Source organism: Ochotona princeps, chromosome 7 (assembly GCF_030435755.1).
Source record: "Ochotona princeps isolate mOchPri1 chromosome 7, mOchPri1.hap1, whole genome shotgun sequence".
Classification (NCBI taxonomy): domain Eukaryota; kingdom Metazoa; phylum Chordata; class Mammalia; order Lagomorpha; family Ochotonidae; genus Ochotona; species Ochotona princeps.
The window spans coordinates 71248279-71392457 of NC_080838.1; the positions used below are offsets into that span (position 1 = coordinate 71248279).

At 36.1% G+C, this 144179-nt stretch overlaps 4 protein-coding genes across 4 annotated transcripts; 1 reads left to right on the forward strand and 3 right to left on the reverse strand.

The window, feature by feature from the left end:
- Positions 1 to 952: 952 nt before the first annotated feature.
- On the reverse strand, positions 953 to 15794 carry PRR27 (proline rich 27). The gene is made up of 6 exons (XM_004596255.3): positions 15655 to 15794; positions 10288 to 10349; positions 9275 to 9298; positions 7717 to 7740; positions 2780 to 3683; positions 953 to 1040 (listed from the first exon to the last, which is right to left on the reverse strand). Exons 2-5 carry the CDS (start codon positions 10336 to 10338, stop codon positions 2796 to 2798), a joined length of 987 nt encoding a protein of 328 aa, XP_004596312.1. The 5' UTR covers positions 10339 to 10349; positions 15655 to 15794; the 3' UTR covers positions 953 to 1040; positions 2780 to 2795.
- LOC101519317 (alpha-S2-casein-like) lies at positions 14397 to 31581 on the reverse strand. Its single transcript, XM_058666649.1, has 14 exons — positions 31531 to 31581; positions 30110 to 30136; positions 29224 to 29262; positions 28707 to 28733; positions 27593 to 27619; positions 25914 to 25937; positions 24389 to 24511; positions 23870 to 23896; positions 23212 to 23253; positions 21959 to 21985; positions 20521 to 20544; positions 20376 to 20420; positions 19480 to 19605; positions 14397 to 14441 (listed from the first exon to the last, which is right to left on the reverse strand). The coding sequence occupies exons 1-14, from the start codon at positions 31579 to 31581 to the stop codon at positions 14397 to 14399; spliced, it is 654 nt and encodes a 217-aa protein (XP_058522632.1).
- Positions 31582 to 50038: 18457 nt separating this feature from the next.
- LOC101519563 (alpha-S2-casein-like A) lies at positions 50039 to 61561 on the reverse strand. The gene is made up of 8 exons (XM_058666651.1): positions 61511 to 61561; positions 57462 to 57488; positions 56434 to 56456; positions 56303 to 56347; positions 54704 to 54827; positions 52043 to 52069; positions 50862 to 50981; positions 50039 to 50113 (listed from the first exon to the last, which is right to left on the reverse strand). The coding sequence occupies exons 1-8, from the start codon at positions 61559 to 61561 to the stop codon at positions 50039 to 50041; spliced, it is 492 nt and encodes a 163-aa protein (XP_058522634.1).
- Positions 61562 to 99478: 37917 nt separating this feature from the next.
- On the forward strand, positions 99479 to 103464 carry CSN2 (casein beta). The gene is made up of 7 exons (XM_058666652.1): positions 99479 to 99529; positions 100106 to 100132; positions 100259 to 100285; positions 101200 to 101223; positions 101320 to 101364; positions 101489 to 102007; positions 103459 to 103464. The coding sequence occupies exons 1-7, from the start codon at positions 99479 to 99481 to the stop codon at positions 103462 to 103464; spliced, it is 699 nt and encodes a 232-aa protein (XP_058522635.1).
- The last annotated feature ends 40715 nt before the right edge of the window (positions 103465 to 144179 follow it).

A 144179-nucleotide genomic window follows, 5' to 3' on the forward strand; every position in this document is an offset into this window, starting at 1 on the left:
ATGGAGAAAATATTTGGAAAGAAATGCTATTCTGGAGGGATAGTGTGTGATGGGACAGGGTGAATGGAACATAAAAACAAGGAGAACTAATGAAATGTTAGTTTCAAATGAGAAACTTAGGCAAGATCAGTGTAGGTGGAGAGGGAAGCGACGATGAGGAACACATGGAACCTGCAGAATGGACAGACCTTGATGATTCTTGTTATCTGTTACTTTCCACCATGCTCAGTCATGATTTGTTGAATTTGGGTGGAGTTGGGTTTGGAAAGCTTCTTGCTGAAATATAAGCTCTCTGATAAAACTAGCACCCAAAATCTGTAACCACCATTTTCACCTGCCTTCTAAATTCCTTATCTCTTCTTATCTCTTACAGAAGTATAACAGCTGGATGGTTGGAGCAGCAATAACCTGGATCCTTGACTGGAAATACTCTCATCTAACAAGCAGTAGCTATTCCCCTTCCCTGGGAGCAATTCATGTACATAGTCACATATTACACTTCTTTTCTTGGATGTCCACAGACATCACATATTTCACACGATCAATTAGATTATTCAGTCTTTTTTTTCCCTTTCATTTCCCTTTCACCTCCTCATTTGCTGCCATCTTAGGCCAAGACATCTACAGCTGTTTTTTCCTAACTGTGTTTCCTTGGTTAAAGATCTAATCTGTACTTTGCAGACAGAGTAAAAAGCCTCGGGACCCTCCACCCGTGTGGGAGACCCAGAAGAAGCTCCTGACTCCTGGCTTCAGAAAAATGTGTGACATTTTTCTAGGTAGTGTTCAAAAGAGAAGTGTTTATTGCAATTGTGGGTTTAATGTGTTACAACTGAATTTTATGGATGTATGAAATAGACCTTCTATCTTTTGAGTTAAAAACCGCAATATCAACACTAAAGTGAACTTTGACATAAATTAAGTCTAGTGAAAAATCATCACAAATGGATCAGTATTGGTGGAATTGGTTGTTTTATTATAATGAAATAATCTAGGGAACAGAAAGAACAGTTTTGCAGATTTCACTGTTTCTGCCTCAGTATCTGAAAAAGATAAATATTAGTTTTACTATACATCTGTCTACAAATTAATGTTTTTTGTAATGATTCACTTAAAATACAGGCTAACTTGATGCTATAATTGATTTGCATGCATATGTACTCAGAAAAATTTGTTTTGTGTGGATACTAATTTCAGACAACTATCGTCTTTTGATACTGAATGATCTGAAGTAAATACCTTCTTGAGCTTAATGGAGCCTTTCCTACAAAAATAGTTTTTTCCTTATTTAGAATTAAATCGCTTAAATAGAATTAAATAACTAATTAAAAAGCAATAGCTTAATAGATAAGATACTTAGTCCAAATACAAACTGAAATTCTGAAATTAAATCTTTTTAAGAGTTCAAACTATCTCAACTTTTCAACTTACATATAATAATCAACTTTCCATCTTACATAATAGTGAAATCAATATAAAATCATAGATCAATGGTGAGAATTTAATCAAAATTGAGACTTTAATATTCTTGGCAATGGCTGTTAAGAGGCATTGTGATAATAACCACCAGTATTTAATTAGAATTCCACCTTAGCTATTTTGAAAGTCCTTCAGGAATTTTCTATCCATTGAACTTTTATATCAGTAAAACTAGAAGAAACCTTTAGGATAGGATAAGGAGCTTGAAAGTAAGGTAAACAAATGTTTGGCATATCCCCAGGGGATGACTGTGATAAAATGGCGAATGGGGCACTAGTCACCTCTAGTTCCAGCTATCTGGAGTTTCCAATTCATCTTGTCTGCTAATGTGCCTTGGAAAAGATTCCAAGCACTTGTTTCTGGCCCAACTGTGGCTTATGTGGAAGTTTTAGGGTTAACTAACATACGGAAACTCTCTCCTGAATTCTTCCTTCCTTTCCTGCTTTTGAAATTTTTTAAGAGAATGTTTCCATATAGTGAAATATGTGCACAGAACTATTTGTATACACAAAAGAACAACAATTTTATGGTGTGTGTGGGAGGATTCAGTGGCATAGCAGCCTAAGGGTCTGCCAGCAGCACCAGCATTCCATTTGGGTGCTGGTTCGTGTCCTGACTGCTCCACTTCCCATCCAGCTGTGTGATTAGGTCCTGGGAAAGCAGCAGGGGATGACTTTGGAGGAAGCTCCTGGCTCCTGGCTTTGGATAGGCTCAGCTTTGGCCGCTGTGGCCATTTAGGGAATGAGCGAGCAGATGGAGGATCTCCTCTCTTTCTCTTTCTGTAAATCCTTTCCAATGAAAATAAATCTTCTAAAAAGTTTACAGAAAAATGGAGTCAAATATGTTTTTGTTTTTGAAATTTAGATCTAGTCTTTTTCCCCGAACTATGCATTCTCAAGAACTTTTAGATTATCATTCAGGCAATTTCGTGGCTGAGTCTAAAAGTGAACAAAGCCAGGCACAAAGGTGTTCATACGCTTACTTCAAAGTGTGAATTTGCAGCCTAGTTGGTGGTGGCAGGAGGAAGATGTTGAGGATCAGAGCAAGGGGAGCATGGGATGGTCATGAATATTGAGAGGATCTTGGGTGGTGGCAGTTACGTTCATCACTTTGGGAATTTGTTTTTTGGATATATTAAAATTTATCACAATTTTCATTTTCAATATGTGTGGCATGTGGGATGTCAATCTTTCATCGATAAGGCTGTTTGGTTGGTATGTTTTAAGGGTTCATGTGTTTGTGGGGAGGTTGTATTTGTTTTCTATAAATCATGCTTTACTGTGATGAAGTACAGACTACCTACCTGACGGAAGAGAAGGTTAAGCATCTTCTGCAGAGAGAGGTGGAACGATCAGAGGGTTAGTGGTAAGAGGTTCATCTGCACCAGGTTCATCTAAAGTACGCTCATCTGCAGCAGACTCAAATGACAGCGGTTCAGGTGCGAGGGGCTCTGCTTCAGCCAGCTCCGCAGCAGCTGCCTCTGCTGCAGAGATAGGTTTGTTTGCAAGAGGTTCGTCTCCTTCTCCGTCTCCAGCAGATTCGGCTGAGGCAGGTTCTGCTGCCATAGGCTCAGCTCCAGCAGGCTTGGATGAAGCAGGGTGAACTGCAGCAGGATGAGCTGCAGCAAGGTGAGCTGCAACAGGGTGAGCTGCAGCAGGGTGAGCTGCAACAGGGTGAGCTGCAACAGGGTGAGCTGCAACAGGGTGAGCTGCAGCATGTGCTGGTGCAGCAAGGTGAGCCATAGCAGGTTCAGATGGAAGAGGCGCAGATGCCACAGGCCCAGATGGAGCAGGTAAGCCTGAAGCAGGCTCGGATTGAGAAGGTGGGGCTGCAGCAGGCTCAGATGGAGGAGACAGGCCTGCAGCGGACTCAGCTGAACTAGATGGAGCAGCAGGTGCTGCAGGAGCAGCGGGTGCTGCAGGAGCACCAGGTGGGACAAGTGGGGATGCCCCAGGAATAGGAGCATTATACCCACTAGCTGGAGGATAGCCTGGGGCTTGGTATGCATACTGCTTCCTAGGAGCAGTGAAAACCCAGGGATATGAAGGTGTCTCTCTGCCAGGACCAGCACGTGCAGGATAATTGGGACCATTATTTGCTGAGGGGTAACTAGCAGATGGAGGAGGAGGAGGTGGCAAATTGTTGTTCCATAAACCAAAAGGAACATTTGTGGATGGATTAAGTGGGTAACGATAGCCATTGTAATCCTAAAGGAGAAACAAAGAAGTCTGTTAAAATGCTTTGTTTGTCCTAGCTACTTGTTACTCATATTATGAATGTAATTACATATGCTGTCATATTTTTCATTTTTATTTATATAAAGAGAATACATTTCACATATTTTACAATATATATTTAGGAGCATAGTTTTTCCCACCCTACCATCCCTCCTGCCTGCATAATCCACCTACCTTCCTCTACCTTCCTTCTTTTTTATTTTTCTTTTCTTTTAGATAATTTTTACAATAGTGTGTTCTCATTTCACTTTGCAATCACAGGCTTAACATTCCAAAAGATAAAGATATCAACAACAAGATGTCATAGCAGGTAGAAAAAAACAAATTACTCCTGCTCAGGAGTATAGACAAGGGCTATAAGCAACAGTCAAATCCTAGGGTGTCAATCTCACTCATGTAGATTACATTTTGTGTACTCTGTATATTAGTTATCAGAGATTAGGGAAAACATAAAGTTTGTCTTTTGGGACTCCAAATTATCTGTTCTTAACACTCATGTGGGTTGGTGGATCCCAAGTAAGTCTGGGCTGAAGTTATGGGTGCTTACGCTCCCAGCTGCGTGGTTGCAGCTGGAGGAACTTGCGCTGGGTCGCCTGGGCACCAATGGTGCCAGGCAAAGCTCTTGGGTTGCCTGGTGGTCCACTGCAGAGACTTGGGTTACACGGAATCTGGGGAATGGCACAGGTGGGGATGAGCAGGACCTGAGGGTTCATGCTCTGGTGAGGAATGACTTCTCTGGGATTTACACAGATAAGGCTATTCTACTTGACGGGCTAGAACATGGAACCCACCGGAGTTTCAGAAAACAGAATGGGAACTGTGAGGCTGGACCATGAAGCCAACAAATACATGAGTGAATCAAATGTGGGGGTAGAATCTCCAGGGGAGTATGTGGGCTCACCCATGTTGGCATCTACAAGATCTGTGGCTGGGAATTGGCCTGGTTGAGGAGCTAACCGGATGCCCCATCTGGGCTTGAACTCAACTGGTGAACGTTGAGAGCCAGAATTAGAGCATTGTGCTGGGCTGGACATGGCTGCAATCTCCCTTGGCACAGATGTGGACTGGGGAATACCAGACTGGGCTAGACTCCAGCACCCACAGGTACTCAAGAGAGTGAGGGTGATTGTAGAATAGGTTGGGCTAAGTCTCAGCTCCTGCTGAACCACATGAGAGCTGTGTCTGATCACAGATTAGGTGTGGATGGGCTATAACACCCAACAGTAAAAATCATAAAGGGTATGGGCCAGTTGGGCAAGGGCATCATTCCTACCAGGTGTGGATAAAGTCAATCTGGGCTAGGGACCCATCAGATCTGCCACTAGGAGACCAGGTAGAGGAGTTTGGTGAACTCCTTTATCAGGTTGCAGTCCCTGCAGGTAAGTCCAAGAACCAAGAAAAGGAGCAGCCCAAACCAGGCAGGTTACCCAAAGGCATACATGCGGGTCAGGTCAGGGGGTGGGCCAGGCTGGGACAGTTTATAATATCTACTGGAAGATCTGAGAACCAGGATGAGGTACAGGAGGGACCTGGTCGGGCCTCATCACCAGCCAGTTCACACTGGGGCTGGGACAGGGGGCTGAAACACTCACTGGTAGATGCTGAAGTAAGATGAGCCATGCCAGTCTGGGGGTGGGTGGTGGGTGCTGGGTCTGTGAGCCCCAGTGACAGGAGGACCCTTTAGTTTGTCTATGAGGTGGGTGCTGGATCTATGAGCTTCAGGGGTAGAGGGACTGGCAGGGCTTGGGTCACCTGATCCAGGTCCTGAGCCCCACTGGCATAGTGGGTGTCTAGTCCGTGAGTCCCAGAGGTAGGGAGTTTGGAAGGGTCTGGATCTCCTGGCCGAGGTCACTGGGCCTGCCTACATGGTGGGTGTCAGGTCCATGAGCACTGGGGGTGAGATTCTGGCAGGTTTTGGGTTGCATGGCCTAGAGCCTTGGGCCTGCCTGCATGGTGGGTACTGGATCTGTGAGCCCCAGGCTTGGAGTGTCCAGGGGGTCTGGGTCTTCTGGTCTAGATACTAGGGCCCACTTGTGAGGTGGGTGCTGGATCCATGAGCCCTGGGGTCAGGGGTTTGGAGGGGCCTGGGTCTTCTGGCCCTGGTCACTGGGTCAGCCTGGTAGGTTCTGGTCCATGAGACCCAGGGCTTGGGGATTCAGAGGGACCTGGCCCAGGTTCATGAGCCTACCTATGAGATCTGGTTCCCCTCAGAAAAAAGGATGGAGTATTGGACGGCAGACCATGGTGCACACAGAGGACATGGTAGCCCATTTGGGCCTGCAGAGGACATCTCGTATCACAGCAGAAAATGGAGAATAGAATATATGGACAACTACCTCAACCAAATGATGACAGCAAATATCTGGGCAGCTAATGGACATTAGAAGGGATTCCTCATCCATAGATCAGCGAGATCAACAGCATTTTGGAACTACTGCATCCACCTGGGCAGAACCCTCGGAATATACGCCACATTGTGATCCTGGATTGATGTTGAGTGGCCTTTCCCCATCCTTGGGTAATGGGATGGTTGGGAGGCTGGGTATGACTTATCCCCTTATCCTTTCCCTCTCCCCCGTCCCCCGGAAATGTGAAGAAGGAATAGAAAGTTTGGAAAAAAAAAACCCACTTATGTGAACTATAAAACTTCTGAGACAGGATTAATCATTTAACAAGATTAGATAAATCCCATTTGAGGGAGAAACTTTGTTTTGAGGCAAATAAGAGTGTTATGGTCTGCTTCATTTTCCAACCCAGGTTGGGACACAAACAGAAGGGAACTCCTGCACTTTCTAGAATTCCTGTAGGATGACAGGATTTAGATTTCCACGCCTCTTTTTTTGGTGCCTGCTGCTCTGCCAAATGCCCTCAGAAACCTTGGGGTCTCTAAAGTGTTCCCTCGTTCTGTGTCTTCCAGGCACCCCGTTTTCAAAATTTGCCCTCTGCACTCCTCCTTACTCTTCCTCAAACTCTTTACTCCTTCATGCTGTGCAGCTCAAATTATTTATAAGACCGTTAACAGGCTAGATGTGAATAACTTACCATTGGTTTTGCAAATTCAGGAAGACATCTTAAAGTTTGTAGAAAAATAGAATTAAATGACGTTGACTCTGTATAAGGCAATTTTGAAACCTATGCACATTTTCCATGAGCTTTTCTAAATTTGTTTTGTACCAAAAAAACCCTTTAATTCTAATTTTCACGAGCCACTGTGATAGCTTTACCTGTTGTCTTGGTATACCTAATTAGTTAATTAAGCTGCTTATTAGCTGATCATCAAATTTCAAACCAGATTTCTTTGGTTGAATCTTCATATTTTTCTGTGGTATAAGTTAGTCTTTTATGTGTATGCCAGACTGACAGGAAGATTACACAATTCTATAAGATTTTATAAAAAATTATGTTTTTAGGTTTCAAATACATTTATTGCATCATAAATGTGTCAGTTTTCATAAGCAGACCAATTCTGGTTTCAAGATAGTGTCCTGGATTCCTTGTTTTGTTGCACAGCTAGCTGAACTACAATTCAAAGACTTTTATTTTATAACATACATATAATTTCAGGTGTGACAGACAATATATTTGTGTGTTTTTGTTAGTACCAATCTAAAGATAGGATTATGTTCTTTAAATATGTTCCAAGAGACACCAGTTATGAATGTAGACATTTTTATATTTGTTGGAAAACATTGCTTTCTTTATTGGTAACACTTTTCTATTATGTAAATCTTACTTAATTCATATAATTGAATTAATATTAGAATAACTCAATATCAGGAAGTAACAGTAAATAGCATATTGGAAAAAATAATTACAGGATATTTATTATAAGTGTGCTTATTATTATTTTATATTTAAATTAGCTTTTCATAGGATTGCTTTCTTCTAATTTTCAAAGTACCATAAATACTTTAATAGTAATCAATAAAAATACTATTTTAAGCAAAAAATGTAAATTACACTTTAATATGCTAAAATATAAATAAAAATGAATATATTTTACCTCTTCGCTGGATGAGAAGAATTTCTAAAGCAACAAAGGAAACAATATTAGTTTGAAATTTCATACCGCTGAATATCTTTCTGATCATAGCATGCACAGAGAATGACTATGTTAGAGTTTTCCAAGAGACTAAGCTATGCCTTGTTCTATTTTCCTGTGGCTATGCATACTCAGCCCTGTGTACACTAACACAGCCTTGCAAATTAGATGTGTGGCCATTAATTATGATTTCCTGTCAATTCCAGTAATTCTATACTGTCGATTAAACTTCTCACACATAGCTATTTATACATTTTTTCAGACATGGGAAATCAAGTGTTGTGTCTAGCGGTATTACCTTCAGATATTCAGATAACATCGTTATTTGTGTTCACCAGAAAATCCCAGTGACTAAACAGGGATTTACAACATCACCTGTTCAATAAATGTGGACTGTACTTTGGCAACCTTGAAGTATTTTATATTCTGATTTGAATTACATGGCTCATTTAAAAAATTGTAAAATGAGTGCCTGCTTTGTATTGTCTCTGTGTCATGTATTGGAAATTACACACTAGGAAACACAGGTGAGGTTTCTCTGATATTGTGTCTGGAATGCAGCATAAGGCACAGTTTCTAATTGAAGTTTCATGATTTGATCCAAATTTAGGTTGGTTCCCTCATCACCAATTTAAGTGTTTTCTCATGCATCATTTTGCCAGTCTCCCTAATGCATGACGCAAGTGATGTGTATTCTTGTACATTCACAGAGCCAAGTATCAATTATTTAGTTGGATTATAGAACCCTGGAATATGATGATTATAATATTAATTCGTAGATAATTAAAAATACTATTATTCCTTGCTTCAGTTTTTTAATTTATTTTCACAAAATTCCTTTTTTTGTTGCAAGGTGTCTAATGGTATGCACTTTTCAGATCTAACATTGTGGCCTTTTTTTTTCCTGCTAGATTGTCATGTCTGTCTACTGCACAATTGTCGCTGCATGTATGTAGACTTTTAATTCACTCCCATTAACAAATTTTGATTAAAAAATGACAAGGAACTTAGAAGCAAAGTGAAAGTTTATTGCTAAATGCTTTGGTCTCCTACCTAATCAATGAATATTTATCACATAAAAATCATCCAACACCCTACATTACACCCTTCTATGAGTAGTTTCTAGTTTCAAAATTCCACTTCAATATATGTAAGGCACTATTATACAATTTCTTTATCTTTAATCTGGCATATAATCCTAGCTTCCGTGGGTACAACCACTTCCTAATTTGTTCAAGTAAACTAAGACCATTGAGTGGAAGCTGGGCCGAGCACACATTAAGTGCACGTTATTCATGGCTCTGCTCTTTGAAAAGGAACACACACCTGCTGGCCAAACATGGATATTGTAAATAACTTTGTGGCTGTAAATATTTTCCCAACCGACCAATACAGATTATTAACAGTACTAATATGCTAACAGTTATGTCAATTACACTGTAAAAAAATGCGAATAAACTCTCAATGTAGTATCCAATTTAAAACAAAAACAAATACATTTATATAAAAAATGTTTTACCTCACGAATGAAGGGGAAACGCCTCTAAAAAAGATAAAAAGGAATATTTACTTTGATTACAAGTATTTTGTTGAAAGCACCTTTTTAAAAAAAGATTTGTTTTTATTGAAAAGGCAGATTTCATGTACAGAGGAGAGGCAAAAGGGGTCATCTCATATTTGCTGGTTCATTCCCCTCGTGGCTGCAGTGCTGGAGCTGAACAGAGCTGAAGCCAGGAGGCAAGAACTCCTGTGGGTCTCTCACATGGGTGCAGGAGCCTAAGGATTTAGGCCGTCTTCTGCTGCTTTCTTAGGCTGTAAGCAGGGAGCTGGATTGGACATGGAACAGCCGGCACATGAACCAGCGGCCATATGGGATGCTGGGGCAACAGTGGAGCCTTAGCTTGCTATGCTACCTCACTGGCTCCTGTTGAAAACATCTTTACTAACATTCCTACATTACTAAAGAATCTGTATGGACTTTTTCCATTACATTTTCTTTTCTGAAATATAATCAGTATTAATTAACTATATTATCTACAGAATTGCCTCGGTGAGTTTTATTTTAGCTGGATGGATTTTGATTTGTAATGTTCTACATGGACATAAATATTTGCTGTGTGATATATTATTCAGCTGTTTTCATTGGTTTGGTTTTGTTATTTTCTTCTACCTTCTGGTTTTGTCAGTGTGCAAGTGCATGTGAGTATGCATGCCCATGAATGTGTGTGCACGTATCTCTGTGTGTGAGAAGTGGAGACACTTTCTCAACACCCTACATGTTTGTTTTCCAATGAGGTTTCAAAATTTTCTATGAATTCTTCCCAGATTATACAGTACAGAATCAGAATTTAAAAAATGGTGTAGGGAACATGTTTACTGTTTTAAGGTTAGATTTTAATTCCAGTAGATCTAGGGGATAGAATAAAAGAGAGAGGACAATAGATACAAAAGCTAATAAGGTTAGTAGCCTTTCTTCTTACAGTTATTTGAGGGATGTCCAATTGCTACAATGAGAAAAATTCATGTACTCACCCTCCTCGCTAAGGCAACACACAGGATGCAAGCCCAAATAACCAGCTTCATGATGATCGACCCTGTGAATATTAACATTAGGAAATTGGTTGTTTCAGGTGATATACAGTGTTATCTCTTTATTATTTCTCTTCCTCTAGAGAGAAAGAACAATATTTGGGCTTATAAATCATTTCTTCTTTCCTTCCTTCCTTCCTTCCTTCCTTCCTTCCTTCCTTCCTTCCTTCCTTCCTTCCTTCCTTCCTTCACCTTGCAAGGGTTTCTGAAACAGGAAGATTTATTGGGATAGTTTTCTTAGAATACTGTATTGCAAATATCTGATAAATTCTGAGAATGTCTCTATTTTACAAATCTCTTGGAAATCGCCAGTTTTACTAAATATGATGGCTCTGAATTATAAATGCATTTACAAGAAACTACCTGAGAAAATACACTCATATTTATCTCTGGTTTTGAAGCAGATTCTAAGTATGCCAACTGAATACAAACTAAAATTATTCTTATACATAACGAAATGATGATGCTATTTATAATTTCTGTTAATATATTCACTATCAATTTAATGAAGATAAAATCAACTATTAATTCCAGTAAGGGTGAATAAATACTTTTTCTTTATGAAAGATAATAAAATAAGGTATTTGTTCTTATTAGGATAAGTCAATTAAATTTAGTAATTATAGGGATTTTAAAAACATTACTTAAGAAATGAAAAATAATCCAGGTTTGTCAATATTTAGAAGTCTTTTCTTTAGAGTTTCAAAGTCTTTCAATTTATTTATCTACTCATATATCACTTGTGACTTAGTGTTTTAGAATGTTCCAGAAGGAAGAAAACATTTGTGTCCCATTTAAATAATGGATTTTTTTCCTTATTTCATTTCAAATAGCCTAAGAAAGAAGGGTGTATTTTCTCTCTTGAGACTTTAGAACCAATATATTTTTCTAGAGTTTATGTGAATACCTAGATCCAGTCTGACCCTGGAAAAGGGTAATTCCTTTGATGAATCTCCTATGCAGCCCTGCGGTGAGAATTCCAAGTGATGACATGGGTCTACATAACATTCTTCATTACCAACCTCTTGTAACTAATAGAGTCTATGTATATTTTCTTGTATTCCAGCACCCTTTTAAATCCAGCTATCAGAGATCATGTGGACAATCTGAAAAATTAGGAAGATCTTAAAATGAAAAAAGATGGCTTCATTCCAAGGTGGAAAGTAAGGATTGTGGGTCCTAGTCTTGACCTGGAAGTGGTTTCTGATTTTTTCTCCAGAAATATTTGTAAGAGGTCTTTAACATATTTTTATTCTTCTGTTTAGCAAGGAATATGAAAGAAATGAACAAAAAGACCTATCAACTTGGCTTGTGGAGTACTCCCCTCATTTCCAAGAACCATAAATACGAAAACTATTCCCACAGAATGATGGTGAAGCAGAAATATGAAGACTTTATTAAACTTAATTCCTAAATGAGCTTTACAAACATTCACCATGTGAATGTATTTTGACAACTGTTAGAAGGGGTGGTTTAGGAACCCTATGCTTTGCTTCATTTTATCTTAAGCATGTAATGAAATGTAATAAATATTTTTTTCTAACAGTGTGGTTTCTATTCCTGTATTAGTGTCCCATTATGAATTCCTATTCTAGATAAGGATTAAAACATGAAAGCATCCCCTAGCTTTGTGAATTCACTATTGTAAGCCAACACCATATTTAACATGCAATATTAAGTAATAAACTACAGTAAGACATTGCATTGGCTTGCAGTGTCCAAATCATATGTCATAGTAATGTGAGGTGTTTTGGCTGGACCACTTCTGGACCACAGCAGTGGTTGAAGTAATCAGTGGGATTGAGAGAACCCTCTCTTCCAAGTAGGTAATCTTTCTTATTCTGCACTACACTAAGAACCACCTACACTAAAATCTCCCGACAAGAAAAAGTGGCCAAACATGAACATATTCCCTCATTGTCTACTGAACAGAAATACTTAATATTTGGTTAAAATTACAAGAACTATATGAAGGCAAGAAAAACGTCTGAAGATGAAAAAAAAAAATCATTAAGCCAAAGGAAGCTGTTATGTTGGAATTCCCAAACAGAGAATTTAAAAAATATCTTCAGCATATTGACAATTCTGAGAGTACAGATACTGAAGGAACACTGAAGTAATTACATCAGAGATGTAAATGCAAGAACTGAAAAACACTCACTGGAAGAATACATTTGTTTGGCTGCTGAGAAGACTTCATGCAGCCCAGGGAAGAATCAGAATGCCCTCAGAGATGTAATAGAAAGCACCATATTGAAACACAAGTTGAAAATTTAATGAATTGTGTAATGACTTGTGTAATTTTGCTTAATTGTAAGCACAGGAGTAGAAAAAAAAACAGAGCAGAATAAATATGTGAAACATAGTGGCCAGGAACATTCTGCAATTAATAATACGCCAAAAGCCCAAATAGAAGTTGATCAGAGAAAATCAAGAGGAATAAATTCTACATGCGCAGGTACTCACACCACAAGTCACAGATGGATACATACTCTCTCACAAACACAAACCTCCCCATCTCCACATAAGCATGTACAATTAGTTATGAAATTATTAAAAGTACTTGGAACCAAAGGCAAAGAGAAAATCTTGGATGCAAATAGAATAAAATATGTATTACATACAGAACAATAGGAATATTATAGTAAACTTTCCAGAAATGAAGAAAGAAGAAAATTGGGTGTGATTAAAGAATTCTATCTACCTGTAATTCTATGTCCATGGCAAATAGCCTTCATAAATAAAGGAGAAATATTTTCTTAAACAGAAATTAAGGTAGTAAAATATAGGGAAAAATAGGTTTGAACATCATTTTCAATCAACCTGATGTAATTGCATTTGTAGACGACTTTACTGAATAATAGCAAAACCCACAACATTTTCAGTCCCACAGAGCATTCATCAACATAAACCACACTTAGGAACATACATGAACCTCATCATGTTTAAACCAAAAAGCAAAGCCCTTAAAAACTCTGTCTTAGTCTGATATAATTAATTGAAATATCAATAATAGGATAGCTTGTTAAGGTACCATTTGGGATGCCTGTATTTCATATAGGAGCACCAATTCCAGCCCTGGTTACAGCACCTCCAGTCTCAGCTTTTGAGAATATATCTTGTGAGACAGCGGATAATGCTTGGGTCGTTGCCATCCGCAAAGGAGATCTTGATGAAATTAAGGTTCCTGACTTTGGCCTGACCAAGCCCTGGATGCTGTGCAAGATCTTCCTTTGCTCATCCTCTGTGTTTTTCAAGAAGTTGAAAATAAAGATCTTGCATATTTGGAAATTAAATGTATGTAAAATTATATTTTGTTTCATTGTCTTTAGTTCCACAGTATCCAGCGGAGGCAATGGTTCTCAAAGATTCTTAAGTTAGCTCCTTTTCTCTCTGTCCTCTTATAAGATATGGCTTCCCTCTTATTTGGCTACCCTATATATTTATCATATCATTATATTCATTTGTCACAATGTAGTTCTATCCTAGGTTTCTTTAGCATCCTAGTTTATTTCTTTTTTTTTTAATTTACAATTTGGAATATTTCTTTTTATTGATTAAACATTCAATAGGATTTGACAAACAGAGAAACACAACCAGCACCCTTTTACTGGATGTTAAGAGTCCCACAACCCTAAACTTTTCTTCATGTGACACCCTTAACACTGTAGTCAGTTCCTTCTCTCCACTCACTTTTACCAATCACTTTGTAGTTTTCTACTCTTACAATGTTGCCTTTTCCTTTCCATTTCCCCCCCATACCCTTCTTCTCTTTCTTTACTCATTTCTCCTCCTGTCATCTGTTATCTTCTTTCTGCCCCACCCCTTCCTTCTCTTTTTTAATCAGGCAATGGTTATTGATACCTATTCCAACTTAAGACTTGAAGATACACAGGACATGCAACCAAGTGAATAGAAGGAAGATAGAAATTCAATAAAAATGGTCAGAAACAGCGATAAGCACACAAAGTTGTCTTATTTTGCTAGAGACAAACCTCAAATTCCACAAATAGCAGATGATTTTAAAGACTGTTGGACTAAAACATATTCTGTTAGTTTGCTGTATTGGCAATAGGATACATTTCTTCTGTGACTGCCTGTGGTACAATGAAACAATGTCAAGAGGTTTAATTCAAAATGATCTGTAAAAATAAATTACTGAATATGTGGCCATATATGCAATTGATGATCAGATACTAATATTGCATTTTAAGTTTTTTGCATTTTTTACTTTTAATATTTTCTAAATCTTCGATTATAGGAAAAATCTTTAGACATCCATATATTAGTGAGATAAAAATGGGAGCAGGTATCTGACAAATTCACTGATGGCAAAAGGGGTTATGAACAAATACTCTCTCAGCCTAATGTATTGTAGCAAATATTAGGACTGAACCTAAAAACTCATCTGACTCTTAAATCATATTTTGAATAATAGGGATTAAAATAAATTTCACTTATACTGGTTCCTCATATTGCTTTTATTTTAATTGGAAAAGCTAACAAATAGAGATATTCAAAGTCAGTGGTATGTATGTGTCTAAATTGAGGGGCGGCTTTAGAGATTAAGCAGGAGAGTTAGGAGCCAATTTCAACATAGATATCAATTAAAATCATTAGAGTGGATATTATTCAAGTGTGTAGTCAGAAAGGAAGTGTCTGTGGTCAGAGTCTTAACACATCAAAATGTTTGTATAGGTGCAAAATGACCCGTATATGAAAATTCTGTGAGGAAATATTAAGAAGAATTATAAAAAAGTTATCAGAAAGTAAATCTAGGAAGTAAACAGGACTAAGTAGAATTGTGTTCCTAAGTGAGGCTTGTTTCTGCTATGATTTCCTCATGTTCAAGGTGTATTAAAATTAGTTACACCTCTAACACAATCATAGATTTAATAGGACAAGGTTAGAGAGACAATCGTATGATTAAAAATTGCTCAGTTAGTTAATATATTATAATCATTATTTTTGCCAAAATGGATATCATTGAAAAGACTAGGCTGCAGTGTGTGTGTGAGTGTGTGTGTGTGTGTGTGTGTGTGTGTGTGTGTATTTAAAAGAGGTGTTAATTATGAACTGCAAGAAAGTTACATACCCTTGTAGCTTAGAGAGAAGAGATTTCAGTCAAGTCATTGAGGTGGGATATCAGGAGAGAATTGGTTTATGTTTGGTGAAATCAATGTTGTATATGAAGTAGCTAAGTTTCCTATTGAGAAGAATATGAAGCTGCAGGAAAGTTGAGGAAGACAGCCAACTCGAATACCAACAATAAAGCTTGGTAACCACAGAGATCAGGAAACACAAACTTACTTTAAGATTCAGCAGCTCAAGAGTGGCAGCAGAAATCAAATAGGAGAAGGAATGATAGGAAATTTCAGGATAATAGTTGAAAGAATCGAGGCTGAAGTCTGGAGTGCCCAGGAAAGGCAGCTAGGCCCATAGAGAACAGAGATGATGTATTGGAATCTGGGTGTCAAGGGGTTAGGAATTCTACAAAGACAAAGAAAAATTCTCTTGGCTTCTACCTGCTCCGCCTTTTAAAAGTACAGGTTACTGCCTGAAAAACTTTTCAGGGTTCAAACTGCATGAGAAAGGAAACAAAACTAATAGGGATTGAATATTATGGGAGACAATGGGAGAGTTAAAAGACTGGAACAGTTTATGGAGTTGAAGACATAGTCTTCAAACTTTACTTCTTTTCACTTTTCAAATACATCTATTATCTAATATGACTCTCCTACAAAAACTTCTGTTTTTGTCCTCACATCATAGCCCAGTTTCCAACCTCAAATCATCTTCCCTTATCCTTCTCTATTTTAAACATTCTCATCCCGCCATCTTACGTGGATACACTTGAACTCCAGAAGTGTTCATTATAAATCAAGCATGCATTCAATTGTTTAATGTTTCCTCATTTGGCACAACACCAATGGAATCTTTGAAACTTTGTTTTTTAATTAATTACATTGCATTATATGACACAGTTTCATAGGCTCTGGGATTCCCCCAACCCATCCCCATACCCTCCCCCCATGGTGGATTCCTCCCTCTTGTTACAATATTACAATTCAAATTCAGTCAAGGGAATCTTTGAAACTTTGTAGTTTCATTTCCTGTATCTACTTGAATGTGATATTGTGATTAGAGGATGCTTAAGAACTGTGGTAAAAATTTGAGATGAATTCTGTGGCCAATTATATATAAGAATAAATCAGAAAAATGGAAGAATAAAGACTGAATAGCAATGTAAACCAGCTGTGGCTGATGGACATAACTTGTAGTGTTCAATGGTATGTTAGTTGAAGTGCAATGGAAGTGCCCAGAGACTAAGCAAAGTTAATTTGGTGGCAGCCAAGATAGCTGAACGGATACATGCACATGCATTTAAATGGATTTGAGTTTTGTTTTTCTTCATTTCAAAGGCAGGTGGTGTGGGTTAGGAGAGAGAGAGAGAGACAGAGAGAGAGAGACAGAGAGAGAGAGAGAGAAATTTTCCATTCCCTGCTTCCTCCCCAAATGATTATAATGATCATGCTTATGCCTTGCCAAAGCTTGGGGCCAAGAACTCCATCTTGGGTCTCACTTGAGCCTATTTTCGTACCTTCCTAGGTACATAAGCAGGGAGTTGTATCAGAAGCAGAGCAAGTAGAATTCAAATTGACACTCTGATATGGGGTGCCCGCACTGGCCACTCCTGATAACACCACCAGCCCCCGAGTCTACATGAACAGTGTAAATGATGATTCCACGCCAAAGAATGCAGCTGAAGCTTTATTTTCTTGGGAAAAGGAACATGTTTCTGTTATACAGAAAGAGTGATGATGGCAAACCCAGTTCACATGAAACCCCAGACAGACCCAACATGTTTAATGTGATTTTAACAGGGAAAGCATAAACAAGCCAGGACACTTTCTGCAGAATCTTTCTTTGGCTCAGTACTTCCTTGTCTTAGCAGCCAACCTGTCCATGCATGCTGGTACCATAAAATGATACAGGAGAGAAGAGAACTGTAGAAGATTGATTTTTCTTTTCCAACCTAAAACAACAAAAGATAATGCTAAAACATAATGTTTGAATATAGAACACACACACACACACACACACACACACCCCTCCCATTCATTCTAGATTGGCAGAATGCTGTTAGTTATAACTATGGTTTGACGTCAGGAGTAGAGTACTCAAGGTATAGTGCTGGAAGTGTCTCTTCAATTTTTGATTCTTCCACTGCTTCAGGGCTATCATGAACAGATTCTTTCATCTTCTTTGGGCTTCAAATTTTTTAAATCAAGTAATGCTTGCTACTTCTCATATTTCTTATGAGCATTAGATACTCACTAAAGGGAAAGGGCTCAAAATTGTAAGCCCGTGATGAATTTTTATTATTACTCTTGTTACTCATTTGGTGAAATGTACTTTTTCATTCTGCAAATGTATGTTCAATTAATTTAAAAATTAAGAGGATAAATTGAGTGAGGCAGAATTTCAGAAAAGGAAGCAATCTGAATATTTTAAGGACAGTAATAAAAATACAAAGATGGGGGACATCGGGCTTGGCGCATAGGCCGCTGTTACATTACCCACATGCAATATCAGAGTGCCTAGGTTTGATTTTCAACTCTGGCTCTGAAAATGCAGACCCTGGGAAATTGCAGGGATGGCTTAAGGGGGTGGGTTTCTGCCTCCCATTTGGATTCGTCTTCCGGACTTGGCCCTCCTAGTTGCAGCAAATGGGCAGTAAACCTGTGCCAAGGGAGTTGGCGCCCTCTCTCCCTGTGCTTCTCAAGCACACAAGTGAAAATTATGATGAAAAGGTGACTACGTACACAGCAATAGTTAAGTACATTACAGATCACTGAGACTCCAGCATTGCTCTAAAACCCTTTGTTAAAATGTCAAAGAGAAAAACCAAAAAAAAAAAAAAAAAAATGGTGATTTTGCTTTCAGGGAAATTTCCTTAGAAATTGTTGGAATTGTATGAATAGCTTCAGAACATATATACAAGTGTTTCTTCCCTCAGACGAAAATATTTACTCTGAACGTTTTGGCCTAGTTCAAAGGTCACAGCAAAACATTGGTATGAATGTTGTGATTTCCACTCAGAGCCATTGCTTCTGGTTCAATTTATTGCTATCTACTGAAAAAACTGACGATAGTTGATTGTAAAAGTGTCTATGCAGCACATTTACATGCAAATTATTCTGAAAATTTAATTTATGAGTCAAAATTTATAAGTAAAAGTGAAACATTTCAGAGGCAAAATACAATTTTACCAAAGTTGAAACTATCTTACTTAACATAAAGTCATATTTTGTACATAAAATTGCTTTTACATTATTGATTAAACTCCAGTCCTAAAGGCACTTACCAAAATAAAGTGGAAGCTGTTATTTCAAGCATCTTAGAGGTATCTCTTTAAAAAAAAAAGAAAGGACAAGTTTTAAAAAATTTTATAATAAGAAGCAAACACAAACAATGTTTACACCCCTGTGCAAATAGTTAGGAGTTCTTTAGACATTTTACATACAAACCACTGGTACTAACTTCTCATTTTTCTCTAATGATAAAGATACATGACAATGGTACCTGAATTTCTAGAAAGAAAAATAACTTAAGTAGTACCCTAGGGAATTATGTGACTTTCCTACAAACATAAACTCATTATATATATTCTTCTGATTCCAAATTCATATTTTTTATGGTCAAGTGTTCACTTGATGGATTCATTCTCCCCTTCTTCACTTATTTCCTACTTTAAATAAAGTGTTTTATAATTTCTCTTTTTAATAAAAAAATAAGTGATAAATGTTAAATAGAGGTCTAGCTACCTTGCAATATTTAAGATATTTTTGGAAAATATAACGGACTTTCTCTGGTATAACTAGCTCTAAGAATTGTTGTAAGAGAAAACTGAAATGATGCAAACAGTCAAATTTAAATCATTGTTTTCACCTATTACAGCTGTACTTGTGTGACATAATTTATAATTTAATTTTCAGCCTAGAAATTTTTATTTACATTTGCTTTGACTTACGGCTGAGAATATGTTGGGGTTGTACTTATTTCATTTTCTTCATATGCTTTATCACAAAATAACTAATTCTTAAGTTAGCAAAAAAAAAATTGAGCACTCACCAGAGTGGGGGCACTTTGGTAAGCAATTTTCCTGAAATAATTCCATGGGGTTATGGGTTTCTGAAAATGACGAACATCTTGTAGATATTGGGGAAGATTAAGCTGGTAGTATTGGCTCATTTGGTCCTATAAAAATATATTACAATATTCCATGCATCAGAATAGAGCTGGGAATAATCAGAGAGATTAAAATTTATTTGGTTAACCAAATAGACCTAAGTGAAAATTTATTTATGTTAAATTTATGTTCATGTTCACAGACTAAACTGCAGTGTTGTGGGAATCCTTTGGTTAATTCAGAACTTGAAATCGAAAAGCATTAAGTAAGAAAGAAAGAAAATAAAAAGGAAAACAAGAGACTGTGGGAATATGATAAGAAGGCAAGAGGGTGATTTCTTGATTTACTGATTAAGTTCCTCAGATTGTGGTTTCTTTTCTACATCTGGTAGAAAAATCCTGATGTTTGAATCAAAGGATGTGTGTCTTGATTTAGTAGATTCTGTGACTTTGATCCAGTTAGTCTGAATGTGTGTTATGTTGTAGAAATAAATCAATTAGAACAGATAAGGCACTTTCATACTGCCTGTCAAACATCTAATGGTAAACAGATATCTTCCTTTTCTATGTTCCACTTTGAGTCATCTATACAGATCTGAATATAGATTATTATAGGGATTAAAGGTAAAGTGGAAAATCAGAGGGTGTTTAGACTTGTCAAGAAATACTAAGATAATTGTTGGGTGGATACCTGGCTTTAAGATAATTATTACATTGGGAGAAAGATTTTCTGCAATTAACTTTACTAAAAGTGGACTTTGTTTTTGATCAAGACAATTGCAGTTCAGCAATGTCCAAGTAGAATCCCCTTGTGTTATACTGTTTTATGAGACTTTTACCAGATATTTTAGCAAATTCTTTTCTTCTTCAGTCATCTCAGTTTTCTGTTAAAACAACAACAACAACAATAAAACTCTTGTAAAACACAAAAGAAACTGTTATAGGATAATATTTAATTAAAATCATCCAAAGGAAATTGCTTACCTGAGTGAATACTTCAGTTGATTCCTTAGGGAAAGAAAACAAAAATGAGCTTCATTTGGAAAAACCAGAGTAATTTTGTCTATATCACTATAGTGAGTGTGCAGATGATTATTCTAATAAATGAGGACCAAGTGAATTCTGTCATGAAACGAAGTCCTACATTATAGAACTTTATTATGAATCAAATGAGTTTAAGTATTCATTACCAGATCATGCTTTGTAAAAATATAATAGTACTTGATAGAAAATATGATTTATTTTAATTTTCCACTTACCTACACTGTTCTGATAATGTTGAATGCAGTGTAAGCAAAGGGAAATATAGATACACACACACACAAACACAGAGTGAGTGAGAAATTGTGTGTGTGTGTGTGTGTGTGTGTGTGTGTGAGAGAGAGAGAGAGAGAGAAAGAGAGAGAAGCTAAATTGGTCTGTTCAAGTCTGTGGTAGAACCTCAGAGCTCTTTCTATGAATATGGTTGTTCTAAATGCAGTCATGGCCCACACTTACAGGTGGAGAGAATAGCTAAAGCTTGGTTTCAACCAAACTGAGGAAGACTTTGGGTTGTGCCCCAATCCAAAAGACTCAGTCACAATCCCAACTTCACCTTTTTCCAGGGTTGTTGCCAGTTGTGTTTCTCCCCTTGGCTGTCTATTCCACAAGAGTAGGGACTTCCTGTATATATTATTTATACAGTCTAGAAGCAGCCCAGTATCTAACTCTTAAACAACATGGTATGTCCAAGATATATGAACAGGGTCAATGACTTGACCTTGGCTTTTTCAGAAACTATTAAGAATTTAGCTACACATCATCCACGTGAATGGGGTGGAAAATCAACTCTTGGCTCTGTGGAGAGTTTGGGTCAGATCTCTATGATGACTTGAGCATATGTCTATTTCTTAGGAAGATTTTGTTTATTTTCAATGAACCCCTTGATGTCATTTTGTTTAAAAAAGCAATGATTAATTTACTGGAAATGATTAGCCAGCAGCAGTCGGTTATTCGATTTTTAAAAGTATCATTTTCCTTTTAAGTGATCTATGGGAAGATTTCTTAAGAAATAAAAAAATAACAAATGTCAAAATTTGGAAATGAGGATCACTGAGTCTGGTTAGCAATACCTTGTTAGTATTTGTGGAATTACAGTTCTTTATCTGATACAAGGGTATAGTATCATGGGTGAATAACATACCCAGTTTGAAATATAATAGAAACAGGCTTTTTTGAAAAACAGATAAGCAGTTGAAACCATTTGAAATTCAGGTTAATTGAGAGAACAGTAGATAAGAAGTAGCAAGAAACAGCAGTTCTCTGTAAATAAAGTATCATCCTAATTTAAAAGTATTTTAAGTGTAGTGATAACAGTAATATTTTAACATTCAATTAAAAAACTATGAATCAAATTCAGCTTCATATCTAAATAATACTTTACCGTATCAGCAGTTGTCTCTGGGATTTCCTTAAAGAAATAAAATAAATATTAGGCACATTGTGCTCACTGTATTAACTACATAATTTCATTTTGGATATACCTATAAATTTCTCTCGGGAAGAAGAAAAAATACATTTTTACAAGTGTTTTCCGCCAAGGCCAGTGTTGGGCATGGCTGAATCCAGGAGTTCCAGGCAGGTCTCCTGGGGGAAGGGCATGGGACCAAACACTTTGGGCTACCCTCCACTATTTTTCACAGGCCATTGTTAGGGAGCTGTATTGGAAGTGGAACAGCAAGGTTTCAAACTGTCACTCATATTGGATGCTGGTGTTGCAGGTGGTGGCCTCAGGCACTAAACTACTGCATAACTTCCTTGCAATGCTTTAAAAAAAATCATTGCTGAACCTTCAAGATATTAAGTGAATAAGTGGATTCATAAAATAAATTTAGGTATCAACTAGTTCAAGTCAGCTTATTTTTATGTTTATTTTAAAAATAGGGGTATGATTAACCATGAGAGTTTTGTTACGTGCACACAATATTTCTGATTAGTCAGTTAGAAATGAGTAGCTTCAAGAAATATGTTGTGTAAAAAATGTCTTAGAACAGGTAAGGGGAGCAAACATAGAAGTTTACAAGAACGAAACCAAAGAGAAAATAAAAGCCCAAACAACTAATTCGAGGGATTCCCTACTAGCAAGTCAGCTGAATTCTGCCCTTTCAGAGACTGTGAGCAGCAAAGCTGGGCTCCACATCATCTCCCTTGTGTCCCATGTAAAATTCCCTGTCTACCTGGAGGTCAAGGGAGACAGCTGTCCAGACACCTGCCGCCCCTTTGCTGAACACAGGCAGGACGTCTTCATGAGGTTGACCTTGTTTGTTACTCTCGCCCCCACATTATGTCACCATAAATTCTTTGAGAGGAGACGATTCATTTGCCCATTTCTCAGGTTATAAAGAAAGCTTCTCAGGCATCTATAAGCTTCCTAACCTGTCCCTTCTGGTGGTTTCAGGCTAATTATTGCCCCCCCGAGGAGGCCTCCTGGGTCTATTTTCTCGTCTGTTTACTAATCTCCAAGAAAGAGTTTCTAAGACTGACTGCTTTGAGAACCAAATACTGCTTCAGAAATGTCTACAATATTCAAGCCAAAGTGCTCTCATTTTATCCTAAAACCAAGACAGATGTGAGATTTATTGAAAAAAAAAACCCTTTAAAATGTAACTGATCAATTGAAAGATCAATAAGTTTTACCTCACTGGTTTGCATGACCACATCCATTTCCTGCTCGTATTGCTACAAAATAAATAACATTTGTTTCAAATATAGAAGGAGTAATAAAATGAAAAATAATATGCTAAATACACAAATGTGTTTCTGACTTACTCTCTGAGGAAAAAGGACGAATTCCTGAAAAACAAAATGCATTTCAATTACTTATTGAAAAACGTTGATGTCTTTTTCACTTTTCTTTCTTTAGTGGGCTTTCAGTCATTTCTAACTAAATAATTGAGAATATAAGCAGCTTGTGTGCTGGGAGGTCTTGAGGATGTTGTTATCACATGCCACACACTGGAGGACATTTGCACAGGGGTATTTTGTGAGGCTCTGGATAAGCCAGAGTCCTGCTGCCGGAGTGTCAAATGCACACTGTGTCTCCTGAGATGATAGCAATATTAGTAGTTAACTTAAAAAAAAGAGAGATCACATTCAATTTTGGTAGCGTCTCATAAAACAAACCTGTTTTTCAAATCCTTGAATATACACGTTTTTGCTCTGTCCTCCAATTTTTCTTACAAGGTGACAGCCCCAGCTCCCCAAGATCCTATTTGTCTAGGTTTGTTGCCTTACAAAGTGACGCTAAAGTGACATCAGGTTACAAGAGAATTGCCTTAGTAGAAACATGGTTTACCTCACTGTTGGAGAGTTGTTCTCTGTCCTGTTTAAAAAGGAAAAAAAAAAACCTAAATTTTATGATCTGGTAAAAAATTTAATGAGTATTTTTGTTATTTATGTCTTATATTTGACAAATTATCATTGAGAAAATTATTTTATGAAACAAAATGGGAAAGGTTACTTAGAGCTTGAACAAATACATTATGATTGTTCCGTTAATGGAAATACTGATTTCTAGCACTCCTAAATGAAAACATTGAAGGATGAAACAAGGGGATGACTGAGCAAATACTTAGGACCTAGTAGCTGAGTTTAAATAAATTAGTTGTCACAGGTGCTGTTCTTGCCATTTCTTTCTATATATTCTTTCCATATTTGGGATTTAATTCTTGGAAATTGAGATTTTATTCACAACTGTTCCACTTTCTTAATAGTTTTTTAATAGTTCTTTTTTTTTTTTTAAAGAAATGTTGTCTCTGGTTATTTTCAATGTTTTTATCCTATGCTCAGCAATCCCTTAGGGCAGCGAACTCACCATGTTGGGAATAAGGGTCCTCAATGCAGTTTGAGTCCATGGGTTCATAACCATCGGATATTGGTAAAGAGCCTGGAGATATTGGAGGAAGTCCAGCTTCCGATAAAATTCATTGTATTTCATCTGGAGGAAAGATTATCAAATTTAGTCCAATATTTTGTGTTCTCCAATAGGCCAAAGCAGATGTGGGCTTAACTAAATCATGTAGATCCTTTAGAAATCATTCATATCCTTAGGTAATTTCGATTCTAGATTATTTAGAACCTTTACAAAAGTTACAAAGCGATTCAGTAAAAGGACAAACTTGTCACATAAAGTTACCTATAATTATGCCTATGTTTGTAGTCAATGACAGAATTTAAGCAATATGTTTACAAATTAGTCAGTCAGTGAAAACAATTTATAAAAATATATGTGAAAGAAAACATGATTTAGCTTTTCATTCCTTTTCCATGTGTGTGAGCAGCTTCTTAATCTCTCTTCTCATTACTTTCTGTGTAGCAGAATGACTGTTAAAACAGGTAAGGCAGTGAACAGTTTTTCAAAGTCTTTGATCTGATTATATAAAAATTCTGGTAGAGGTTAAGTATGAAATGACAGTGACATCTTAGGAGAATTTTCATTTCATAGAGAGAGTGTATCTTGGACAATTGTTAGTTGAATCCACATTCTTGTTGAATGCAGTATAAAGTGAGACTACTAATTAGAATTTTCTAAAGACAAGATTTATTTAGGGTGTTCCACTTTCAAGTAATCAAAAATGCTATTTGTTTTTAAAATAAGTGTATTTTAAAAAGTAAAAAATAAAATAAATGTATTTTAGATGCATCTGTCTAGTGTGTAGCATTTTTTAAACAAAGTTAAGTATCTGTAATCTATCATATGTGTACAGTATTAACATGGCTCTCTTCACTTTAAGTTGAGAAAGCCATGGCTTGCAATGCTGTGTAGAGCTGGAAAGTTAACTCTTAAGTTTTCAGATTCCCAAATATTTGCTCTTTTCCTTTACACAGAGCAAACATCCGAAGTCTGTAGAGTGTTGAGTGGGAATCTTTACTCCTGAGAAATCTGTTTATGGTGCTATTGTCACAGGGAAGTGTAATGAGTGACAGGGTTCAGCTGGTGTCTAACACAGCTCATTGATTCTGGAACAAACTTCTTGAGGCTTGTATCTTTTCCAAATCAGTTGCATAATTGCTCAATACAAAGCTTTCATAGAATATAAATCTACATGTATTTGACAAGATTCTAGCTGGAAATTAGGAGAATTAAAGATAAAAGAAATATTATTTCCTCCAAATTGTGTGGTTTGTATCTTAACTGCAATTACAATGAATTGTGTAACCGTGTCAAAGAAGAAACAGTCATAATTTGATGGTTTACTGAAAACTATATTTGTGCAAGAAATTTGCCAAAAGGGAATAGATTCTGTGGTAAGGAAAACAAAATGCTTGCTATAAAAACACACAAAAAGAAAAATAATATAAGTTACCTGGAATCCATCTTAATTAAAAAAGCTACTTACCTCTTTGGTAACTTCGGCATTTACCTTAGGAAAGAAAAATTAACATGGTTTGTGTGATTTAGTTTTAGAACACTACGTGTGAGTAAGTGTATATTCATGGCCCAAGCCATTACTATTTGAAATTTCATTACTTATTGGGAATTTAATAAACTAAATAAATCTAAATATTCATCTTAGAGGCATCGTGTATTCCAAAACAGTAGCATAAAACTCTAAATTTTCTTTAATTCTTCATGTAATTTGACATTCCAGTAGAAGGTTAACAAATGACACAAAACAACACAGGCCTGGTGAAATATGATGCAAAGTAAGTCATTCTCTCTCCAGAGAAGGAAAATAACAGAAGGATTATTTTCCAGTGCCACTGAATACTGAGAGATGGTAAGACAGGTTTGCTGAGTCGACTAGCATGACTTCAGGCCATGTCCAAGCACTAAGGCCCAGGGCTACCATCACAGTGCTTTTGATTTTTTTTTAATATAATACACTTGTTCTTGTCATGCTGGATGCTTGCATATTTGTACCACAGTAAGTGTTTCATGTACCAGCGACCTAAATACCTACTTAGGTAATTTCACACTTTCTTCCTTCTACAAGAAATTGTCAAATTTCAAAGTGCATCAGAACACTCAGATAATGTAGTTGTTGCTAGGGATGGGGGACAATTCCTTGATTGCCATTGAGCCAAGCAATATTGAGAAGTTTTGCAGGGAAAGATATGAAAACAAGGGGCCAGTGCTTGAGATGACAGGTGGTTTGTCTTGACTCAGATATCTGACATACACTGCTGAAGAGCACCAATCAGGAAGTCAACTTCAGTGTCCCCACCATTACATCAAGTTTGGATAACAAATTCATTTGCAGTTTAATTATTGATATCTGCTATTCTTATTACACACGTTTTTCTGATGTTATAGAACGTTTCTTGTGGCTTAAACTGTGGCATAGTGAATTGAGCCATTGCCCGTAGCATTGGCATCCCTAATGGGTACTCCACTTCTGCTCCAGCTCATTGCAAATGCACCTGGGAAAGTGGCCAAGGATGGCATAAGTGCTTGGGTCCTTACAGCTATGTGGGAGACTCAAAAGAAGCTCCCGGCATCTGCTTCTGTATGGCCCAGCCACTGGGGGAGTGAACCAGCACATGGAAGATTCTCTCTCTCTCTATCTTCACACACACATACTCTCTATGTAATTCTTTTAAATGAATCAAATAAAGTAGAGTTCTTAGAAAAATAAAAGCAAGTATCTTTCACATCACTAGATGAGTGTCTGGGAGATTCCTCAAAAATTAATGAATAATCAAAATCTGGCGACTACAGATTGCCAGCATTATTTAATGTTAAAAGTTACTCCAAATGGGTTTAATTTTAGTAGTATGATAAGCTAAAGTATTGAAAGAAAAACATTCTTGGCTTCTCTTTATAAGTCATCTTTGAAAAAAACTGAAAAAGATAAAAAAAATCATCCTATCATTGATTTCAAGTGTCCCAAGAGAATATAAACTGATTTAGTGATATACTATCAAAGTGTGAATGGAGAAATTAAAATACATAGAAATATCTTTCCAGTTTACTAAAAGAGGAAATACATAAATATTCCCAGGTACCACTGATATGATATTGTTACATGTTGGAAATATGAATCAAAAATTGTTCAATAAAATAAGAATGTCTCACCATTTTCCTGGTACTCTTTATGGGTTCCTCATGTAAAGAAGAAAAATAATTAGACTCATTTTTGTCACACAAAATACATAAATTATTGTATATGAAGTATGTGCTCCTGAACATAATGGGAGAATCTCACCTCCAAAAAGAGAAGCATAAGAATAGTTTTCTGGACCCGGTGCCATAGCCTAGTAGCTAAAGTCCTCACTTTGCATGTGCTGGAATCCCATATGGGAGCCTTTTCTAAGCCTGGTGGCCCTGCTTTCCATCCAGCTTCCTGCTTGTGGCCTGGGAAAGCAGTCAAGGATGGCCCAAAGATTTGGGACCCTGCTCCTGTGTGGGAGACCAGAAGAGGCTCCTGGTTCCTGACTTTGGATTGGATTAGCTCAGCTCCGGCAGCTGCAGACACTTGGGGAGTGAATCAGTGGATAGAAGAACTTCCTCTCTGTCTTTCCTCCTTTCTGTTTATCTGCCTTTCCAGTAAAAAATAAATAACTCTTTAAAAAGAATAGTTTCCTTTTCAATATAAAATGTTGAGGAATTGTATTGAAATTTCCCTTTTGCTAGTGAGCAAGTCACCAGCGAAAAGTAGACTTTGAGGATCAGGAGGGAGGGGCTCTGCTTACTACATTCATCAGTACAAGTTTGATGAATGAATGAATGAATGAATAAAAGACACAAATTAATGGAAAACATTTCATGTAACTCATCATCACTTACAATAATGTGAATTTGATTAACAAAATGCCACAACACAAACTGGCATTTTCAAGATAACAATGTAATGCTACTATTTTAAATATTTTGACTTAAATGAGTCAATTTCAAGAAAAAAAGGTTTAGTCTAAGTAGAAAAGTAATTTTTAAAATGGGCAAATGAATTGGGGTTTCCTCTAATCCTAAGGGAATTTGGGAATACACATGCTAGTCCTTAGTGTGGTTTTTTTTAGCTGGATCATTTGTAGATTCAAATTAGAAAACAATCTTGGTCTCATTCTTTGGAAGTACCCTTGATTTTAAATATGATGGACTATAAATACATTTTACAAATTTAGATTAATTCTATTTTGGCTCAAAGCACAACTGTTTTATATCATGCTGTAAGTGTGAAATTCACATATACCTCACAGGATGTGGTGCAAATGTTCTCCTAAGGGGGGAAAAAAGGCATATGTCAGTTACTGAACTGAAACATTTTTGGTATAAATTAATAATAAAGAAACCAGCAATTGAAATGCAGAATAGATAGAGTTAGGACGAAATTGTAAAGGTGACAGATCATTAAGAAAAATTATTTCAAAATTCTCTGCTTTAATAGTATAAATGACACACAGCTAACAAATCCATTCTGGGGCTCCTTAATATTAGTCCATAAAATTTTAATAAATCAATGGACAGTTCATCATTTTCACAAGAATAGGTAGAATAATCATAATTGGGAGAGTGAGAAAAAATGACTTATTTTGGTGGGAAAGGATATTTAATATCTCATCAATGGAAGATAAATTAAAACAATTAAATTTTACCTCAGTGGGAAACTCGACCACATTCTTGGCTTGCTTAAATTGCTAAAAAATAAATACATTTATTTCACAACCTTCATTAAATGAAAAAAAAAAAACAAAATACATTTCATGCACTAAGCTTGAACTTACTTCTTGGGAGTTGGCAAGAGTTTCCTTGGGAAAGAGAAAAAAAAATCACTTATTTTGCTTAGTTGTATTCATACTAGCCATCGAGCATAAGTTTTATGTCTGTCTTCTCTGGGCACATCACACATTTGATTTTTTGTTGAGTTCATGGCAAAGCTGAGCAAAATTTAACTCCCTGTTTTCATAATTCAGAGAACAAACTCACCCTGTACTGTTTGGGTTATGAATAATGGTAACAAGAAATTTTCTAAATATTAATCAAGAAGCAGAAAGGAAAGACTTTCTATTTCCTCTGCAGAAGTTCCATTTTCCTTTTTTTCTGAATTTATTTCTTCAGTTATTAAGAGATGACACAAATATACAGTAGGCAAATAAGGAAATATTAGTTGACACTGAAGATATCTTTTGGCATCTGCTGTGAACCATGTCCACAAAGTTGTTTGGAAATCAGCAGCTAATATGGATTCAACGAAACTGTTAAACATATTTTGATAATAGGGTGGTTGATTTTCTACCATTGTCTATAACTACAATGTGATGATACACTTACATAGAAGATAATGGACTTGAGGCTGTTGTTGAAGGACTATACAGTTTGGGAAGGTGCAAGGGAAAAAATCCCTGAGCCTATAGATTTGTAACATGAAAAACACTATATATATAAATATATAATAACACATATTATGTGTATATATTGATAAACTGGAAAAAAACAGGAATCCAGATGAGCATGGTTCTTACTGCAGACTTGTAGCAAGGCTTTTGTCTCTTTTTTCCCTCTTTTTCCCTCTCCCTCTAAAAGAATTGCTTAGTTGAGGGCATATTGTGTGTATATGGGCTAAAAGGCTTTTATCTTTCAGCTAGAGGTTCTTACCTCACTGGAAAAATATTGCTCCATATTCTACAAGAAAAAAAAGAAAATGCAAATTTAATTTTTATGACTTGTTTAAAATACTAAATAGTATTTTTTTGTGCTTGCTTAGTCTTGCTGACAAGGAAACTTTACACACCTGCTTTTGAGAGCTTTGTTAAATTAAGTTCATTTTTAAGTAAACCATCTTACAAATTTTGGTTATAGCTTAATATTTTCTCTACTTTTAGGAGGCGGTTGGGTTTTCAATTTTTATATACTAATCACGTTACAGCTTAAAATGTAATGTGACATCTGCATAGTTACACTGTATGGATATTAAAATGATTAAGTGTTATACTTTATTTAGTTTATGTTAACTGTTATATTTAAAAGCATTGTGCAAATGCTTCCGAAAAACAGCAAAAAGTTGAAGATTTAGTTAATGTCCACTTTTTCTTGTTGAGAATAGATGTCGTCACACTCAAGTTAGTGCTTATGTTCCCTCTAAACTGAGTGAAATCAGAGCCTTGTCTCCATAATCTATCACTTGCGAGTGAAGCCGCTGTAGTTTTAGTTGGTTAAATAACTGTTCTACGTTACAGAAAGACTGAGGAAAATCACTAAGTAGAGAGAAGGAAGTGGTGGAGACTAAGATGTCTTAAGGAGAAGAGATCAATTTGATGTAAATTTGGCATCTGAAAGTACGATTTTTTTCTATCTACCTAACTACAAATCTTACTATCCCTGCGACTTGAATTGACTGCAGATTTTCCCAATACAAAACCTTGTCAAAATCTATGCAAGACAGAGGTATTAAGGAAATAATGAACTCTGCCAACCGTAAGGAAAGGGCAGATTTGTGATTAGTGAGATAGTGAGTATGGGAGAAAGATGCAAACTGTTGGTTGTCAGATTAGGATATAAACCTATGATTTACCTTGGAGGAAATGAATGACTTACATTTGCACATCACAATAGTTATTAAAAATATGATGTTTGAGAAGTTAGAAGATTGTTTTGCATAGGTTATTTATCAAGCGATTTGCCAAGTGTACTCATTTCCTGTGATTCTGGATTTTGAACTACCGCAATAAATAATGGTAAAACTGTCATCTGTTTGATGAATGGTTTCAAAATTTCCTTTTTAAAAAAAATCTGTAGCCTTATTGAAATTTCAAGTATTTCAGTAGCTTGAAAATAATTTCCTGGCAAATCTAAATTGATAACTGTTGCTGAGAAATTTCCATTCCTACAACATTTTCATAAAATGTGTCTGCATTCACATCATGTGTGATGGGCCTTGTGTAGTCTTCGACTATGGCTTGAAAGCTTGCATGCTTAATCTCTTTCCTTGTTGCCAACCTCACCATCATCTGATCACAAGATTTATCATTCGTACTGAGGATAAGAACAGGTCTTACCAAAAGTCCCGTCATACTTACAGGCTTTGCAAGAGCAACAGCCAGGAGGCAGGCAAAGATGAAGAACTTCATGTTTACTGAGTTCTGTAAAATAGGTCTGAAGCAAGTCGGTTAATATTTTTGTTGCCTCTAAATTATGTTTTTCTTCATTAATTAGGTATTATTATAGTCAATACATGATCGATAACATATTATGTTCATTCATTCTGTATGATGTAATCATGTGTTAATTTGTAAATCAGGTGGACCAAAGGATCTATTTAGCATTTCCAATAGTTACACAAAGAACTGGAAAAATTAAAGTTATTCCAAAGCATTTTTGATATGATAATATTTTATTTTTATATCCTACAAGTATTGAATTAATTAGTTCTTACTAAAGGAGATTTGCACTCCAGTTTGTCAATGGCTTATACATACAAATCTTGAAAATGTGCATGTATGCATAGGTATTGCCAGATTATTTACATTGCCTAAATTTGCTATGAATTTTTCATTCTATCAAAAACGTAAGATATATGCGCTTATTATAAAATTATATGTATACATTCATGCTCATTTTAGAAATATTCTGTGAAATACTTAGGCTATTTAATTATTTTTTAAAGAACACTGTGATATAGCAAGCTAATCTTCTAACTGTTGGCAGCATCCCTCTTGAGCACCAGTTGTGATCCTGGTTGCTCCCCTTCCAATCCAGGTCACAGCTTGTCGCTTGGGAAAGCAAAATGAAAGCAGCACAGGACAGCTCAAGTCCTTGGGCCTGTGTACCCATGTGGAAGCTGCTGGATCCTGGCTTTGGATCAGCTCAGTTCTAGCCATCACAGACATTTGGGAATGTGAAGAACACGGTTACAATGTTGGAAAATGAGAAACCTACAAAATCATGAGGTTTATCAAGCACCTAGTCTCTCCAGGGAGTGTGGTAGATCTCTTCTGAATTTTGGTGCCTGAATACCAGACAAAGAAACTGATTTAAGAGGCCATATATCAAATTCACAGTGCCCTATATTTTCAAAAAACTCATCCTAATGGATGTTCCTTGGCACTTATTCATAAGATAGAGCAGTGTAATAAACAACTTCATGTGTCTGTTCCGTCCACCAACACCCCAAAGATAGTAAAATTGTAGCTTATACTAGAAAATGATTTCTTAAAATGCCCGAAGATACTGTGGCATCACTGTCTTAACTTTTTTCTTTTGAAGAATATTATGATGTTCTAAAATTTAATTATAATACTAACAAAAAGGATTGATAAAAAGATTACCTTGTTTCTCAAGTTGAAGACAAGACGTCCAGGCAGATGGAGACTTGAAAGGAATTATTGCAGCACTATTTAAACCTTGTTCCTCCCTGATACGGTAATTCTGCGGTTTAAAATACCTAAAAGATATTGGAATTCTAGGAAGTCATGATGATTAGAAATTGTTGTTGTTCTGTCCATTTGTGTCACTAACCCCAAGAGTCCTTCCGCTCAGTACGAATTAGGACATGATAACAGGAAATGAGACTGTTACTCCACAGAGTGATTATCTGTGTTCCCTGTTAGGGCAGCTTTGGGTAGCCACCTCTGCCAGGAACTAATTGACTGTGCCAGAATTTATTTTTCCTGAAGATATCTTAATTATACTCTAAGTACTAGTATATGAAGAAAAATTATCTCCCAAATCCATGAAATTTTGTTTAACATTAAAAATACCATTAGTCATATGCAAGTTTATGTGATATACTATTTCTTGAGCATTTGTATTCTTAATTTTTTCCAGAGGTTTCCAAATCTAATAAGTAATCAATTGCAATAAATCCAACTTATAAAGGTGTGGCAGTTAGGAATACTTTGTATAAAGTGAATTAGTATCTAAATAAAATGGCTTGTGAATGGGCAGGCAGGTAACCTGAATTTAAGTGTAACAGGTGTATTAGCATTCCTAAAGCTGCAAGCCTGACATCTAGGCAGAAGTTAAAAATCATCCCTAGTCATTCTTACAAAAATTCTGGGAGGGAAGGGAAATGGGAATGAGATGAAGAGGAGAAGGGAAAAGGGGAAGGGGAGGTAGGAGAAGAGTGCAAGGGAGGCGGGGAGGAGAAGGTGAATTAATGTCTGGAACTGCCCTTGTGATGCGTGAGTAAAGTCTCTGATTGCAACATTGGCATCCCATGTGCACATCTGTTTGAGACATGGCTGCTCCGCTTCCACTCCAGTTCCTTGCTAGGAGAACGGTGGAAAACAGTGCAAGTGCTTGGGCCCTAATCACCTGTTTAGGAAACCTGGAAGAAGCTCCAGCTTCAGCCTGACCAAATATTGGCTTTTGGCAACTATTTGAGCAGTGAACCAGTGGACAGAAAATCATTCTCTCTCTTTCCAACTAGTTCTGATTTTCAAAACAAACAAACACAAAATAATTTAAAGATTTAATACTTCTTGAAAACAATAAAGACTTTGGGGAGGAGAGCTAGCCAAGCAGTGAAGATGCCTGCATCCCATGTGAGACTGGCTCCTGCTTGTGGATTCTATGGCAGACCTTGGGTGGCAGCAGAGATGGCTCCAGCCCCTGAGCTCCTGATATGTGATCAGGCTCTGCCTTCCAGTCCTGGTAGTTATGAACATTTAGAGAGTGATTATGGATAGTTCTCTCCCTCTGTGTGTCTCACATTGTTAAGCTGGAGGAACACTGATCTCCGATCTAAATTTGAAAGCACTACTTATTTACTGAAGTTACCATTCACTTCTGAATGGCTTAACTCAAATTTACAACTCTAAGAATCCCTTTTTCCTCATCACAACTGAGAAATAATTGGGCATGATGGGTGTTGGGTAACTTTTAAGTCATTGGATCAGAGGGAGATGTAGAAGGGAAGATAAAAGCAGTGCACCAAAAATACGAGAATGGAAAGGCAATGGCGCTCTCACCTACAGTTGGAGAGTGGCGAAGAAGAGTTAAGTCTAGTAGATTAGAAATACAGACAGGAAACACTAATAATACATGAAGTTCTGCATTAGTTCAATGTCATGCATCATGCTTTGATATTTAGTACATTATTTTGATTATATCTATACTTTATTAAGACAACTGCTAATAAGCAGAAATGTCTTTAAATATAAGAATGAGGTGGTCTAGAAGGAAAACAATACAAGCAAGAGTTCTTGGAATATTTAGGAAATTGAGAGATGGGTCTTCAGTGAAAAAGCAAAGAGGGTTAATGATTGTGAGAAAACGGAAGCAAAGCTTAACACAGGTTAAGATGAATTTAAAAAATTACAGGAAATTTCAATGATCATTACAGATGCTAATGATTGATTAGTGAATATTAACTCATTGGAAATAACAGCAAATTTTATTAATTTGTGAGACTGAGAAGAAATGGTTCTTAGTAGGAAAAATAAACATGTGAACTGTGGAAGATGAATTATGATGAATGCATCTCATCACATCTTTCTAAAAGATGAAGTTATATGCTTCTTTGCATTCTTTGAGAAGACTGCAAGTGCAATGTGCAATATCCTGTTATTGTTGAAATTGGAGGAGTGAACCTGGGGAGGAGAGGTGACTCTCTTTATCTCATGTGAATAAATTAACATTTAAGAAGAAAAAGTAAGCCTACACACTTGAGTCAGATATCTAGCCTAATGGTTGGTGACTGTGTCCCACATTAAAGAGCTGGATTCAGTGTCTGACTTTGGTTCTTCACTGTGATTTCCCCCTAATACAGAGTCTTGCAGGTAACAGGGATGATTTAAGCAATTGGATTCCTGCGACCTACATGCGAGACCTTGACTGAGTTAAGCATTTCAGGACTGGATTTGTGGATGGGAACTCTTGTGTGAAACTTCCTGTATGTCTCTTTCTGTCATGTAGAAAAGAAAAACAAAATTAAACCCACAAATCTGCTATTCATTCTAATACTTATACGCCTGTGTAGTATAATATAATCCCTGCACAGGACACACATCAATTTAGATTTGTGGTAAGAATGATTTATATTATTATGAATATTTATATCATTATATTATGATTTATATTATTATATATGTTATGCATTTTCTAGTGAATGGTACTCTTATTTTAGTCTGGGGGTATCAGGAATAAAGATGTTAAACTATTTTTCTTCAATAAGTTTGGAAGATTTTTTTGGATAAAACATCAGTATGAAATTGATGGGTTGTATGACAGATCGACATGTAATAATTTCATGAACTGCTAAATAGCTTTCTTCTACTATTTGAGATAATTTTTACTTCCATTATCACTACATGTGAGTCTTCATATTTCTACATTCTAATCAGCATTTGGAGTTTTTCCAGTCATCTTGATTTTAGCCATTCTATCAATTGAATAGTTGTACCTCATGCTGGTTTTAATTTATGTAATCTTGATGAGTAAAGAAGCTAAACATTACTCCTATATTCTTTAGAATTTACTTCTAAAAACTGTATGTTTCTGATGCTTTTAACTATATCTTATCTTGGTTGTGTGTTATTATTACAACAAAAATCACTGAAAGACAATTTTGAGGCCCTAGCAGTTTGAAGTGACACAAGGAAGTGATATGTAATAGCAAAGTTCACTATCATTGGGGAAAAAGTGACAAAAACTTAAATGCAGAAAAACTTACGATACTATACAGTGTCACTTATTGCAGTCCATATAAGCAGTAACATCCCTTAAAATACAGAAGTGAAATACAGAGTATCATACATGCACTTAACATCTTGAATTAGGCATACACTATAATTTATTATACCAGAATAACAGGATTTCCTCAGGCAAACCCATTTATTGTCCAGGTGGGGAAAGTGGGATTTGATGGCTCTGTTAAGCTGACATTTTAACAAATTCTGATTCTGAACGTAAAATAAACATTAAATAAGAAAAATATGTGCATGACATAAAATTGTATTCATATTTTTCTAACAGAATGCTTCCATAGTAATGTCTTCTCTAATGTTTCTGCTGATATAAAGAGTAAGTGGTTCACAAATAGGTTATGCATAACTGCATTTGCTTCTTGAGGTAATTTTGAAAGAGGAGAAATGAAAAAAACTTTCACAGGGCAGAAAAGAAAAAAAACCCTAAATAACATTAACTTTTAATATAGTTGAAAGTAAAATTACAAGTAGCTCTCTGCTGCTATAATTAAATTATAATGCATGTTTGTATTGTCTGAGAAGTCTGTAAGTGCAGTCTACTGTCATTGTTGCAATCATTTGGCAGAGTGAACCAGGGGATGAGAATTGCTACAGAATTTCTATAGATAATTTAATTTGCACTAAACATTGTTTTTGTTTAAAGACATTATATAACTGGTAGTAAATAGAAATTTAAACAGTGTGTTTTCCAAGTCCTAAGAAAAATGGCTTATTAGATTCAAATATCTACCCATTTTTCTTCTTCCTTCTTCCTTTCTATTGTGTTTTGTCCTACTTTCCTTATTTCCTTATTACTGATGTGTCAAACTATGGTTTCATAACTCCTTTGGAACACCAAACTCCGAGGAGAGCATATAAACCTTTGGATTCTTGCCATTATAATTATGTAAGTATTTCGTAGTAGTACAATTCCATGAACACAGATGGAAAAAGGTGTTCCAATACTAACAGAAGTTGAAGAGTGATCCAGAGAAATCTGAGATAGGTTGGCAGATAAAATTGGACTTAAGTCAGGAACTATTGACTCTTTAGTCCAATGATTTTTACATGTTAGAACTTTCTGGAAGCTTTGCACTCCCATCCAGCCAGTTTGCAGCATCAACAGTTTTGACTTTGATTTTGAGGCAAAAATCTGTGAATGTATGAAATTTTATAAGATTATTTGATGAAAGTAGTAGGTGTATTGTAGTTAAATAAACCCATACATACATAAAAGCCTAATTGACAAAATGAAGAGATAAAAAAAAGTAATCCTCCATATTTTCTCAAATTCTGGCAGACTTGACACTACAAGAACAAGTGTAAAGATAATGAATACAAACCTTGATTTGTTTGATTTCTGATAAATTTCAGTGATAACATAACAGCTCACTCAGGTATTTTTTTCAGAATATACAGGAATTCTAAATGACAAGGCAAAATGAACCTCGTGATACGGAGAGAACAAAGACATCTACCTATAGTTCAAGGACCTTAATGTTGATGACTTCATAAAAGACATGCTGACCAAAATGGGAACTTACTCAAAACTCAAAATACTATTAAAATATCGGAATTATACATTAAGGTACTGCAAAGTTTGTGAGAGATAGAATTGAAATATAGTTTATTTGTAAAAAAAAAAAGTGGGATTTTATGTATAGTTCATACTATACATTTTCCATGAACTGAAAATCCCTTATATCATCTAGATTACATAAATAGAAGTATAGATGAAGTTTGGGATAAGTGTCATGCTACATCCTAAAATATGAGGGGAATTCTAGAAATAACAGCAGGTAACGGGAGGGAATGGAGGCCGGCTCAGACATGAACATGGGAGAAAATGGTCTGTGGTGGCAGAGCAGAAATCCATGTAAGTGCACAGTGCCGGACGGTAGACTGATCTGGGCTCAAACAGCTTACATGTTGGTGTGCAGACTGAGAGTGGCACAGAAAACTTCAGTCCAGCATGTGAGATGGGAGGGTTGCATTTTAGGTTGATATTCATGACACTGACACAGAGAAAACTTAGGAGAGGTTATTATTCTGCAAAACAACAGAGAATAACTATGTAGAAGAATGACAGTGTGCCGATTCATTTAGGAAAGAATGCTCAGACAGTAGGGGTGGTAATAAAAAAAAAAGACTGAAGCAAGGTGTAAAGGAAGAAATTACAGACTATAAGCAACCAAGGAAAAATTATAAGACAGGGTGGATAGTCGGGCCTAGTAGTTAAACTCTGTCAAGTCTGTCGGAATACACGAGTTTAACAGTTGCTTCCAGTTCCTTAACTTCAGCTTCCTGATATCTTGGGTTTTGGGAGGCAGCCAGTGAAGACTCATAGTTATTGGGTTTCTGCTACTCTCATGACAGACTTGGATTGTATTCTCAGCTTCCAGTTTTGGCTGTAGCTAGCCCTGGGTCATGGTAGGCATCTAGTCAGACAATCAGCAGATATTAGCTGATGTTGATCTCTCTCTGGCTGTAGACATCTCAAATAAGTAATTTAAAAAAATTAAAGTTTATGGTTTATGTGTGTTTCTCCTGCATAAATAGAATTGTAGATAATTATTACTCATGTCACCTACATGAAGACCCAGTTTCAATTCTGAGTTCCTGACCTCAGCTTGTCGTAGTCCCAGCTATTGACGGCATTTGGAGAATAATCAAACAGATAGATGATCTCTCTCCATCTCTGTGTTTATTTATCTGTTTCTGTCTCTCTGCTTTCAATAAAATGAAAATAAATAAACTGGAAACTATAAACTAGTTATAACAAATTATTTATATGGATATGTTTACGTAATACTATCAGGCAATCAGCAAGCTTTCAGATTCCCATTACAATAAGTTAGTTTCCTTCACTATTGAAAATTGAGCATTTTTTTCAAAGCCATAAATAAATGGATACATATATTTGATTGTAAAAAATAGGTAATCAAGTGAATTTTTTTGTCATTTGAGCTTTGAGTACAATAGATGTGCAGCTTCCTTTTAAGTAACCATTTGAAATATGTGTTGTTAAGATGGACAGCTTCAAAATGCCTTTGACATCTTTGATAATGTTTTAGTTCTTCCAGGTTTTCTTTCTTCCTCCATATTTTGTTGCTAATTCGCACATTCCTTGCAATAATAGACTTTGAACACTTTGTTAGGCACTGTGGGCAGTTTGCTGAGTAGATAAAGAGGAATATATGGGCAAGGGGCATATAAAATGTTTAGAATTTTAATTTTAATAATATTGTTTCCATATAAGTGAGAACATCATCTCACTGTTATTAGCATCCTGTCATCAAAAATATCAAGAGATGACAACTTTGCAAGGATATTGAGTAAGGATAATCTTTGAGCATTGTTAGTGGAAGTGCAAATTCACACCACTATTATGGAAAACTAATTTTGTTTCTTCAGGAAATTAAAATTATAACTACCATTTACACCAGTACCTTCTCTTTTGGGTATATGCATCTAAACACAATGAAATCACTGTTTCGTTGAGATTTCTGCACTCTTGTGTTCATCATCCATAGTAGCTAAGATAATGTTTTCAGTCAAAGAGTTAATACATGAATGTGCACCACAGAAAATATGGTCTATATACACAATGGAATACTTCTTAGTTTTAACAAAGAAATAAATTGCCTCCTTTGCAACCACATTGATGAATCAGGAAGGCATTATGCTAAGTGAAATAAATCAATAAAGACAAGGTAACAGGATCTCACGTAAATGTTGAATCTAAAACATCAAAGTCACAGAAGCAGTCGAAAGAACAGTGGTTATCAAGGATCTGGAAACAGTATAAAATTGGACGGATGTTGATCAAGGCATACTCAATTTCTGTTACGTGAAAGTGAAGAGTGTAGCAGATACAATACAATGATTATACTCAGTAACAACTTTTTATTTATTTGAAAATTGCTGAGAAGATTTTAACTGTTTGTATCACAACAAATGGCACATTTGTGAGATAATGAATGTATTGAGCAGTTAGATGTAGTCAGAGAAAAATGTATTTTTACATAAAAATAACGTGTACTGGATAAATATACACAATTTTAACTTACCAGTTCACATAAGTAAATAAACAAACATGAAAATACAAAATTCACACACTGTTTTTCTGTGTGAACTAAGGTGTAAGTCAAATAAAAGTTGATACACCCTGTAGTTTATGTTGGAACACGAGGTTGTAGACATTATTCAATTTATTCAAGAAGATAGGAAGTGGGTGGATTATGTTGGATATTATTAAATAAGAACTGCCAGCTTTAGACACAAGAATGGCATTCTTAATCTTATCTGTAATCCTATATCCCACAACCAGTGAATGACTTACGAAAACTGATGTACCAGAACAAATACTACTGCTTTCCAGTAAAGGAAGAGAGATTCATTACACTACAAGATAAATACTACGCCCTTGAAAATGTCAAGGTGTTTCACTTACCGGACACAAAAGGGAGACACTGGTATGTGATGTAATAAGGATGTGGTCCTTGGCCAAGGTGTATCCGAGGTTTTCCGGTTTTATGTGTCTAAATCTCCAATGGCAAAATATTCCTTAACCACAAACCCATATTAATAAAGCGAACCTAGCATTTGAGAATCTCTTTTAAATTGTTCGGTCACCTTGCATAGTAAAATGGGCCAGTAAATTTTGGGATTTAAAATGGTCATTCATTTTTGTCTTCTAAAGATTTATTTATTTTTATTTGGAGAGTGGAGTTACAGAGAGAGAGAGAAAGAGAAAGAAAACTTCTATCCACTGGGTCACTCCCCAAATGGCCACAATGGTTGGAGTCTAGCCAATCTGAAACCAGGAGCCAGAAGCTTCTTCCTGAAGTTCCAAGTGGGTTCAGTCCTTGGGCCCTTGAGGAAGAATCTGATTTGGAGGCTGATGGTTTTTATTTGCCTCCAGATTTTCCACAGAGAACAAGAGCAGATTGTTTCCTATTAGTGAGTGAAGAAGGGGTATACTGAAAGCTTGATAATGAAGTTCCTGAATGGCTTTGGAAGTTACAGAGAGGATAGCTAACTCTCTCTCCGAAAAGGAAAAGGTCAATAACAGGATTGAATACCCAACAGATTAAGAAAGATAATTTAGTTGAGGGTACACTTGCACGCAAACAATTTCCTTTCGGACTCAGCTGGTTGAATCAAGAAGCACTGGGAATGTTTTCAAATAATTACTCTCAAGCAGCAGATGCTCTCAGACTTTTTCTCTTTTCTTTCTTTCTTTCTTTCTTTCTTTCTTTCTTTCTTTCTTTCTTTCTTTCTTTCTTTCTTTCTTTCTTTCCTTCCTTCCTTCCTTCCTTCCTTCCTTCCTTCCTTCCTTCCTTCCTTCCTTCTTTCTTTCTTTCTTTCTTTCTCTTCCTCCTCCTTCTTTCTCTTCTTCCTCTTCTATGAGAACAGTTAAAAATACCACTGTCTTACCTATTTATTGGAGTTATAACTGAACTATTCCATTGGAAGCTTTATTTAATTTTGAAGAGTAAAGGAGACAGTGGTAAGGTGTAGTTCCCTAAGGAAACTGCCTGTTAGAAGCGGTTTGCTAGGCCATTTACAGCAAGGGTTAGTGAAGTGCCCAGGACACAGACAAGAAGGAGGGCCTTTCTTGAAAGTAATATATGTCTTTGCATGTTGTACACTCAGAAGTCTGATTCAAACTGGTTTATTGGTTCTTCCAGCTTCAATGGATCCTTGTTTGAATTATTCTGGTTTCCGATATGTGGAATGTTTCCATGTAAGCTCTCTTGGACCATTCTCTGAAAAACAGTTCAAGGCAGGAGACCTAGATTTTGTATCCTTGTTAGACTGACTCTCTGCCTTTTGATAGCAACCTAACTCTTATCACAAGTTACTATAATATGTGAAAATTCTAAATTAGCTTATCAAATGAGGGTTTATTTATACAAAATTAAATGAAATGGACTCAGTGTCAAGTTAAAATGTGTGCTAGAATTGAGAAAACATTTAATTAAGGTTCCATACAAAAGTGACTAATTGGGAAAAAAAACAGCTATATGTAAGAAAGGTATGCGTACCTCATTTGGTATGTGGTTTGTCATTCTTTTCCACTATTTCATGGTATACTGTTAATTTTGTTGATTTGCTCCTTCACTATGCAAAATATTTTGAATTTTATACAGTCTAACTTGTGTACTTTTCCTGTGCTCTGGTTTTAGAGATCCTACAAAATATATTGTTAAAACAGGGTCATGGAACTTTATATCAATGTTTTTTCCTCAGTAGGTTTATAATCCTGGTATATATGCATATATATTTATTTTATTTATATAAATATATATTTAATTTATTTTTAGTCAGGTTTCATAGGTGGTATAATGATTCTTATTTTTTATTTTTGCTGTGGAAATACAATTTTGCTAATATCATTCTTGAAGAGACTATCCTTTTCTCATTACATATTCTTGACAACTCTGCCAAATATTGTTTGTCTACAGATGTTTGAGTTTATTTTAGGAATCATATTTTATTTTGTTGATCTATGTGTTTTAGGTCATAGTTTGTTTGGATTAGTAAGGCCTTGTAGTGTAAGTGGAAACCAAGTGGTGTAAGTTGAAACCACGTGGTGTAATGCCTCTATGGTGTTCATTATTAAGTTTGATTTAGCTATTTTGAACCAATTGAGGCTTAAGAAAATTTTAGAATTGTTTTCTATTGCTGTGAAAACTTACATTTGGAATATGATAGGAACTACATCGAATCTACATATCATTTTGATAAGATGGATATTTTCACTATGCACAGGGTATTTTTCCATGAATTTGTCTTCTTAAATTTCTTTTATCAATGCCTTAAGAGTTTTTATTGTGTAGATCTTATCATATAGTAATCTTCCATGTGGATGGCAGGGATCCAAGTTCTTGAGCTGACTTGCAGGTTGTACACAGGGATTCAGATATGGGATGCTAGTGTCCCTGCTGCAACTTAAACCTTTTGTGAAACACCAACTTCTCTGGGATGGATTTTGAATTATCAAGTTTATATGTCACACCATCCAGGGGCAGGGGATGGGGTTCCTGATGGAAGGACTCTGAGAAATCACAGGCAGGTGCCTCTCCTTTCTGCTCACTCTTCAACTCTTATTGTTTGAGGCTCCATTCTGTTTTTGTTTTCCCTTTAGGGACATCCAAATACATACCCTCTTGGCTCTTAAGTTTGATTTTTCAGGGTTTTTATCTTTTTGTAGAGGGAGATGTCTAACTCCAAATTTCCTTGAGCACACATTTGTCTCATTGATATTGTAATGTAGGATTTATGAAGATTTTAATTTCAATTATGAACACCTAGTGCATAGTTGAAGATTTCCTGCTTAAGCTTTTAAAATTTTCATGTAGGCTGCCACTGTTGTACACCATTGTGATTAGATAATATATGTAATGTGATTTTTCATATTCTCATCAATAAATTAAACATTATGTTCATGGTGTTAGTAAGTTACTCTTCAAAGTCTTTCAGCTAGTTCTTCTCCATACCAGGAGGCAAACAAAGCTCTATCACCTTGTAGAATCCAACTTCTTAACTATAACAAGTCATCAATTTTTACTTGGAAGTTAATAGAAAGATACAAGACTATATTTAGGGGCTCGGCACCGTGGCCTAGTGGCTAAGGTCCTCGCCTTGATCCCATATGGCTGCTGGTTCTAGTCCCGGCAGCTCCACTTCCTCTCTATCTCTCCTCCTCTCAGTATATCTGACTTTGTAATAAAAATAAAATAAATCTTTAAAAAAACAATTTAAAAAAAAAAAAAAAAAAAAAAGACTATATTTAAACATAAAAATTAGATTACTTTCTGCTAATTTGATTGCTTATTCCTCTGCTATTTCCTCTACATTCTTAAAAGAGGAGAACTTGTTGATTTGAAAATAAGAATGGAATGCCTTTTCACTTTGAGAAACATTTCCACAATGGTAGGATGAGCAATTTTATGATTTAGGAAATATCAAAATGATGCGCAGCACCAGCAACCCATCATAGAAACTGAAAACACAGTAAAAAAGTAATGTTTATGGGTGAAATTGTCATTTTGAGATTTGAATATGTTTATAGCTGTATGTTTACTCTTGAGGAATATTACAAAAGGTGAAAAAAATAATAAAAATGTGAAAGAAAAGTTTGGCAATAATTTTTTATTTTGTGTTTTCTTTTGAATATATTTAAACCATTTATTTCATGTACTAAAGAATGTAGGGAAGCAACCTACGACATTAGAGGTATTATTGGAAACTAACAAGTTCTAGTGACTGCATATCATACGTCTAGAATTTCATAGAAAATCTGGGGCAATTTATATATTTTGTGCAATTAAGCTAATGAAGTTGAGAGAGAACATAGCTCACCTCAAGGTGGCGATATAAGTTCATATTTGAAAGCTCCTTGAATGCAATGCTCAAAGTCTTTTCACTGGCTATTATAAATCCATAAAACTTATGCGCATGTTAGTCACTTATTACATAGATTCAGTAGGGAAAACGTTGATTCGGAAGGTATGATAAGTAATAATAGAAGACAGCATCTTTAGATGCTTTATAATAATGTAGTCATTTTATTTAAAGGGGAGTTTATAAGAGGTAGCTTCTCCACAATAAAATTGTACCAAATTGAAGAGTACCTTAGAATGTAGTACATAGTCAGTTGATAATTAATTGTTAATTAAACTTTATTTTAAACACTTATTGGAAAGGTAAAGAAACACAGGGAGATAAACAAAGAGAAGGAGATGTCCCATCTATTGGCTTAATACCCACATGCCCATAATAGTTAGGACTGGATTAAGCTGAAATCAAGAGCCAGGAACTCAATCCACATCTACCATGCGGGTGACAAGAACCTGAGTGCTTGAATTGTTTTCCTTTGCCTCCCTGTGCATGCATTAGCATGGCGCTGAGACTGGAAATACCTGGGGCTTGAATCCAGACACTTGGATAAAGGATATGAGAATCCCAAGCAACATGTGAACTGCTGTGCCAAACAACTGCTGCAACAAATTTTTGTGTTGGAATAAATTATTTCTCTATATCAATGAACTTTAATTTTACAATATACTTACCAGTGAAGCTGCTGTGATTGATTTACCACTTTTATTATTAAACATAAAACTGACAAGTAACTTATGTGAAGTACATAATTTGATTTGTTATGCACAACTAAGAGAAGAATAAAATTGGTATAATTTTGTGTGTTTATGCTTAAATATATGATTTGTTTTGATCCTTGTTCCTGAAGGGAAGAATAAAATTATCATGATAATTTTTTTGCCTCAAAAACTTCAGTTGTGATCCTGGTTTTAATTCAGAAAGTGATAAAAATGGAGAACACATTTTATAAATGGAAATTAAATGACTTTGGAAGTATTAATTTAAATAACCCCCCAAAAGTGCAGTTCAGCTATGAATGGTAATGTGTGTCTAAACTTTTAAATTTCATTTTGTTCCTAAAATATCTGAATTATAATATTATTGGGGTAGGCAATTGGTATAGTGATTACCATTGCCAGAATCCCATATAAAAGCAGCTGTGTTCAACACCCAGTCCCACTCCTGATACCAGCGTCCTGCTAATGCAGATCCTTAAAAGCAGACCCTGATGATCCAAGCAGTTGAATTTCATCTCCCCACGTGGGAGAACTGTATTGAATTTCCAGCTCCAGCCCCAGCCCCAGCTATTACAGGCAATTGGAGAAACGTATACAAGCCAATGAATACAAAACCTGGCTGTCCCTATTTCACTAAATATCAAATTAATTTATTCATTAAAATCTTTAAAATACATTATTTAGTAGACTTTAAATTATAAAAATAATTTCTGTTATGTCACAGCAAAAACTACAGCATTAATTCTTTCTTTCCAGTGGTTTACTTCATGCAATGAATGTTAATATCAAACTGTGATGTGATCAGACAGCGAACAAAGCTTTATATTATTATGTAGTCATCATTTGTTCAGTTAGCTTCTTTATCAGCAACAGTTGGTAAGCATGTGTATTTTCATATGGGCCAGAGTTTATTCTGACAGTTACAGTGAGAAAATACTGGAAAATGGGCAGCATGTTGGAACTATTCACATGGGTTACAATTTTTGGTCAAGACAAGATCTCAAGATCTAGTAGAACTGTCTTGAAGAGCTAAGAGAAAATGCATTTCTCAAACATGTTGATCAATTCACATTCACTGAAATCATTCACTATCATTTTTTAATTTTTTTAATTGGAAAGTCAGGTTTGGAGAGAGAAGGAGATACAGAAAGATCTTCCATCTGCTGGTTCACTCTCCAAGTGGCCACAACAGCCAGAGCAGAGCTGATTCTAATTAACTTGAGGATATTTTTATTTAAATTTCTATAAACAGAATGTATCTGTGTATACTCACATTACAAATTTCCAAGCTTGCATTTTATAACTTTTGTTTTGAATAAGTGGAAATGGGTTTCAAAGATTTGGATTCACATGAGGCTAACTTGGCAACATAGCGGGCTAATTCTCCGCCTGCATCGCCAACATCTCACATGGGTGCCATTTGAGTCGCTCATTTTCCACTTCCAAGCCAATTGCCTGCTAATGCACCTGGGAAGGCAGCAGAGAACGCACCTGGTACCTGGGCCTCTGCACTCACATAAGAGACCTGCAACTCCCAGCTTTGGACAGTCCAGCTCTGGTCGTAGCAGACATTTGGAAGGAGTGAATTAGCAGATGCAAAATGTCTCTCTGTCCTCCTTCTCTCTCTCTCTGACTCTGTCTTTCAAATTAATTCACTAATCAATTAATCAATAAACAGGCAAAATGAAAGGAAAATACATAAAGTCAAACAACAAAGAGGCTGAGGTCCAAACCCTGGAGAATATCTAATTTTAGAAAAAGGGATTAATGAAACCTATATGAAAAATTAGTCCAAGAACGAGAATCGCAGTAATTACTAAAACATAACTCCTAATGCTTTAGGAGTCTTTCTCTCAGCTGTCTTGTTGGGCTTTCTGACTCCCTCAGGAAGCTTATAACATTCCACATTTGTGGCTTGAGAAAGTGTCACTTAGGCACAAGTCTTCTGACAGAGACAAAGTGACAGAGAGGTTAATGTGGAATGAATGGATGACACTCAGGATGATATCATTGCTGATTTTTGTCATACAATATGACATAAAATTGCAAATTTTAGTTGTTAAAATTTCTATTACTGTTTTTACTGCAGTGGTTCTTACCGAAAACCAGCTTTGTTGAGAATGCAAATTACGAGAAAGAGAAGGGGACTGTGGGCTAGAAGATCAGTATATCTTTAGATATACTAATGTTTGGACTTAGATTAAGTTAACAAGGGTCAGTCTGGGAAACCAGTGTGGTTTCTGCCAAAGGGTTTTGATATTCTCTATGACATAGAAAGAGATTCTTTTCCAGTCTTGAGTCATCTTGAGAACAAAGAAGCTGCTGATAGTTTTGAAACAAGAGGGGATAGGTATCTCCAACCATGACAAGGACACATTTTGAAAGCACATTTAAGTGTCCAGGAAACACTGTGCACCGAAATTTACAAAGGGAATAAATATATAATTTGAAGATTTTATTCATCTTTTAGGATTTAGTGACCTGATTCAAGTAAGTATTAAAATAGTTTAGAGAGATTTCCAAATCTAGCTTAATATTTCAAGTCATCTCTTCCTTGCTGATGTGTTTTTGTTCAATTCTGTCCACCCCATGCCTTTCACACATACCAGCTTTCTTAGTTTCATGAAACTAAATATGTAGCTCTCTCAAATAATTTTCAATTACCCTCTCCCACTATGTCCAATTCATTGTTCAAACTTCAACTTGCCAAAATTGCCTTCTATGACTGCCCTTTCTAAAATGTCTTTTGGTTGCCTTGCCTTCATCTTTCTAAAGAGCTTTCTAGTAATATTTAAAATATTTTATTTATTTAGTTGAGATGTATAGAAAAAGAGTTAAAGAGCTTCCATCTACAAGTCACTCCTCAAATGCCCATGCAATGGGCTGGACACTGTGAGCCAGGAATTCAAGCCAGCAGGAATCCCAAATACCAGAGCCATCACAACTGCCTCCCAAGATCTTCATTAGCAGTGAAGTGAGTCAGGAGCCAGGGCAGTTTATTGAACTCAGGTGCTTTGCTGTACTTGCAGATACTTACCTAGTAACTTAACTGTTCTTCCTGCCTGCTCTATGTCCTGTTCTTCTTTAGTGCAACTGTATGTACAAGACCTGATGTTTTGAATCTTGCTTGTTAGTTTGCTCCACGTGGCTAAAATGTGAACACTAGGAACCCAAGATCTTTATTTTTCCTTTTGCTGTAAAGAAGTGTTTAGAAAAGTACCTAACATGGTGTTACATCAGACTAAGCCATCGCCTCTTGTAACAGCCTGAATATGGGTACCAGTTGGAGTCCTAGCTACTCCACTTCAGATCCAGTTTTCTGCTTATGGCCTTGGAAGGTTATAGTGGATGCCCCAAGTCCTTGGAAACCTACACCCATGTAGGAGACCAGGAAGAGAAGTTCCTGGCTCCCAGTTTTGGATTAGTTCAGATCTGGCTGTTGTGGCCATTTTGGGAGTGAACCAGTGGATGACAGACTATCTCTATGTCTTTCCTTCCCTCTTTGTAAAATCTTTCAAGTAACAGTAAATACATCTTTTTAAAAAGTGCCTGGTTGTATCACAGTTGGTCAATGTTTGTTGAAAGGTGTGTAAGCCTCTGATTTACAAGTCTTCAAAGGTTTTAGTTGGTAAAGACCCACTTTTTGGTGATATTGTGAGATACCATGTGGTTAGGTACTAACTGTGATTGGAGACCTATCAACTCTGGTGGGAGTTGTTTGGGGTAGACAGACGGGTGCAGGAACAATCATAGAGATTTTTTTCATGAGGGCTAAAGAGGACTGAACATACAACCATAGTTGAAATCCGTAATAACATATACACATACATACATACATACATAAGCAGTGTTTAGAGATAACAGCAGTGAGAGGCATGCTGGGAACTGGGGACCCCAAACATGTGTCAGATTATTTTATGTCTCAATGTGGTTATAGAGAGTAAGTATCAAAATGGTCATTCTGGTAACATGACCTATTTTTTCAGCATTGACAATCAAGATAAAGAAATCTACATAGATAAAAATGCATTCAAAATTTTAATGTTTTGTTAAGAGATACACAGTCAATATCTCAGAAATAGTGAAAATACATCAAGTAATCAATGCATATTAATATACCACCATCAAGAGCTGCTACAGCCAGCATAAACTCAAAATAAAATCAACAACATAGAAAACGTTCCACACAATCTTCCTATTTGCCTGTACATTGGTATCTTTTCACCAAAATTCCAAAAGATATTGATAGTAGAGGTGTTCTGAATGATGAGAAAACTATTTAGGAACAATTTTTTCCAATTAAGCCTATGAATAAAGAAAAATTAATAGATTATTTAAATATTGTATACTCCAGAATAAACAAATTAGGTGGACATATTTGCATATAATATACCTAAACATTTTTTAAGGCTCTGAATAGAGCATAGTTATTTATTATTTATAATTATTTTTTCTAGGATCTACATAATTAATAAATGGTTTTCAAGTGAGAGATTGATTAGCAAATAAAACCAAATTACATAGTGTAAAGTTTTCATGAAATAAGAATATTCACATATTTCAGCAAGTTTTAAGAAACTCTTTTAATGTTCATGTAACTTATTAGTCATAAAATATGCTATTATTCCTCATAATAGGCACTTCTATAATTAATTAGATTTTAGATTTGTCAAATAATTATATCTAGCAAAATCACTACTGCAAAATTTTATGATTCTTTAAAAATAAATCCTTCATAATTTACTTTATAGGAAATTTTCAGTTTTACTTTAAGCTTATTCTATTCTTTTCAGCTTCTTTAGCCTTAGATTTTGCTTCTGATATTGGCTTATAATTTTTTTCCGGTTTTCCTAAATTTAACACCATAATATGATCAATCAAGTCATTTTTTTTCATTCGACTTATAAATTCTTGTGCGATTTACTCAAGTTATCTGATACATTTACATTAAGTGAACTGATACCTGTACGTTGTCAAAAGAACCAAACAAAAGCAGTCAAGGTGGGATTTGCCCTTTTACCCTCAACCTCTAAGTGGCACACAGATAGTGGGTTGCTTCTGCAGTGCAGTTTTTCTGTGGAAGGGGCTTAGGTTGGTATCCTGGCTCTTCAACTGGTCACAGTCACTGTGAGTGCAGATAATTTATGTAACCGCCTCATGTGCTACTTGCCCCATCAATATATTGGTTGGAAATTCTAACAATTCATGTTATGGCATTCTAAGCCAAAGCACTTGTACTAAATAAAGATGAACTTGGGAAATTTGCTCTTTAAATTTCATATTTTACTATTAAATAATGTTGTAGCTTTCCAATTCATTGGCATATTAAAGGAGTAAAAAGAAACATATATCTATCTGTATAGGTGAATAACGCTTCAAAATTACAAATTCTATATGAATGCAATTCATTGCCACCTTCGCTATGGCTGCATGTTGTTTTATTTACGATATGGATTTTTAAAAATTACTGGCCTTGACATGTTCAGTTAACTTTCATCTAATCTCCTAAAAAATCTGGGATTATTTTTCTTATATTCTTTGTATTACAATCTTAAAATTTAAATTATAATTTTACTACTTTAAAAAGGGCAAACATACCAAAACAGGAAGAGGATGGTAGGGGTTTATGCGAAACCAAGGGTTCGTAGCCATCCGCTGTTGCTGCAGAGCCTGGAAATACTGGGGGATGACCAACTGGTGAAACTGCTTGAATTTGATCTAAAAAGAAATACAATTATTAATAACCATTCCACATTTAATTTCTCCCATGGCTCAAAAGAGAACCAGACAGACCTACATTAGCTATAAATGTATTTAAATTCCTAAGGCATGCCAAGAAGAGATTGCCAAACATGTACTGACTAATATAAAAAATTCACTGTAAAGATTTCTATTGCAGAGTAACCTGTAGACCCGAGGTATCCTTTAGTTAATCCAGATACTGAAGGTTTGACAAAAAAATAAATAAACACATAATGTAATGAGGCCCGAGGGGATTTTTTCAATAACCAAGTTACATTTCTCTATTTATGGTTTACTTTTTCCTGTCTGACCTTTAGAAATTGGGGAGGCTCCACATAATTTTTCAGGATTTTATTCACTGAAATCTATGACTCTCATTTCAAGTATTTCTTTGAGGTTGAATGATGGGATCATTTGGATGCAGAAAATGTTATGACAGATTCAAACATATTCACTTTTGCTTTATAAAGTAAGTTTATAAATGTTTATTACTGAATAGTTTTTTCTTCTATTTCTATTGTAGACTTTAATGTGACCTAAACATTGACAATTACTGATTTGCTAAAAAATACAGAACCAGAAATATGTATTATTGCTGGATGCTATGGCTTTGCTTTTAAAAAAAGTATTTTGCTTCACTAAATTCATTGGTAGATGTGCCCTTGAGAAATCAAAAAGAAAAACAATAAAAGTGTAAATAACATTTTCCAGTATTAAAACTTCACAGCAGGATGATGGATTTCTTCATGTTGCCAATATTAGTATCACGATGGCAGGCAAAAATGACTTCAGAAAAAAGAAAAATTATGTTCTTTAAAGATTTAACAATTAACCACTTCAAACAATGTAAAATATTCAAAATATAAATGAATATAAATAGATAAAAATGGAAATATGTTAATTGATAGAGAAGAGCAATTAAGGGAAGCAGAATTTGGGAGCCAATTCATAATGTACTCTTATGAAACCACAACACTGCTTTTCTGATTCCCTAACAATGGGCATTTCATAAAGTTGAATATATATGAAATCCTTACTGTATCAGCAATCTTCCTGATGATTCGCTGAAAGAAAAAAGAATTAAAACACATTGTTCTCAATGTATTGGCTGCCTAGAATTCACTTTGTGTTACAACAAGAGAAATCCGTATTCTGTAAATAAATGATTTACTTTAACAATTTCATTTATAATATATTGAGAAGCATTTTTAACAATGCAGTGTTTATTATAAGGTGTCTCTACAAATGTATTTATTCTTATCTGTGCTTTTGTAAGCTTTATATAAAATTTCTCTTGAAGAAACCCTCAGAAAAATGATTTGCTAAACATTTATTTATACAAGCAACTGTATTTATTATGAAAAATTATGGGAATGTATATTATAAAGACTAAAATCACTAAATTGTAAGATCTCCACTCCTCATAGAAATAATAAATATAACTCATCAGCCGAGTCATAGATTCCATGTAAAGAGAATGATACTCATTTTATAACCATGATGAAACAAACAAAAACATTTATAATTACATTAATTTTTAGTAATTATTCCTTACCTCTTGGGGGATTCTGGTCATTTCCTTAGAAAAAAAGACAAATTATTCACTTTAATTACGTATCTATTCAAGTGTTATTTTCAGCTATAATATTTCCCATATTTTTAAAGTACAAAAATAGGCAACTTCTAAGCGATACAGGATATCTTTAGGCATATACTGCATAACACGGGTGACGTATTATTTGGTCATGAATAGTGCATCTATGAACTTGAGTTCTTACTCTGCAGTAACTGGTATTGAACATTTTTTTTCTGTGGTCTGGTAGTACCAAATCTAATATTGCTGCCTTCAAATGTTACCATTATACTCTGCTTCCATAAATAATTCTAATTATTTCTGTACTTTCTGTTTTAGGTTTATCTAATTCTGTAATTCTAACTTTATACATTAAAAAGTTAAAATTTAGGATAAAGACAGTATCATATAGAATTTAATATCTGATGCTTAATATCAAAATAATGATCTCATGGGAATATACATTACATCACTGGATAAGCTGTGCTCTTCAGACTCCCCCCCACCCCCCCGCATTTAAACTGAAATAAAGTTTCAATTTTGTATCCCAGTAAAAAAAAAAGCCAAATATTGAGAAAAAAAAAGTTTTGAAAAAACTTTTGAAAAAAAAGTTCTCTTTAATGTAATACATAAATGGTTCTGTACCTGAGATGATGATTCTAATTAAATATATTTGTTATATTTAAGATTAGTTCAAGTGTATGTAGATGCCAGTTGCCACCTTTTAAAATTCGGAATTGTAAATATGGAAATGTACTGAAGATAGCTACCAATGCTGAATGCTACTGAAATGTTTCAACAAGATAGAGGGTGATTAAGTCCAATAGCATCTATTTGAAAAGAAAGTATAGTTCTATATTTAAAACTGTTCACTGAGATGCCTTGCTTTCCTCTTCTTTACGATAGCGACAGATCTCTTTATATAGTTTATTTTCCATCCCAAGTAACAGACAAGTCTGCATTTTCACATATATTGTCTATGTAAATTGTAATTGTTTTGTGAGAATATAACAATTAGATCCTCACGTAACAGAAAATGTCACTCAGATGTTAAGGGATGCTTTTGCAAGTGTCTTGTCTAGGTACCACACTATTCAGACTTTTGCTTAATAGTTATTTCTGTCATGCATTTTTGGTTCATATTTACTCATATCATATTCCAAATTATTATCATCAAATCGGTGTAATCTTATGTTGGTTTGAAGACTGACTTTGGATTCTATAATTGTGGATATGAGCTTTGACAAGCTGTTTCAGAAGTTAAAACTTCTAGGGAAGTGCATTCCCTCCAAGTTCAAACTTGTGTAGAGTACCATGTATGCTTTGCTCCTGTAGCCACTTATATTGATGTAAATTCATAAAAGGAACTTTATTTAGCAGTCTTTCTTACTGTTTATGATAAGATCCTGGTTTACTTCCTCATTTACAGACTTAACTTCTCAACTCTGCTACTTGTGGACATAATAAAATCTCAGAATTTTCAATTTCACATAAAAATCGATTTTGAATATGAAGATGTTCTTTAGGCATTTAGGATTCAAAAAGAAAATTTCTTATTTCCTCTAATAATGCTGATAACTTTATTTCCAAGGGTCACCTAGTAAAGCCATTGACATGTCCAATGTCATATAGACATGTAATCTGCCTTTGATAGATGTGGCATCAGTTTCCCGAATTTTGCCTAGAAAGCTCATTATAATTATAAAAAAGTATTTGCTTCTTAGGTTCAATTTGTTGCTCTGCCACTTAATGCTTGTGTTCACAAAAGGTCCCTAAACAAATATCTTTATTTAAAAAAGAGGAATTATGAGCCAGAACACTGGCAAGATATTTAATTTCATTAAATTTCGGTTCCTTTATAAAATGTGGATTATTATTCTATCTTTCCTGCCTTTAAGGCTTTCTGTCAGAATAGAGAGAGATAACAACCATCTGAGGAACTGAAACAACCAAGCTCAATTAAGCTTACAATCATTAAAACTCTTTCCAATAGGATTTTGGCTATATGATTCAATTTTTGTTGTCATGCTGTTTAAATTTGTTTTGTTTTGTAAATTAGAACAGTTGGAGTACTTTAAAAAAACTGATATCAAAATAAGAAAATAAGAAAAAGTGTAGAACTCACATAAACGGGCACAGGATAAGCAGTTATCTTCAGCTGGGTCCGTGGGTTCATTAACATCTGTTGCTGGTACACTTGAGGATATTGTGGAAAGTAAAACTTCTGATAGAACTCCTTGACGATTTTGTTCTGGAGGGAAAACATAGTGTCAATATTTGTAGAAGCATTGAACCTTCTTCATGGACCACAACGTATGTGGACAAAACTTAATGTTAAAATTATATCAAATTAATCATGCAAAAGCCTGCAATAGTGTGTGAATATTTGAAATTTTTTTGTTCGGTGTGTTCATTTTTAAAGCAAATTTACAGTTAATGGAATTCTTTCCATTTAAAAATCATTTGTTTGAAAGAAAGGGAAAGAGGCGGGGCTAGAGAGGGAGAGAGAGAAAGAGAGAGAGAGAGAGAGAGAGAGAGAGAGAGACAGAGAGAGAGAGAGAGACAGAGACCGAGAGATAGGGATCGTATCTGCTGGTTCACTCTTCAAAGGCAGCTGTAGCTGGGGCAGACTGAAGCCAGAAGAGAAACTCCATGCAGGTCTGATGCTAGTTGCTTGGCCTCTCAGAACATCACTTACCTTGAGTTCTTAAATCAATCGAGAAATAAATGGACATATTTCCCACTCTAGTATAAATACTTTATGTTCCTATTTGATTTGACTGTATATATTTAACTATAAATTACTGAGTAAATTAAAATTGGAATCACTTAAAATGTATCTTTAGTGGTGTCTGAGGTTCAATAGATGGTCAGCATTAAGTATGTAGAATATATTTAAAATTGCCTGAAACAATGTTGGATGGACATTTAATTATAATGAGTTGCTGGAAGACACATTGTATTTATTAGAAGGTTTTAGACAGAGTGTAAGAATTTCTGTTAGGCAATTATAAGTTTTCTTTTAGCACAAAATACTTTTAGAGATGTAGCTTGAATTCCTCAATAAGATCTATTTCTGTTAAAAAAAAAGAACACATTTTTCCTGTGATGTATTTGATACTAATTGTCACATTTTCAGGTTTTTAAAAAATATTATTGAACTTTGTTAGACAATTTACTTAAACACTCTAGCATTACACTCATGAAAATTTATAGAGAGGTCTTCCCAACTTTGTTTTTGAGTTGAGAAAAACACAACTTGCAGAAGTTGAATAACACTTGGGAACTGAAGTCGAATAATATCTTGGGGAACTGAAGTTGAAGCCTGCATATTTTTCTAGACAAATGAGATGGGTTATATGATCCTCTCTGGTTTAGAATGAGAAACACAAACATTTTTTGGCCTTACCAATCCCTGTCATCACTTTAAGTAGTGATGAGATGATACAGCCCTGTATTAAGCAGACCATTTAAATTTTAAAATAATTTTTTGAGGTCTGCACGTCTTCCTATTTTACGTATATTGTTAACATTTCTTAAAAGATGAATCTGGAACTACTTGTTAAGATAATCTTTAGTATCCCAGTCACAACACTAGGAAAATGAATTTGATAATCAATTTGCTGTTAATGTGAGAATTCTACGAGAAGATATGATAAAGAAGTGATTATTTGGAAGAAGGATAAAGTTGTAAAATGTAATTCTATTATTGAAAAAAGTATATCGCTGTTCCACATAGACATTTTCTTCCTCAATTTGCTCATTTTTTCTGTCAAAAAACAAAGCACATGTTGGAGAAATATCAAATAAACCGATATTAATGATGCTAATTTGTTTGGATGATAATTACTTACTTCAGTTGGTACTTCAATGGATTCCTAAAGGAACAAGATGAGAAATATTTTTACTTAACAGGTTAGATATTGAGATAATTTTAGCAAAATGTTAGAAACAGTTATTGAAATATTTAGCTCAGCTCTCTAGTATTGAGAGACAGCGTTTATTACTAATTAAAATATTTGTAAGAACTCTGTGTAATAGAGTGGCTAACTATGTTTTATATTGAATGTTTCATTTTTCAGACAATTTTATATGCGTGTAAAGTATAGGCAGGTGACCAAACAGTTATCAAATGGTCCCCTTCAGCACTGTCATGAACAAAACGTTGCATCTTTGTTGAAATGATGGAAATGTCTCAGAGTTCTCTAGGCAGACTCACTATTGGAAAAAGGTGCAAGCAACATGTAAGGCAGGAACTATGAAGAATTTACGTGACACACTTGGTCACAGGGTTCTTGGCCATACTCCATGTTGCTACTCACCTTTCTATTGAGACATCCTCACATCCTGGCTTTTTCAGGTGTTGGTTATCAAGGTAGTCCCTAAACTAATCCCTTCTTTGAGTCCTTTAAAAGGGATTCTCAATGTTAAATGTGCAATAGTGTCACTGAGAGACCTTGCTAACATATATATCATTTAGCTCTGAATTTCTGATGCACTTATCTATTATGGGACCTACTATTCCACATGTTTAATAAATTTTCAGATGTTGTTGATGTTACTTATCTGGGAATAACCTCTTGAGAATCATACCTCTAAACCATGTTACATGGATGTGCAAATACTGAAGGTAATTGATAACCTCTGGATTTGGCAGAGCCTTCGTGGCAAAACCAAGTTTTACAGTCACAGCTACCTTTTCAGAGATAACTAAGTGCAGCATGAAGATAGTCAATTATTGTAAATCATGTGAAGAACATTATTTTCCTATTTCTGTTGTTGAATATTTAGAAGTGTGCTTGCTAGGAACTCCTCAACTACTGTATAACGTGATTATTTCTGAACAGACTGGTTCTCTGATAGGAAAGGAGCTGAAATCTTACCTCACTGGATGAAACGCTAGTGGTTACCTTCACGAATATAAGCAAAAATAAAATCATAGTTTAGTGATACACAAAAATATATAATACCTATAGCATTATTTTATATTACAGTGTACCAATTGGGCTAAACTGAATACAGAAAAAAACGTAGTAGATGTAAGAATTCATTTTCACTGTGCATGTCAATAAGAAATACATTAAAATTTCCAAGTTGGTAATAAATGTGCTGCCAGTGGTAAACTGAAATGTAGTTGTCATGAGTGAGGCATTTTATCAAATGTATTCACTGTTGTATCCCAGAGCCGAGAATGTAGTCTAAGGCATCGCTCTTTTTCACCAAGTGTCTGTTAAATGAGCAATGCAACAGGTAATTTAGGCTGTGCCCTGCTAGGTACCTTAAAACTAGAATAACTAGGCAGATATTTTAATGTACATTTGAAGCACTTATAATTAGACCAGTAGATACTGATAAAAGGTTACATGATGTTTCTATAAATAAACTTATTTAAATAAGAGGAAATTTTGAGAAAAATATTAAATATTAGCCTAAGTATTTAAGATCATACAATGAGTAAGTCTCTATTTGTGGAAACTGACTGGAGATGTGGTTAGGTGATTAATGGTTCATATAGCTTTAATTACATTATACTTGAATTAGAAAAAGTACCTGCTTTTATCTTAGTTAGCAGAATTAAGCTATCGTTGGCAATCACATTTGAAACCATGGTTTTATTGAATTTGAAGCAAGTGCCTTCTTCCAAACAAAATTAGAGTAAATTCAATCTTAATTGAAGAGCTACTTTTAACACTGTAATTCCTATGTTGTTGTTTTTTTTTTTTTTTGGTCTTTTTTGTATAAAATAACCCTTAGAAACTTCAGAGTGGTGATCTAAAATGGTAGGTAGTAAGAGAGTGGCAACTCATAAGCAAGATAAAAACAGTTCACAAGTGAAATACATATATTTTCTTGGAATCCTTTTAAATAATTTCACAGCAGTAAAGACTACACAAACTTTTTTTCACTCAGAGTTGAAAATATGTATATTGCTAAGAGGGAAAACAACTCATAATTGAATTCATACTCAAAGCATCAGCAAATCAATTGTACCCAATCTTTTTGGAAGGCCACATTTTTGCCTGCCTGTATTTCTGGAAAAAGGTGAGATCTATGCTTTAGCAATGTGAAATGCCAAATTGTTTTAAATGTATGTGATACAGAAAATTGCTACTTACTTCTTGAAAAAGGTTGACACGATCCTTAGAAAAAAAATTGATACATATTTTTATGTTTCAGAATATCTTTTGCACTATTACAGAATTATCAATAAATATTTATCATACAGTAAGTCAACACAAAATTAGCCTTTGATTCAAAAGAAAACTAAATTGGACCAACATTTTTACATATTATTGGTAAATAGCTTGTTATATTCAACATTCTATAAAACTTACTCTGAACTCTCAATTTACAAATGTGACAACCCTATTGCATCTTGCATACTAATAAAAATGAAAGAGTAATTTTATTTGTTCTCTGTAGTTTCCTTTTATTTTTTCCGCGCCTAGATTTTCATATTAAGTACATATCAGGAGAACAGAACAATTCTGTCAGGACATTTGAGGAGCTTTGAGCAAGTTTTCCATGATTCTGCAGCACTAATGGCACTGGTCACTCACACAGAGAAATCTACCATGTTATCAGGTGCCAGGAACTGTTCTCAGAATAAAGTACCTTACCTCACTGTGCTCCTTGATCTCCTGTATCAATACCCCCAAAAATTAATTTTATGAGTTATTTAAAATTCCAACATCAATCTTTGTCTATACTGTTTAATGACAACATGTTTAAAAAGTCCTGTTTTTTTTTGGGGGGGGGGGTGGGGGAAGAAATTTAGTGGAATAGGGGCTAGGTTGCAGGTAAGAAGGAACCCTACTCCACTGCTGGTGGGATTGCAGGCTGGTACAACCACTCTGGAGGTCAGTGTGGAGAATACTTAGGCAACTGAAAATCTACCTACCATACGACCCAGCAATACCACTTCTAGGAATCTATCCAAAAGAAATACTACATGAGAAAGAACGTGCATTCTTATGTTCACTGGAGCACAATCAATAAAAGCATGGAAGCAACCGGAATGCCCATCAACAGAAGATTAGATAAATAAACTATGATTCATCTTCTCTGTGAAATACTAGTATGCTATTAAAAATGAAATACAATCGTTTATAGCCAAATGGGACTGGACTGGAGACCACTGTGCTAAGGGAAATGAGCCAATTCCAAAAGCTCAGATATCATATGTTTGCCCTATTATAAGATAATATGATGTCAAATCTAAGGATTTTTCCTGTGAATTCTACCATATTGCGCTTCCTAATTATTTGTACCTTTTGTAATAATACCTTGTGATGTAATCCATTAATGAATCATGCATAAGAGACTGATTGCTTATAATCATCTGAGATTGTCAATTTCCCTTTTATCACAGTTATTGCTATTGCCCATAAGTAACGATAATCTAGTCATTATTTTACTCTTCAGTGCCACGTGGGACACACGCTGGCATTTTATTTCTATGTGAATATGCTGGGCACTCTTTTTCATCATCCTAGTATCACACTGAGACCTTTGTTATATGTCCATCAACCTCAAGTGAATGAAGGTTCATTATTTTTTTTTATCTTCATATTTTTCTCCCCGTGGTGGACTGTACTCAAGGGGATGCATAATGGAAGTATAATGAAAATTAATATGTTCACAGGTGGAAACAGATGTCCTCATGCATGCAGTACAAGGATGGACTCATAGCAATACAGCTAATAATCTCCTACATTGTTGGGAGACACCTCAGTGACAACATAATGGACTTGTGAAAATTCACAAAAGACGTCCATTATAAGACTGGAGGGAAGAAGAATGAGGAGGGAAGGAATGTAGGGAGGGAGAAGAGAGACCCCAGTGCCTATTAAATGGTATTATAAAACAAAAGAAATTAACAAGAAATAAAAAAATATCTTAAATACAATAAGTCAATGGAATATCTTGTTCCACCCCTTGCTAATGATACCTCTCCATGTTAAGCTGTATAACCATTTCTCTTCACAGAAGTTATGGAGGCCAACTATTAAACAAAATAATGGGGAAATTATCAATAGGAGAGTGAGAGAAGAAATCATGAAGCCTGTGTGATACAACTAAGTTGCTTCGGTGGTCTGTTCAAACTAACTTTGGGTAACATTTTCTTTTTAAGTTTACTGTTAAATTGGATATATCTTCAAGAAGGCACAAATGCCTGGCTGCACGTTTCCCTTAGATTCAGGGGCCTGTGCGAAAGCATAGGATTCTGAGCACCCTAAGTGCAAGGTGACTTTATGGGGAGAGTGAGACATTGGGCTGGAAGGTGTGTGTGAACTCCTCCTGGAAATAAAGGAGGTAGCAATGTTGAAAGGTTAAAATTATAAACGCTGCTTTTGTATGTATGTGTAAATATGTAAAGCACTCCCCATCATTATCCATTACATACAATTTTGTGACACAAGTACTATTAATATATCTCATAGATCACTGGGTAAATAATTTGAGGTCAATGCTCCAGTCCAGACCTACCAACTCCATCCTCAGAAACATGCTCTCCTTTTATGTGTTTCTGTGGTTATAATTTATAACATTTTCTCTTTTAATAAAAAACAATAAAATCTGTTATTTCATTGACGCATGCTTTGGAACACCAATTACTACAGCAGAGCTTTGTTAATTTTCAGACATGTTGGGAAATGAGAAAATTCCAGAAAATTCAAAAGTATATTCAACCCATCTGGGTGGGGAAGTCTACGTCCTTCTCCATACTTTAGTGAAGACACTATAGAAGTATTGTTTAACTCTACATTCTGTATAAGGTAAAGTCAAACTATCACTAATCAGAGATGAAAATACACAACTTAGTCTGTTTAATGCTGCCAATGCCTACACCCTCTGTGCATACTTAAAATCTACTCTTCTTATAGGTTTAAACATAAATTGATATCACGTTATGTCCCATTGTGCTTACATGCGTGGCCAGAGCAACAGCCAAAAGGCAGGTGAAGATGAAGACCCTCATGGTGACTTAGTCCTGTAAAGTCATGTACAGAAAATCAAGATTAGCTTTATTTTCCAAAACTCATGTTCTTCCATGTACTTACCTTTTAGTGTCTTTATACCAGATGATGCAGAAGGGATAAAACGGAATTAACAGTTTAGCTTGGGCAGTTCATGAATAGAAATACGAAATCAGTTTATTTTGAAGCAGATCTATTTTTTCTCCTCAACAGGACATGATTTAAAGCAGTACTTGCTAATTGTGAAAAGTTCATTCATATTTAGTCAGCACATTGAATTAATTCCCACTGATGAGTATTCTGTGGAGATGGATCAAAAAAGCAAAGCATACCAGGAATACTGTTGAAAACTCAAAATCAGTTTTCAGCTAAACCAAAAAATGTACCCCAGTCTGATTTAATTCCATTCATTGAAAACCTGTACCAAATTGTCACACTGTAACCACTAAGCGTATACAATCATGAAACCAAACCAAACAAGCAAACAACAAACAAATTAAATGGGCAGGTAATCTGGCACCCTGAAAGAGAAGCAGCAGTGGAACTAACGCTAGGCAAAGAATTAGGGGTGTTGGAAAGTCCAGCTTCATGCTGTATTGTTGAGGGAAGCTTAAGCAAGCCACTGAATAGTTTGTATCAATATGTCTAGAAAATGTGACTGCATAACCTCAGAAATTCCTTCCAGTGACACAAACTCTTAATTCTGTTGCTATAAACAAGTCCAAATGTTTTTCTCAATGTCTGTACATACACAACGTTCTAAATAAGCCCATAAAATAGAAATGAGTAATACTTACACATTCTTGATGTATTTTAATTCAATAGAATGTATTTAAAATGTTTTAATGAATATTTCGAACTTTTATCTGTTTCATAGTAAAATGTCTGTGATTTCAACCATGGTATGTATATGCCTGTACTTATCTTAGTGTTTGCTTTTTATAATTTTTAAAATAGCTCCCAAATGTTGTTGTACGATAAAATATACTCCCCTTGAAGCAAATAAAACTAATATGTAGTTGACAATATATTCCCTTATTACTTAGAGATAAGACAGTCTTTGGTGCATGTAATATGTACACAACATATTTCACAAAAGTGGAGCTTTGTTTAAATTAAGGTGTTTGGGCCCAGCACAATAGCCTAGTGGCTAGAATCCTTGCCTTGAAAGTGCTGGGATCCCATATGGATGCCGGTTATAATCCCGGCAGCCCACTTCCCATCCAGCTCCCTGCTTGTGGCCTGGGAAAGCAGTCAAGGATGGCCCAAAGCCTTGGGACCCTGCCATTGTATGGGAGAACCGGAAGAAGCTCCTGGCTCCTGACTTTGAATTGGCTCAGCTCCAGCCATTGTGATGGCTTGGAGAGTGAACTATGGGACAGAAGATATTCTTCTCTGTCTCTACTCCTCTTTGTATATCTGCTTTTCCAATAAAAAGTGAATGAATCCTTAAAAAAGCATAAGATGTTAATTAAACATGTGAATTTAATATATTATATGTAACTGTTTTCCAATAAATTTTGCTTAGAGTTAGATTTTTATGTAGGTTAAAAATTAAAGAGTGGGATAATGTTAGTTCTTAATCAGATATATGATTAACATGGTTTAAAGTAACTGCAGTTATTAAGCAGCTGCTTTGTGACAAATGCTGTGGGAAACATTTTATAATATTATCTTTAATCCTCGGAATTTCTGTGCAACACAATTTGCAAGTATTTTTATCTCTAGCTTTCAGATGAGGTAGTGCAGGTCTCAAATAAAAGTAGGCTCTAGATACTTGGAAACCTGATTGTCTTGTTTCTGATTGTAGCATTTCATTAAACAGCATGATAACAATGAAGTATTAAATATTTAAATATGTTTAAAATTGAAGGCAGATGAATCAAATGTATATTAATTGATTGTTTTTCACTAAATGTATCTTAAAATTTGTCACCTTCAAGATTTTAACTTTTTGTGCAGAAGAACATTAGACTTTGAAAGACTGTTTCATATTTATACAGTAAAAGAGGGAAAACATAAAATGTTACCTTGCTTTCCAAATGGAAGATGAAAGGTCCGGAAGGCAGTTGATCTGCAAATGTCATTTTAAAGCTATTTAAATCTTGTTTGTCCACGCTATGGTAATTGTGTGGGTTAAGACACCGAAAAAAGTATCTGAATTCTCAGAAGTCTTGTAGATTAGAGATTTTATTTCCGAATTTTGTTCTACAAATTCCAAGGAGTATTTCAACATAGTTTGATTGAGGACATGATAAAAGGAACTGTACCAGGAGGTGATTTTTGATTCAAGATAAATTTTATTTCCCTCTTCCTTCTTATTAAAAATCTCACACAGATGTTCTAGCGCCAATGCTTGCTGTGCTGCTTGTTTTGATTATAATTTTTCCTGACTATGCCATTGTATTTGCATATTTCTGTTTCTCCACCTTCCTCCTGTGGCATTTCTTCACATGCATGCTAAATTCTTTGATCCGTTTAAAATCTAAAGAGAGTTGTGAAAATATCTGTACAATCACCTGTACTTTTGTTTACATTCTTAATCTAATAAAAAGAAAACAGTGGGATGTTCAAAATATTTTTGAAGGTAGACTAAAAAATAAGTATGTTAGTGCATTTTTTTAAAAATCTACGCATAGTTTTATAATTAAATTTTCCATGATCTTTTGGAAAGCCTTTATTGTGTGTCAGGCCTACCAAAATGATTTACTTTTAAACTCTGCTTCCACAAAGATTTTAAAGTACCCTTATGTGAAAATGATTTGTGGACAAATGTTAATATATAAGTGTACTTGATTTAACAAATAACTATTGTATACTTAATAAATGTCAAGAACTTTTCTAGGTGTTAGAATAAGTTTTTGAACAAAAGAAAAATTTAAGGCTTCATAAAATTTATTCTATAGGTGAGTGAAGAGACAAAACAAAGATGTTAATTAAAAATATATAGTTAGTTCCATGATGATAAGCACTAAAAAATAAAGCTGAACTGGAAAAAGAAAACAAAAGTGTGTGGGGATAAAATTTTCAATATTATGACTGTGTGGCCAAGAATTATCCTCCAACCCATCTATGTGGAAGAGTGAAAATGTGATAGAAATGAAGCAAGCCAGTAAAGTACCTGGTGGAAGAGCAGGCCTGCCTGGGTCCTCACATGAGCATACACCTGGTATGGTTTAACAAAATGCAAATGCTACAGTGTGGTTGAAATTGAATGAAATTCTGGACTATAAGATGCTGGACTCTATGTTTGGTATATGCTTGCAAACAGGGAATCTCAACTGAACTTGAACTGTGGTTATGCAACAAGGTGGAGGAATCCACCATGGTGGGAGGGTTTGGGGAGGGGTGGGGAGAATCCAAGTACCTATGAAACTGTGTCACATAATACAATGTAATTAATAAATTAAAAATAAAAAACCCAAATTGAATCAAATTGATGATTCTGAGATCAGAAAATCAAATAGGGTCAGATAATGCAATAATTTTAGGCTATTGAGAGCACTTTCAAATACTGTTTCCTTGGAATTTAGCATCTGGCTCTGATTACAGGGCATGGATTGATTCTCTGTCTTTGAGTAACTAAAACAATGGACAAAACACATAACAAAATATTTTAGATACTGCAGGATGGTAGTCCCAGAGTGAAGGGGAAAGAAAGACGAAATCTGATTTTTTTGCGCTTCTTAGTTGGAATCAATTTTTTAAAAAGGCAGGAAGGGAGGGTGTGACATAAAAATAAATAGGCAATCCGCTTTAATCGAAGAGACTTAGTTGAGATTGGAAGGAGCAAAGGGAAAAACAATAATACCAGGGAGGTGGGTACTGTGGCAAAGTGGGCTAAACTGCTGTTTGGAATGCTGACATATTTCAGTGCTAATCTGAGTCTCAGGAAATTTTTTTGGTTCCATGTCCCTGAAAAGGCATTTCAGAAATAGCAGTTAACATTGCAGTACTTGAATCTGTGCCACCCGCATGGCAGACCTGGATGGAAGTGCTGGCTTATGTCTTTAGCTTAGTGAAGCTATGGTTGCAGCAGCCATTTGGAGAGTTGAGTCAGCACATGCAAGATTTCTCTCGCTCTCTTTCTTTTTCTCTATCACTCTGCACTTTCGATAAACAAATCCTAAAATAAATAAAATCAGTACATTAAATCCCAATGTCAAGAAAGAATTGCAGAGAGAAAGAATCCTGGAAGAATTAAAAAAATTGTCCCAATTTGCTGCATTTTGATTAATAAATAAATATGAAGAGATCTCAATAAACTTGGGAAAGGACCCCAGAAAAAATCAGGCTGAATAATTCCTGGAAGTCTAATAGCATTTGGAAGAAACCTTGCTAACACCAATCAGAGTGGAAATACCTGTTAATGCAAGAGACATTGTTAGAATACTTAGAAAAACACTTCTTCCGTAGCAGGTTAAATTTGGGTGTTCTTGCTTCTCAATGGAGGTCACAAATTGTGTGTGTGTGTGTGTGTGTGTGTGTGTGTTTTTACAGTGAGTAGTAGTGGAATATGGTTTAATAAATTTCTAGGCAAATAAGTATAAATGAACACCTATTTGCCACTGATTATATGTGGCAACATCCTCAGAGCTGAATATAACAACACAGCGTAATTTGGAAAAACTATGCAACTTACACTAGGGACTATTAGAGTCAGCGTCATCTGAGGGCCTGTAAGAACTGCAAACTTTTTCACAAAAGACACCCATTGTGAGACTGGAGGGGAGAACAGTGGTGGAGCTTCAAAAACTTGGGGGAAGGGAAAGGAGAAAGGGAAGGGAGGCCCCAGCACCAACTAAACTAAAAAAAAAAAAAAAAAACCAATAAAAAAAGAACTGATAACTGTTAGTCCCCTTTCCTCCATCTGCTCAGTCAGAAGTGTGAGGGCACATTAGGGAAAATACAGATGATATTTTATGCACTGTAAAATTGGAGCAAACATAGTAGATTTATAAAGGCATTGTTTAGTTTTCGATCAGATGCATTCAATAGAGATTATGGTTCAACTTTGGTTCAGTAGCTTTAAGGAGACAATTGTTAATGAAATGTCCATGGTATATCTGAGGAAACCTAGTGAAAATTATGATTTCCTTCGTGATACACAGAACAATGTAAATGTTTATTAATGTAAATATTAACTCTAATTCACTTTATTCTTGATCCTTGGTTAGGTGATTTCAAAATATCTCAGACATGTAGTTTCTTCTCAAATGAAACATTTAATCAATATACAAAACAAATACAGCCTCTAATATAATCCCAGGATAAAGGAGGTACAAAATTACTTCAAACATTTCAGAGACAAATGAAACTAGAATATAAGATCTAAAATGGTTAAATGTATCTTTACAATAGAATGCTGGACTCTGCCATTGTCCATACCTAGAATGTCAGAATACACTTAAATAGCTAAATGATGAATTTATGACTGTTTACACAGGGCAATACTATTGTAACGATGAAGGAGAAATCAGTGGAGGTGGAGGGTTGGGAAAGGGACAGGGAAATCCCAAAGCCTATGCAACTGAATCATTAAAGAATAAACACAAAATATCGTTTTAGTGCCAAATAATTTAGAAATCCATGCAGACTTTGCCCATAAGACATATTTCCATGAACTCTTTGAGGTTTTTCATATGGATAAATCTCAAATATTTCTTATAACAACCACAAACAAAAATTTTATCTTTGCAGTCTATTTTCCACAGTCATTTGAAGTACACTGTTTTGTGCTCAGCAAATATTAAAAAAAAAAACTATACTTCTTGGCATCTGGGTTGGCTCAACTGACCAATCCTCAATTTCCAAGTACAGGCATTCCACATGGATGCCGGTTCGTGTCCCGGCTGCTTCACTTCCCACTGAGGACCTGAATCCTTAACATCTGGGGCACTTTTTCACTCTGGAATGGTAATTCAAGGTTTGACTATTCCACTGGGCTTCAATCTGAGCTAGCTTCTAGGGCCACCACCATCAGCAGGAGGGAAAATGGCAGTGCCTTATCCCCTATAAAACCCGTTTCTTGGCATGCGCTGGCAATCATCTTTAAAAAGACAAAAGTACTTATTTACTTCTATTGGAAAGGGAGATTTACAGAAAGGAGATACAATGCAAAGACAAAGATCTTCCTTCTGCTGGTTCACTCCCCAAGTGGCCACAATGGCTGTAGCTGAGCCGATCTGAAGCCAGTATCCAGAACTTCTTTTGGGTCTTCCAAGAAGGTGCAGGGTCCCAAGGCTTTGGGTCACCTTCTGCTGCTTTTCCCAAGCCACAATCAGGGAGTTGGATGGGAAATGGAGCAGTCAGAGAAGAAGAAAGTGTAGATCAGGAAATAAGTTTGTTCAACAATATTTGGCCACTGTGTCTTAGTGGAGTAAGGTTTCTACCCACCCCATGAATGTGCACCAGCAGAGGCAAGCATTTGGTTTCCCATCATCATAGGCATTTGAATAAAGTCAAATTGATAATAATCAAGGAGAGTTTCACCTGCATGTTGAGTGCTTTTTTTAGCCACCAACTTTTCACCATTTGGGCTGCTCAGAGTGCATAATGGGCAACTTTGGGTTATTGGCTGAACTGACTGTTGTAGTTGTGATCCCTGAAAATAGGGCTGCACATGTTATCCAGGAGAGTACAGCGTAGTGTGTAACCTCAGGGAAGTTCTTCAGTTGGGGTGTCTCAGTACCTTAGGTACAAGGATAGATAGTCCATGAAAGCTTTTCTTCTCTTTCTTGGTACCAATACAATTATTTGCCTGGTTTCATCTTTTTTGGTACAATAAGGCTTAAATTGGTGTCAATCAAGCAGACATATCAAACCTCTAAAAACTTTTTATTGCTGCTGTTAAGGCCTGATTGGCAGCTCAGTTTCCTTTTACAACATTAATATTCACCCTTGCAATGCCAGGATCATGCATGTAGCCATGTGTTCTGGTTCTGATGCTGTCTGAATCTTGGCTGCATATTTAATGACTTTGTTTGCTGTTTTGAGACACCCTCCTTTCTTTCTTGATACCAAAACGAGCACAGACAATCGTAAAGTCATACTTAGAATCTCTACAAACATTTACCTTATTTCCTTTCAAAAACTGAAAAACCCTTGTTGGAGAAATAAATTCAGCCTTCTGGATTCAAGTTTCAGGCAGGCATGGCACTGCTGCTTTCACCACGTCTCCTTCTATGACCACTGCATACCAGCCTTATGCCGCTCATTGTTCATAAAACTGCTTCCATCTTTGCTGGGGCGGGGGTCTGGTGCAGACAGGGCTGTCTTGATAGGTCCATCTTGCTGGGAAAACCGTACACAGATCTTCAACACAGTCATGCTGGAGGGACACACTTCCTTGAACAGGCAATTAAGGTAAATACAATTTTTAATTTTACATTAAAGTTGTCTAGGAGAATGGCTGATATTTTTTCCATCTTCATGCTGTCAGCCATTACCTCCCATTCTGTTCTAAGAGAGTCAGTTCATGTTAGGTGGCGTACACTGTAATGTCCTGTTGGCAAAGTGTAGAAGCAAGTGACCATCCTCTCATGGTATTCTGTAGCTGACTTGACAAATAAAGACATCGGACAGCAGATGTCTACTAGCCTTGGGCACAGGAGTCCAAACCTGTTCTTTGTCTTTCACATGCACACAGCTTAAAATCCTTTTATTAAATACAAAAATCCCAAGGCAGGAGCACTCATCAACCTATTGATATCAATATCAATCTATTGACATATGGATATTTTATGGTCCAAAGGAAAGGTTTAATATTCGTCTGCTTTATGGACTCACACAATGGTTTTGCTCTTAGAGCTGCATTCAGGATCTAAAAGCAGCAAAAACAGAAATCTGTTCAATTGCCTTTAATTTTTTGGTTCTCTGAAATCAAGAATGAATTGTTTTTGATATCAGATTGTGAAATCACAAATGAACAACTTTTTCTTTTAAAAATTTAGCCTTTCTGCTCAGATCATTTACCACATAAAGCCGATCATTTAATCTAACTACAGTGTTACCAGAAGGGTATCCATGGTCTGGCCTAGCTAGAAGCATTTGTTGCCCATGTTGTTACAAGATCCTTCTGCCAAGATTTCACCAAACAGGGTGAATAGTTTTTTAAATCTGTGTAACACAACACAGTCAACAACATTGTGAAGTTGTTGTAGTCTGGATCTTGCCATTCAAAAGCAAATAATAATAGAATCTTTTTTTCCAAAAGATTACCAAAAAAATGTCTCTTTCAGATTCTGTATTGAAAACCGTGCATATGCACTTGGCCTTACTGTTAGGAAGGGACATGGATCTTGTGCAAAATTCATATGCAGGGTTTTCATTGGTGAGAAGGGAGTATAGTTGAGTGGTGGGGTTGAATCAGTTCATGCTTTCAGAATGTATTTAATACTGGTCAATTTTTAAAAATAACTTCCAGTTTTAGAGGATACTATTTCTTGTGGAAACTGGAAACTTCTTTTCTATTACATCTTTACAGGGATTGTATTCATGGCTGAAGCCAATGTCCTCTTGTCCCATATGATCTTACTAACATTCAAATAAACTTCTAAGGGAAAAGTTCTTTATCCTACTTCAGCTGGAGAAGAAGAGCACTTTCCAGTGGAACTTGTACATGAAGATGCTATTCCTTGGGGAGAAATCAGTTTGAACATTGAATTTATACACTTCTTGCCTGTGAAGGAATGGGACAGTCTTCCCTATGCAGACATTTGTGCTATAGCTTGTGTTCCCCTACGTGGCAGCAGGTGACTGGAGCAAGGTTTGCCTAATTACTTCATTCACTGTCATTGTGTCCCAGCTCAGAGAGCTTACTTTAGGTTTTAAAACAGAGTAGTTGGTTCCAGCATAGACCGATAATAATAATAATAATAATAGACAAAAGTTGAGTCCTCACTGTTAGCTGTCGTTGGGGCAGCTGTGGGGAGATGAGGATTATATTTTTGTATGCCATGGCCTCCCTCACTCATCATCACAGTCTTGAGTCCATAAAGCTTAAGGTAGTTATTTCTTCTCCTCGTTTCATTACCTGGCGTATAATAATCCTTGCAAACTGGAGGTTGAATATTTGTTTCATACCATTAGTCAGATCCCTGGCTTTCTTTAGTTTCCATTATCCAAGACCTCATATGCAAGACCTCATCCCATTTCCCTGATCTTCAGCAGGTATAATATGGAATATTAATTTAGGGTTCCATGTAGAGGCCATCTTTCTTCAAATTCTAGAACATATGTTGACCAAGCAGTGTTACAATAAAAGATGATTGCTCTCTTTAGTTGAGCTTATAGTTATAATGTGATCAGTTAGACAAAAATCTATGAGGGCACTCTGAGCTGGTATAGAAACAGAACCTCTGATTTGAAAACATTGAAAACAATAATAAAAATTGTTAAAAAATCTAATTGAAACAACACAGAAGACAAACAAACACAGAAGAGAAGGTTGCTTGTTGGACCGTAAGCAGATTCTTTCAGGTGGGTAAAAGTAGATACTCCCTTGGTGTCTGGGAATAGCCTCAGCACCAAGTAAGTGGTAACATGAACTCCCCAGGTTCCAGTTCTACTCAAACATAATCACCACACAAATAGTACCAGAGATGCCCAACAGCCTTGGTGGTACATGACCCTCCCATGACAATGTGGAATTAGACATGGTGTACACCCCATAGACTTACCCAAATAATCAGATAGATAGGTCTGAGGCTGTATTCCTAGAACATGTTTCCTTTCCCTCAAGCAGGACCTGACTGGGGGAAAAGTGCTTTCAGGGAGAGAAAAAGGAGATTTTCTTGAGACAACCGTGATTTCGGCAGCTTCGGGCATTTCCTGTTTTTCCCAAGGAGGTGCAATCTCCACAAGTAGGGGCTGTACACCACTCAGTGTGGTCACTCACTGCACTGGCAGTTAGACTGGATGATCCCTGGCTAGCTACTGTGGCCAATATCTTTGTCCATCCAAGAACACCAGCAAGTTTGGAAATGGCCTGGCAGTAGTCACCAAAAGTCATTACCAAAAGCTCAATCCCTGTCCTTGGTGCCAAATCAGAATAATAAAGACAAGGTTTGCAGTGAAGCAAAAAAAAAAAAAAAAAAAAAAAAGAACATTTAATCTATTAAAAGATGAAAGTGTAGAGGACTTCTGAGTCTCAAGAACTTCTACTCTGTTAAAATAGGATTTGGAGAGTTTTTGGAATAGGTTACAAAGAAGAATATGCTGGTATGGCAAAACCATGAAAGAACTACAGGTCTGCAATGTCAGCAATGTCAGTGTTGCAATGGCAACACATTTTTTTCAGTTTCATCATGGTGATTCCTGGGGTCCACGGATTAGACTTAGAGTTGACCAGGTCATCCTGCTATGCGAAAGAAATTGTGAGAAGGAACAAGACAATGGGCACTGAAGGACAAAAACAAGCAGGAAGTCAGCAATGTAAGCCCGAAGCTTCAGCTTTCCAGGTTTGTCGGCAACGCCCGCATTGCCATGTACCCCGAGCCGAGCAGAGGGACTAGGGTTACAAAAAAGACAGCATGCAGTAGGTCATTCTTGTAAAGAGAATGCCATTTATTTGAAATTGTCCTGCCTCTTTTATAGTCTGCCTAGTTCCTCCCAGTATTTTCCCAATGCTCAAGCAACTCCTAAGCTCTTGGGGGCATCTTTAAAAAGGGGAAGAAGGTAAGAGGGAACTTGCGATCAAGCCAGGGGCTAAATGTATCAGGCCAAGATTGCCTACCCTGTTACCCCTAGAGAAACAAGCTAAGCTGTGAAGTTAACCCTTGGGAGACCGGGCCCTGCACAGGTTTACATTGTTTGTTGTTTTACAGCTGAGTATATATAAACAACTCCATTAGGAACTGTGCCACTAGATCTTGCTTACCCACTGCTTAAAGAAGAAAGAGTAAGCAAAGGCTTCAAAGAAACTGCCAAACAGCAGCAAACTTGCTGGTAGGAAAATTGAGGGATGCTAATATCCACATTTTTAAAATGACAATCAAACTTATCATTTTTATATTTAGTTTGGAGTGCTGAACATAGGCATTATTCATAAGGTTTTGTTTAAAATGTAAGAAGTGCAGGGATTATGTATGTCAGTGGGAAATTAGAAGAGTAGACAAGAATGACAGAAGCAACCTTCTTGCGTTAGAGATGATCTTATTATTTAGGAACAATAGATCATTTTAGAAGCTTGAAAATCTACAAGAAGTAATAAAACAAACATTTTACTCTATAAAATCAACATTGAGTTCTGTGGAAATGTCATGGCCTTTCATTTGCAAGAGAAAAAGTAATGAAGCACTCTACCTATACCACAAGTGTGCCATTACAAAGTAAATTAACTATGCAACCAAGGAATATGAACAGATAATGCTATTTTAAACTTGGGAAGCAGACAGACTAACACAGGGAGACAGAGAGAAATTCTTCACCATCATGCTGCTCCTCAAATGACTATGATAGTAGGCCTGGGCCATATTGCAGATGGTCAGCAGCCGATATGGCTGCATGATTTGGAAAACACATTTACAGATTTTTTGAGGCATCTCTAGACTGTCTTTCACTATGGTTGTGCTTGTTTACATGTCCAGCAAAAGTTTGTTAGGGTATCTTTATTGCCAAATCCTCACTAACACTTACTAATTATTAAATTTTTAGGTGATAGCCAATATAAGTGTTTGAGATAGTCAATATAAGTGTTCCTTTGAATTTTCTTGATGACTAATGATCCCAAGCATTTTTTCATGTGTCTCTTTGGAAAATTTCTGCTTTCTCCTTCAGAAATGCCTATTCATGTCTCTTGCCCACTTGTTTAACAAACAAAAAATTAGACATGTGAATCAATGGACTGGAATACAAATTCCAGAAATTAATCTATGTATTTGCAATCAAGTAATATTCGGCAAATGAGCTAGAATAATAGTTTCTTTACAATAAATGGTTTTGTGAAAATTCCTGGAAAAATAGTTTCTTTCCAATAAATGGTTTTGTGAAAATTGGAAAAAAAAAAGACGAAGATGGTCAGCGGAACTCAATTCAGATCTTCACTTGAACGGCAGGGACTCAATCAGTTAAACCCAAACCTGCCAAGGTATGACTGAATCAACAGGATTGTGTCTGAGGCTTGAGCCCAGGCACTCCAATATGGGTTGTAGATATCCCAAGCTATGCCTTAGTGACTAAACATCTGCCCCTTTAATAATGTTTAAACTGATCATTCCCCATTATAATCTGTCTTGCTATTATTCCTCAATTTGTGCTGTATGTCTATAAATATCTATTATGTTTAACAAAAAGTGAACAACTAAAATTCATTTAAAAAGATAAAAATGAATCAAAAGGTTGAATATGGAACAAGATATGTTCTTACCTACTAGGGATAACAGAATTTGTTGCCACTAAGGACACAAAATGATAATCTCTGTTATTGCTCCTTGGGGCCTTGCTTCATAACCTGGAAAACTTACAAGGGTGAACACGGAAAGACAAATACAGGATAATTAATTACCCACTTCATGTGAAAGAAGGCCTAGGATGGGGATGCAGACTTGAAACACACTTGTTTACTGAGTGTGATCAAAACTATAACTAAGGAAGAGCTTGTCCAAAAAGAATACATAGAGAAAAGAGAATAGGCTTAGCTCATATCCCTAGAGAAGTCCAATGTAACGCATGAAAGATGATAGCAAACACTTGAAAGTCTCTAAGAAGCAGAAGAGAGGAGACATTCTAGGCAATTTGTGCTATGGAAATAAAATTTCCAAGTTTAAACACCATGAGTAAAAGCTGTGGTTGACAGATGAGTTAACAGGTCAGGTTCCTGTTGGAGTGAGAAAAAGAGGAGTTGCTTTAAAAGTGTGCAACATGCTTGCTTCTGCTCAGAAGGTGATTTTAACAAGACAAAGGTGCCATCACACACTTTCCACATTCTAGTTTTATCATGGGAACACAAAGAAGTTGTTACCTACTCCACCCTTCTGAGAGCTTGTTTTATTTTATGATGAGCAAACTAGATAAATTATAGTTATGGTCCTCTGATGAATTTTGTCTACACCCTCTAATTTATTATTAGTTGCTGTTTTCCTAAACTTTGTGCTTAAAATTTCCTAAGATTGTGATGCCATTGTCATTGCTTTTTTCAATTGTCACTGATTTCGCCCCATCTTTCTCTATGGAGACTCCTCCTGCCTACTGTAGCAGCAGATTTCTTACCTAAATAATCCTCAGTTTGCTTGCTACTCTGCCTGCTTGGAAATTCTCCTCTTATGTGGGACAAGAACTGAGGCAAATTTCCTTTGCTGCATTCTACAGGTAACAGAGAACTCAGGCTGCTCAATTTCTTAAAATAACAATTTTGTTATCTACAAGGTGTTATCACAATCATTGGAAAAGGACTAAATGAGGTGTTTTTATAAATCACATTGAAAACAGAAATTATTCACCTATAAATGTTTGGTATTATTATTATTATCATTTTTATCACTATTATCTTTTGAATGTTACTGGTCAATATTAAGCCTGGGCTGCATGCCCTTTGGACTTCCCTCCTAATGCACAGCTTAATCACTATCAGCTCTGCCCAGGTCAAAGAGTCAAAGCTCAATGACAACCCCACTGAGAACCAAAGAAAAGTCAGTTGTTTCAACAAAGGTGGTCAGGGCAGAGGTGGACAAGTATGGAACAATCAACATGGTAAGCATGAGAATCTTCCAACTTTGAACAGACTCTCCTAAGTTAAAGGTTAATTAGGCCCTGTAAATTTCTTTGTTAACACCACTAAGTTAACTGTTTATAAATTTGGATTAAGTGAACATATTAAAACAGATTGAGAATGATTAAGTAAGCATTTTAGGGTATCTATACTGTAATACTCTATCTCTACTCTTAGTTGCCCAGGGGATAGCAAGTATTACATTGTCTTAGTCAAAAAAGAATGCATTTTTTGTTGGCATTGCTTTATAATTTGAACCCAAAAAACTGTTTGCTGTGATTGGAAGAACAAAAAAATTCACTAGAAATGTAATGTATTTAGACAGTTCAACCAGAAGTATTTAAAAACTCTTCTACCATTTTGAGGAAAATTTTGAGTTGAGACCTGGGAGGGCTACAATTAAAGAAGGAAACACTTTATATTCTAGAGTATGGGTGATGTTATTATTGCCAGCAGTTCAAAGGAGATTTCTGCAAACAAGACTGTTTAAAAAATTATCTTGCAGGGAGAGAATATAAAGTGTTGAAAGAAATGGCACAAATTTACAAAGACATGTAGAGGTGTGAAGGCTTTGCAATAACTCAAGGAAGGTAATCCAGCTCTAGTACTACAAATGAGCAATGTGTAACTCAGTTCCACTCAAGATTTGGAAATAATTACAGTCTTCCTGGGAATGGCTAGCTTCTGTTAAACGTGAGTATATATTATTTATTTATTTTGCAAAAATAAAAACTCCTGTAGGACATGTGAAAAGGAAACTGAACATTTGTAATTGGATAAACAATGCATTCAAGCTTTTCATGGGCTACTGAAATTCTACTGAGTGTCACTGCTCTAGGCCTTCTTGATTTGGAAAAGAAACCCTTTGACAGGTATGTACACGAAAGATGATGCTATCGTGGAGTGTTGTGATCCAAGTACTGACACATTAAAAAGAGTTGTGATCATCCAAGTGTATTCTAGTAGCAAAGATTTCAGAAGTGAACCTCTGCTTAACATGGAAGAAATATGTTTGCTGATGATTGTAGTTTTATACTACATTGTTAATGGAGTCAGGGTATCCAGTTCTTTCCATGAACTGTTAAAACTGAGTCTCTCCTGGGATGTGTGCACAAAAGGCAAAAATGATAGTCCTGACCGGTGCCCTTGAGTTGGCAACAGGAAAGGCTGTAATATCTATACTGATCCTAGATACAACTGCTCTCTGCTTCATGCAAAGCGAGCCATCTGGAAATGAAGAAAGATCTTACATGACAGCAACAAAGAAACTTAATAAAGCAGCTCTCAGGCTTCTCCAAGCTGCAGAAATGCCTAAAGCTTTAGCTGCAGTGTAGAGCAGAGAACACCAAAAGGGAGATTTTTGAGTGATAAGAAGGGATAATCGAGCTGATGCTGTTGCAAAGCAAGCAACCATGACAGTGGACTGGTCATTCACCAAGGGCACCTCCCCTGTCACATTGCAAATTGATAGAGTACTCTCAAGCAGTCCTACAGAAGGACTACAAGAGAATTTCTAAAAGACTACTGGTTCATGAAGGACACAAATGAGGAAAATGGTGGACGCCCAGGACCCCAGATTGTGCTGTTGGCAAGTATGCACAAGATTGCTCCTGTTACTCTAAAGAGGGACTGAACAACTGCCTTGCTTAATGTAATCAAATCCCAAGGTTATGCAACTCTCATGCTCAGGGCAGTTTGGATGAGGGTTTTTTTTGCCCCGAGTCTATTTGTAAGCCAACCTTGCTTTTATGCCTAAAGTCCCAGAAGTGTTTACACATTGTCATGTCCATAACTTCCTGCTCTGGTTTACTTATCTATGACTTCTAACCAAATGCAAACCACATGAAGGTGCGATTTTTGACTTATCCCTTACTCTACCTGTAGGATCTACAGCAGCATTTGCCAGCTAGTGTCAGTCACTGCATACATGCAGATGGAAGCCCTTGCTGCCTCCCTGGTGGAGGCTTTTAGAGGGCTTTGTTCCCAGGGCCTGCTGCCACTGTGCAGTGGTATTGACAGTTATGATTTGGCTATAGACCCTAAGCTATTCTTTGTGGGAAATCAAATATTTAGGATATGTGCTGTGAGTAGGAAATGTCAACCATCAATCCATGCAGCTGAGATGATCAGGTTTAGTTTCAGGATCACACATTTGCAGGATGTTAAATAATACAGACTATGCTGTAATAAACTGATTTCAAAGGAAGTTTCACATAAACTTGCTCCAGTGACATTCAGACTGGGAAAAGTAATTGGTTACAGGAATGATGATATGAGTTTAGATTGTAAATTTGAGAAATGAAAATAAAGACTTCACAAATGAACATGCGCTTATAATTTATTAGCAGTAGAAAGGATTTCCATGACACTGCACTAGTGACAAAAGGAGGACATTTTGAAATGGTAAGTCTGTTATCAATCATCAATCAGGAAAGCAAATGTGAAGAAAGAATATGCTGATGCTTTTGATAATTCTTCCAAACATGAAGGCAGTAAGATGTAGTATGAAATATGAAGGAAGCACTAGCAGAAATCAGATTTTCCAGTCGTATCTGTCGATAAAAGAAAACAACACTCTATTCTAAAATGCATGGTCTGTAATTATCCATTTACAACTATCTAGTGCACAACAGCTACTTACAGATAATTTTCATAAATGCTTAGTGATTAAAACAGAATTTAACAGAAGGCAGAGAATTAAGTAATTTTAAATAATTATCAGGATAAGGACAAACAATATCTGACATTTGCATATTAAACTTAAATTTCATTTAAATTTAAATTCATTTAAATTGATCATCCATGTTCTTCCAGTCTCCCTTTAAAACAATGTATACATTTCACTGATTAATGAATCTCAAATCTGGAACTTGAAATATTTAGTTATTTAAATATGTGTGTATGATGGAGAGGGAGAAAGAAAGTGAGAGAGAGAGATTCCATTTGCTGGTATACTCTCCAAATGCGTGTGATGGCAAGTGTTGGTCCAAGCCTAAGCTGAGTTCAGGAGCCAGAGTCAAGTAATGAAACTCGGGTACACCTTGATGAAATATTTTGAACATGTCCTTCCTTGGTGGAATATCTGTTCTCTAATGTATAGGTCTAAGTTTAAACTCTTCCCCTTCATACAGACAGTAGGGATTCACCTGGCATTGAATATCAGAACGCACTAGAAATGACAAAATTCTAAGGACCATTTCAACCTTCCTCTTTCTAAAAATATTGGTGTTTTATAGCAAAATACTTCATCTTTCATTGAATTTGAAAAATTCTTATTTGTGTGGTGATACGTAAAACTGACATTTCTTTACTTTTTAAGATTTGTTCACTTATTTGAAAATCTGTTACAGAGATAAGGAGTTCCCACCCACGGATTCACTTGACAAATGGCTGTAGCAGGTGCAACAGGCAGAGCTGAGCAAGGCTGAATCTAGAAGCCGGGTCTGCCATATGCGATGCAGGGTTCCAAGTACTTGGTTGATCACTTCCTGCCCTACATGCGGATTACTAGAAATGGAGCAGCTAGTTCTGACCTGATACTCCAATACGGGATACCAGTGTAAGTAGTAGCAGCGTAACCCTCCAGGCCCTAATGCCAGCCTTGTCAAGTTGACTTTATAAACTTTAAATTTACAAAATTTCTGTATTTTTGTTTATGTTGTGTTAGTTATTCTAATCCTCATAATTCATTAGGATTCTACAAGGCAGGCTTTCTTAACTTTCAAGTTTTTTGAGTGTCAGTGAGTGTCTATGGAGACATTGTGAAACTGGACATTTTGGTTTCATGAGTCTGGAGATGACTACACAGTCTCAATGTCTCACAAGGGTTGAGGTGGTTCTTGCACAGTTGTCAGGAACATTCAAATCAAAACCACAGTAAAATACATCAGTTATACTGACTATTAAGAAAAAAAGTGTACCAAATGATTCCAAAGATCATTTCAAAGGGAAAGGGAACTCTTACATGCTGTGGCAGGAATATGAATTAGAGCAAGTACTACAGGAAAGGTATGAAGAGTCTTTTAAAAAGTAAAAATGGGTTGAGCATAAGAGCCTGCTATCTCACTAGTGCAGGAGTGTCCATAAGACACGAATCCCTGTATCAGGGAGGTATCAGCCCTTCCATTTTCATGGAAGCACTGTTCCTAATAGCAAAGACGTGGAATTAGCTAAGGTGCCCATCAACAGATGAACTGCTGAACCAACACTGAACTACATATATATATACATATATATATATATATACACACACACACACACATATGTGTATTTTAAGTATTATATATATTTAAGTAGCTATATAGATCAAGAAAACATAGATATACATGCATTTAATATCTACATCTTACATAAATGTGGCAAAATGCTAAAAAATTTTGTCCTTCAAATAAAAAGTAAATTGAAAAATTAAAAAAAAACATTGTTGTAAAATGTAATTAAAATAAATTTCACTGTATTTTCTCAAAATTCATTCTAATCATATAGGTACATCTTGTATGTATTTATTGAAATGTGTCACTATACTTCATAAATACATGTAGTTATTGCTAATCAAAATCTTTGAGTATCATTAAAAGCAAAAAATAAAATTAAATAGTAAATTGAAAGTTTTGTGAATGATACGTTTTATAAGAAAAGTTTCATATTATTTTGAGGAACTAGGCAGTGGTAGAACAACCTGTAGATGTAAATATATACAATTTTGTCTTGGGTATTTTATAATGTCTTTAAAAAGTCACAGCAGTTCCATGTGGTGGTTGCAAATTATGAAGATATCAAATGATTAAATTGAGGTTTATGGAAATTATAGAAAGTCAAAAATATCCTGAAATTAGTAGCAGTCAGGGGTAGAACATCAGCACAGAGTCCAGTCTCTTAACCGTGACAGGTGTTTCTCTTGAGAGCAGTTACACAGATAAATGTACTTCCCAAAGGCTCTGCCAGGCCACAACTAAGGCTGCCTTTGGTTTCATTAGTTTTCAGTATTGTGCATCTCTGGAAAATAAACATCACTAATCTGGCTTACCTCTGATATCATGTCTCAGTTACTGAAAAGGAGGGTAAGAACCACCAGGGCCATTGGCGGGAAATGGATAGTTATTTTCTGGATATGCTGGCTCTTGAAAGTATCTTAGATGAGCCTGACGATGTCTCTAAAATACATACACACACACACAAAAGAATTACAAAACAGTAAAAACAGTAAATGACAGTGTGTGGGTTCCCCATATTATTGACAATCTCATAACAATAGGATTTTATATAGTATCACTACGATTATATTTTCAAGCTTTTAGTTAGACCTTAGCTGTTTTATAAGAAAAATATTTCATGAAATATAAACATGATAGGGTATTCACATTTGAACTTTTCCTGAAAATTTTCTGATGTTATAATATTTATAGGCTCCTGATTCTAGCCAATCACTCAAAATAGAATATAAATGTTCTTATATTGTCTTCAAGGCACAAACTTTTCCATTATTAAATATTACACCAAAAAATCACTTTTGTACTTTCAAATTTGGTGGAATCACATTATCTCTCTCTCTCCTTTTTTTTGACTTCTCATGAACTTCCTGTATCTTAAAAACTCTTATTTTAATACTTCCGTTCATCTCAATGTCCATTTTTCTTCTGCAACTGGATTTATTGTCATGTCTTATTTATGTGCTTTTTGAATTCTTGAGATTAATCCTATGTCAGAAAAATGTGAAGCACTGAGGATAGCTCTCATTCAGAAAAATGTTAACTGAAAGTTTCTTATTTCATAGAACATGATCAATTTCACCTAATTGACATCATCCTGAAGAAATCAGGAGGCAGTTAACACATCATTTGTGTAACTTTTGGTTCTATATTCTGTGTGAGTTCTAGTCAATAACTTTAACTTATTACCTTTTTAAAGTTTAGCTCATTATTTAAAAAGTGAAGATATTTAAGTTATGAAAGAATCATTGGCTTTTTCTGAGTTGCAGGTAAGTTAGCATATACTTACTTCCTCAATATAACATTAGCAAATGAAATCCCTGGGGACATTAGTTATACTTTGTGTATATACTTATAGATAAGTGTTGATTCTTATTATACTATAGACATTTAGAAAGGAAAATGCATTTAGAATGTAAATAACTTATCAGGGCAATACTTACATTGTGTTTGTTCCTAAAACCATAATTCCTCTGTGAAAATAAAGAACTAATTAAAATTTTAATACATATTTGGTTACCATTTGTCCCAATGAATGAAAGTATCTTACCTCTTCAGATGAATCAGATTTCTTGAAGAAGAGAAAATTAAACAAATTATTAGCATCTTAATTTTATAGCTCAAGATTGAGTGTAAAATGCACTATTTATCATAACTGCTGCTTAAATAGTAGGGGGCCAATTTTTCACAGATTATAATCTACACACTATTTTTTGTCTAATGACACCTTTGAAAATAAGTAAAAGTATTTTTAGAGCATTTCCTGTTTTCTTTTTGTTTTAATCAATTCAAAGAGAACAGATTTCATGATTTTACAGGTACAGTTCTAAGAAAAATAACCATATGTCATTCCCTCCCTCCTCAATCCTCTTTCTTTTGTTCTTTTCTTTTTATTTTCTTCTAATGTTTGTAATAACATAATTTTAATCTACTTTGTAGTCATGGTTTTAACTAATTACTAACCATATGTTTCACAAGTAGAGACACAAAGATTACACAGGAATAGAGACAACAGCTATGAGTAATAATCAAATTATAAGATATCAATATTTTTCTAAAAGTAATTTTCTAAGTTGCAACATGAATTCATTTTTGTCTGTTTTTGCTTCAAATGTAAAATCCTGTCACTGTATTTTGGGATTTTATGGTATATTTTCAGTAGCTTCAAAGATATTCAGTGCAGATACATGATGTAATTTATTGATCCCAAGATTCTAGTTCTTTCATTGAGATTTTTTCCCCACTTCTATTCTTTTATAACACAATATTGTAATAAACAATGTTCTCATAAGCAATTTGCTTCTTAAAATTTACACTAATATTTTCTGAATTATTTAATTGTTGTTTAATTGTTAATTACTTAATACTTGATTATTGTTGGCTTGCAACGAATTTCCCAGGAACACAAGCAAATAATTAGGAGAAGGAAAAAAGAAAAAAGAATGAACTCCTAAGGGGTCAAGTGCTATACCCAGTTCCATGACACAGTAAATTATAATACAAGCTGGGGATTCTTGAGCACTGGTAGATATAATATTGGTAAGTTTAAGAAAAGACAAGTTCTGTTTCATTGCAGTTGAAGTGTTTTCTAAATTGCACAGCAATGCTGTAATGGATTGTGTTGAAAATCCCCCTTTTGACATCTTTCAAACATGGGTTCTATTCTAATGGGCTATATTTTATTTTCAGATCTAAATTCAGATGCTTTACCTTTTACATTTAATGAATTGGTATTTAAGGAGCTCATTGCAAAATGTTTGTACTTTTTTTCTAACCAAGCACAAATATATTTTATATATATTATATTATATATTATACATTATATATATTATTTATTGTATATATTATATATCATATATTATATATTACATATTACATTATATTATATTATAGTATATATTATAATACTATATGTATACTGTATGTATACTATATATATTAATACTATATCTACTATATTATAAATATTATATTATATTATATATATATTATAGTAACAAATATATATTCTAAATCTCTAATGGAGTTATTACATATGGTAACTCAACATATCTATTGAAAGAATATTAAATTTATGAAGCCATATCCTGTGTAATGCAAATTTTGATCAAAAGATAGGAAACTTCTTAGGACTGGTGCTGAAAGAACACGTTGTCCAAAGCATTCCTGGATGGACTTACAATCATGGAAACCATGAGAGCCATGATGAAGGCAAAAACCAGGAGCTTCATGTTTGGCTGAGTCCTGTGAAAGCAATGGGGAGCATCAGTGACACACACACGCCAGCACACACACAAAAGTATTTACTGAACAGATTCTGAAACTTTCTAGTGATAAAAAGACACATGACACATGTCGACTGAGTTTGTGGAATTTGGAGGAGGCCAACAGATGAGAGTGGTAGTATGTGAAAGAGAGTCCTCCAGAACGACAAACAAACAAACAAACAGCAAAAAACAAACCTCACTAAAAGTCAACTAAAACACTGGAAGACAGGGACAGTACTCTTAGGATACAAAACAAAGCATTTGGCATAATGGTAACATGATTTAAGCTAACACCTACAATGCAAGCATCCCATGTGAGTTTTGGTTCAAGTCCCAGCTCCCTGCTAATATCCCTGGCTTTGTAGTGGACGGTGTCCCAGTACATGAGACTCTGCCACCCACATTGAAAACACAGATGGAGTTTCAACCTCCCAGCCTTGCTTCTTCCAGACCCCAGTGTCTGCAATATTTTGGTAATGATCCAGTGATTGAAGACCTCTCTGTCTCTTCCTCTCCCTGGCAATTCCATCTTTCAAATCAATACTTATTTTAAAAAAATATAAAAGAAAATAAAGGTTGATTTGAATTACACAGGATGAATAAAAGATTTTGGCAGTGTCCAAAAATTTAAAACTGAGAGAATACAATTTACGATGTAAACAGATCAGCATTTAACAGGGCCAAAACTGGCAAGAGAGTTGTCCCTTTAAATTTGTGAGGCTTCACATTTCTATCTTAATGGCACTAGGGATGGCAATTAAGGCACGATCTGAGGAAATATTTAGAATATAGAATGAGAGGCAAACTAGGTCATAATAAATTAGAGAAAATCAGGCAGGTTTCTATGCTGAAAATAATAATGTTGAAACTATTGAGTAGAGAAAAACAGACTTGGAAAGAAGTTATAGTGAAAATATTTGTTACTACTTTCAGAAATAGCATTTTAATAATCTATTTATTAAAAATAGATAGACCCAGACAGACAGATAAATAGATAGCTAGAAGGATATAAATATAATCGCATGTATTTTAGAAATTTGAGAAAATGTTTTCTTGAATATAATGTAAAAGATTTTAATGAAAAATAGTTTTTTCTTTTACAAATTACACATGAAATGAAATTAAATAAGCAAAGCAGCAGAGGAATCTGTTATATAGTGGTAATTTTACAAAGTAATAAAAGTGTTAAATGATGAAAAGAATAATAAAAGATAGAAGTAAATATTTCCTTTAGTGAGTAAGTTTGAGTAAATTTAGGAAGTTCTTCAAATTCCTGAAATATTGTATATATTTGCACAAAAAATTAAACTTTGCAATTTTCCTTCACATTTGTTCTTCAATGTTAAGCTAAGTGTAAAAATAATTATTATAAAATCAGATGGAGCATATCTCAGCAAAGACATGAGAAGGCTCTAGGAAATCTTATCAAACAAAAAGGAAAAAATTTCCCTTTCTCATTAAAAACAGTACTCTGAGCAATGAATGCTTAGGATCAACTAGGGGAATTAGAATCTTGAATTCCCCTTCAGATTCTGACAAATTATAAGCATATAACATGTTTTCACAAAATATTTTAAATTGATTTTAGATAAAAGAAAAGATTAGACTGAACCATCCTATTACAATGTATATGAATATATTACCTTTTACCCAAGGTACGACGAAGTGAGGCCTCGATGATGACTGTCACCCTGGAGCTCTGCTGTATTTAAACCCACTGGCACTCACATTTGTTGCTATGGACAGTGTCAATCATGAGATCATTTCTGGAAATGGAAAATTATGACCAAAATCTGTCTCGACAGGTGAAAGAATAAACTGAAAGGTGATTTTACAATAGAAGACTGTGCAAGACCAAGCAGGAAAGCCATGGATGGACCCACCAAATGTTAATCCAGTGTTATTTCCACTGTTATTCTAGGCATGGCTGAAAAGGAAATTGAAAAATGCATGCTGGAGTAAAGCAAACATAGACATGATAGAACTGATAAGAATGTTTCTGTAGGACATCATTTGGTCTATTCAACAAATGCATATTTAGTGTGGAACAGTTGTATATCAGAAGTGATATTTACTGTCATATCAACATTTTCAACTGTTCTTTAATAAGCAAATGTCAACTAGCACAAGTTCATTATAATCATAATTTATTTCAATTTTTCCCAAGAATTATTATTTAAATTATGTTTTTGTCATAGAAAAATTTAAGTCATATGGTTGAATGGTGATATTTATCAGTATTCAATAGTTTTTTCTTATCCTACCCTAAAATAATAGTCATAAGTCAAAGGATTCTATGAGCTTAAGAACACATATTTCACACTGTACTCAGACACTTAGGATAGGAAATTTTTCTTGTTTCTTGTTTTTAAAGATTTATATTGGGCTCGGCGGCGTGGCCTACTGGCTAAGGTCCTCGCCTTGATCCCATATGGCCGCTGGTTCTGATCCCGGCAGCTCTACTTCCTCTCTGTCTCTCCTCTTCTCAGTATATCAGACTTTGTAAAAAAATAAAATAAATCTAAAAAACAAAACAAAACAAAAAAAGATTTATATTTAAAAATTACAGACAGAGAGGGAGAAGGAGAGAGAAATTCTTCATCTTCTGGTTCACTCCTCAAGTAGATGCAATGGCCAGAGCTGGGCCAGTTCAAAGTTGGTAGCCAGGAGCTTCCTTCAGTTCTCCCATGCAGGCACATGGGGTCCAATAACCTGGGCCATCCTTAGCTGCCTTCCCAAACAACGTAGGGAGATCTATCAGAAGTGGAGCACCCAAGTGGAGCACTCCTATATGGATGCTGGCACCACAGGTGGAGGATGAGGGTGCTACACTACTGAGTTGGCTCTGGAAGTTTGTTTTGCTCATTTGAGTTTATAGAGGTTTATGTTTCTTAGTGAAGTCATGAGTTGACATCAACACACCAATTGGAAAATCCAGTTTTCACTAATTTTATGGGCGAGTCCCATGCTTGGAACTGATTGCATAATAACGTTAGAAAATAATTTGTACATTTCAGATAAGTTAAGTGTTTAACTCCATTGTTACCCAGAGTAGTTTGTGGGGCTATAATAACGAGAATACAAACTTTCAATTTCTGTTTCCCATCTGCTAATCAGAATCTTGAGATCTTGCATCAGGAAAGTGCTTTTAAATAGTATATGTGGTGATTCTTCATGTACCATCAAGGTGGAGACCACATAATATAGACTCATAATTCATTATTTTTCTTTATGCCTGATATCACTCACAGAATAAATGACTGATATTTTTTCAGGTTTTTTTTTTTTAAAGCAGTATTTGCCAAGCAGATTTGTTGTATTTGAAGCATCCTACTGCACATGGTAGATTTTCCTCTGGAAAATATAAAATAGCACAAATATTTTATGAAAGCAAATAATTCAAATTAAAGTATAGTTAGGTAATTTTAAAAGATTTATTTACTTTTATTGGAAAGGCATATTTACAAAGAGCAGGAGATACATGTCGGGGTCTTCCGTCCCGCAGAAGAATTCACCCAACACTCCAGGTTCTATATCTTGAGGCACTTTATTCTTCCAACCCGTCCGTTTCCCAGCCAGTCGACTCGACTTCTCCCTTTTCCTCCCGTTTGTCTCCGCTTCATTTCCCCAACCTCCTCGTCACCCCTAGTCTTCTGTCTGTCCGTCCGTCCGTCCGTCCCAGTCGTACTCTGTCCTCTGTCTCCCTGTGCTGGCCCCTTTCTTCCTGAAACCCCCACCGCTAAATACAATCCTAGTCCAATCAGCTTAAAGGTCACCGATGCACGCGGCAGGCACGCCAATCATGGCTCTGATCACGCGTAGCACACGCGCTAAGCATGCAGCTACGGGCCAATCAGAAGGCACTTCCTGAAACCTGTGTACCACCACGCTCTGGAGGGAGGAGAGGTCTCAGCGCCATCTTAGGGCACACGTGCAGTGCTCCCGACAATACAGAAGGAAAGATCTCCCCATCCACTGGTTCACTCCCCATGTTGCCACAATGGTCAGAGCTGAGCTGATTCAAAGCAAGAAGCCAGGAGCTTCTTACGGGTCTTCCATGAAGATACAGGGTCCCAAAGCTTTGGGCCATCATGTATTTCTTTCCCAGGCCAAAATCAGGGAGCTGGAAGGGAAATGGAGCAACTGGGACATGAACCTTCACCCATAAGGGATCCTGACTTGAGGATTTATCCACCGAGCCATTGTGCTAGGACCAAACAGGTGATTTCTGTACATCCTAGACCCACACATTTTTTTCCACAAGCAAATATATATATCGAGCATCTAGCATACTGTCAACAGGAAAAGATATAGAGATCAATTCATCTAACAATCTTTGTTCTTAATGATTCCTTCTTCTGTTTCTATTTCTTGCATCATTTTTGATATATTCATGTATTTAATCAGCATTAGTAGACACAATTCTATTAGATCTGATATTAATGGTCATGTAATAAAATGACAGTATGAAGTCATAGCAAACTACTGGCTGATTCATGTTCATAAATGCTAATATATACATTTATAGTGCACAATTAAAATTAAGTCATCTATGTTCAAGTGGTAAGGCCAAATATAAACATTTTTTCCTGTTATTACATCCAGCTTCAGCAAGTTAAAGATACAGGCATTCCTTATGACGTGGAAAAGAGGAACATTAAACTATAAACACAGAAGTAGCCTCTTTGTGTCAGTTATGGTCTGAAGCACCAGGAAAAATAACAAGTAAGTTTTGGAAGAGTACTGGCCCAGAACAAGTCTGGATAGTTTATAAATAAGTACAGTTGATAATTTGTTTTCTATAATTAACACAATGTATTTGAAAATGCCATGATCTTTCCTTTTCAAGGGAAACACCAACAGAGAGCTACTGTTATAGTACAAAGGTGACATTAAAATGGGCACTTAAGGATGAAGTCCATGAATGCATATTTATAGTATCACTTAACTGGGGTTCCCTCTCCTAATCCTCCTTTTCTTCCTGGTCCTCCATTTCTCTTGTAATGAGAGCAGAGTACAGTGAATGTTGAAAAAGTACTAAACTAAAGCCATTTAAAAAGACTAAGATGAAGAATAAATACTATAGCTGACAAATATGAAAAAATATATATACTTGATGCCATGGAGCCTCCTAGACTGGAAATGCAAAGTGATGAACTTAGTTCCTATTCTTTAAGGTTGTACCATATAGTTTTTGAAACAGATGAGGTTAAAGATAACTACATATAAAAAAACAGGAATTAATTTATTTTAATTTGTTAGAAACACCATAATTAAACTACAGATTAGGACTTAACACCATATTGATTTAAAATCAAAATTGTGAAAACAAGAAAGGTGTTAAAAATTTCATACAAAACATATTACAGAAAATGGGAATGAATTTTTTTGTACCACATTAAGTTCATACTGGCTTATTAAAAGATGTTTGAATAGGATCTAGTTTGAGGAACTTGAAAGAAAGGTTACAATACAAACATGAATAATCAAAAACAGCAGAAATAGAAAAATAGGATTTAGATTATATCATGTGCTAAGACTATAAATAATAACACATAAATAGATTCAGGGAAGTAGGGTTAGGGAGAATATTGGATGCCAAGGAAGGCCTCCAGGAAAAGGCCAAGTAAGGACCTGAGGGGTGAGTTGGAGTAGCTCATCCAAGTAATCTGGAGGAAGCATTTCAGACTGAAAAACTGTCCAAAGGAAAGTACCCAGGTGATGACCTGTCTTGTGTGCCAAGGAGCAACTGCAAAGTGGCCATCAGACAGGAAAGGAACAAGATAGACATCGTGGAAATGTGGGCAGGGAAGCCATGGGGGCTCAAATATACGAAGTGTTTAAGGCAATTTTAAAGATCTTGAATCTTAAGCTGAGAGTAACAGTGAAAGTTTCAAAGATGGCACGTAGAAGATAGGAATACTACAAATTCTAAATTTCATTGAAATATTTCTCTGGTTTGTGATTTCAATATGGCCTAAAGGGAAGAAGCAGTGATCCCAGTTAGGAAGCTATTCATATAACTTAAGCACAAGATAACAGTGGCTGCTACCATTCTTGATACAGACAGGTATTGGAGGTGATAGGTTCTAGATATCTTTCAAAATAAAGCCAAAGGACCTTTCAATGCATTAGAAGTGGGGTGTGAGGAAAAGGTAGAGAAATTAAGAATAACTTCATGATCGTGGGCTTGAGTAATCAAAGGTAAATTTTATGAATGGAATTTTCATTAACCAACAGGAAAGATTGTAAGAGAGGCGCATTTTAAAAAAAGATTTATTTATTTTTATTGCAAAGTCAGATATAAACAGAGGAGGAGAGACAGAGAGGAAGATCTTCCATCCGTTGATTCACTCCCTAAGTGGCTGCAACGGCCAGAGATGAGTCAATTCAAAGCCAAGAACCCAGAGCTTCTTCTGGGTCTCCCACAGGAATGCAGGGTCCCAAAGCTTTGGGCCATCCTCAACTGCTTTCCCAGGCCACAAGCAGGGAGCTGGATGGGAGGCGGGGCTGCCGGGATTAGAACTGGCACCCATATGTGATGCCTGTGCATTCATGCCTAGGACTTTGGCCACTAGGCTACTGTGCTGGGCCCAAAAGGGGCACATTTGTGGGAACATCTGGCAGCTGGCTTTAGATGCAATTTGGAGATTACCTTTTAAGGCAGCCAAAGAGCTATGTGACCCTGCTACTGGATATAAAATGATAGAATTTCAGGCTGCGATTTGTCTTGGTGCTGTGCTGGGGAATCATGATGACTTAGGGGTAGTTAAAAACTTGATCTTGGATTAGTTCAATAAGGAAGTAAATATTTGCAGAAATGGTTGCTTTTTTTTTGCATCACCAGTTTTGTAAATGATAATAAATTTTCAGTGAGTTTGGTAAAGGCTGACCAGAGAGCAGAGAGGTTAAAAAAAAAAGAGGAACTGGGTTAAGAAATTGTCATAAACAAAATACTTGTGATAGGAAAGGTGAGAGGAAGAACAAGAAATGATTGTTGGATGAAAAAAAGTGTGCATTTTGACCATGATAAGAGTTTCTGTGAATTATTGATGTTAAAATGTGATTCCAAGAAAAAAACAAGTGAGAAATTGGTGATATCAAGTATGTCCAATTTTTTAAAGACTTTCTATTGCAACCATGCAAAGAATAGGAGAGAAATGAGAAATTAGAAAGTGTCTGTAGGTTGGTGACAGGAGTATTAGAGTGGGGAAAATGACAATGCAGTATAACAGGAAGGTTGGCTTTCAGGATATAAGCATGTTGTTTGGTTTCACTAACTGCATGAATAAGCCCATCGAGTAACAGAAAGAGAAAGAGAGAGAGAGAGAGAGAGAGAGAGAGAGAGAGAGAACAGTAATAGATGTAGGTAGAGGAGAAATGTTGGTCTTGGACTTTGTTTCTATGGTGCCTATTTAGGAAATATTTTCACTATTCATGATTCTTGATTACCTTTAAACATCAATTTTAATAACCATAATTTGGATTCCATTTTGAAACAGTCAAGTAGTCTCATAAAAGCATTAAAATACTTATGTAGATTTTTATAGCAATGCTATATTGGTTATCAAATTGAATCCTTATATAAATGTACATTTTTGTTTTATTCCCCTCAACAATCCTATTTTGGAGAAGATATTACAAATTGTTCCAAATATTACAGATTCTAGTACCTGTACCAGATTCTAGTACACCTTAGGTACAACTGTCGTATCTCATGGAGCCAAATTTAGAGTTTCCCTGTTTTGTTCTAAAATATGATCAGGAAAACTTCCATAAATGACACCTAAGGTTTGTGGCAGGTCCTATTTTCTGAAATGCTTTAGTCTACTCTTCATCCTGCTTTTGTATCTTGTCTCTCTGCTTCACTAGTTGCATGGTTTCAGCTGTATATTGTACTTGTGAATCTCAGCTTTGTCACCCAATATTGGGAAGAGTGTAGCTGGACAAATGATATTGATGACAAATAATGCTAGCATGCAAAACACTACTAATATCTTACTCTTCTCCCAAGATCATGAGAACATCTCAATGGATGCAGTTCTCATTTTACTCTAAAAATGGCAACATCTAAGTTGCTTGTTCTGAAAGCGTAGCCTCCCCACCTGACAATTTTCTTCTTTTCACTATATTCTTCTTAAAATACCTTCTAAAACTGGTTTTTCTTAAATTTCTTGACATTTCATTTCCCACCTCTCAACTAGAAAAGCTTCAAAGCATTGCTAATACATTTTTCATTTTTTTTCTACTTTTCTGGCCTTATTGACTGTTAGCATAATGACTTGGTCATTCAAAATTGTTGCCAGAGTAGCAAAGAAAAGATGTATTTATTGTACAGCAGTGTGAAGTATCTTGCTGAGAAAATAAAGAGGAAATGGAAAACGGGCAGGGAATGTCTACTTTTGTACTTTCTTTCTTAGAAAGCTCTCTTTGTTGCTTGTGGCCTTGCCAACTCAAAGCTAACACATGGGGTGCACTGGGAGCTTAGGGCCTTTCCTCGTTGAGTTAGGACATTGAAGCCATTTCATCATTCTTTTTCCTGCCTCTTCCTGGCTCAGCATGAACGTCTTCTTATAATGAATATCTGTTGAAAACTCTCAATATGCAATGGACTTAAACATAAAGCATATATATGACAATCGAGAGTGTCCTACAGATCTAACATTTTATAATTTCAAGCAATGGTATAAATAAAAGTCAATAATTTATGTTCTGCTTTATTACTTTTAAAGGACATCTTTCTATGCTTATGTTTTGCATATATATGTCATTGACAGTAAATAAAAATGTGTCGTAAGAGTAAGTAGCATCAAATAAAATCAAACACTGTTATGAACATCAGTAATTAAAAGGCAAAGAAGCTTTGGTGAAAGCAAACAAATCAAGCGTTTGGAAGCTTGGTTCAGACTCCCTTAGGCAAGACGCTGCTTTTCTTTGAACTTCCGTTTTCCATTTTGTTTCTTATTTTAATGTATGCTCATGATTATAAATAGTAAATGTTCACGGCAAAAAAAAAAGTAAAACAACAATAACAACCAGCATTGGACCAAATCAAGGCAATTCCACCTAAATATATCTACATTGCTTTTTTTTTTTTTTTTTTTTTTTTTTTGGTGACAGTGGGAAAAATATTTTATTAGTGTGAAAATTGTAAGATTAATAACACAAATATTTTATATGGCTCTTGCTATGTGTTTTTTTACATTTATTATTATTATTATCATTTTATAATACAGTTCCATAGGCTCCTGGGATTTCCCTTATCCCAGCCCCAATTCCCGCCCCTCCCGCCTAGTTCCTCTGTATCATTACTAAAGTCCTATGTCCATCATTGCGGGCATGGACAATAGCAGAGAGTCCAGTATCCTATTGTCAAGATATAGTGAACAGTTTCATTGTAAGTCCATGTTTGTCTGGAAGTAGAAATGCATACTGCATTGTATCCTCACATCTAGATATGTTAGTCTCCATTTCACAGCTACTGTACATCCCATTAAATGAAAAGTCATAATACACAATCAATAATAAAAAGCAAAACGCAAGTTTACAATGCCATGAAGTTAAATAACATGTTACTTGATAAGACAATCTCCTTACACAGCTACTATTCATCCCCTTAAATGATGAGCCACAAAACAAAATCAACATCAGGAAGAAAAAAGAAATTAACACCACCAAGAAGTTAAATGCAGCCAATCTCTAATTGTTCTAATCTGCCCAAAGAGCATCCCCAAATCCCAGCTATCTACAGAGCCAAATTCATATCCTTAGGAGCACAGGGTATACTGGTCTCCACATCTGTTTTTTCCCCCTCTCTCTTTTTCTGTTAAGATTTATTTATTTTTATTGGAAAGTCAGATTTACAGAGCAGGAAATGGAGACAGACCTTTCATCTGCTGATTCAGTTCCCAAGTGGCCGCAGTGGCTGGGGCTGAGCCTAGTCAAAGCCAGGAGCCAGGGGTTTCCTTTGGGTCTCCCACCCAGGTACAGGATTCCAAGGATTTGGGCTATTCTCTACTGTTTTCCTAGATCACTAGCAGGGAGTTGGGTGGCAAATGGAGCAGCCAGAACATGGACCAGCATTCACATGGGAATCCGGAGTGTGCAAGACAAGGATTCATCCACCAAGGCATTGTGCCTTTTCCTTCATTTTCAGCCTAGAATTTTCTTTCCTTCTTAGGACAACCCTTTTTAAATCTCACTGCAACATAATGCCCAGGATTCAAGACCTCAAGGAAACCATCTGACCATTTTCCTTCTTCTGTCTATTGTATTTTATTATGGATTTGTTAAAATATTTATTATATTTCAGATAAAGGAGTTTTCCTTATGAGGCTTTTATCTCTTTGGATTTAAAAATATTGCTGTTTATTCGTTGTTGTTTTCTGGGCAACAAACTAAGTGCCTAGCAAAACACTGATACTTACTATGGAATATATTTCAGTCCATCTATTCAAGTCTACCTATTTTCAGCATTTTGAAACTTATGGCTATTTTTTGTATCTAGTCATGATCTAGAAAGTCTTTGCTAAACTTTCTGTCTGAAAAAAAGCCGTAATCTTGTACTTTTTGAGATTACTCACTCTCAATAGATAAGATTGACAATTTTAATATAGCTGCTTATTCAAATTGTTATTTTTTTCCTTCAAGTATTGGCTTTTCTTCATATAGATCGAACAAAATCTTATGGATAAAAATTTCAGCACAAATGCAATCAATTCCAATTCTACTTAAATGATTCGTTTGATTTTTTTATTATTTCACAACATCTTGCCATACATTTACATGTCATATGTCTGATGCTTGATCTGTTATAAGTTATAATTGCTGTTTATGGGTTTTAGACTTAAAATTTAGATTTAAAATTTACATTTTATAGTGTAGATTTAAAATGTAAATATAACATTCATATATGCATATGAGAATGATGCAAAAATTTATAGAAAACAGATTTAAGAGATAATGCATGGGACAAACCCTTCACCTACTGGTGATGATGATAACTAAGATGCCTGCTTCACGTATGGGAGTAACTGCGCTTGTTGCCTGATTCTATTCTTGACTCCAGTTTGCTAGACTTCAGTCCCTGGGAGAAAACAGTGATAGCTCATGTAGCTGAGTACCTGCCCTCATATTGGTGGATCTGATTTTCATTCCTAGCTCTTGGTTTGCATTCTGCCCAGTCCTGGCTGTTTAGCCATTGTGGAGTGAAATAGTGGTTGGGAGCTATTACTTTCAGAAAAGAAAATGAGCATCTCCATGGATTTCCTGAAGTATCCTTATGTAAATAAACTTAAATGATTAGTACACTCAAACATATTAATTTGCTAGTTACCTTACAGCTGTATTTTTTCTTGTGTATAAGAACATCTTAAATGTATTATCAGCAAATTCATAATGAAGCAATAGTGTATCATTGGCTATGATTTTCATGCTATACTCAAGATTGCCAAACTTCATTGTTCTCTATAACAGAGACTTTGCATCCTTTTATCTATATCTTCCCAACCTCCACCCTTTAACCGTTCAGAACCATCAATCTGTCCTTGACTTTCACGTATTCCACATATATCTACAGTCCACATTCAAGGCAGATTATGCTATAATTCTTTTTCCTGATTCGACTTATTTCATTTAGAGATTTTTTAAATGCAAAAACGATCTTTCTCAGTTTCAGTTAAGTTCTCTGTTTCCACTTCACTTAGAAAATTAAGATAGCCTTGTAGCTCCTTATATCTTATTTTTAAAATTCATCTTCTTGTCTTTGGAAAATTGATGCATTTTGTATGGCTCTTATTCTTTTGACTGAGAGCTTGGTAATATAGAAACTTACTCCATCAATTAACTATTACTTTTTCAGTCTATTTCTTTGTTTCCCTGTTGTCATTCTTCAAGTAACAAATTTTCCCTGTACTAAAAGAAAAATCCTTCCTACTACTCTAATTATCCCTATATAGTCACCGTCCTATAAATTTATTTATTCTTCTAAAAGTCTCAGAAGAGCAGTAGACATGTTGCTTTTAATTAAGTGCAAATTACTTGGTTGTTAACCATATGGAGTGTATTTCAGTGGTTATAGTGGTAATGTCTTGCTTTATCTAAAAATCTATTTGTATCTGCTGCATGTGGAAGTGTGCCCCTTGAGCCAGTCCATTGGATGCTGGAGGACCCCAGAACTCATACGCATTCAGCATACAGAGAGTGCTAGCAGGAAGCAGACTTCCTGGCTAGGACTGTGGCTGCCTGGCTGGCCAAGCATGGCAGGGGACAAGCAGAGTCCCCTGTGCTTCCTTCCTCATTAGTTGCTTGTAGTTGAGCAATATCCCCCTCCTCAGTAATTGGTTTGACCATCAGAATTTGTTTCTGAAAAACATGTTTACTCCTTTGACACTATGGTGATTGTTACTTCATTTCCTTGTTTTCTATCTTTAGAGGGGTTTGTGTGGTTGCCTACGTCACCTGCCTTTCTTTGTCTCTCTTGTTTCTTGCTTTGTGTATTTCATGAAATTATGCATTTGGGCCCAGTTTCTTTTCTCATTTGTCATTTTTTGGGAACCTTGTCCTTTAGTGGTGGGGAATTATCTCTACAATTGGACTGGTGACTTCTCCCTTGAGCATGGCATCTGAATACCTCCAAACTTACCCTGAACAGTATTATATCCAGATCCTATTTCTTATTGGACCAATGTGGCATTGTCATAGCCTTCCCGGTTATGACGTGGTTACGTTTTGAATCAAATCGCTCAGGCACAGTTTAGTCAATTTTTCATGTCTTTATTTAACGACTAGTTTATCTTCCACTGCCCAATATGCCCAGCACTATTTCCCTAACTGAAATAAAATTACTATCTTTCTTAAACTGCTGTAGTAATATCTATAACAACTCCCTTTACCAGTTCACTTGAATTATTGTTACAAAATCCCATAAACTGTGCAATCGGACTTATTTCAAAAATCTACTGTCCTTTCCTGAGGCTGTTGGAGTGTGACACATTATCACAGCTGCAATTCATGGGCAAAGGTCATGTTCAGACACCATCAAACTTCTGCACTGGTAACTCGGCCCTTAAATTTTCTGTATGTTCTTCACCCCTAATATATTGCTCTTGCATTGTCTTTAGGCAACATACTTTATTCCTATTTAATCCTTTTTAGAGCTCAACTCATTTGTTATGGTGCCACAAAAATAGCAGGACGTTAGAGACAAGATGCTTTGCCCACATTCACTGTAGTTTTTCCATCCTTCCAGTCCAGCCATAATTAATTTCTGCACATTTATGGACAGATAGACACATTTTGTAACAAAATATCAGGAGGACTCAAACATAGCCTATGGGATGTACATGTTATCAGAGAGTAACACATGGTCAGATACATATAAGTTCTCATAATGAACAATCAATATATTTCTGAGTAGGTTACTTAAGTTCTTGGTATCTCAGTTTCTTCAATCTGGGGGATAGCTGCCGTATGTTGTTTGTGACAATTATACAAAATACTATCTGCAAAGTTCTCAATGCCTTGGATAGAATTAACATTAAGTAAAAATAAAACAAAACATGTAATTGTCATGCCAACAGTAGAAAATGGTAATGCGCATTTGTCATATGAAAATGTCTCCAGGACACCCAGTTTGCATTTTAACTTGTAGCATTTTAAAAGAAGACATCTTCTTCTTGTGTACAAAACACTGATTTGAGCTGAATGCTTTATATTTTTCCAGATCAAGTGGTTAGGGGAGCTAAGCTGTTGGCCTCAGTGGACTCAGCTGTCATCAAGAACTTGTTGCCTAGTCGGTTTCTCTTTATGGTGTAAAGCAATGTTCTCGACAGTGTGCAATCATGGCCTTCATGAATCCTTGTGTATCTCTGGTGTCCATGTGGAATTTCCCTACAATTGAGACCTCATGCCCTCAGGAGGCCCTCATGAGGCCTAATTGAGTACATGTTAGTATATTGCGGACTAGGCTAAAGTAGCACTCTCCTCAATAATTGTCTTTGTTACTGGACAGTTGCATTTCCTGGACACATTTCCTTTATTGGCATATGAATTACTCCTTTGTCAATGCTCCCCAGAACTTCTGGGTAAAGATAATGAGTAGAAATCATTTTCTGATCATACGAATTTCTTGGAATTGAAATTCAAAATTCATTTTTTTAAACCACAAAATTAGCATGTCATTAACTGCAATATATAAGTAGCTGCAAAAGCAGAGACCATCATCCACCTAAGCCTCATCTTCACTTCTTGTCTTCCCCTTTGGAAGAAAGGTAAGAATAGCAGGTATGAGTTTAATTTACCCAATCATCTTTTATTTCAAGTTGTTTTGGCTTTTATTAATAATATAACTGTTTAGAATATAGTTTTGAAACAAAGTTATTCATGGTAGTGTTATTGGGTAAAACTTATAATAATAAAAGAGGCTTCATCAATCCATGAAAATATAGTAATTAATCATGCATTCTGTAAAAATATCTAATATCTGATATTAAGGTGATATCTCCTGAATTAAATAAGTGTTCAAACTTGATTAATTATGTTATAAATATAGAAGATACGTTTAAATTACACTTTGGTAAGGTAAATAATTACTGAGAATTTTTTTTCTCAACAGGTAGCCTAAAGTGGTAGCAAGTTAATCCAAGTAAGACCAGAACTAATTGAGAAATGCAATGCCTTAAACATTTATTAATTTTTCAGGGGAAGAGCATATTCTTAAAACTTTTCTGAACTCTAATTTCCTAGTTTATCATTTAGTTTATGATAGTTCAAAATAATATTAGAGTAGAGACAAGGTACAGAACTAAACTACGAATATGTTCTGCTTTCTAAGAAAATTCTGTAGGAGACAAAATTAATTTGCAAACAAAGTGTAAAGGAAATAGTGGATTTGAAGAAAAGTAGTTTAGGTATACCCATTAATAATAAATTCTTGCTTAACAACAAGTGTTTAAAGTGTTAGATGTAAGAGACAGAGAATGTTGTGGGATTTTTGCTACTTCGGTGGTCTATGAACGAGTATTACACTTTTCTGAACTCTCCACATGAAAACAGGGAGAGTATTTGACTTAGTGGCTACAGGGCTCTTTGGGATATGGACATAGGCTTTCCACATTTGAGTGTCTGAGTTTGAGTCCTAAGTTTCCTCCAACTTCCTGCTCATGAACACCCTGAAAGGTAATTGATGATGTATCAAGCAGTTGAATACCTGCCATCTGTGTGGGAGGCCTGGATTGAGTTCACAGTTCCTACCTTTGGCCCCGTGCAGCCCCAGCCTTTGCAGACATTTGGGGAGTGAATCAACAGATGGGAGTTCTCTGTCTAACTCTATGCCTCTCTGCTTTTTAGATAAAAATTAAATTAAAATAGATAAGAAGAAAATTTTAGAGGCTTTTTAGTATATCTTGGGTAAGGGTGCTAATGTATATTTTGTAAGAGATAACTTGGTGTAAGAGAGTGAGCAAGACAAACTGGCCCTTTTTAAACCATCAAGGAATCAGTGTGCATTTTGATAGCAAGAGAAGCAGCTTAGGGAGCTATCGTTAAAGTCATGTGGCATGATTATGTGTGTGCAGCTGAACATTGCAGAGTGGGAATAAATGAAGAAGACAAAATTATCTGGAGAATTAAACAAGGAAACATCAAATGAAAATCTTCTCACATTAAATGAGCAGATATGATTCGATCAAATAATCTTGCTAACTGGTAGAAAAATATCAAAGTAAAAGGTCAATTATAATTGAATATCTTTATTGATATTCAATTTAACTAAATATCTGCCTGTAATAGAATTGAGTTTCCTCCAGGTCTAAAATCCTGGTAGTTTGCTCATCGCTGTATTCTCAGTATATAGGCAGTATCAGGCAATGAAAGATGCTAAATAAATATTTTTTGAGTGAGTGAATCGGTGAATCTATAAATGTTTATAATTTTTTTCTATCTTTGAAAAATTATGGCATGTACTTAAGTGTGAGAGAGAAAAAGAGGAGCAGAGGAGAGCTATTAGCTAAAAATCTGAATGGCATCCAGTGAACTTTGAATTTGACATGTAGGTGTAAGCAGACATGGAAGATCTTGAGTCTGGTAAGAGTTTCATTGATACTGTTTTGCTCTGAAGCATGGGCATTTACAATATACTAGCTTTTAATGGAACAATAACTCTACTCAGGTAAGAATACTTATCGGATCAACCAATCAGTTACACCATTGCTCCATTTTCCCACCCACAGGACAGCCATGAAGGTTCTCATTCTTGCCTGCTTGGTGGCTCTTGCTCTCGCCAGGGAGGTATGTGTTGAAGAATGTTCCTGTATAGTTAGGATGCAGTTAACCCTCAACCTGCTTACCAACATCATCAGAGCATTTTGTGTATATATGCATTACATATGCAATGCATCAGCATCGTGTGTGTGTGTGTGTGTGTGAGTATGTGTGTGTAATGGAGGGTTCTGCAGAACATGTTTGGTTTCTGTTAAAGTCATTTACAAAAATTCATCCATTGTCACAAAAATGATCCCCACACCATGTTGCCCACAGTCTGGGGCAAATGCTTTTTATTCTACTAAGCCATCAGTCCTTGAATTGAAGTTAAGTATCTAAAAAAAATAACAACAGAAGCAACAAAACAAAAGAAAGAGAAACAGAAAAACGGCAAAAAAAAAATATGATAAACACAATCAAATTCATGGTTACCTTAGATAAAAATGTTTTATTTTGGTGGGGGCAAGATCTCTTGAAAGGCATGCAATATTTTTAAACTCTCAATTTGTGAAAGAATTGTGCATAAAAGACCTGAATGTTAACTAGAATATATGTTTAACAATGACTTTAGATAGAAACTAAAATGGTGTTTTTCTTTTTCAGAAGGAACAAATCAGTGTACCCACTGAGGTAAGATTTTTTTCTTTTTCTTTTTTAAAAATTTTTTTTTGGTCCCAGAGAAGCAACCACAAAACAATAACATTGTCTGAAATAACTCTTACCTGGTTGCTAATTTTTCCCTCTTTTTCATAACAGACTTTGGAAAGTGTTTCAACCAGTGAGGTAAGACAAAGTTCTTTTAGAAGTAATGTCTCATTTTTAGAACAGTGAAGCAAAATTCTATATTTGTGTTATGTTACACAAAATACAGTCTTCTGACATTTAAGTGCTAATGTAAATGTCCTTTATGTATACTTACAGTTAGAATCAAATGTCTGTGGATTCACTTTTGGCTTACTAAGCCGGGTCAGCTTGCCAGCTTGCATCTCTTATTTTACTGAGTGTACAGTCCTGATTTCCTGAACGCTGTCCTTCCCACACCCACATTTAGTATTTATCTAGTCCTTTCTGTGGGTGATACAACTGATAGCAACAATGCACAGAAAGAAAACCCCAATGCCATTACGATGTAAAGTTTACAATGCAGCCAACAGATATATATCCAAAAGGACATACTTTGTTATTACAGTTGCCACTTTGGTAAATAAGAAACAGTAAAAAACCTAGCTAGGAGAAGCAGGTAGACACGTACTCTCCCAGTGTGCATTCTTGTCATAGTATCTTATGCTTACTAAATAAAGCAACAATATCAAATTGGGAAGGAATTTGTTACATTTCCACCATTATTAAGATGTACTTTCAATGACAATTTTTCAGAATCACGAGGATGTTAGAGATAATTTTTTTTTAGAGAGCAGCATGGTTGTAGAGAGAAATTAGCATTGGTTAAATGCCACTTTTTGTACCATAATAAGCAGTTTTCTTTTGTCTCCTGATTGTCCTTTTTTGATATCTTATATAACAGATTAATGAAGAACAATGTAATGCACGTTTTGGCAATAATTCTATTATTTATTATGTCATCAAACCAAAATACATATATTCATATATTAAATGATTTCATTTTCTGATTTCTCTTGAAAGGTAAGTGTTATTCATTAAAACCAATTCTAATTTTCTTTTTTATTTTTCTGTAGGAAACAATCACACATATCAATAAGGTAAATTCTCCAGAATTTCCATATTTTCAGTTTCTCATGTTTGTTTTCTATAGATGATAACAGCTTTATTTACATATATATATATTTTATTTTCAGCAGAAGCTTGAGAAGGTTAAACATGAGGAGCAGATACAAAGAGAGGTAATTTGTTGATGAAGAGGATATTTCTGAAACTATTATGATGCATTCTACTATAAAATTATCATGAAAAGCCATGAATGAAAAAGTTGAATCATGGACTCATGATTCTTCTCCTTCTTTCCAGGAGAAACTCCAGGAAAAAATCCTCCCCTTTATTCAGTCACAGCCTCTGCTCTATCCTTATGCTGAGCCCATCCCTTTCCCTGCTCCGCCACAGAACACCCTGAACCTTGTCCAACCTGACATGCTGCTCCCTCTCCTCCAGCCTGAAATAATGGAAGATCCCAAAGCTAAGGAGGCCACCTTTCCTAAGCGCAAAGTGATGCCCTTCCTCAAATCCCCAATGGCTTTCCCCTTTGTTGACCCTCAACTCCTGAGTCTCAGGGAGCTGAAAACTCAGCACCCTTTTCTGCCCGAGCTCCTGCCCTTCATGCACCAGTTCTTCCAACCTTTTTTCCAGACTCCCATGCTTTATCCTCAGACCCAGTTGCCTGTTCCTCAGACCAAATTTGTGCCCATTCCCCAACAAATGGTACCCTACACCCAAAGAGACATGCCTGTCGAAGCCCTTCAACTGTTCCAAGACCTGCGCTTCCCTACCCATGGGTCCTACCCTGTGGCTCAGCCACTTGCCCCAGTTAATGTAAGTACAAATTTTACTGTCATCTTGCTGCTTCACTCATAGTGTGTTTGTAGTGGTGAAATAATTGTGAGTACTCTAGCATGAAAGGAATATGTTGTGAATTGTTCCACAATCATATTTGAGATTAGTGATTCTCAATGACAGCTACATACTGGGATTTTCTGGAGGCGCTCAGTCCTCAAATGCCAGTGCCAAAGGCGAACCACAGCAACTCTGATACAATTCCCTTGTTTTTCTATGAAGACAAAATCAACTGTTAGAAGGAAAAGATTGTTGGCATTTCAATTTCGTTCCTCTGTTGAGAATTCTAACTTAAAGTGATTGAAGTCTATTAAATCCAGAATTATTGTCATCTGAGTGGATTTGAAATTAAGAGCATTTATTATTTTCTATAACTTAAAAAATGTCTTTGTTCATGTCTATTTCCTTTTCTTTGTGAACTCTATATTTATTTATTCTGCATTCGTTTATTTTAAAGGTCTAAGAGGATTTCAATGTTAGCATCTTCTTCTCATTTTTGGTGAGTTTTTGGAGTTTAGAGATTAGATTGATTGTGTAACAGCTGAAAGCATTTTCTATTTCATTTTCCTCCATCCTCCAAAAACCCAAGATAGTAACAGAATTCACTGATAGACTTAGCAATTTATTCGCCATGATTGACTATTATTTACCAGCAGAAACTATGTATCCTTCATGTCCATGATAAGTTTTACTTTTATTTATATGCAATTGACAGCTGTGACTGACTGACTTTCACCAGCCAATGCCCAGGAAAAGCAAAAACGAGGCACTTCTTTTATATCTGTGTAAATATCTTTGAACTTTGAAGACTGATTTGTACTATTAGTTCTGAATTGGGCCTTAAAAACTTTGTGTTTGACTCATTTGAATATATCTTTTAATCCATGAGTAAAAATGAAATTATTTAATATAAATGCAATGAGTCAAATCAGGAGAAGAAAATAACTGTTTATTTTTTAGTTTGGACATTCAATCAAAACATCACATATCACCTCATAAATCTGTGGAAGTAAAGATGAAGAGGGAGAGAGCAATGATACAAGAATAAAGAGAGAGTCCCCATCTGATTGTTTATTCCCCAAGTAATATGGGACCTAGTCATCCTCACTACTGAACTTAATGGGCACAGCAACGTCACAACTTTTTAATGTATCCATTTAAAATAACTAAGGCATGGAAAAATATTATATCTTTAGAATTTTAAGAATACAAAAACTTTTTATGATAATGATTGGGCATTTAACTAGAAAATAGTCTGAGTGAACTGATATTTATATTATAGGAATTTGGCACATTTGCACAGGAAGGCACAATGATGCATTAGCAATCCTATTTCTTATTAATTAGTTGCACCAAAATTACAAGTGGAAATTGATTAGTAATCATACAGTGTAGCATAACTAATTCTGCATTTGTTCTTTATTCCACAGAATTGACTGAGAATGGAGCTATGGGATCTTTTCTATCTCTCTATCATGTTATAAAAGGCTAAATATGTATGGACTAATCTGCATGGCAAAAGTGAAATCTTTTATTTATTTATGTGTTAAGTTACGTTTTGTTTAATTTGAATCTGACTCATAGGTTCCTTATACTTGACAAATTACAATTTCAATTAGTACATTGAAATTTCATGTTGCATTAGAAATGTTATAACCATGCCAAAATATGTTCAAAAATAGTTCTTACCATTATTTCTTACAGACTCTGTTTCCTTTCCAGTCATTTCAATAAATTAATCCTTTGGGCATACTTAACTTGTCCTGTCTTTATTGTTATATTTTCTTTTTTTTAATTTTTAAAAATTTTTAAAAATTTATTCATTAATTGCATTGTATTATGTGACACTGTTTCATAGGTACTGGGATTCTCCCCACCCCTCCCCAAACCCTCCCCCCATGGTGGATTCCCTTATTGTAAGCATATACCAAACGTAGAGTCCAGCGTATTATTGTCCAGTCAAGTTCAATGGCTTCTTAGGAAGACCTACTCTGGTTTGATGGCAGAGCCCGCAGAGTATCATCCCAGTCAATTAAAAGTTCCAACATGCCATCAGCAAAAATTTACATCATTATGGAATTGACATAGTATTGAGTAACCAATATGTTAAAAATAAATGCGAGTTCTTAACCACATTCTGTGACCACCTCATTGACATTTCAGTTTTAGTTTATACACAACATATAACATAACGCGGTACTTATACAGCAGTATATTGTTATATTTTCAATGTTTCTAATGTTTTTAATGTTATCTGCAGATTATTACTGGTAGTAAAGATAGTTATAGAAGATTACTTTGAAATTGAACAGAATATTTTAAGTTCAATAGTAAATCACCTGAAAGAGTGAAAGAAAAACCTAGAGTGATCGTGTGTTTGTCCATTTGCTCATGAAAAGTCACATTCTCCCAGGGTAATTATTGCACCTGTGTGTTTCATTAAATATGAAAAAAGCTAGCATTAGAACTAAAGTTGTGTGATCACCTTAGGGAAATAGTGTATTGTTGATTACCCTCACATAGTGACTGAGAGGTAATATAACAGGCACTCAGTCTTTCAGATTTCTGATTTCCACATCCATGCAGTGGTCATGTGAAAAATATCACCAAAGTTTTGATGGCATCAGAAACACATTTATTAGATATTCCTAAATTATAAGTACTTCCTTTCACTCCACACTGTTTATATCAGTTACACCAAAATAGCAAAGAATTCTTTCATAATCAATGAAGTAAATTATGTGATTTCAGTCAGAAATGCTCCCAAAGTAAGACTTTTATATAAAACTATGATGACCACTATCTAAATAGAAGATTAATGCGTTTTATAGTGATGAGTTAGCCCTTTCTCTCTATGTCTCATCTTGGACACTTGATCACATTCCTGTATGTATGTATGCATGTTTGTATGTATGTATGTGTGTGTCTACACGTATATATATATATATATATATACTTTTCCTTATCTCCAAAGTTTTCCTTAGCTTTTTATACTTGATGTAAATCTTACCTATCCTGCTACATCACTCTTTTTTCTTTTTAACTTTTACTTACAGATTCTAAAGGCAGAGGTACAGATACAGAGACAGATATGCAAAGAGGTATTTCCCATCCCCTGGTTAACTACCCCAAGATTCACAAGAGCCAAGTTAGCTCAGGCTGAGGGTGGGAGCCAAGACATGAACTTGGGTTTCTCATGTGAGAGGCAGGGATCCATTAGCTGTGGTGTCTTCTATTCTTTTCCATCATGCATGTTGGGAGTGAGTTAGAATTGTGAACACAGCCTGGATATGTATGTCCTAAGGCACTCCAATATGGGATGTGGATGTCCCAGGAAGAGGCATAACTACTATGCCAAAAATTTGTCTCAATATCTCCTGAATTTAAGGGAAAAAATTGTCACGAACTCTGAGCTTCCATTTCTCCCACCGCTTTAGCTTATTCCATAGCAACTATCTTGGAGGTATCCATAGTGGTCTTTTTAAAAAATAATTTTTAATCTTTATTATTATTATTATGATTTTATGAGAGAGTTCCATAGGCTCCTGGGATTTCCCTTATCCCAGCCCCAATTCCCCCCTCCTACCTAGTTCCTCTCTATCATTACTAAAGTATAGTTCTTCATACACAGTCATTATTGCAGGCATGGACAATGACAGAGAGTCCAGCATCCTATTGTCAAGATATAGTGAACAGTTTCATTGTAAGTCCATCTTTGGAAGTAGAAATGCATGCTACATTGTATCCTCACATCTGGATATGTTAGTCTCCATTTCACAGTTGCTGCACATCCCCTTAAATGAAAAGCCACAATACAAAATCAATAGGAAGTAAAAATAGATTTTACAATGCCACGAAGTTAAATAACATGTTACTAGATATGAGTGTCCATTACACAGCTATTATGTAGTCCCTTAAATGAAAAGCCACAAAACAAAATCAACATCAGGAAGAAAAAAGAATTTAACACCGTGAAGTTAAATAACATGCTACTGAATGACTAATGTGTCACTGAAGAAATGAAAAAAAAATCAAGAACCCTCCTGAAGAAAATGATGCCACTGTATGATCTGAGTCACTGAATAATTTAATCAGAAGAAACTGTTTTGAAGAGATGAAACTAACCAAAACCAAAAACATCAAAATCCATGAGATACAGTTTTCTGCTGATTTTTGTTGGTGAAATGTGTCTCTTCTAGACAACAAATAGATGGTTTTGTTTTTTAATACAATCTACTAATCTATGACGTTTGAGCTTAAGCCATTTACATTCAGGGTAATAATGTGACATGTCATTCTATCACTAAGCCAGTCCAAAAACTTCTGTTCTGCTGACATCTCTGTAAACATATTTATAAATCATACTTTCTACACAATATATGAATGGAGAATGTATCTTTCAGATCCCTAAAAATTCATCATTGTTAGATATTCTTGTTGATTTGAAGTTGGAAACAAACTATTAGAAAATGATCATATAAGCAGACATTTCACGATAATAAAATAAACCTGGCATAATACGTTTAGGGACTGGCACAGGGTGTAGTAGACTAGGCCTCTGCCTGTGAAGCCATCCCATATAGGTGCCAGCTGTTCCACTTCTGATCCAGTTCCTTGCTTATGACTTGGGAAAACAGTGGAGGACAGCTCAAGTGGGAGACCTGGAGGACGTCCCTCACTCCTGCCTTTAGATCAGTCTGGCTTAGCATCAGCTCTGTTCTGTCCTTTGCTGACGTTTGGGGAGTAAGACTGCAGATGGAAGAACTCTCTTTCTGCCTCTCCTCTTTGCAACTATGTCAAAAAAAAATCTTGAAGAAATGAAGTTCAACAAAGTAGGAAGTAAAGGATAGATGTTAAAATTTCGCTACAAACCTATCAGAAAGGGTAAAATGAAAAATAGTGTCACTAAATGCTGATGATAACGCAGAGAAACAAAGACATATTTATACAATGAATTGAAACAAAATCATATAGCAACTCTAGAAAATTAATCTGCTTTTTTCTAAAGCAATGTATCCTAGTACTATACAACTCGACATATTACAACTTAAAATTTATCTCAGAGAAGTAGAATCATTTATGGTTCTATAAACTATGGAACAACTGTTAGGAGCCAGGGACTTATGGGCCCTAGACTTGGCCTACCTGATAGCCTGTTGCATTGCAAAAGCCTGCAAGCAGGGCTACAGCAAGCAGGATATTAGGCCAAAACATCCTCTGTAGAGCAAGCAGAATAGAACCTCCACCCTTGTTCCTGTTCAGATAATTAGTTCCTTCCCTGTTTCAATATAGCTGATTAGTTTCTTCCCTGCTTCAGTGAAGATAATTACTCCCAGGAAACCCCTCCCTTTCTCCCCCTCCCCTAGAGAAGAAGGTATATATATGAGGAGTAAAAATAAAGAGAGAGGCACTCTTTTCCACCAAGTACGAGTGTCCGTGTGTTTCTTGGGCCAGCAGCCCGGCATTCCCAGTCCACCCTCAGGGTTTGAGCCTCGTGTCCTGCAGGTTGGGACAAACAACTATCTTGAAGCATGATATTCAACTAGTGAAAATAGGTGAGTTATTCTGTACATAATGCCTTCCATGTACCTCTACAAAATTAATAGAGTGACAAAGAGGCAATTTCCTAAGGATATTCCATAATTCCACATTTTCTATCTATTTTGTCATGATTTCTTGTGAATCAGAATATAAGTCAGAAATACAACTATTTCAAATAAGACCAATTCCCAAGATTGTACTTGATATCTTATTAAACATTTATATGAAATCGAGAGTCAGCAAGCAAATTTCCTTTGTGTTAACTGCTGTAACATGAGAGGTTATAGGTGATAAAATTCAGTCACTCTTTCATTATTTATTTATTTTTAAAGATTTTTATTTATTTCTTTATTGGAAAGTCAGATACACAGGGAAGAGGAGAAACAGAGAGAAAGATCTTCCATCTGCTGATTTGCTCTCCACGTGGCCACAATGGTCAGAACTAAGTCGATCTGAAGCCAGGAATCAGAAGCTTCTTCCCTGTCTCCCGCGCAGGTGCAGGCCCATGCAGGTTCTAAGGCTTTGGGCTGTCCTGGACTGCTTTCCCAGGTCACAAGCAGGGAGCTGGATGGGAAGTGGGGCTGCCAGGACTAGAACTGACACTCATATGGGATCGGCACATACAAAGCAAGGATTTTAACTGCTAGGCTACTGCGCAAGACCCTCATAATTTATTTTAAAGAAAATTTTCCCTTCAAAAAACGTAAACTGGATTGTCTTAACTAATGTATGTGATGAGAAAAATAAGTAAATTTGTATGAAAGACTTTAAAATATGCTTTGAAGATATTTTCATAGTGGTTCAGATGTGGACTGAGGGACAGGCATTTGGAAAGGTGATTGACATGCACTGTTAGACATCCCATATCAATGTGTCTCGCTTCATGTTCCAGCTCCACTTCTCATTGTGGCTTCCTGTCTGTGTGCACTCTAAAATGCAGCACGTGGTGCTTCAAGTCGTTGGGTTCCAGTCTCCCTAGAAAGGATAGAGATTGAATTATTTTTACTAGATTTGGCCTAGCCCAGTCCCAGCTGTTATAGGCACTTTGAGAGTGATCTAGTAGGAAGAAAATACCTTTTTGTCTTTCTACTGCCAAGATTCATCATAAACTTACAATTATGTTTGCTTCACTTTCAGCAGAATTGGTGTTGCTGTGATAGGGGCCTTTTTAAAATTATGTCTAATCTTTAATGTTTCAAACTAGACCATGATCTAACTATGACAAATCAATCACAGTTTATTTTGGATACATTTTTTGGAAGTCCATGCTTAGTTTTCATGCTATTCATCTTCCAATAACTTCCCAAAGGCCCTCAGACAGTTGACTGGAAAGCTTGATCTGTTAAGTGAACTGTAATGTTTTAAGGAGAAATAGACTGCATATGATTTTTAAAAAGCAAAATCAGATTCTTTAAAAATTTGGAGAATTTTGTGTATCAATCAACCTTTCTAATTTCTTCAGGTTACAATATCTGGTCACACTGGATGCATGCATTCCTGAATGGTCACAAAGGATTAGAAAATATAATGGAAGGTGTAGGTATATATTATTCGGTCCACTAACAGCAGTATTTTTTTTTCTCATAGTACGTTTTTCCCAATAATCTGGAAAATGGGACTCTATAACACACTTTGGTGGCCATAATGAAAAGGGAAACATTGGAAAATACATCTTGATAGATAGGCTTAACTCTACTAATGTCTAGCTACTTCCTGTGTCTACAGACAAAACATAGATGACTTCCCTAAATATTTCATGAGACTTTGTAAGAAATGAGTCCTGTTTAATTATGGTTGACTGGGAACTCCAGTGAAGAGCTCGCTCTGACAACTGGCATTGCATTTGTGACCTCAGGGAAAGTGAAATGACATCGAAGAATCATAAAACCAAAGAGATGACAGGTAAATACCTAAATCTGGGCATGAAGGTAAATACCTAAATCTGGGCATGCATTGTGGGTAATGGATTAAGCTATTGGGTGCAACATCAACATCCCATGTGGGCACCCAGCTGCTTCATACCAGAGGCTCCTGGTTAACACACCTGGGAAAGCTGAGAAGGATGTCCCAAGTGGTTGGCTCCTGCTTTCTCATGGAAGACCCAGACCGTATGCTGGTTCCTGGTTTCTCCCTGGCCCAGTTCTTGCCTTTGGGGCGATTTTGGAGAGTGAGCCAGTGGATGGCATCTAATATGCCAGCATCTTAGGCATTGGCCTTACCTACTATACCACAATGCCAAACCACCGACTTGCTTCTTTCTCAGCCAAGTAAGAACCTAAGCCATTCATAGTAATTGCCTAGCCCAGAATATGTTATTTGGATAGATATGCTAAGAAACTTATGAGCTCCATATTGCCTTCCTCAAGTCTGGAGTAAAGAGCTAAAGACACAGTTCAGTTACTGTCATAAGGATTCCTGTAACAAGATGACAAACTTTTAAAAGTATTATATCCCTGGGAAAATTGCAACAGCTGTTGTAAACTAAAACAGGATTGTGAATAATACTACAGCAATATTCTGTTTCCTCATTGGTATTTTGAAATGACTTCTTGTAAATTAATGAAGATTTCTTGCAAATTTTGAGTTAGTAATATCTGTAATATCTATTGTAGGTGGTATTTATCTTCAAAGATTTTTGTATTTGAGGGACAAAGTTCCATCTGCTGGTTCACTCCCCAAATGACCTCAATGGCTAGGACTGGGCCTATCTCTAAGTCTTCCCTAGTAGGTGCAGGAGCCCAGGTCTTGGTCATTGTCTGCTTTGCCAGGCACATTTCCTGGGGTTGAATCAGAAATGGAGCATCCAGGACTTGAACTGGCACCCACGTGTGTTGCCACCATCACAGATGGCTTCTAAACCTGCTTTACCTCTGGCCCGGCCCCTATGTATATTTTTCTGCAAATGATATTTTAAATGTGGTTAGTGTCAGATAAATTCTTGATTTATTGGTATCTGATTTACAAACAATACTCCAGTAAGTATGCTTTTGTATCATTGTAATTTGAAAACTAAAAAGAAGAAAATAACAGTACCAGAAACAGAATTCGTTTCCTTTCAAAATAGAGACTTCTGTATCATGTCTGGTTTTAAGTATAAAGTTACACTAGTCTTGTTAGTTGATGTGTGGCAAATATGACTGTCTTATCATCCTGTGGTTCATGATGTTTGTATTGAACTGGTGACTATTCTTACAGGACTTATGAAGCAAGCTGTACCTGCCTTCAATCCCTTGGAAAGGAAACACAGTAACACATACTGGGAGACACGTTGGGGCTGCTTCTGCCATTAATTCCTTGCAGGTCTAATTATCCTTTGTGCATTTATAGATCTTCTGTAGTTTCCCTTTGCATTTATGAACATTGAAAAAACATACTCTATACAAAATATTTTACAACCCAAATGGCTTAAAGACAAAAATATGTATTTGGAAATATGTGCTTGTGTGTGTGCAGTAGTAGTATAGCAGTACATTGAACATGTGATGGCTTTCTAAATAGTTCAGATCTAAGGGTTCAGTAAAAGTGACAAGTTGATTGGTGTAAGGAACTTGGAGCACACTCTGCCAGCCAAATCTCACCTGGAACTTTGAAGTATCAGAAAAAGCAACTATTGTGACTTTCTGAAACACCTCCTACTTGCATTCTGGCAGAGAGTTCACTGTGGATGCCAGGCTGGTTTGTATTATCATCTGAGCTGTTAATGCTTTGTATCTATTATCTCTAGCTACATATCGAACTATAAAGGCCAGTGGCATAAGCATGTTGTGTAACTCAGTTGTTTAAATCCCCAGTGCACCTGTATCTACCACACTGCTGTTGCCTCTATAGCCACAACTATGACCTCATGGAAGATATTGTATAAGCAAATCACTGGAAATTAAAGATATTGGACATAGTTTACAAATACATTTTCTGATCTGCCAGTATCAGAATGTATAATGATAATTGACAGAAACAAAATACTACACAGAGACCCCATAGAATTATGTTGATATTGATGGCTTGAATAATGGAAGAAATACAGACTTGCATTAAAATGTGATTTATTGAAAAGAAGGAAGAACACATCTCAGTCACTGCACACAATTATTTGACAAGATTGCCCTTAAAGAAGAGGCTATCCAAAGACTTTTAAACAAAATTTCCATTACAGAAACTTACTTAGCAGTCCTTACCATCTTCTAACCAGATGCTTTCCATACTGGCATGATACAGCTAGAATTTAAATAATAAAATAATACCATTTTCTTTAAGAAAAAGGAGGATACACTATGTAACACAGAGTAGATTACTCAAAAATGAAGATTTCCTGCCAAAATAACAAAGCCTTTGGATAGAATGGTTTCTCATAATAAAGAAAATTCCATAGTGTGAAATTTTCAGTCACATCTGTAAATAGAAATATAAAATGCAGTTAGTTACATAAAACATTTTAGGAGTAGAAAAACTTTACCAATAGACTATGCTATTAGATCAGCTTACAATGCTACATGTGCATACCTGTCACCAACACATTGTTAAGATTTAAAGATAATCTATTATTAAATGGCATTTTCCTTGTCTATCATAAGTTATATGGAAAGGCAATTATGAGAAAAGGCTTCTCCATAGATCAGTTTAATTTATCAGTTTTCTGAGCTTGATGTATTGGAAGGGAATTTTTCTCAACTAAAGAGGGAAAACATAAAGATACAACTAGAGATCACAGCATTGTGGATGACACAGTTAATCACATTTGCAGACCTTTTCCATGGTGCTGACGGGCAGACACTTGGTATTGCTGTGTTCCTTGCTAAGATAGCAAACATACTGAATAGATCTCAAAGAATAGGGTCCCACCAGTAGGTTCACTAGTCTTCCAAATTCACATCTACACAGGAAATTAGTAACAGCGACACCATACTTGTATTGGCGTTCCTAATATTATAAATAGTTATCAGTTAAAATTTCCTGTTTTAAAAGTTGATATTAAAACTGATGTGGTAAATAGCACCAGTTGCAGTTGCTATTTCAATGCATTGTGATCATGAAAATAATTTTCAAATGGAATTAGCATCAACGGCTACACAAGGAATTTCCATTCTTACCATTGATTATAATTGTGGAGTTCCTGAGGGTTGACTTAATTCTTCTGAAAGAACAAAAACAAAATAGAAATTGTGTATGACTGTAATGACATAAAATTTTACTAAATCAAGGAAAAATGACTTCTACTTGTTTTTTGCTTATTGTCCCCCCAAAACAAGTGTGTGTATATGTGTGTGTATAAAATCAAAAATCACTTCATCAACTTTCTGTATTATAAAACATAAAATAACATTGTATCATTTCACACATGCAAAAAGGTCAAACTGAATTAAAGAAACTTAAATTTGTACCCTATTTCCTATGGAGTATTTTTATATTTCTCTTACATGTAATAAAGAAGGAAGGCACTTAAATATTAGCAAAAGGAGATTTTACATGTCATAATCCAGTTTCAATTTGGAGAAAAGGTTTTTTCTACTCTTATTAGAATAAACTTCCCTTATGGAGTCGTTAACATGCTACACCTGTTACTAACAGATATGCTAATATTAGACATGGATGCCAAAACATATTACCAAGTTAATATTTCAGATATACTAGGACTCCACTCTAGGCTTGAGTTTTTTATGTGTTCTTACTGAGAGTGGTCTTATTTCTTTGGCAGATCATAAGTATGCAGTAACATGTACTCACCACCACTCTGGCTTAACATCAGTTTGTTCAATGTTCTCAGGGGTGTTGGGTGTAGTGATGTCATAGATTAGTGGGAAGGCAACATACTGCATCACGTCTGTCGGGTAGTACCAAGGAGCAGGGAGGTAGGCATCAGGCTGGTAGAACAGTTGGAAAGGCTAAAGGGAAAGAGGATTGAAAAATAGCCCTGCATGAACCAATTGCTCTTTGAATGTTTTAGAAATCATTTCATCCTTTCTGAAATTTCACTGTTATTTAATGTATAAACTTGTGGGCTTTAAGCTCTAAAAATGATTTTTGTCATTTATACTAATACTTCGATTTTGCATGAAGTCACTGCTGTCAAAGGAGGGGCTCCACGTGCTGTGTCTACATGGCTGATTTTGAGATATGCCAGGAATAGAAAGAAAGTAATTCTCAACTTTCACTTAGCCCATGCTCTTACCAAACACTGGAGTTTTGGAACCAAAACAATGTTTTTCTTTCTGAAATTTTATGTCTGTCATTTCACTTAACCATTTCTATGGTTTTGTCTTCAAGCAATTACGTGCAATTATGTGTTGAGATGGAAAACATAGGGGAGCATTTCAACTTCCACTATGACACATGATTAAGATTGAAACAGATATAATTTCTGTGATTTTCTTTTTACTTGTTAAAGTACTAGATTGCAAATAAATAAAAAAGCATCTTACCTGGGGATAGAACTGAACCTCCTGCTGCTGGAAAGAGAGAGAGATCTTTGAATAGACTGCGATTTATAGCCAATTGAATACCATGGTGGACCAAATTCTTGCTTAAAAAAAAAAAAACTCCTCATCAATATACTATAAACACCAAAAATGGGAGTTATGAAGAAGAGAAGGAATCAAAAGATACATAAAATTATCCATAAATAAAAAATCAGAAGTCAAAGAAAATACATAGTCAGAGTCATATTATTACAAGGTGTCATTCCTGGGATGGGTGATCTAGAGCAGTTGGTTTAGTTGTTACTGAGATGCCTGCTTTTAGTATTGGAGTGTCTGATTTGAATCCTGGCTTTTCAACCTCCCATTTAGCTTCCTGCTAATGCACAGGGTGACAGTATATGATGGTCCAAGTGTCCTCGGTTCCTGGCTTTGGACTGGCCTAACTCTGGTTGTTGTGGGTATCTGGAGATGGAAGATCTTTCTTTGTATACTATTCTATTTCCCTGTCATTATGTCTTTTAAACACATCGTTTTTAAAAAGTATATTCCTGAGGGATAAAATTCAGATTGTTTCTGCCACATAAGAATAGTGAATAGGAGATTCAAATCTGGGTACCATGAATGGTCAGTTGGGTGTTTTTTTTGTTTTTCATAACTTTAACGTTGTCCTGAAGTTATCTTCATCACTCTTTGGGGATGACCAGATAATCATTTTTCATTTTTCTTTCTTAACTGAGACCCAATCTTCTACAGCAATGAAAGGACTAGCACTGAAGAATCTGGTGCTAGTCAAATGTTTAGAAATGCTAAAATTGCATTAGCTAGTGCTGCACTATTTAAACAATTTTTTGAAAATGAAAACAGTGGCTGCTCATAGACAATACTTAGGGCAGTGTTAAGAGACTCATACAGATAGATGCATATGCAAATATTGCCTGGTTTACCTGATTCATCACTCTCATAGGCTCTCTCTGGAAAGAAAATAAATCAGAATTATTTTAAAGACTGATTCATCTAAACAACCCCTTTTTAAAATACTGTGGCATGAAGAGATTTGGAAACTGACATCTATTTTGCCATTTACATTTGATGACCTAGAAATTGTACTTTCTAACATATATGGGGCATCCTCATCTTGATCAATTTGTGTAAAATTCACTAAGTGATGGGTAATAGTTGAAGGGTGGAACTAGCCTCACTATTCCCAGGAATCAGAATTGCTGTGACAATTAGTTATTGATTTTAAAATGAGGTCGTTATCCTGGGAACACTCAGGAACCAACTGAAGATAGGCAAGGGGAGAACCAGGATGTGCTTTGTATTGCTTATAAGCACATTCTACACAGAAAACAAGATCAGAATATCAGGACACTCAGCCGCTCCTGATGATTCTTTAAAAGAAATGTGTGGTGGCTAGCAAATCTCCAATACATCTTGCTTAATGGTAGCTGGTTTTTAGATTCCTAAATGAAGCTAAGCTTGAGAGTCAGAACTAAGAACTGAAGGCTGCAAAATGAAGAAGCATGCTAAGAAGAATGGAGGTAACGGTGGAGATTAATGCCTGAACGTGCTTGTGATTATAAAAGTAAAGCCCACATGAACTTAAGACAGACAAAACCTTTCTCATTCTGCAGAATAGTGACAAATAGCTCTTACTGCTCAGATGAATTAATGTAAACCATTTCAGGAAATTAGCAATGTGAGATGCTTAGAAACAAACAAATCCCTTTTGAAGTCTGCATAAGAAAAAGTAAGCATATTTAAACTTAAACAATGTAAATATATTAAACAAAGCATTCCCACCTGGATTTGGTAATATTCATTCATTCTGAGAAGTTGCTGTTGCTTAAAAAAGGGAATACATTCCAATTACTTAGGCATCTGGAAAACAAACTCATTTCACAAAATTCCAAGAGTATGTACTCATTAGTGAAATTTAGAATAAGCTATACTCTGCCATGACTGCACAAAGAGCAAAACACATTTATTTTTTTGACTTTAGAAAAATATACAGGTAAAGTTTAAGTTCACTAGAAGTTTGGAAAAACTTTTATGTTATTCTTACTCAAAGCATAATAACAAAATAGAGATATGTATTTAAAAGTATGACTTATAAATACTTGTTTCAAAAAAAGTATGACTTACATACTGATATAAAAATGTTTGTTTTTAGAGCGCAATGAGTAAACCTTCAGAGTTGTAAATATTACTTCCAATGAGTATAGTTCTCTACTGAGAAGAAAGTTATTTTTCAGGGCAGCATTCTCACTCATCATTTGGTACATTTGCAATGTAAATCTTAAATATTACCAGGTAGCGTGGGTAGAGCAGGCCTTCCCTGGGAATGAACTGCTTCTGAAAAAACACAGACAACAATTGTTTCAGTAAATTTTAACTTATCCTGGACAATACTAATGTATTTTAAATTTAACACATGTCTCACCTCAGTGCTGTCGATCACTGCCTCCTTAAAAGCAAAACACGCACATTCAGTTTTAATATTATGATAAAGATTTTGCATTTAAATAAGAATACTATCAATCAGCTACTAAGTAACAACTAGCCACAGAATCTTGCATAACTGAATCAAAATATATGTTGCCTTTCTTTCCTTTTCTCACTGTTTTCATGAAGACATTACTAAGAAACCCCATGGAATTAGTTCTTGGTTGACAACTTGTATGGAGAATTTCCCCTAAGGTGAAAGTACCCATCACTTTTTCTGCCTGTTCTCTTTCTATGAACAAGGACAAACATTGGACAGAATTTAGAGGATTTCAGTGTCTGATTAACTTTGAATTGATTGATTTTGTGCGGTGTAAAGAATGATTGCATTATTGCTTTAGAAAATGCAGTCACTGATGGCAGTTCTCAATGATAAGATTGCATTTTACCCAAACCTCAGAAAAAATACATAGGAAAAAGAATAGTTCAGACCCTATGGGTGGCCAGACAGAATTGTTTGCCCAGAAATAATTCTATAATCTTTTAAAATTTCTTTTGACTTGACAATAACATACTAAAATTAGGATAATGCCATATACATAGTGCTGAGGGTTTTGTAGGATTTGTAGTATTTATAGAACGAAATTTTCAAACCACTTGATCAGGACACTCAATGATCATCACCATAATTTACCTCACTTGATGAACTGGTGCTAACTTCTCTTGGCTAAAATAAAGAAAACCAGCATTATTGACATGCCAGAATTTGGAAAATCTTTAAGAAAGATAGATCTGTGCCATCCTGAGAGAGAGTTTATCCTGGAAGACGTCAGAATTTAAGTAGGTGGTGTGAAAAGATTCAGATATTCTAACAGTGTCAGTTTTACTTGAAGAAAGCCAGTGTGAGGGAGTTTAGCAACTTCCAAAGAACTTGCTTCATTAAAGCAAACACAAGTGTATCATTGACGAGAACACAAAATTTGTATTGATTTTTGTGATAAAAATGAAACCTGAAAGGAAGAGTCACATTGAGCTAGGCATTTCAGAACGTAAGGTTAAGCATTCATGGTACTCTGCTGTCAGGAGTATTCAAAACAATCTCAACATGAAACTAACATATACAAAGTCTTAAAGAATCTACACTTTGAACTATTTGCTTTTCTTCTAAGTTGTGTTAAGTCAACCTTTGCATTGAGATCTAAGTTTCATTCTAGGATTCGTATGTTAAAAGGTAAATTTTATTTCATCTCTGAGAAGTACGTTTTGCGTGTTCTTCTCAGAGTGGGTAACCTGAACCCTTGATCCCAGGTGATTGATACAAAGATGGCAGATTTTGCCCAACATCTATCCTTTTCAGTAGAAAAAATGAGCCAGTTCCAGGGGTGCCAGAGGTAGAATTCTTTTGGAATCTCATTCCAAACATCCCAGCACATTTTCTTTTTCACTCTTTATTTTAAGGATAAGAAATGTTTTCACTCACAATCTTTCAAATAACTTGAATTTCCTCTCTCAATTTTACCTTTTGCTAGCACAACATTATACAACAAAGTCTAGTTCCTTATCAAATTGAAAAGATAGCTTTCTTAAAATGAGCATACTGGATTCATTATGTATGATGCCTAACTTTATTAGAATAAAAATGTCTTACCTCACGCTCTTCCATAACATGTTCCTTAGGGGGAGAAAAAGATGATTAACTTAATTGTTCATAATAAATAATCAAGTTTAAATGAATAACTGCTGGATAGAATAGAAAAGAAACTGGAAAATTGAAGCAATGCTCTAATAATTAAGAAAACAAACAGTATGTCTTTGTTCTAAGCTAACTGGAAATTTCTCCTCTTAATCTGCTCTTTAGAGTTTAATAAAATCACTTTGCATTCTTCTATATTGTGGTGAATCAGTCTGAAAACACTGCATTTTCCTTTAATCAATGTAACTTTTTGTTTAGAAAAGTTAGCTTTAAACATTAAACAGAAGCATAGAATTAAAAATCATCTGATAAATGTAAGAATGCCAAAAGAGAGTACTGTCTCAGTGGTGCATAAAAATACTTAGGCAAAGAGGACATTTTTCCATCTAGTATCTACAGTAGTCAGACAGTAGTGGGATTATTAATAGAATTTCAGTTTCAGTGTTGAAGCTTGTCTCATTAGCTGGTTATTTCTGGCTAATACAGAGTCTAGAAGATCTTTTTTCCCTTTGGATTAGAGATACATTCTTTATTTTTAACTTAAAAGACTTATTTGTAGCAGGGTGCCTATAGGAAATATTGTGTTTCTTTCCTTAGCATTGGTCTCAATAATATTAAAACAAAGGGCCTTACCTGGGTTACTTCATTTCTAATTTCCTGCCAAAAAAAGACAGTCAGGTTTGAGGGGGTATATAAGAAAATATCTATTTCACCTCAAAAATTGTGAGTAGCCATGTGACTCTCAATATTAAATCTGTTTGTAAATTAGTTCATAATGCAGCTGAAAACTGTTTAGAGACTAAGATGTTGGGTTTAAGGCTTGCATGTCAATGGAAGTGGAGGGGTCAAGCCTAAGCTCTGCTCTGGATTCTAGCTTCCCACTGAAAAACCTGGTCCTGGCTCTGGTCTAGCCCAGCCTGGCCATTGTGCACATTTGAGAAGTGAATTAGTGAATGGGAGCACATTCTCCCTCTCTCTCAGTCTCTCTTTCTCTTTCTCTCTCTTTCTCTGTGTGTTTTGTCTGTACATATATTAAAAAAAACCCCATTTATTTAAAGAAAGCATAATCAAGAGTGACTGCAAAACATTCTTGATTCAGGTATATTACTTTAAACAATACCAAAGATAAAGTAGTATTTCAGCTTTGGTAAAGGGCATACAATTGAAGAGTACATAATTACATTTATATATTTGTTCACTTATTCGCTGTACTAATTAATCTCATCATGCCTACTCAGTTAAACGAATAAAATCAATGGTAGTAGAATTCTCGGTAAGATCATTGGTTATTTTGAATGTGTGAATAACCTGTGAAAGTTTCAAGGAATGAATAAGTGCCATAGGAAAAAAAATTGTTAAACAAAATTACTTTGCGAGGATATATATATATTATGATACAAGTAGAGAAAAGTGCATTTAGCCTGTCTCTTAAGGTGTTCACACCCCATATTGGAGTACTCAAGAATTCCTAACCCTCTTGCTAATGCAGACTTTGGAAGGTAGCCAGTGGCTCAAGGAGTTAAGTTCCTGACTCCTGGGTTTGACTCCTGTCTGACCCTGGCAGGTCACAGGATTTTGAGGCATGAATCCGCACATTGTAATGCTAACCCTGCCTCCCATCCACTCCCCCTTCTCTCAGCTAATCACACCTCTGATCAAATGTTTAAAAAAGAAAGAAAAGTCAAGAAAACTTGGATACCTTGATTTCATCAATCTGCTTTTCTCTCTCAAGTTCTCTCTGCTAAAATGAACAAAAATATAGCTTATTAAATGCATTTAAAGGGCAAACATGGTTTAAAATTTTTTCATGTTTCTTACCCTGTTCAGTTCACTGATATATTCCTAAAGAATGGAAAAGATAGACTTTTTTGAGTGAAAATGACAGTAAAAGAATGAGCATTGAGCTAACACAAATTTTAAAATCTATTTTCTTAAATATACTAACATTGCTGATTTTTAACCTGTGCTACGTTTCTTTACATACGCTCCTGGTATGTAAAGGTGCAATTCAAGTATTTCTAAATTTAATTTAATTTTTGTCAGTCTGTCTTCCACCTTGTTTCAGACGTGGTCCTGTGGAGTCATTCTTACCTGTCCTAATTCGATGGGGGTAGTCTACAACAAAGAAAAGAGAAGAAGTGTATTAAAATTTATCCAGAGATATAACATCTTTTAAATAATGACCTTGAATTAGCATTGATGTTTTATTCAGTATTGAAGTTATAAAATCATTGGAAAATATAACAGGTGAAATATTTTCAGTTAAAGCACATTGTATCATATGAGTATTGAAATTGCAAATTTATACACAGTTCATGCAAAGGAAAGCACAAATACTTTGCAAAAAGATAACCATTTAGTACCAGTTAAAATCTAGCACATTTCTTTAATGAAGGGACATGTTGATCAAGACAAGCCAAGAAGCATTTTTATAAACAAAAACTAAAATAGGTTTCTGAGAAGAGTATGTTTGTCCTTTAGGAATAAATGGGCAACACTTACCTGGAAAAACCTCAGGGGCTGCCTTTCTTTGATGATTTCCTGTGGAAATTAAATTTTGAATGATAAAAATGATAAAACCATCAAACAAGGCAAGATTTGTTTTCTCTCTGATCACAGGTATTCATTTAATGCGACAAGCCATACTATTTTTTAAATAGAAGAAATAGGTAATTTTATTTTTATGGCTTAATATTAAAATCTCTTAAGCATATCTTTTTTATTTCCTTCATTTCAGACCAACAGATCAAGTAAATCAATATTCACTAAAGTGTTTAAGGAAGAAACTGAATCTGCCTTCCTTCTAATGCAGTAAAAGATGAACCTAGATGCTTGAGTATTAGGAGGTAACCCAAACTTGAATTTAGAAGACATTTGACATTTGTGTTACAACAGAGTATGGAGGAAAGAAAAGGTTGAACTCCCTGGACGGAGCTTACCTCGCTGTTGACAGGTTGATTCTGCAAAGAATCATGTAAGAAATGCCATTAGTTCAGGTACTGGGGAGTCATGGATTGATTCTTCTAAAAGGATGGGCTAGCTGAAATTAATTTACAATGAGGTCTATAAAAGGAGACGACCTAGTAAAGTGAATGCTTGAACTGGTGAAAAAAACAGGCAAGATCACTCTAAAAGTAACATGACATCATTATTCTGTTTAATCCATCAATGACTAATAAGAGTTTAAACATAAATGTTCTCATAAATCCATGTGACCTCCTCTTTAGCAGCTTTTTGAGAGCAAATGATATCCTTAATTTAACTCAAGAAATGATATCTCAGTAATTGTGAAAAATGCTGTTGAGTAGCAAAACCAAGAATAGGCTTAGCACCATTACTACCAATAATCAACACTTAAGAACCACAATTACCATAAGTTCTTGGAACATGAAATAAAGTACTTACTTCAACAAATTTTAGGTGTCTAAAAGGGAATTTCTGTAAAAAAAATACAAGAATTGTAAAACAAAAAGAAAAGCAAAACCAAAGTGATGATAAAAACTATTAAAAAATTACAATGCACTCATGATAAGAAGTTTACTATTGCTATTTAAGAGATTTTCTTTTCTGGTTAAATAGCAACATTTGTCAAAACCCAGGTTCTTTGATATCAAAAATTGGGAAAAACTGAAGTATAATTATGTTATTGACAAATATCAAAGCAGAATAGGTTAACTTGCTTTTTCAGACACTTGGAAATTTGATATAAAATGTGTATAAAAAGAAAAAATCCTGCTATTTGAGTTAATCCAGATGATGGAAAAATAAATCTTTAGATTTTGAACTATTTATGACAGTCCTTAAGATAATTTTTTAAAAAAATCATCTGCTTAAAAAACAAAGCAGAACAAAGACTCAGCATTGTGGCGTCGTGGGTTAAGCTGTTGCCTGTTGTGTCAGCATTCCCCTTGAGTTCAGGTCCTAGCTGCATCACTTCCAATGCAGTTCCCTGCTAAAGCACCTGGAAAAGCGCTGGAACCAGGCCTGAGTACTTGGGCAGCTGCCCGCTCATGTGGGAGATCTGGTTGAAGCTCTTGGCATTTTCCTTGAAGCAGAGTTTGAATGCATTAGTACTACTGGAAATGTGAAGCATTAGCACTTTGAATATTTTGAGATTATTATTCTTATGATGTTGTATTTGATCAGGTAGGAGGTATCCCTCCACAAAAGAATTTAGAATCTTCTAAATTCCTTACTGTACTTACAGGCCTGGCCAGAGCAGCAGCCACAAGGCAGGTGAGGATGAGAAGCTTCATGGTGGTCAAGGCCTATGCAAGGGGACAAAAAATAGTTAGTTCTTATTAGAGCATGTTTTTTGAAAAATGAGAGAACATTCTGGGGCCAACATATTATGGAGAAGTGATAAAGTCCTAGTAGAGACTCTCTCATCCAATAGAGGAGTGCCTGGCTAGAGACACCGGACTCTGCCTTTGATCCAACTTCTTACCAAGATACCAGTGATGGCTCAATTAGTCTTGTGCACCTACCCGGGAGATCTGAGTTGAGCTATCAGTGCTTGGCTTAAGTCTGGCCCAGCCTGGCCGATTGCAGGCATTTGGAGAATGAACCACTACATGGAAGATTCTCTCTCTCTCTCAATGTACTTACAAAATGCAGATGTTGAAATAAAAATAAAAATTTTTAAAAATCACTTTCAACAAGGAGCAAATTTTGATACTGGATCCATATGAGTAGCAATACTTTTACAAACTTAATATTCAAAATTTTGCTGTTCAATATGAATGCCACTCTGGTTATCTTTCTTATTATTTTTAGTAATACTTAGAACTACACATTTCTTATCAACATTTTTATTCACAAACACTCCAAAAAAGACATTTGATCTCTGTTGTGGTGATTGGCTTTGTTAGCAGAATAGAAAAACACCAACATTTAACTACGATTATATTTTTTTCATCTATACTATCAGACCAATTAAAGTTAGAAATAAAAATTCAATGAGATTTGACTTTTAATTTTGTTGGGGTAGCTTTAAAAAAACGCTTCTCTTCTAAACCTATTTGATAGTTATTGTTCTTTCCCGAGGTTTTATTGAAAAATCCTATAAGTATGTTATGTGGGAGTTATTACTCCCATCAATTATTTTCTTAAGAAATCCAGACATAAACTCTTGTTTCTGCAATACTCAGATATTCGGCTGGATGAAGATGACTAAAAAGTATACATAGACTGAGTCATGAGATTCAGATATCAAATCATGTTTGATGTCTGTAGTTCTATCACTTTGGAAAAACTCAGAAATACTGACATTTACATGTCCTGGGAAAAATGATTTTTAGAAAAATTAGAACAAAAACAGGCTAAATTAACAATTTGTCAACAAACTAATAGTATATTGATTCAGTTTATGTAGACTGAGTTCAAAAGTTAAGGAGTGCGTGTTTCTAAACTCAAAGCTAATTTGTTATTTATCCACTTTTCTGTCCTTTCAAATATCTAGATTTAATTACCATTACAAAAATATTCTCTCTAGATGAATATCTCTTTTTGACATATATTTAATAGGATTAATTTTATTAGCCAACGATATTGAACAAAGCTAGTCTGAAATATTCTGCCCAAATGGCTTTTGCTACACCAATTACAATGACAAATTGTTTGCATAACAACTTTTGTGACACTGAAGGAAAAAAAAAAGTTAAATTGCATTGTCCCAAGTAAGAAAGAAGAATGCATGAGATTTAGTCAAAACTCCATTAAAAATGATTTGATCTTTATAATGTGATTTCCACTTCTTACCTATGATTATGAACTAGTATTAAAATCTGAAAGTCCTTTTAAAATGATTGGCATGTCAATAAATGCAAACATGGAAAAACTACAGATAAATCTTCATAGAAAATTGAAAAAAGGCATTAGACAATGTGAACCCATATGAACTGGTTACAAGAAGACACAATACCTTAAACCCAAGCCCGAGCAGCTTCAAGTCAGGTAGATGATCAAGGTGATGCTTGATGTCTTTGCTCCGTGGCTATTTAAACCCAGTGATCAGTAAAATGCTAATTTAGTGGTTTTACTTCAACCAATAGGATTCTTTAAATTCTAAGAATTTTCCCAAATAGGAAATGAATTTTCTACCCAATTCGTCTTCCAGGAAATTCTGAGGAGAGTTTTCAACAAGGGAATGATTCATGCTATGAGAACAGATTGTGCAGGATATAAATTTGCATTAACACAAATTAAAAGGCAAGCATTTTCAGATTTATTCTTATGGGAAAAATCTTAGGTTCTAGAATTAAAAATTATAATATTTAATAAAATGTGATTTTGAAAACATCTTTTGGAACAATTTTCTAAAAAGAAAATCCTGGAGACAAAATAGGATCATCAAAATCTCAAATATTATGAAGTAGGCATTACTTTGCCTCTTCAAATAATAATTGTTCCAAATTATATATTTTAATTATTTACTTTTTGGGGTGTGCCTGGCACAATGGCTCAGTAGCTAAAGCTTTGCCCCCCATGCACCAGAATCCCATAGGGCACCTGTTTGTGTCCTGGCTACTCTACTTCCCATTCAGCTCCTTGCTTGTGGCCCAAAGCCTGGGGACCCTGCATCCTTGTGGGAGACCTGGGAGAAGCTCCTGGCTCCTGGTTTTGAATAGCCTCAGTTCTGGCTGTTTTGCCCAATAGGGGAGTGAAGTAGCAGAAGGAAGATCTTTCTTTCTAAATCTCCTATCTGTAAATCTTCCCTTCCAATAAAAATACATGTATTTACATTGTGGAATCATTTATAATGTCTGTACTATGACATTTTTTACTAAGAAAGAATTGTAACTGTCCTATAAATGTTGGTAATATTACAGATTACACCAGATAAAGTTTTGTTTTCCTTATCTCATACTATTTTTAATAGTATTTATTTATTTTTTTATCGCACTGTTTAAGTAAAAGGCAGAGTTATTCATGAACTACAATTTTCGTTCAAAATTGCAATTTTAAGATTTTTAAAATTAATCATACCTCTGAGTTTTTACTTTGTAAAAAAAATAAATGGGAAATATGGAAATACTTCTACTCAAGAATTAATCTTTCTACTCTTGAAATAGTTAGCCATATACTTTGCAGAAAAAATATATACAAAGGAAAAGATTCATATAAAGTTTTTTATATTAATTTTTTATTTCATTTTATGACACAGTTTCATAGGCTCTGGGATTCCCTCAACTCTTCCCCATGCCCTCCCCCAATCTTGGATTCCTCCACATTGTTGCAGTAGTACAGGTCATATCTAGTCATGATTCCTTCATGTATAGAGTCCAGCTTCTTATTGTCCAGATAAGTTCAACGGTTTCCTTGGGAGACCATCCCTGGCCTGAAAGTAGAGCTGGCAGAATATTATCCCCTCCAATGAAAAGCTACAACATAACATCAACACCAATTTACAACATTATGGAGTTAATTAACACGATATTGAGTGACCAATATGTTAGAAAATGCAAGTCCTTAACCACGTCCTGTTACTACTTCATTGACATTTCAATTTTAGTTTATACACAATCGGTTGCTATAAAGTTTTGAAAAATTATTTTTGGAGGGGCTGGAGCAGTGGCACTTGCTGGGGCTGGGGACTGGCTATGGTGGCAGCATCCCATTAGGGCTCTGATTCATGTCCCAGCTACTCTCAGATCCAGCTCCCTGCCAAATGCCCAAGTGTATTCATTCCAAAGCAGGATACCTGCATCCAAGTGGGGTCCTAGCCAACCTTAACACAAAGGTCAATTTCAGCCTCCCAGTGTAATTAAGCCATACATAGGGTGAACAAATAAATTGATAATCCAATATTGAACATTACAGATTAGAGTGAGTTTTTACTCATTAAAATAAAACTCTAAACATAAATCAGGACCACTCTAGGAAATGATTACTTTAATTGAATTACACAGTGCTTTGGAAAACGCAAAGCAGCCTCATAAGAGATGGAAGAGTAATAGTTCAAGTAAGGAAAAGCCAAGTGGAAAGTTTCCTTAGTTCAAAGCTTTCAAAGTATTCAAAAATTTCTTTCCTGAATTCATACCATTAGAAATTCATTAGTAGAAGCATGAAGACAGAAGTACATGAAAATTATTCCCTTTATATTCATAAATAATATGACTAAAAAAGAACATTAGCAAATTGACAAATTTTGGAGAAAACATATAGTCAAGAAATAAATTTTGCTTTGTAAAGTCAAGTGTATTCTGTATCCTACCCAAGCCAAGACTGTTTTATTTTTGGGCAGTAGTCAATAACACAGAGAATGAAGTTTCAAATGTAGTTTGTCAAAGTTAAACCAGGACATTTGGTAAAGGGCTCATGAGTTTTCTAAGAAAATATCTTTCCATTATGTACTGAATAGCTAACATTGAAGAAGGAAGCTTACTGAGAAATGTGGAAGGCATTTTTCTTGAGAAATTCACATTTTCCTTGAACCTATGAGAGAATTCACAATAGGTAATTAATAACTGCTCTTTAATATCATACAAATTGGCACCTGGAAACAGAAAATAAGAGTTCTTTTCAGGTGATTTTGTTTCAAGCACAATGGTTACACATAAGGCAAATATTTAATTGATATTTTATTTTGGATTTAATGTTTAGAAAATCCCTTGGTGCTATACCAAGAGCTTTCTGGACCTATGGAATAAACTATTAAGGAATTAGTAGATTTCAATGCAAGACAATAGATTCATCCTTTTAACTTAGGCAACAGTGTTTTAATGAAATTACCATTAAAAATACTAAGCTAATGAAAACTGTAGACAAATGTAATGTTCATAACAAGAGCAGAAGTGTCAAAGAACGCTGGATCACATTTTTTTTGTAAAAATGTTCACCTGCATTAGTGGTGTTTAAAATAAAATATTTCTGGAGTCAACACGATAGCTCAACTGGTTAATCCTTCACCTTCCTGTGCCAGTATCGCATATGGACACCAGTTTATGTCCTAGCTGCTCCCCTTTCCATCCAGCTTTTTGTTTGTGGCCTGGGAAAACTGTGGAGCATGGCTCAAAGACTTGAGACCCTGCACCCATATGGGAGACTGCAAGTTGATTTTGTCTCTTGGCTTAGGACTGACTTACTCCAGCAGTTGTGGCCATTTAAGCAGTGAACTAGTGGATGAAAGATCTCACTCTCTGTCTCTCTTACTATTTTTGTAATCTGCCTTTCCAATAAAATTAAAAATTTTTTTTTTCTTTGTGCAGCCTTGGGCTTTTCTTATAAGTAGCAGGTTAGAATCCCTGTGAATGTGATGGTTAGGAGACAGGGATAACACATCTAATATAGTACTGAAGATTTCATAGAAACACATGAAAATCATTAATTTTTATCAAATAGAAATTATTTCAGGATTTAATTTCTAAACAGATGATTTAGGAACAGAATTACAGAAGAAATCCAGAGCACAGAAAGCATATGATGGAATAAGGTGGTTAGGAATTTGAAGTGGATGTTATTTGGGTAAGTTGAAGTGAATGTTATTTGGGTAAGATCAGAAAGGAAACATTGAAATTCGTGAGTAGAGGTTTACTGATGAGGGAAGTACTGAGGAAAAGTTCATGGAGACAAGAAAGTTCTTAAAATAGCTTGATTGGGAAAATAAACTTATAATGCATACATTTCATATTCTTTCAAATGCTTTAAAAAAATTTCCATCGGCTTGAAAGGCTGAGCAGAGTGACAGGCAGACAGAAAAAAATCCTTGTATCTGCTGGATATCTCCCCAAAGGTTTACAACATCCAGCGCTAGGCCAGGCTGAAGCTTAGAGCCTGAAACTCCATCCAGGTCTTTCACTTGGGTGTCTGGGATGAAGCATTTCAACAATTATTTACTGTGTCCCAGGATTGTTAGCAGGGAATTAGATGAGAAGCAGAGGACCCAGGGTGCAAACCAGCACTCCCAAGTTGGATGCAGGTACAGCAAACAGCAGCTTAACATGTCTCACGAGGCCCAGCTCCGATTTTGAGTTTGAAAGGTGCTATCATCATTGAGGAAGGTAAGGATTAAGAAGGTGTAAAAGAAAATGTGTTATTCTCCGTGTGAAAAGAGAAGGCAGAGTCTTGAAAGGTGTTTAGAAGGCTGGAAATCCAAGAAATAGGTTGGGGACTGTACATGCTTATGGAAAGTATGCTAATGAGAGTGATTTGCTGTGACATGTCAGGGTGCCAATCGGGCATGTAAGGCCTGACAGAGTTGGAAAGAAAAGAAGGAATCAGAAGAGGGAAGACCTTGCAGTGCAAAAAGGTGTCTGGGCTTGACCTTAGGAATTTGAAATGTTGCTTCCCTGTGCAGAAGCAGAGGGCTGAATGGCTGGCACACTCTCTCCCTGGACCCTGACCTGAGGCTCTGCAGTGCTCTTTATCTCTGCTTTCACCCAACTCGTTCCTGGATGTCATAACTTCCTCTTGTTTCATTCAGATTATTGTGGTCACAGGTTGTTCTGTCCTCTCAGGACCTTCCTTGTCATCTGCCTGGAAGCTCTGTAAAGAGGATATGGGAATTAGGTCCCCTGCAAGTCAAGCGGCATGATTCTGGCCTGGTTACCCTTGTTCCAGGCACTTCTGAACAAAGAAGGCATTCACCACAATGGGTTGCTTATTGCAGTGTCAATCCTCCAGTATGTTTAAATCTCCCCACAATGGCAAAAAGTGGCATTTGTTGAACATTTATAATGAACCATGCCCTAAATTTTATTAATAAACGATAATTTTATTAGTAAAGTTAGGCTTTCAGAAATGTTCCCATAAAATCCCAAGAAAGCAAATACTACCATTGTTTCAATTTTAAACACAAGGAAGCTAAGTTTTAAGGTAGTTACAGGTCTTCCTCAGATTCATACACAAGTAACTAAAGTGGAATTTAGACTATGCTCAACAGCTTTTAAACACTCTGCTTCAGTTTCTAAATTATATCCCCCCCGCCTTCCAAACTCTTTCCTGTGCCCTGGTTAAAGAGTAATGCACTGAGGAGCATCTAATAAGTGGTTTTATGTTTCTGGGGATGATTGATCAGAGGTTCTTGTCTTGATACAACAAAAGATTCAGATGTGAGGCAGACAATGGTAGTAAGTGGGCAACAAAGTTTAGTGAACAGAAGATAGCTGACAGACCGAGTAGACACCTCAGGGAAGAACTGAGGGAACATTCTACATTCAGATTGGTGATGAGCAGAGTAGCCCTGACAGGCAGGTGTGCATCCATGTAGAAGACTGGCAGCCCTGTCAGTACTTAGACTGGCCTTTCAATGCAGATAGCTGTCTGTTTCTCCTCCACCTCACCTTCTCTAGGATGCTCTTGGATGGACAGTTTCCTGGGCATGAAATTCCTGAAGCTCTTCCCAGAATGTCATGAGCACAGTGTTGATCTACTAGCCTCACTGGAGCAGGATGCTGAAGATTGCCCTAACTGACCCTGTGACGATGCAGGACTTACCTAACAAGGCTATGGAGCAGGGGCAAGGCTTTGGATTTGCACACACTCCCAAGGCTGCGTTCCTCTCCTCACTCAGTCTCAAAAAATTCCCATTTTCTTCAGTTCCTCTTACATTTACAGATATGCTTACATCTATCTAGCTGCAGAGCATTTATAATATTTATGTTCTTTACATTTTTACGATATATAATTTTGTAAATATATAGACAATGTGAAAGTTATAGAAGTTCCTGGCATTCAATTTGTAACGGCAGATACAGAATTTTAGTTATATTTATTTTCTGTTCAGAATTTACTTCTTGATTAAATACAGGTTGGTAGAATATGTAACATTAATAAATATGTTGTCCTTCTTTTCTTTTTGCCTTTTTTTATTTTAATAAAGGCATCTTAAGCAAATGTGAATAAAGAACAAACTGTTTTCAGAAGATAAATATGGACTTAACAAAAAAACATGCTGTTATCTTTTCACATGCACACTTTAAATCTGAACTTACAAATATAATATGTCAGATAGAATAAATAAATGTGAAAAAAGAATAAACTATTCTCTTAAAACACAATATTGACTGGCTTTTTGGGCCGGCACAAATGGGGCAGTTGGTTGGCTTAATCCCTTGGGGAAGGAAGGCTCAGAGAGACCTCAGGTCCCCCAGCCCCAGGGGGAGGTCCTGGCTGTCCCAGCAACCAATGGCACTGGGTCACATCCTCGGGCTATCCAGCAAGACACTCTGGGGACTTGGGGTGTAGGCTTAAGGGGATGTAGGGATGGCTCAGATTGGGGCAAATGGGGACCTGAGAGTTCATGTCCGGGTGAAGAATGACTACTGACAGACTTCCATAGACAAGGTCATTATATTTGCAGATAAGTGAGGGGCCTGAGAATGAGCAGTTTGAATGGGGAACAGGAGAACCTTTAAGAGTCAGCCTGAAGCACTGGCATACATGGGAGATCTGAGCTAGGGTACAGCCATCACCAAATACCACTCACTGGCATAAGTTAAAGCTGGGACTGGGGCTTACCTGGTGGAATTAGATCACAGTACCCACCAATGAGATTTATAACAGGGGTCAGGTAATGTTAGGTTGGTCCATGACACTAACAAGTAGGTGAGAGAATCAGGTCTGGGGGCAGAATCTGTGTGTTTGGGGATATGTGGGTTCACCCTTGTGGATCCGCAGTCTGCTGGCCTGCACCAGATCTGTGGCTGTAAACAGGCCTGGCTAGGGAGGACCCAACTGGGGCGGGGTTCCCACTGGTGAGTGTGAGAAACAGAATGGGCACAAAAGTCTGAGCTGGACATGGCTGCAGTCTCCCTTGGCATGGGTGTGGACTGGGGGGTAGCACCAGACTGAGCCAGAGTCCAGCACCCACTGGCACTCATGAGAGCAAGAGTGAATGTAGAATGGGCTGGGCTGTGTCTTGGCTTCCGCTGAACCACATGAAAGTTGTGTCTGGATGTGGATGAGGTATGGCTGGACTCTAAGTCCTAAGAGTAATAACCAGGATGGGTTTGGGTCGGCTGGGGAAGGACACTGTTTCTGCCTGAACAAGAGGTGGACTAAGTCAACCTTGCCCAAGGACCTACTGGTGTGCACAAGATCTACTGCAGAGAGGAGGCATGATAGAGGAGCTTGGACAATTTCTTTGTCAGGACACAGTCCCTGCAGGTGAGTGCAAGAACCAAGACAAGGAACAGCCCAGATCAGCCCAGGTTACTGTATATACAGCATACATGTGAGTCAGGTCTGGGAACAGGTCAGGCTGGGCCATTTCAAAACATTCACCAACAGATTCAAAAACCAACATTGGGTGTGAAACAGGCCAGGTTGGATCACACCAGTCAGTCAACATGAAGACTAGGATTGGCAGCAGGCTGGGCCAGGCTGGGCTGCATCACTCACAGCAGGAGCTGGAAATGGAAGCAGGACACACATGGACCTGTCACCCACCGTGCCAAGACTGGTGTGGCCCACCTCACCCCGGCATGTGCTCATCTCCACAGAATTTCCTAATTGATTCCCTGAAAAGCTACAGGTTTCTGTATAGCTTCTCTGGCCTCAGAATTGCAGTAGCTCCCTTGAAAACAGGCCTGTCCCCACCATGAAGAAAACAGATTCTTCTGCGGCTCTTTTTGAATGTGGTTTCTAAACTGTTCTACCAGACAAAAGGCATCAATGGACTTACATTTTAACTATTGTGGTACCTGTTGCTACTGCTGCAGTGGCTGGGGCAGTATTTCAAACTAGTGTCTGTCGGAACACAGCCAGTAGGATAGACATCTGTGCGCTGTCTAGTCAATCAAGGATGGAGAGTACTCTTTATTCCCTGTTTCAGTAACTCTTTGACTAAGTTGTCTTGTTAGCTTCTTTGTACTCTCTGTTCCTAGACATGATCTAATTCTGGGTTATGTTTGAACTATTGTTTCATGAAATGTATAAAAACTGAAACCCGAAAGGGAAACTTGCAAGTGTCCAAACTCATGATTCTGTACAACACTGGAAGAATAAATTTTATCACTTACATGACTGGCTATGAGGGACTGGCCCATTATGTCACTCATGCCCTACAGAGGATGGATGCATGGACACGGACTGAGAGTATCACTTATTCATTATCTGTGAAGAGAGCTGTTCTTCTCATCTATTTTCTAAATTTTTAAATAGGATATCACATCATGCACCAACAAGTAAATGAACACTGTGAGCTGAACAGATAGCTCTCCAAATACTTTGTTTTAAAAGTGGAGAAGAAGGGTCTGTGGAGAGATAGAAACTTGGAGGATGAGATTCTTGGCTGGCATATGAAGGTAAACAGCTGCAAGCCTGTTGAGAAAGCTCCCGGAATTTGGAGCAAATGTCCAGAAGCAGTTGATATGGGAATGCAATGGCCAGGAGCTCCCTAATCCTCAAGTTTACATGCCAGATAAACAGGTGCTCTCTGTGACTGGATTTGAACTGTACTACTGCAACAATGAGGAGGAATCCACCATGGGGGGAGGGCATGGGGAGGGAATGGGGGAATCCCAGAGCCTATGAAACTATGTCATAAAACGAAATCAAATTTTTAAAAAAGGTACTTCCTCTCCCTATGCTGTTACTAATTAAAAGCCTGCTAGAAGAACACGCTGTTTACTGGTTGACACTCCTCTTGCTTGTCTGCACGCAACCACTTATTGTTTCAGAATCTCCATCCTTGACTACATGACCCTCCATGATGAAAAGTGTGATGCTGTTAATAAACTTTGGTGATTGACCTTCAGTAGTCCATATGTGTGATTATCAGCTCTGTGCACCAAGTCCATCGCTGCTGGAAAGAAAACACCTTTCCAATAAAAATAAATAGATCTTTAAAAAAATAAGAATGTCTTACATTTAGATTGTGTTTAAGTTTCATAACTTTATGTGTTGGTTAAATATCAAGCCGATATCAAGGAATAACACATTAAAAAATCTCTTGTGTGTGTTACTCTTTCACATCCCATAGTGATCTTGTAGGAGCCAGGTTTGTAGAAGTAGGAATACAGAATACACCAATACCTAAGCCCCTTTGCTAAGCTATGTAGAGGTCAGTTATAGAAAGCTTACTAGACATTGCATTAATATATTATACTTTATTAATCTCTCTTAATGCAGCATTTAAGAAAGTATAGTCTTCTTGAAGATATTTCTAAATACCATTCAAGAATTCAGTTGGCAAAAGATTTGAACTTTACAGCAGAGTTAAAGGAAATTGATTAGTTACACTTAATTATTTCCTTAATTAATTTTAGTTATGCAACTGGATAAACCACCAGGAAAGGAAAAGAGGGATGCCCTTAGGCAAGGAGGAAAGCAACAAAAGTCAACAGCAAAGTGGAACAGAAAGCTGTCACAAAGTGTCATAGAAAAGGCCTATTAAACAGGTTAAACTACAGGCGGTATGTGGGGAGAAATGCAGGGGAGGACAGATTGAAGGCACGCACTGAAGGCAATTAGAAAACACAAGAAGAGTATAGGCCTTGTGCATATAACAAAAATGTCCCTTCGGACAGCACAAAGAATGATATGCACAAGGAAAGATTTGATTTTCCTTCCCAGAGGAATTCAGATTCTGTGCAAATCTTGAAAGATGATAAGACTCATGGTGATTCAGAATCCTGCTGGATGAGCGCTCTCCTAAACAGCGAACACCCTGGAGCCAAGGAGAGGACTTTTTTTTTCAGGTTTTTTTTTTTTTTTCTGGGATTTGAAAACACAGGAGGCTTTAAATAAATGCTTGCTGAGTTACCCACAAATAAACTCTAAGATCATTCTTATCTCAGTCTTCGTTAGCTTCCCTGACACAGGCTCTTGGTTCACCGAAAAGTATAAATAAACAAATAAAACAGAATAATGTGATACAAATACTAAAGATAATGAAATTACCAGATCCTGTTCATAACGTAGACTAATGAACAGTAAGATTCTAAGTTATCAAAAGGGAACTATTGGTAAGGCAATAAAGAATTTTACCCAAAGGGCTGCCTGGTGACTTGGCAGGTTAATCTTCTACCTGCAGCTGCAGCATCTCATATGGGCACTGCTTTGTGTCCTGGCTTTTCCACTTTCAATCCAGTTCTTTGTTGGTTATCTGGGAAAGCAGTGAAGGTTGGCCTAAGTCCGTGGGACCCTGCACGCATGTGGGAGACCCCAGAGAATTTCCTGGCTTCAGAGTAGCTCAGCTGCCGCCCCTGAGATCACTTGGAAGTGAAGCAGCAGATGAAAGATCTCTCTTTTCTCAGTCTCTCCGTAAATCTGCTTTTCAAACAAAAATAAATAATTTTTTATTAAAAAGAATGTTAGCCAATGTTAAAAGAGATTTTACAAACAGCATTTGCTATGTATAAACATGCTGGATATATTTATTTGATTTCTATTGTGTGTGAGATCAGAAATCAAAAAAGAAAGTTACATGTATTTTCAATTTCGCTGCAGATACTGATTTTTGCCACTAGAGGGAAGCAACGCCCTATACGGCCAGCATAGTCCAATGCCTCAAATTTTGGTTGGTTGGAGGACAAGGTTGTCAATAGGAAACCACTCCACGTTTACAAAAAAAAAAAATGTGCCACTGGGGGCAAAATAATTTAAAAATTAAAACATATGCTTTTTTCCTTAATTATCTGAGGATAGTATAAATAAGTGGTTTATTTTTTGTGTTAATATGGTATCAGTATTGTTCAAACCCTTCCATACTTCATTTCAGAGTTAAGCAATAACCTAAGTAAGCACTTCACATTTATGCATCCAGATACTTTTAGAAAATGCATTGGAACATACATAAAGAAATGTGTAGTCCATGAAAGAAGACTAGAGTAATCATTTCTTGGAAGCAGCAATGGTATTCATTTCTCATTTCATGTATTATAGTAATAGTAACACCATGTGAAAAGACCATGCGTGTCTTTTACAATAAGCACAAACGTGAAGGAAACATGTTTGACATTTTGGTGGCAGTTTGCCTGACTCTGTTTAGATTGTGGAATCTGATACCAAAGTTTTGGGTAGAAGGGCAGGAGAACTGACCACTGGGGACTTGGCAACTCCTACCAGTGAACGATTCACAATGATAGGCACCTGCTAGTGCAACAGTTCTCAGTTAATCAACGAACTGGCCACTAAGGCAAATGATGGGGAACAATGATCTTCTATCAAAGCAACATGAATGAACAGTGATAAGAGTTGTGAGGTTATGTAGCTTTCCATGTGGCTAGAATCTTGTGGGACTAAATAAAAAAATCACAAATCCTACAGAAGATGATAAATAATATTCTAGCAATCAGAATAGCCTATGATTTTATCTAGGAACACACAAAAGCACACAAATAATTCTCTGTGGTAGTGAATAAGGCAAAGCAAATAAAAATAATAATCACAACATTTGACAAAATGGTTAAGAATACATCTGCATCCGATAGCTGAATTTTGGGGTTGAGTTTTAGTTCTGTTTCTGGTTTCTGTTGATGTGCACCCTGGGATAATGTTGGCTCTGACTCGATCACTAAGTCCTTGCCCCTCACCAGGGGGGATGGGAATGAGCCCCCAGTTTCCGACTTTTGAGCCTCCCCTTGGTTGTGGCAGGGCTTTAGGGAGTGAGCTGGTGTTTTGATTGCACGGCTCATGTTTGCCTGAGTCAGAATTAGCCCGCTCTTTAAACCTTCTGCTGTCAAACCCTCTTGAGTGGAATTGTCCTGCTTTGCTCCCTTCTATTTATTTGTTTGTTTAGTAAATATGGAGTGGGGACACTTTTCTATCTAGAACACAAATGAAACAGTACTTAGGAAAGTTAGATGAATTGGTGACACAAAATCAAAGCATTCTGTATTGAAAAAAATGTCGTAAACAGAATCAAAAGACAAGGAGAGAGAGAGAGAGAGAGAGAGAGAGAGAGAGAGAGAGAGAGAGAGAGAGAAGAGAGAGAAGCTACCGGGGCAGGGTCAGGTCTGAGAAAGCCAGGGGCTTCCCTGGGTCTCCTGCATGGTTCCAGGGACCCAAATGGATAAGAAGTGGAGCCCCTGGGGCATAAAACTGGCACCTATATGTAAGGTAGGTGTCACATACAATGGCTGTATCTTCTTAATATCAGCCTGATATTTCTTCTATATAACTGTGTATATAACATAGCTCCCCCCAAAAAGATAGGGCAAGATAAACAAATGAATTGAAAGCTGACCTAGGATATAAAATGGTACTTTAAATGAAAAAATGTAAATAGTTTTTAAATATGTGGAAATTCAGAATTACTCATAGTAAGAGAAATGCCAAGTTTTTTTTTTTTTAAATAACTACACTAAATACTATCTTTTATACAAGATTGGGAAAATATTCTAAATAATGATGGCACTTGCTACAATTCTATAAAAGGCAATTAATTATAATTTAGGTAAAGACAAATAAATATTCTCTTTGAAAAACTGGCTGTGGAAATATGGAAAATATTTTTACAAGACTATTTATATAAGCTGTTTAACTTTTTTTTAAAGATTTGTTCATTTTTATTGGAAAGTCAGATATACAGAGAAGAAGAGAGTCAGGAAGATCTTCCATCTGATGGTTTGCTTCCCAAATGGCTGCAATGGCTGGCGCTGAGCCAATCTGAAGCCAGGAGCTTCTTCAGGGCCTTCCACACGGGTGCAGGGTCCCAAGGCTTTGGGCCATCCTTGACTGCTTTCCCAGGCCACAAGCAGGGAGCTGGATGGGAAGTGGAGCAGCTGGGATACAAACCAGATCCAATATGGGAACCCAGAAGATGCTAGGTGAGGATTTAACCGCTAGACTATCACGTCAGGCCCAAGCTATTTCATAATAAACTATGGAAAATAATCTAAGTCATAGTAAATACATTATGATATAGACTTCAAAAATGAGGAGCTATGTGTTCACTGATACAGAAATTCCTGAAATAGTCTTACATGGAGTACAAGTGGTTATTGTGGCATTATTTGTCTGAAATCTAAGGGAAATCTAAGCATTGAAAGACATTGGAGGAATATACTAGCCTTACGTCGGTAGTTACCTAATCAGGATGAAATGGGGACTAATGGGATTCAGGACTAGGATAGAGAATTTTCAACACCTGTTTTTTCACCTTTTAAAAAATCATCCACTTAAAGACTAAATTATGAATATAAACTGTATATGTATTGTATTTATAAGCAATGATGAGGCCATATTTATGCACGTAGTATGGTGATCAACACAGATACAAGCCAATGAAAGTTATGGACGTTATCTTACTAGAGTGAGCGTCGTTCCTGCATGCTCACTGTTACTCACATGTGCTCTTGTCTTCTCTCCCTGTGTTCTTCAACTCAGTACAAATGCAATTTGGCTATTCTGGTATTCAAAGTGACATGCCCATTCAACAGGCTGGCCAAGGGGGCTAAACTTGTAGGTATAAATGTCCCACTCATAATCTAATTAGTCCTAGGTATGGGTCTGTGTGTCTTGTGTACTATTGGTAACTCAGCAATTTGGAACATGTGTGGCACATGATTAATACTGAATAAGGGCTTCCAGAAAGAGAGATTATATAGAAGCAATAAAATATACTGCTTTCTTACTGAATAAGATATCTATAAAATGATGACTGAGGTTTTGAATGAAGAAGTTATTTCCTGGGCCCAGTGGCGTGGCCTAGCAGCTAGTCCTCGCCTTGAATGCACCGTGATCCCATATGGGCGCTGGTTCTAATCCCAGCAGCTCCACTTCCCATCCAGCTCCCTGCTTGTGGCCTGGGAAAGCAGCAGAGGACGGCCCAGGTCCTTGGGACAGTGTCCCCATGTGGGAGACTCGGAAGAGGCTCCTGGTTCCTGGCTTCGGATCAGCGCAGCACCTGCCGTTGCGGCTCACTTGAGGAGTGAATCATTGGACAGAAGATCTTCCTCTCTGTCTCTCCTCCTCTCTGTATATCTGACTTTGTAATAAAAATAAAATAAATCTTTTTTTTTAAAAAAGAAGTTATTTCCTAAGAGTGTTCAGAGTAAGCTGTAACTAGAGAGTAACTTTGAATGATGAATTGGATTTGTAAGCAGAAAGGAATGACTTTAGACGGTTTCACACAGGATTAAGAGAAGAACAGAGGAGAAAAATTTAAAAAAATGTTTAGAAAATGAAGTAGGAGCAAAATGTAAGACATAACAGCTTAGTAGAATAGAAATCAGAAACTTTAGCATGGAGTTGAATATTGAAAGATCTTGAAATCTATGTGAGTACCTTGGTCATAATTTCAAAGATTTAAAGAACTCCTAATAAGTTTGTTTTTTTTTTAAATTTATTTTATTTTTATTACAAAGTCAGATATATTGAGAGGAGGAGAGATAGAGAGGAAGTGGAGCCGCCGGGATTAGAACCAGGGGCCATATGGGATCAAGGCGGGGACCTTAGCCACCAGGCCACGCCGCCAAGCCCAAACTCTTAATAAGTTTGATTGCAAAGTGAATAAGCTAATTTGCTTGGGTAGGTTGGAAGTGGGGATGATAGAACGGAAAGACAAATTTAGAGGGTATAATAGGTGAGGTAAAAAGTATAACAGAAAACAGAAATTTGTACTCAGCTATTTTAATGAGACTTCGCATGCCAAAGAAGGAAAGTAAGAATAAGAGAGCCTAAGATTGATTAAAATTTTATAATTATGGACAAATCCCTGAACATTTCATAAGAATGTGTGAATGTATTTTTTCTTGCCTTCTTTTGTAGAACTGGACAAGAAAGATGATCAGATTATTATGGATACATAGAACTCATTTTGATTACATTGCATTATGTGTCGTGGTTCTATAGGCCCTGAGATTCTCCCCCCCCACCACCATAATGTATTCCTCAACCTTGTTGCACCAACACGGATCAAATTCAGCTGGGATTCCCCCCACTGCGCGCATCCACCAGGCAAGAAGTCCCACATCCCATTGTCCAAAAATGTCCATCAGTTTCTTGGGGAGACCATCTCTGGTCCAAAGGCAGAGCCGGCAAAGTGGTTTTGATAGTTCTACAGAACTGTATTGTTGCCAGTCTCACCACTTTAGGCACGGTGCGGTCGTTGGAGAATCCACCGATTGACATTGTCCATCATATAGTCTCCAGTTGCCTGATTTTTTCATTGTCAACACACAGCTGAGGTGGTCGATTGACTTGTTTTGTCCTCTGTCGTTTGATGTTTATCTTCCAGAGACCCAAAGCTCAATTGCGGGGATCCTAAAAGAAACCAGGGGGGAGGTGGTAGCTCCTGGGCCTGGAAAATAGCCAGGGACCCCCTCACTGCCTTGCGGCGGTGGTCCTGGCATGCTGAGTCCTCGTTCTCGGATCCGGCCTGGTTGGGCCGCCCCCCAGGACCACGCAGAGTCCTGTGGGGCAGCCCAGCGGCTTCTGGTCCAGGTTCCAAGGTCAGAACTCATTTATTAATACATTTTCATGTGTCTTGAAAAGTACACATACATTTACAAATGACAGTGATAGCCCAGGTGAACACATAGTCAGTTATACTACATGCAGGAACTTGAATCTGTTTTGTATAATCATCTACTTCTAGCATGGGAACAATAATCATTTAGAATGTGATGTTAATATCAGAACACAGGTTCTGCCCTAGCATCTTGTCCAGTCATCCAGTTTTCACACACACACACACTTCCGCGCACACACACACACGCACATCTTAACACTTTTCCAACAAATTTTCATTATGAGTTAAATCATACAGTATTGTTTTTGGTCTTGCTGTCCTTCTGCCACCTGGCTGAGCCATAAAGAAGCCTCTGAGACAATTCACAACTCAGGATGGTTCTCTGTAGACGCCAGTGTCACACGGGTTGCCAGATGATTGTTGCTGTTGTCAGAAGCTTCTTGTATTTCTTCTGGTCTACTTTGATGTGATAGCTGCAGTAGAAGGCAGGATTAGATTCAGTGAAACATGTTCAATGTTTCTAATTAATAAAATCTAAAAAAAAATTACTCCTCTCACAAGGTTGGCAAAACACTTGTGGAAAGGAGTCAGTGTTTTACCATGCTTAAGAATTCACACAATCTGGAGGTAGCTTGAAGTTCTCATGGCACTGGACAAAGTCTACCTTAAACTTGGAGAAACAAAAAAAGGAGATGTCCTTAATGCAAGGAAATCTCACCAAAAAAAAAAATCACTATCTTGTTAATTTAAAATAATGTTAATAAACTTAAAATGTGATATTCATAGGGTAGGTGATAATTGCCCAACATAAAAGTGTATACAATAACCAACCTTTCTTGACCCCAATAGAACAAAGCCGGGATCTTTTCTATGGACTCCAACATGCAGTTCAGGAGGCCCAGAATGACTGGAATCATCCTTAGTTGCTGTGGCTTTGCTTTATGAAAACTGACCAATAGGACACTCTTATTACTTCTTCTTCACTTTGACCTCTTCCAGAATAGTGGTGATTACATCAGGATGAAACTTGCCCTCTGTTGGATGATTAAGTAAATTTGGTTTGATTTCTAGGTTTGTTTTAACCTAGTGTAAAGCAAGATATGGTTAAATTATTTTCTTATGGGTAATAGATATAGACATTCCTTGACGCTGATAGGGGAGTGTTTCCAAGATCCTCCCAAGGAACCAGAATCTACAGGTGTTTAAGTCCCTTCTAGAAATGGAATTTGAATATAACCTATGAACATCCTCCTGTATACTTAAATGAACAAGTAAACATATTGAAAAGCTAATTCAGTATTACAGAAAAAAGAAGTGTGGGTAGAGGACAGGGAGATGGAGAGGAACACGGAAAGAGAGGAAGAAGGAAAAGATGACAGCGAGTGAGAGAAAGAGAAATGGGTTGAGTAGAGGGAGAGAAGGACAGAAACAGATGGATAGACAGAGAGCGAGAGAGAATAAGATGGGAAGGGGGATCAAGTGAGGAGGGGGAACAGAGGGGCGGACAGTAAGAAAGAGACGATGGCTAGCTACTGGTTCACTCCCAGGTGCCCACATAGCCAAGGCTGTGCCTAGTTGAAGCTGAAGCCAGGATCTCAAAGTCTCCCATTCAGCTATCTGCTTGGGCCAACACAACTGCCTCTCGGGGATGCTACCACAGGAAGTTAAACGGGGAGAAGAGCAGGGTCTCACACCCAGGTGGTCCGGCATGTGTTGAGGATCATAACTGCTAGGATAAATGTCTGTGCACCCGTGCATGTTTTGAATCACCTTTAGCACACTTGTAACACCTAGTACAGTGTAAATACTATGTGTCCAGTTGTGATATTGTATTTTTCAGGAATAATAGCAAAAAAAAGAGAAAGGCCTACAAATGTTTTTTTTTTTTAATTCATTAATTACATTGTATTATGTGACACAGTTTCATAGGTACTTGGGTTCTCCCCACCCCTCCCCAAACCCTCCCACTATGGTGGATTCCTCCACCTTGTTGCATAACCACAGCTCAAGTTCAGTTGAGATTCCCCCATTGCAAGCGTATACCAAACATAGAGTCCAGCATCTTATTGTCCAGTCAAGTTCAACGGCTTCCTAGGTATACCCTTTCTGGTCTGAAGACAGAGCCAGCAAAGTATCATCCCAGTCAATTGAAAGCTCCAACAAAATTTACATCATTATGGAATTGATTGACATAGTAATGAGTAACCAATATGTTAAAAGTAAATGCGAGTTCCTAGCCACCTTCTGTGACCACCTCACTTACATTTCAATTTTAGTTTATACACAAAATATTTCATTCATAACATAACATGTTATACATAACATCATATCATCTTAAATTAAGGCAAACATGTGGTATTTAATCTTTTGGGATTGGCTCATTTCCCTTAGCATTATGGTTTCCAGTTTGGCCCATTTGGCCACAAAGAACTGCATTTTGTTTTTTTTAATAGCTGAGTAGTATTCCATGGAGTAGATGAACCATAGTTTTCTTATCCAATCCTCTGTTGATGGGCATTTTGGCTGCTTCCATGTTTTTGCAATTACTGATTGTGCTGCTATGAACATAGGAGTGCATGTTGGTTTCTCATAAAACAATTGTTCTGGATATATTCCTAGGAGTGCTATTGCTGGATCATACAGTATGTTGAATTTGAGTTGTTTGAATATTCTCCATACTGATTTCCATAGAGGCTGTACCAGCCTGCAGCCCCACCAGCAGTGGAGTAGGGTTCCCTTTTCTCTGCAACCTCGCCAACAAGTGTTGTTGGTGCTTTTATTCATGTGGGCCATTCTTACTGGCGTTAGGTGGTACCTCATTGATGTTTTAATTTGGATTTCCCTTATTGCCAGGGAACTTGAGCATTTTTTCATATGTTTATTTGCCATTTGGGTTTGTTCCTTTGTGAAGTGTTTGCCCATTTCCCGTGCCCATTTCTTGAGTGGCTTGTTTGTTTTGACATTTTGGTTGTTTTGTAGCTCTTTGTATATTCTGGAGATTAGCCTCTATCACCTATGTCGTGTGCGAAGATCTTCTCCCATTCTGTGGGTTGCCTTTTTACTTTGTTGATTGTTTCTCTAGCTGTACAGAAGCTTCTTAGTTTGATGAGGTCCCAATTGTTTATTTTGGTCTCGATTTCTACTGCATTTGGAGTCTTTTTTAGGAAGTGAGGGCCTACCCCTAAGTGTTGCAGTGTGTTTCCAACATTTTCTTCCAAAAGTTTGAAGGTTTCTGGATGTAGGTTTAGATCTGTTATCCATTTAGATCTGATCTTAGTGTATGGTGAGAGATGTGGATCTATTAATTCAGATGCTAAGCCCACAGTAACCTGGACCCAGTGAACAGAGCTCAACGATCGCTGGGGAGAGGCTGAGGATCTATGAGATGGCAGGATGCCACAGCAGACTGTGGCTACTCATCATTCTGTGCAGGTGAACTCACTACTTCTCAGTGTGTGGCAAAATTAAGTCCTGTTTTTGGGAACTTAGAGAATATTCTTAGTTATGATTGGCTTAGACTAATTGTGCAACCTGTAGACAGAAAGTGACAAATGTACTTGACTTACTGTCTTATAAGTTTCTACTAACTTATGAAAGAAAGGAATTTGGAGAACACAGCATGGAAAATTGTGTTGCTTTATATATATGTATGCCTGCTCAAAAATATAGTGTAGGTATGCCTAGTCAGGCCCATAGATCAGGGGATGATTGCTGTTGAAAATGTAAGTTCATTATTTGCAGTTTTCTAGAAAAGGAGGTGCAATACATCACAAATGTTCTACTCAGGGAAAGAATGGCTCTTTCAGGAGACACATAGAGAAGTGGTAAGGAAAGCTAGACCTTGATAGCAGTTTTTGTAGGAAGAAATTGGTGAGGGAGGATAAGCAGGCTTAGGTTGGCTTTTTTCAGTGGGCTTTGGGGATACAGCTGTTATCTAGAGTCTCTTGGTACCTGGCTTCGGGGTAAGGACAAGTATGTGATGACTTGAAGCATAAGAAAGGAGAATCAAAGATGTATGGGAGTATGGGCTTACGTTTACAAATCATACTCTCAAAAGGAGAATTCCTGAGAGGGCAACAGTAATCAAGGAGGCAGGTCAGATGAGGTTAGTCAGGCACAGGTCAGATTGCTCAAATTAAGGTGTGCTAGGAGTATGCTTATAGGGTAAATAGTCCTAGAAGTGAATTTATAGATATATGGTCCCAATCAAGAGCTGTTTCAGTGATTTTACTCACTGTAGCAATGACCTTAGACATTGCGGAAGACACATGCCATTTCTATTATACAATGTTTATATCACCACCTATCAGAAAGTTAAAAATGTAGTTTTATTCCAAAAAGTTTGAGATGACTGGACAACCAGAATGGTTTGCATCATTATTCCTGAGCAATGCTACAGTCTTTAAATAACTACTGTAGATTTTTATATTTTTATTTAAAGAAGGCATTAAGATGCAATCAACATTCTTCTGAAAATTTTCTTTTTGTCTTGATTATACTCTCTGAAATTATGAGAGGTGTCTGTCTCATAATGAGGTTACATTATTAATCTACATCATCGGTTGGTAGGTTACAGTCTATCAGCAAGGTAGACATCCAAGAAGACCAGTCCAATCAAGTCACTATGTGCTGCATGGCTTAGGAAACCAACTACCTAGACACATTCAGGTGCCACTCAGAGGTTCTATATGGATACTTGGA

Excerpts from the sequence above, each read along its gene's own strand:
- LOC101519563 (XM_058666651.1), bottom strand. The coding sequence starts at position 61,561 with ATGAGGGTCTTCATCTTCACCTGCCTTTTGGCTGTTGCTCTGGCCACG. Across the intron at positions 52,070-54,703 it reads CTTATCCTGTGCCCGTTTAT|CGAATCATCAGGAAGATTGC; the intron begins GTGAGTTCTACA and ends TTTTTCTTTCAG. Across the intron at positions 50,114-50,861 it reads ACCATCCTCTTCCTGTTTTG|GAAAACCGGAAAAAAATTAT; the intron begins GTATGTTTGCCC and ends TGTTAAATTTAG.
- CSN2 (XM_058666652.1), top strand. The coding sequence starts at position 99,479 with ATGAAGGTTCTCATTCTTGCCTGCTTGGTGGCTCTTGCTCTCGCCAGG. Across the intron at positions 99,530-100,105 it reads CTCTTGCTCTCGCCAGGGAG|AAGGAACAAATCAGTGTACC; the intron begins GTATGTGTTGAA and ends TTTCTTTTTCAG. Across the intron at positions 100,286-101,199 it reads AAAGTGTTTCAACCAGTGAG|GAAACAATCACACATATCAA; the intron begins GTAAGACAAAGT and ends ATTTTTCTGTAG.
- LOC101519317 (XM_058666649.1), bottom strand. The coding sequence starts at position 31,581 with ATGAAGTTCTTCATCTTTGCCTGCCTCCTGGCTGTTGCTCTTGCAAAG. Across the intron at positions 24,512-25,913 it reads ATGCCGAAGTTACCAAAGAG|ATGAAATACAATGAATTTTA; the intron begins GTAAGTAGCTTT and ends TCTTTCCTCCAG. Across the intron at positions 19,606-20,375 it reads AGAATTTGCTAAAATATCTG|GACCAAATGAGCCAATACTA; the intron begins GTAAAAGTCTCA and ends ATATTTTTATAG.
- PRR27 (XM_004596255.3), bottom strand. The coding sequence starts at position 10,338 with ATGAAGCTGGTTATTTGGGCTTGCATCCTGTGTGTTGCCTTAGCGAGG. Across the intron at positions 7,741-9,274 it reads GTTTCCCCTTCATTCGTGAG|AAATTCTTCTCATCCAGCGA; the intron begins GTAAAACATTTT and ends TTGTTGCTTTAG. Across the intron at positions 3,684-7,716 it reads TCTTCTCATCCAGCGAAGAG|GATTACAATGGCTATCGTTA; the intron begins GTAAAATATATT and ends TTTCTCCTTTAG.